The 144,179-nt window shown below is 42.9% G+C and overlaps 2 protein-coding genes across 2 annotated transcripts; both read right to left on the bottom strand.

Annotated features, from left to right (window-relative positions):
- Positions 1 to 4,568: 4,568 nt before the first annotated feature.
- INS (insulin) lies at positions 4,569 to 5,963 on the bottom strand. The gene is made up of 2 exons (XM_060262095.1): positions 5,736 to 5,963; positions 4,569 to 4,737 (listed from the first exon to the last, which is right to left on the bottom strand). Exons 1-2 carry the CDS (start codon positions 5,920 to 5,922, stop codon positions 4,622 to 4,624), a joined length of 303 nt encoding a protein of 100 aa, XP_060118078.1. The 5' UTR covers positions 5,923 to 5,963; the 3' UTR covers positions 4,569 to 4,621.
- Positions 5,964 to 51,769: 45,806 nt separating this feature from the next.
- Positions 51,770 to 108,443, bottom strand: TH (tyrosine hydroxylase). Its single transcript, XM_060262740.1, has 13 exons — positions 108,309 to 108,443; positions 96,183 to 96,404; positions 85,206 to 85,380; positions 77,842 to 77,930; positions 77,324 to 77,391; positions 75,177 to 75,227; positions 73,838 to 73,983; positions 62,854 to 62,989; positions 62,660 to 62,729; positions 61,053 to 61,109; positions 59,932 to 60,027; positions 59,647 to 59,780; positions 51,770 to 51,952 (listed from the first exon to the last, which is right to left on the bottom strand). Exons 1-13 carry the CDS (start codon positions 108,396 to 108,398, stop codon positions 51,793 to 51,795), a joined length of 1,494 nt encoding a protein of 497 aa, XP_060118723.1. The 5' UTR covers positions 108,399 to 108,443; the 3' UTR covers positions 51,770 to 51,792.
- Between the last annotated feature and the right edge of the window lie 35,736 nt (positions 108,444 to 144,179).

Raw genomic sequence — 144,179 nt, 5'->3', positions numbered from 1 at the left:
AGAAAAAGTTCCCAATGCTCAGCCATTTCATGTTTCCCTCTTAGGCTCAAAGCGTTGGCCATGATATTTCTGTAAAGAATGTCAATAAATCAAAAGCAGGTTTGCAACTCACAGATACACACCTGAACAGCATACTCAAGATTGCTACAGCACAGAGATTGTCTCCAGATTTTGATGCAATAATTTAGAGCAAGAGGTGTCAGTTATCAGAGACTGTTAATAAACAAAATATTGCAAGAGTGTTAATGTATTAAGCATGTTTTTTTTAATTTTTTAAAAAAATCTTTAGTTGTGTTTGTCTGTGTTTTATAAAGTTTATAACTCTGCTACCTGGCATTATGTTTTATGACACACATGGCCTAGCCTGACACGGTCTCATTTATGTCAGATCTGGCCCTCATAACAAATGAGTTTGACATTCCGTTTAGAGAGGGGCACCAGACAAGAAGCCTCAAGAGAGCCCAAGAGGGATAGTCCAGTGGAGTGATCCCAGTAATTAATACAATTTAACAAGTATGCCTGGTGATGTAAACTAAGACCAAGGAAACCAAAACCTTATTAAATGAAAGCTGCATTCTCTTTAAAGAAATCCAAGGCAGTAAGGAATCTCACATAAGTTTCTGGAGAAAAGGATTAATTTTATGATATATCTGGAAGGTCCAGTTAAAATATTCATTATTATCATTCATTATTCATCGATTGCATGTATTTTCCTACATAAACAAGTTTAAAGTTGTCCATTTGTCCAAATCTAAAGATGTTTAGATTAGCTTGTTAAAATTTAGCATAATTATATGCATAATATTTCTAGGAATATTCCAAGATAATGAATGATATTTAGGCATCACCAAAAATATCCTTAGACAAATACCCTCTGTGACATATTTTCTCCCAATGTCATCAACTCAGATTTTGCCCAATTAATAAATTATCCAGGGAACTCTCCAAAGCTATTCATCATATTTTTTTAAAGCAGGAATGAAAAACTGAAGTTGCAAAATAAATAATAAAAGCTCGTGCTTAAAGAATAATTAAAAATATAGAGAGTTATGTACCTGTGGAGTTTTCAAAGAGTGGACTGTTACTATTTACTATACAAGCACCTTTTGCACTCAGCACTTTATTATGAGAAGTATATTCTCTACAAGTTTTGTATGTGCTCAGTTTATGTGAATGGTTCTATTTGTATGAATTACTGACTTTATTATAAAAATGTTGAAGTGATTGTGATAGACATCACTATATTTATGGGATTTTGTGATAAATTGCTATAATTGACTTTGATAGTTTTTCATTATTACATCACAGTATTTGTTTGGTTTGCTATCTTCCCGTGATTCTCCCTTGCTGTATCACCCACCTGGGGATTGGCAGCCCTATCCCAAGTTCAGCAGTCTTAAGCTTACAGCAGGTTACCTACATCAGGCTCAGGCAACAGCTGCCTCATGCTAGTGGTGGCTTGCCTGCCCTGGGCTCAGTTATCTTTAGGTTGATAACTAAGCCATGTGCCTGCAAATCCCAGGAACTTGGAGGGGGCAGTGCCTGGGGTAGGGGGAGCCACACAGATGCTCCACCATCATCTGGAAATGCTATCACAACATCTGCAACAGCAGCACCCCCCCCCCTCATTTTTCTCCTATCACTCAACTGATCAAGCATGAGCAATTGAGGCTGGGGGAGGTAGTTTGCCCAATGTGTAAACCTAACTGTGGCTTAAACTTTTATGGTCAAGAAGAATAAAGTTGTAGCAACTTTATTCAGTTTGGGCTGGTTGGCCAACTGCAGCTGGTTGTGGCAGGCAACTTTCCACTCCCACATTTCATCCTACACACTGGATCAATAAAGTAGTGAGAGGAAAGAGGATGACAATGGGGAGAACACCGTGAGGTCATATCAATGTGAATACCTAGAAATGACATCAGCAGGAGCCATTTTGTAGAAAAAGAGGTGTCACCAGAGCTCAATAGCACAACTCATTTCCATATACCACACACCCCTGACATTACCAAAGGTGTACTAAACCATATCAGCTCAACATCTACCTTAAAATGCTTCTAGAATTATAATTGTCATAATAAAACCTTACTCCCATCATACTTTTAAAATTACTTTTTCCTATGTGGCCACAGTGGCATGACGAAGATTTCCATCTGTCTGCTTTATGTGTTTTGGTTATTTTCCTATTTTTTCAGAGGGAAAATACTAGAAAGTCTGTCAAATCTCAGAGTTCAGCAAAATTATCACAGGGGGTTTGAACAATGGAGCCCAAAAGCAAGAATTGGAGGGGGGGGGGAGAAAGAAAGAGCACAATACAATTTAGAGGTTCCACAGCTCCACTCCTGTGAGCTCCTGCCCAAAATGAGGCTTGGACATCAGTACCTAGAAGTGATGGTCATTACATAGAGATTGAGGGAAATCCTAGATCATTGCAGACACTATGGGTGCTTTCACACATACTAAATTATCTATTTAAATGCAGTTTGCTGTTAGATTTTACTGTGTGAAATGGAAAAATCCACTTGCAAACAGTCACCATGTGAAACTACCCTATGAAATTATTTTTGGGTGTTCCCTGGGATTTGACATCATGGCATCTGCGATGCTCCTCCTCCCCAGGCTAAGCCCTCCAAATGTTCCTGGGAATTGCCAGCAGACATCTGGTAATCCTAGTAGTATCCCATAGAATCTACTCTCCAACACTACCATTTCTTCCAGGAAAACTGATCTCAGGAAAACATTGTAATTCCAGGAAACTTCCAGGCACCACCATGAGGCTGGCAACTCTAGGTAGTGAATTTCATATTTGAGCAGGGATTTGTAATCAGGTCTAGTCTGGCACTATAACCACAATACTACGCCAACCCATATCTGTTGTCTTCCTCTATTGTAGGTTATTCAGAATGTTTCCTTATATGAGCCTATTGTGTTTGGTCCTGAAAAGGCCCTACAGAATGCCAGTGCACAGAAAAGGCTAACTATTAGCAAAACAATATCTAGAGTATGCCTTAACTAAGGCTACATCTGCCTGACATTAAAATCATTTGGGCTCTGTTTCTGAATTCAGTCTGCTGTGATACAAAGCCTATTCATTTCAGTGAGGCTTGACTTGGCAAAGTACTTTGAAAACTGGAAAGTTTACAAGTGTTTTTGTTTTGTTTTGTTTTTTTAAAGAGAAAATCAAGCTTCCAGTAAAAGGTAGCCAAGTTTCAGTACAGACAGCTAAAAAAAACTCTTGTTGATGTTTGGATGACATTAAAAACAAAACATTTGTTTGTATATCACCATTCTTTTTCTCCCACTCCTTTAAAAATATCAAAAATGATTTTCAAATCATGGCTTATGGAAACCAAGGAATACAGCCATTTTATAGAAATGTCAACTATTTATATCCCTACAAAGCACAGACTTTTCCAGATGTATTTCTTTTATCCTTTCTCTTCTCTTTCCTTAGTAGCATTTTACTTTTGTCCTTCAAGCATTTTCATCAGATGCTCAGATCTGGATTTTTATATGTGAAGAGATTTCACCATTCTTTTCAGTAAAAAGACTGGCTCTTTAAAAGATAAAGTTACAAACTTGGTCCCTACCACTGAAATGGAGACACTTACAAGCAATCATGCTCATTCCTCCTGGAGGGGTTCTGATTCAGTGGCAGAGCATCTGCTTGGCATACAGAAAGTCCCAGGTTCAATCCCCAGCATCTCCAGTTAAAACAGCTTGGCAGTAGATGATATGAAAGACCTTTACCTGAGTTCCTGAAGAACCGCTGCCAGTCTGAGTAGATAATGCTAATTCTAATGGGCCAATGGTCTGATTCAGTATGAGGCAGCTTCATGTATTCATGTGTATTCACCATTCCCCTTCTTGCCTTCAAACACCCTTTACTTCACGGAGGTTCAAAGATTTAGTCAGAGAAAAAGGAGGTGCCACTGAATTCTTCCTTGCCAGACATGCCCTGCCCAAACCACTAGGCATAGGTGGGCACTGCCATGCTTCTCTTTTCCAACCACACTATGCTTCAGCTGGCACAGGGTGAAGCCAGGTGCAGTTGTGCCTGTGCTCCTCCTTAAAAACCTAGGCACAATGGAGTCCTTGCTGGTCACACCATACCTATGCCAGTAGGAAGAAATATCCATGCTCCTCCTCACTAGCTACACTGCCACCAGCACAGAGCAAAGTTAGGTATCACTGTGCCCCTGCTCCTTTTTGTTGGCTTGTGTGAGGAGGAGCATAGGCACTGAGACTTCAGACTTTGTCGTATGCCAGCAAAACTGTACTGTTCCTCACCAGCTCCACTGTGGGAGTGGGTGGATGTTTCGGCAGTAGTTCACAGGGGTTTCCTCCAGTAAAGTAAATGTTAATTTACTCCTGCTGATAGGCAGGAGAGCTCTATTTACACTCTAGACTGGAGCTCCATAGATTGGGGCAATCATTATATTATACTACACTTATGGATCTGAGGTTTTAATTATTTTTAAAATGATACTATGTTCCCCAAGAGAAGAATATATATATATAATGATCAGCAAAGCTGCTTAGGTAGATTCAGAGGATTTTTATTCAGTAACTTGGAAGGTACAATGCAAGGTGTTTTTCTTGCCTCCCCAGCAGGTTTCCTCTTCTAGTTGCAGTAGCTCTCTAGCACATAGAGAGGGCAGACGTTTTCACAACATTGCTCCACAATTCCTCTTTTCTTCATGTCCTGTGGCTGGAATGACAGTGCTCCCACTCCATTTGCTACCAGACAGAAAGAACACCCAGATTAATTCTTCTTTAAGTAGGGCATATATACTTGAAGTGCCCATCTTGCTAGACCATCTTTCAGGAGATGATATAAAGTGTTTGTGTGTGCTTTTTTGAACTTGCAGCAACTTTAAATAGTATCTATTTCAAGGCTACTTCCATGTTTTTGAGGCCCTTGAATCATGAGCCCCTTTTCCCTATGACAGCTCTTCTGTCTATCCATGATAATGGGGGCCCTCCTGGCTGCCACTCACTGTTTAACTCCCACTAGTGATCCTGGTAATGGTAACACTTTCTCCTTACTGCTGCTTTTTCTTTCAGCCTGACTGTGGGGGTCATGGCAAAGAGAAGATGAAGACAGACAGGAAGGGACAGTACTGGTACAGATTAGGACAGCAGCCATTGCTACCATCAGAACCAGTGGTGGAAGGCAAGTAGTGAGCAATGGCATGGTTAAGCTGAGATACCTCATAAATTTCAGATAGAGAAAAGGTCTCAATTTCACGGGCAATTAGCATTTACCTTGAACAGCATAGTTCATATTTTGGCTACTGACACAGAAAATGGCTCCTTCCTTCAGATGTATAACAACACATTAAGTAACTGCTAATTTTCTGTCCAATGCTGTTACCTAATGGTAAGGTGAGCCCTGGAATTTATAGCAACTAGCTTTATCGTGCTTCCATATGATTTTTAAGGTGACTCAGTATTGAAGAGGATAAAGAAGGACAGGCAGGAAAACCAGGCAAAAATGGTTTCACCAGAGGTTGATTAGTATCTTTTAAGCCCTTATTTTCATTGAAATACTTAAGTAGTGGCAGATGTACCCTCTTGTTGAAATAGTGTCCCTAGGAATGTAGCTCATGATCTGCCTTCTAATTAATGACTGAAATACTGGCATTTCCTCCTAACACATTATTCTCTACTTAGAGTTTATATCGTTCAATGCAGAAAGCTAATATTTGTGCTATTTGGGTAACCAGAAAAGTTACCTAGGGATTCTTCAATGTTCCGTCGTTCTTTGGGGTCATAGTAGAAGCCCCGGTCTTCACAGATAAGGAGGAGTGCCTCCACTAGTTGGGGGCCACACAGATGCTGACTGGGGAAAGCATGACTAGCAATAGGAGCCAAAACAGCAATCAGTGCCAGGAGAGGCAAAGATCTGATCCAGAATGCCATGGTGATGTTGGCTAGACCTTGGAAAGAGAAGGCAAGGTGAAGAAATGAGAAGAGTCTGCTTCTTGACTTCTAGCATGCAGAGTCTTAGGTGCTTTAAGGCTAACTTCCCCCTTCTCCATTCTGCGCTCCTTCATTTAAAAGTTTCCATTTCAAAAGCAACATACTTATAGCCAGGGGACTTGTTTTTGTTTAGGACAGTTTTACATGTTAGTTTTTAAAAAGTACTTTTAAAACATTACACATGTACAACTAAACATATATTATGCTGAGTGCTAGACCCATGCCATAAGTTATACAGTATATGCACTATGGGTACACTTCAGGGAGCTGTGATTGGTTTGGCCATATGGTAGTAAACACATATTCTCCCCTTTCCCCCACGCTCCCCATGTGTGAAGCAGATCTTGGATGTGATCGCAATGCACTAGTCTTACCCAAGTGAATATCCACACAAAATGTTAATGTGACTCACTTCCAAGTAATTTGCTTAGGGTCTAAGTGTTAGGTGTGCATCAGAACTACATTTCATAAACAATTTGAAGCTTGTGTAGTGTCAGATTAGGATGATAGGTGACTTTGTGCCAGACATCCTCTTTCAGTCTAAGTTACCTTAGAGGGTTGTAGTGAAGGAGGGGAGGAGTGGAGAAGAGTACATGGTCTTGAGATTCTTGAAGGAAGGACATAAACAAAATTATATATAAATATAATTGCAAAAATGATCATATCAAGGGGAAGAATGTCATTCTTTTAGCAAGGAGTGAGCATTAACCACAGCCCTGCTTGCTAACAATGGGACCGTAGTGGCATTTTGTTTGTGAGCAGCATGTTCTTCAATTACACACCTAGTTTTTAATGTGAAATGTTAAGCAGAGCCCTATAGCAGAAGTCATGTCAATGTTAAAACAGAGTAGGCTGAAACAATCCAATGAAGATAGAAGTCCTGTGGCTAGGCCAGGGGGGCAGGGATGGGTTGCCAGCTCCCCTCTCTTGATGACGTGCTGTTAACAACTAGTACAACTGTCAAGAGTTTGGGAGTGATCCTGGATGCTTCCCTTTCAATGGAGGCTCAGGTCACAAAGGTGGTTCAACTGGCATTTTATCTAGGGTTGCCAAGTCCAATTCAAGAAATATCTGAAGACTCTGGAGGTGGAGCCAGGAGACTTTGGGGATGGAGCCAGGAGAAAGGTTGTGACAAGCATAACTGAACTACAAAGGGAGTTCTGGTCATCACATTTAAAGGGGTCTCACACCTTTTAAATGCATTCCCTCCACTGGAAATAATAAAGGATAGGGGTACCTTCTTTTAAGGCTCATAGAATTCGACCCCTCAGTCCAATCCTTTTGAAATGTGGAGGGTCTTCTGAGGAGAGGCATTGGATGTTATGCTGCAAATTTGGTGCCTCTACCTCAAAACACAGCCCCCCCCCCAGAGCCCCAGATACCCACAATTATCCATTATTCCCTATGGGAATCATTCTCCATAGGGAATAATGGACTGCCCAGCAAAAATTTCCCTTCTCCTCTCCACCTGCTTTCTGATGACCCTGAAGCAGGGGGAGGGCCTCCAAACTGGGGAATCCCCTGCCCCCACCTGAGGATTAAGTAGCACAAGAGAACCACGGTGGTAGGTAGCAAGAAAATAAAGCTCAAAGCTTCCATGATTACCAGCCTCAGACACTAAAGAAACAATATTATCAAAAGCTTAGTGTATTCTATGTAACATAAAGCACAGACACAACTCAATAATTTAGGAAACAGAACATCCCAAAGTAGCCATCAGAAATCAAGTCCAATTTTTAAAGCAGTCCAATGCTGTTTCCTTGATGAAAGGTCTGATGTAGCCCTGGAGAAGAATGATGAGTGCTGTCCAAGTAGATTCAAATTTTAAGGCAGCAAGCAGTCCAATTATTGCAACAAGGATGTACTATTGCCTTGTTTCACAATTGCTTCTTCAAGCATCAAGTAATCAATTTCAGATACAAGGGTATGAATGCCGAGAAATTCAAGTCTCCAAACTTCAAGTCACTTTGAGCAACTTGTATCTGAAATCGATTACTTGATGCTTGAAGAAGCAATTGTGAAATAAAGCAATAGTACATCTTTGTCACAATAATTGGACTGCTGGCTGCTTTAAAATTTGAATCTACTTGGACATCACTCATCATTCTTCTCCAGGGCTACATCAGACCTTTCATCAAGGAAACATCATTGGACTGCTTTAAAAATTGGACTTATTTCTGATGGCTACTTTGGGATGTTCTGTTTCCTAAACTATTGAGTTGTGTCTGTGCTTTATGTTACATAGAATACACTATGCTTTTGATGATATTCCTATTGTTTCTTTAGTGTCTGAGGCTGGTAATCACGGAAGCTTTGTGCTTTATTTTCTTGCTACCCACCTGGGGATTGGCAACCCTAGTTTTACCGTCTTCACCAGGTTAAACAGTTGGCCCTATACCTTTCTCCCTCTGACCTAGCCACAGTGATCCATGCAATGGTCACCTCCAGGCTACATTACTGTAACTTGTTCCATGCAGGACTTCTCTTGAGGTTGATCTAGAAAATGCAACTGGTCCAGAAGGCAGCTGTGAGGGTCCTTACAGGGACACTTTTTAGAGCTCATATCCAATCGCTGCTGAATCAGCTGCACTGGCTCCAGATTGAGGACCAGATCAAGTTCAAGGTTCTGATCTTGACTTTTAAAGCCCTTAATGGTAATGGACAGCATAACTTTGGGACTACCTTTCCTGGTATGTCTTCCATAGAGTGCTTTGCTCGGGTGATCAAAATCTGCTAGTAATCCCCAGCCCAAAGAGAATCCGACTGCCCTTGACCAAGGCCAGGGCCTTTTCAGACCTGACTCTGACCTGGTGAAACACTCTTCCAAGAGAGATCAGGGCTTTGTGGGATTTGGTACAATTTTGCAGGGCATGCAAAATAGAGTTATTCTACCAGGCCTATGGTTAAGAGCAGTATCCAGTGCCTCACTGATAGGTACAGCAAGTTTTGGGCTCCTCTCCTTTCCCTCCCATCTACTTCCCACCTTCCCTTTTCTAGATATTTTATACTGCTCCTCCATTTCAGTATGCCATCTTAAAATGTAAATTGTATACTATTGTTTTATTGATTTTATTGCTATTTATTACCTTGTATTTTATAAAGTTTTATTGTATAGTTTGAATTGTTGTTACCTGCTCTGAGGCAGTTTCGGGAGAGCAGGCTAGAAATTAAATGAAATAAATGCACATGTAGCTCTTTTAATTCACATAGTTAAAGGCAGGAAAACTACCTTGCCCATATGGGACTGCACATTCTGCTGAATTACAGCCAATTGTTGTCCATATATACAGGGAAATCTGTGCTTAGCTGCACAGCATCAATCTTTTCTACAGCACATTTCAGTGTGAAACTGCTTTGAAGTCTTTCATTTGTTCAAATGCAGGATACGCTGAGAGAAGCTCAGGAATTTATAAAGGAAGCATGGACAGCTAACTATCCATCTATCCTGTAGTGCTTGTTTCTTTGTGGATTCTGAAGCCAGCTTGCAAGACTTACCATGAGCATAAAATCAGAGCATAAATACTGACAAGACTTTAACCTTCCATCTTTAAACCCTCAGTTCTATACACTGCACAAGAGAATCCAAAAGACAGTGGAGAAAACAGACTTACCTAGTCAACTTATAATGAGAGAAGTTTTGAAGGCAGCTCTGAAAAGAAAACGATTATGTTAAAGTGACTTTGGCCTCCTCTCTCTTCCACATTTATAGACCCTTGACTATTCTTAATGACACAAGGTTTGGTCAGAGCTCCACCTTTTCCACATTGTCCTGGCCAACTTTTTTGCTGCATGGGCACATTAAATCTTCTGTGTGCATCGTCAACAGGTCTTAAAGACAGAACAGTAGAAGCAACAGTTTGCAGTTTCCATCCCACTGCACTTATCACCAGTGTTTGCTTCACAGGCCTTGAGTTGTTGTCACCCTTTTAGCAAGAGAGATAATGGGGCTATTAAAGCTCTCCAATTACACTAATGCTGGGCAATTGGCAGTGCTGAGACTGGGGTGGCCACCATGGTGCCAGTCCTAGCAGCTGTTTTTGAAGTGCAGAATTAAGAAAAGGCAAACATGTTAACACATTAGGCTTTTTTTTTTTTTTTTTTGCCTGCTGGGTAACCAGCAACAGGCCAAAGTTGTTGATGAAGCACCACTATACCCAGCTCTTAAACGGGAAAGAAAACACTTCATTACAGCAAACAATAACTAAGGCTGTATTTCCTATTGGAACTACAAATACAAACCTGGAAAGATGGAGATTTTATATGGGGAGCTGAGTGCTGCTACTGAGTTCTCTCTGCTTAACATTATTGTTACAGCTTTATTTCATGTGGTCTAAAAGAACTCTTGTACTTATTTTCTGAGAACATGGCTTGCCTTTGACTGCTAAAGTAACCAAACCAGATATCTGGTTTATGTTGTCAGAAATTTGCAGCACAATGCATATAGTTGATATGAAATAACGTGTACACACATACACAATATACCCTATTTTCTTATTTTTTTGTTATTGTTGTTTAGTCACACAGTCAAGACTGACTCTTTGCGACCCCAAGGACCAAGTCATGCCAGACCCTCCTGTCTTCCACCACTGCAACCAAGAGTGGAAGAGGTGTGCAGTCATTTCAGTGGGATTTTACGACTGGGTTTTTTTTATATATATTTATATTTTGCATATCAGCTTTACATGGTTAAGTGAGCATTACCTCCTATTCTATTCTATTCTGTTCTGTTCCTATTGTGTGGATTAATTTACCAGACTTTGGATAGTGAGTAGAGATGGGCACAAACCAGAAAAATGCAGTTCAATTTGAGTCATGGTTCATGGAATGCCTGGTTCATGAACCACAAACTATCATGAATTTTTAAGAGACAAATGAACAGGTTTGGTTTGTGAGGTTTGTGGTGTAGTACAATGCCTTCCCAGCGTACTAGAGGCACCAAACTCACAGGTGATCTCTGGCTGACTCTCCTCTACATGCTCTCTATGTTTGGTGAGGATTAGGTTTATGGGGTTCAAGTTATGTCCCCCAAGAAGGTGCCCCCAAGAAAGTGCTTTCTGGGAAGATGACTGCTGAGAGGTAGTAATTTTGACAGGCGCAGGTTCAGGAGGTTTGGGACTTGGAGTGTATAGAACAGGTCTTGTGCAAACTAGAGACAACAGACAGAGGATCTCCAACTGACACTCACCTGCCCTCCAAATTTCATGAGGATTGGATTTACAGGATCCCAAATAAAGTTTCCAATGAAGGGTGGGGGGACAGCAAAAGAAAAAAAAAAGAAAGGGCAACAGAAGCACAGCAGAACAGATTCAAAGTCCCAAAGAATCTCAGCAGTAGAAACTGAAAGTGTGTGTGTGGGAGGGTTATTTTTGCAAACTCAGCAGAACCAGCGCAATGTATTAGTGCCCACAGAACCCAGCATCATTATTATATTTATTTTATTCTACTTACTAGGAATAAGGTCTGTTGTGAAGAAAAATACAACGGGCTCAAGAAAGAGGCTCTGGGTAAGTGCCCTTTCACCCATGCTGTCTTCCCACCCACCCGAGTGAAGGCATTCACTTCCCCCCCACCTCCAGGGGAGCTGATCTCTGCCATCTTGAGAGCAGTTGTAATTCTGAGTGATCTCACCTGGAGATTGGCAACAATGGTTCCCTGGAAGGAAATGTCTGGTTTGGAGGGTGAAGTCTATGGCATTATACCTGTCTGAGATCCCACCCCTCCTCAAACTCACCACCTTCAGGCTCCACCCCTGAAATCTCCAGGAATTTGCCAACTTGGAGTTGGCTACTGCTCAGTCACTACTGCTGTCATAAGGAGGCTGCTGCTGAATAGGAGCAAGCAGCCAGGCCTAGTTAAGTTATGCCAGTCAGGTGGCATTAAGTCAACCAGAGGTGCTGCCAGGCCTAGGGTAGCCAACCTCTAGATGGAGCCTGAAGATTCCTGACATCACTATACCCCAGACAACAGATCTCTCTCTCCATCCTGGAGAATATCACTGCTTTAGAGAGTGGACTATAACCCATTCTATTCACCTAAGACCTCTCCCTTTACTGACAGAAGCTGGTTGCCTAGCAACAGCCTCTGGCTAGGAGCAAGGCTGTGGGGAGGAGGGAGAGAAGGAATGACAGAAAGGAGCCATGGCCTATGAGGAAACCTCCCAGCTGTTAGCAAAATTGCCCTCAAATGAGGTATGGGAAATTAATCTCCTGTGTATACAGGAGTCAGTCTACCCAGGAGCCCTCTTGAAATAACGAGATTTGTAAACTAAAATAGATTTTTATCAGAAAAAGTGTTCAAGCACACAAGAAAATATATCACTCAGCAGTCACACAGTCCTAGGAAAATATAGAGGGGAAATTGGATAGGGAAACATATAAGGGAAAAACACAGATAGGGCAATACTTTACCTCTTGAAGAATGCGGAAGGAATGATTCAACAGCAAAGATAATAAGGGAAGGGGGAGCAAGAAATGACCAGTGTATCTTGCAATAATGGGCCCAATACTGATCAGGTAATTGGGTGTCTTGAACAGCAAGGGTAGGGATACCCTCAGAGACACACCTGAACTGGTCAAAAACCGGTCTTATAGCCAAATTTGTATCCTGAGGTGGTGTCATATGGTACCTGACATCGTCCAGGAGTTTGACGAAAGGATTAATGGGTGATGATGGTTTTACCTACTGTAAACCATAATTAAAACAAAGAAATACAAGTGGTCAATTTAGCACCAAATTGTTATCTATTGTGACGCCATACCTAACACAATAGAGGAGGTCTACATGACAGGATGGAATAGTTGACAAGCTATCATCTTCCATGATGTTCTACTGTGTAAAACGCTTGCCTTGATGGTCGGAAGGGTCTTTTGTTAGGCGTGAAGATGTTGCAGCAACTCTATTGTTGACTGTTGGCCACTTCATTTACTGCTCCAAAGAATGCCTGGTCTCTGGAATGTAGTATGTGGTTCACACATCTTCTCTGCACGGCAGTTTGCAAGAGCTGTTGTTTTGGGACATCTCAGAAACATGGCTTCTGTAAGGGCTGCTTCTAGCACTGTCTTCTGGATGACAGGAGTGCAGTTGCAGTCTGCATGGCTTGGCAGCTCATCTGGGAAGCTCAGTCCAGAGTCCTCTTTGCAGGACAAGCACAATCAGTTGCACAATAGCAGGCACAGGTAGGAGGCTGACTGGAGCATGGCTGAAAATACCACTGCATAGTCCACACAGGATAAATGTCAATATTGGGGTTGGTACAGAGGCCAAAATGCTTATATTCCAACAAGAATGAGCATCCATAGTGCAGTAGGTATGTTTTTTAAGCTGCTAGAGTCCAATATGTGAGCCTGGCATCAGAGAACTATAGTCCATAATTGTTGAAAAGCAAGCTATGCACATTTCAGACATTATAGAGTTAACTATTTGTGTATACCTAAAAGAGGAAGTGATGTATTGTAGCTTAAGCCCAATTATGTACTGACTCTTCTAAACCCAGGAAACATGTAAACATTGCATTGGTCAGACAATGTTTATTTCTTTTTACTCCCAAGTACCTTTTCCTGATGTTAGTAAACTTTATTTCTTTTGATAAGCAATCATCTTTGACTCCTTTATGCAAACTCCTAGCCTCTGATTTGGTCCTAAGTAATGCCCAAGACCTGGTGAGAGATGTAAAAGTGATCGCACCGCTTGGGAGCAGTGACCATAACATTATTGATTTCACCATTTGTATAAATAGGGAGTTGCCCCAAAACACCAGCACAACCACGTTTAACTTTAAAAGGGGTAAATTCTCTGAGATGAGGAGGCATGTGAAGAGGAAACAGAAAGGAAAGGTAAATACAGTCAAAACCTTGGGGAAGCTTGGAGGCTATTTAAAACTACAATCCTAGAAACTCAGATAAAATATATACCACAAGTTAGGAAAGGCACAAACAGGTATAAGAAAAGGCCTGCATGGTTAACAAACAAAGTAATGGAAGCTGTAAAAGGTAAGAAGGACTCCTTTAAGCGGTGGAAAATTAGTCCAAGTGAGATTGATAAAAGGGAACACAGGCTGTGGCAAATCAAATGCAAGATTGTGAACAGGCAGGCAAAAAGGGACTATGAGGAGCATATTGCAAAAAACATAAAGACCAACAATAAAAATTTCTTCAAATATATTAGAAGCAGGAAACCAGCCATGGAGGCAGTGGGGTCCTTGGAAGACCAAAGGGTAAAAGGATTATTGTAGGAGGATAGGGAAATGGCTGAGAAGCTGAATGCATTTTTTTGCCTCCGTCTTCACTGTGGAAGATGAGAAGTGTTTGCCCACTCCAGAACCGCTAATTTTGGAAGGGGTGTTGAAAGACCTGAGTCAGATTGAGGTGACAAGAGAGGAGGTCCTACAATTGATAGACGAATTAAAAACTAATAAGTCACCAGGTCCAGATGGCATACATTCAAGAGTTCTGAAAGAACTCAAAGGTGAACTTGTGGATCTCCTGACTATTTTTGTAATCTTTCATTGAAATCTGCCTCTGTTCCTGAGGACTGGAAGGTAGCAACTTTAAAAGGAATCAAGCAAGGCTGCGTGCTGGCCCCTTCCCCTTTTGCCATCTTTATTAATGATATTTATTTATCTGAGATTTATATCCCGCCCTTCCCACTAGGTGGCTCAGGGCGGCTTACAGCATGTAAAACTAACATAAAATATAAATTAAACATTAAAATTAACATTACATAATTTATAGTTAAAAATCTAAACATTTGTTATATACATAAAACATTAAAATCATTCAGTGGTCTTAAGCTACACTCAATTCAAATTCGATGTTCAGTGTTCAGTGTTCAGAACTCAGTGCCAGTCAGTTGTGGGCCAGCCGGAAGAGGGCTGTCTTACAGGCCCTGCGGAATTGGGTAAGGTCCCGCACGGCCCTTACCTCTTCCGGCAGCTGGTTCCACCAAGATGGAGCCATTACGGAGAAGGCCCTGTCCCTTGTAGCTTTCAAACGGGCTTCTTTTGGGCCGGGGACAACCAGGAGGTTTTGAGTTCCCGATCTCAGTGCTCGCTGGGGAACGTGTGGGAAGAGACGGTCCCTCAGGTAGGCAGGTCCTAGGCCATATAGGGTTTTAAAGGTAATAACCAGCACCTTGTACCGAACTCGGTAGGATATTGGCAGCCAGTGCAGAGCCCGAAGTCCCAGCTGAATGTGTGATCAGCAACCTCCATCTAGTCGATACTCATTCCCCCTCCCTGGCAGATAGACAACTGGTAGCCTTACTCTTTACAGATGACACAATCTTGCTGTCTAAAACACCAGTAGGCCATAGAAGGGCATTAGCTCAATTTGGTCTTTATTGTGATCATAACCTCTTAGAGATTAATTATCAGAAAACAAAAGTAATGGCTTTTGGCCCAAAACCCAGGCTAAGGAGATGGAATATAAATAGCCATAGTCTACAACAGGTAACAATATACAAATATTTGGGGGTCATGATTCAGTCCTCAGAGTCAAAGAAGGTTCACCACAAATACGCAAATCGACCCAGGCCACCATTAGTTTTTTTCTCACGAAAGGGAAAATGCAACTTTTATACCAGTTGCATTAAAACTCTACTTGGCCAAAACAATACCCCAACTCACTTATGGAACTTTGTTTGGTCCATCCTTATCAAGTTTTGATCCCCTTGAGAAAATTCAGTCCAAATTCTTGAGAGCCATTTTCCACTTTCCAACCTGCATTTCCAATGCAGTACTACGCTTGGAAACTGGCTTCCTAAGGATAGAGGCTAGGGTGAGCCTACTTTCAATCACCACTTGGCTTAATCTCAGCCATTGCCCCATGAATATCACATCGTTGATTTTAAAGGATAGTTATTGTTCCTCTTGGGTTAGAGCCATCCATCAGAAATTGTCTACGCTTGGCTTTTCACCTGAATCTCTCCAGATAATGGCCCTGGATCAAGCCAGGGCCATAGTCAAACAGAGACTACAAGACATTGAGAGACAGAATGATATTACCAAGGTCCCGAATTATCTAGCTCCCCCTCAAAGGAGATATGTGTTAGCTCCAGCCCTCTATCTCTCAACTCTAACAATACCATCCCACAGAAGGGTCTTTTCTATGGCCCGTTGCAATATCTTTCCTTCAGCAGTCATTGAGGGCCGCTTTAGAAAGGTGCCTATGGCTGAGCGGGTTTGTCCTTGTGGTGCAGATAAAGTTGAAACGATTGACAATGTTTTGTTTGGGTGTGGCCTATACCCTGGCATACGAGCCAGGTACATTTATTCTTTGTTGGAGGGATGTCTCGGGTTTTCTGATTTCAAAATCAGAAATACGCTGTTATCAGATTTTAACCCCCAATTCACAATTAATTGTGCCAAATTTATGGCAGCAGCTAGGAGAATTTGTGAGGATTATGTAAAGAAGGGGTCTTGAACTGACTGTTTTTTGAATATTTCCAAGCTTGTATTTATATTTTCTGAAATGCCTGAGTACTCTGTATACCATCACAAATGCTACTGAAACTGATATAAATACAGAGACCATGCATAAAGTTGCCAAATTTTGTTCCCATGCAATCAAATTGCATTTTATGGTTCTTACAAGTTAATGTCGAGGTAACAGATTGTAATTTTAACCAGTGTATTCTAGTTAATATTTTTTTCTGGAGCTGTATAATTTTTAAATTTTTTATTATATCTACTACATTTATTAAGCTAGAAGATGTTTGACGACTACTGTATTATTTGTCATATCTCATTATTCATACTAATGTCCTATATTTTATTTTCACATTTATTTTTTAAATATCTTACGTTTCACCTATTTAGGTCCATCTTGATTTTTACAATTTTTATGTGGTTCTTGTTGGCCTGCATTGTGCTGTGTATTTGGTCATGGACCATAATAAAGCAAACTGAACTGATCAGGCAGGCAAAAAGGGACTATGAGGAGCATATTGCAAAAAACATAAAGACCAACAATAAAAATTTCTTCAAATATATTAGAAGCAGGAAACCACCCAGGGAAACAGTGGGGCCCTTGGATGACCAAGGGGTAAAAGGATAACTGAAGGAGGATAGGGAAATGACTGAGAAGATGAATGCATTTTTTGCCTCAGTCTTCACTGTGGAAGACGAGAAGTGTTTGCCCGCTCCAGAGCCACTGATTTTGGAAGGGGTGTTGAAAGACCTGAGTTAGATTGAGGTGACAAGAGAGGAGGTCCTACAACTGACTGACAAATTAAAAACTAATAAGTCACCAGGTCCAGATGGCATACATCCAAGAGTTCTGAAAGAACTCAAAGTTGAACTTGTGGATCTCCTGACAAAAATATGTAATCTTTCATTGAAATCTGCCTCTGTTCCTGAGGACTGGAAAGTAGCAAATGTCACCCCCATCTTTAAAAAGGGTTCCAGAGGAGATCCGGGAAATTACAGGCCAGTCAGTCTGACTTCAATACCGGGAAAGTTGGTAGAAAGCATTATCAAGGACAGAATGAGTAGGCACACTGATGAACACAAGTTATTGAGAAAGACTCAGCATGAGTTCTGTAAGGGAAGATCTTGCCTCACTAACCTGTTACATTTCTTTGAAGGGGTGAACAAACATGTGGACAAAGGGGACCCAATCAATGTTGTTTACCTTGACTTCCAGAAAGCTTTTGATAAAGTTCCTCATCAAAGGCTCCTTAGTAAGCTCGAGAGTCATGGAGTAAAAGGACAGGTCCTCTTGTGGATCAAAAACTGGCTAATTAATAGGAAGCAGAGAGTGAGTATAAATGGGCAGTCTTCACAGTGGAGGACGGTAAGCAGTGGAGTGCCGCAGGGCTCAGTACTGGGTCCCATTCTCTTTAACTTGTTCATTAAAGATCTGGAGTTGGGAGTAGGCAGTGAAGTGGCCAAGTTTGCAGATGACACTAAATTGTTCAGGGTGCTGAGAACCAGAGAGGATTGTGAGGCACTTCAAAGGGAGCTGTTGAGGCTGGGTGAGTGGGCATCAACGTGGCAGATGAGGTTTAATGTGGCCAAGTGCAAAGTAATGCACATTGGGGCTAAAAATCCCAGCTACAAATACAAGCTGATGGGTTGTGAACAGGCAGAGATTGACCAAGAGAGAGATCTTGGGGTCATGGTAGATAACTCACTGAAAATGTCAAGACAGTGTGCAATTGCAATAAAAAAGGCCAACGCCATGCTGGGAATTATCAGGAAAGGAATTGAAAACAAATCAGCCAGTGTCATAATGCCCCTTTATAAATCGATGGAATACTGTGTACAATTCTGGTCACCGCTCCTCAAAAAGGATATTATAGCATTGGAAGAAGTCCAGAAAAGGGCAACTAGAATGATAAAAGGTTTGGAACACTTTCCCTATGAAGAAAGGTTAAAATGCTTGGGGCTCTTTAGCTTGCAGAAACGTCGACTGCGGGGTGACATGACAGAGGTTTACAAGATTATGCTTGGGATGGAGAAAGTAGAGAAAGAAGTACTTTTCTCCCTTTCTCACAATACAAGAACTCATGGGCATTCAATTAAATTGCTGAGCAGACAGGTTAAAACAGATAAACGAAAGTACTTCTTCACTCAAAGGGTGATTAACATGTGGAATTCACTGCCACAGGAGGTGGTGGCAGCTACAATCATAGCCAGCTTTAAGAGGGGATATGTGTGTGTGTGTATACACACACTTGCCACTTGTTCTGGTCTCATTGCTCTTTTTCCCATGGTGCTTCTGCTGGATTTCGCACAAGCTGCCCCTGGGCAGCGGGTTGCCCCGCTTCTTTTCAAGTTCCCTCCACAGCAGGCAGGAACCCCTGAAAACCAGTTTTTGCCTGTCACAGAGGGAACTTGAAAAGAGACGGTTCAACTCACCACCCCAGCACAGCTTGTGTGAAATCCAACAGAAGCACCATGGGAAAAAGAGCAATGAGACCAGAACAAGGCAAGTGGGGAATCGGTCATACATTAAGTAAACTTATTTATATTTACCCAAATGCACAATATATGGACAATTTCACAGATATTAAGAATAATCATTGTATAAATATGTAAAAAGAATGTATACAAAATAATTTAACAAATACATAACGTAACATGATATATTAGCATATTAACATGAGAATTTTTCATATATGTATGTGTGGATAGATAGATAGATAGATAGATAGATAGATAGATAGATAGATAGATAGATAGATAGATAGATAGATAGATAGATAGATAGATAGATAGATAGATAGATAGATCGATCGATAGATTATATATATATATAATAACATAATATAATGTGATTGTTCAGAGGTCCAGTATAGCTGCCTATCAGTGCCTCTATCTGTATTCTATAATATTCTCATGCTTTCTAGTTTATTGTGCTATATGATGTAATACAAGTAACCTCATGAGGAAATTTTCAGCCTTTCATATAAAATTTCATATGAAATTTGTTATATTAAACAAAAACACTTAGAACCAGGGCTTTTTTTGTAGAAAAGGCCCAGCAGGAACTCATCTGCATATTAGGCCACACCTCCTGATGTTACCAATGTTTCACATAAGGTTTTTTTGTAGAAAAAGCCCAGCAGGAACTGATTTGCCTATTAGGTCACACCCCCTGGTGTCAAGCCAGCCAGAACTGCATTCCAATGCGTTCCTGCTCAAAAAAAGCCCTGCTTAGAACTAATACCAATAAACCATTCAAATATCTAACTACAAAGATTGTCTAATGAAGAAGTGTACATGTACACAAAAGCTTATACCTTGAATAAAACCTTGTTGGTCTTAGAGGTGCCATTGGACTCAAATTTTCTTTAGCTTTTGAATTGGTATCTGATCTTTCACCTTTCACAGGAGCTTGATCTATGGCCCTTTCTCCATTCCACTTTGCCCCAGATCTAGTGAGCATTGAATCCACCTGCTACAAATTCACATCATTCAAAATGCTTCCACATTTAAAAATTTGCTCCTCACCTTTTGCAGAGTTTTACATCTATATTCGCAAAAGAAGGAGAAAAGCCCTTAGGTCCTCCCCCCTTCCAGAGGCTGGAGGTTCAATTCAGTTGTCTCTCGAGATTGTCCAGTCATAGGTGTTTGTGTGTGTGGGGGGGGAGTTGAAACCCCAGTCAAGGTGCTGTTGTCACACACATACTCTCAACCACCCAAAATGGGCTTTGCTTTGGGTCTGGTTGGAACTGTGCTTTTGTTTCAGGAGGGAGGAGAAGTGGGCAGAGCTGCCAACAACCAGGAGCAGGGGATAGATGCAGCCCCAGGCAAGGACCCCTGTGCTGCATTGTGCACACTGCTGCTGCATGCTGCCTCTTTCTCCTTGCATGGGAAGCCAAGCTCAGAGGAGAAGAAGGTGCCCTGCTTGGCTGCTCTCACTGGAAAGCAAGAGCATCTAAGCAGGACCAGGAGCACTCTTCTCCAAGCTTGAAGGAGAAGAATGTGCCCCGCTCAGCTGCTCTTGCTTTCAAGGCGAGAGTAGTCAGGCAGAGTGCATTCTCCTCTGAGCCCAGCTTCCCTTGTGATGGAAGCCAGGCTTGGTGGAGAGTGCCACCAATGTGCCGTTTAGCTGCTCTCAGCCAAAAGTGGCAGGGAGGGGACACCCCATAGGCGAGGAGGTGCCCCAGGCCACTGTCTATCTTGCCTACTCCCATACATTGGCCATGCATCCTGCCACCCCTGGCATGGACCCCCGTCCCTGCCCCTCATGACAGTGCACACATTGCTGCCATGCGCCACCTCTTTCACCTGCCCAGGACCTAGGCAGGTGAAGGGGGTGGCAGGACACCTCTCTGCCACTTGGAGACTGCCTTCCTTTGAAAATGAAGTCAGCCTCTGTGTGGTGTGCATGTTGCCACCACCTCTTCTGCATGCCTGGGACCCAGGGAGGCCCAGCACTAGGGCCTTGGGTGCCCAGGCTGGTATCTGCCCCGTCCCCCCCACCTGTGCCTGCCCAGCCTCCATACTCCCACCTGTGAGGAGAACAGGCTATGTGGTGTGGAAGGAGGGCTGGATGGGCTCCAAGTGAGCCAGCCCTGTGCAATGTGCTCTCAGAGGTGTGGAGCACCTGCGAGAGGGCACTGCAGCAGTGTTCTCCTCCAAGTCATGCTCAGAGAAGCCATACTGACTTCCTGCCCCGTTGCTTTTGCCTTTAAGGTGCGAGCAGCCGGGTGGGGCATGTCCTCCTCTGAGTCAGGCCTCTCTTGTAAGGGAAGCCCGAGGAGAGCACACACCATCATGCCTCTGAGCAATGCATCTAGCAACTACCTGAATCAGTGCTCTCACAAGCGAATGGTGGACAGGGCTTTGGGGAGGAGTCTGAAAACTTGGAGGGAAAGTTCTACAATTATAAACTTAGATCCAGATGTTCAGGAAAACCCCTGTTCAAAAGTACTCTTGTAAAGTGAGTAGCAACTCCAGGGTGAAACCACTTTCGGTGCCAATTCAAGAAAATGAAGGTAAATGACTTTGGAAAATGAAAAGCAAGACAGAAATGACAGAGGTATGAAATGCAGATGAACACTTTTAAATTTGCACTGAGAGAAAATCTTCTGCGCAGTGTAGAATCAACCTGTGACTGTGGCATTAGTACTTATTTCCATGCAATTGAAAAGATTCACCTGTTAATTTCTGCAGATTAAGCTGACATTGAAGACAGCAGGCTAGCCCTTTTTATATCTTTACCTTCAAAGGAGCTTGAAACTGCATCCCTGCTCTGAGTTCTGTCTGCTGTGTTGTACTGAGAATCTCTCTTGCAACAAAGTTCATGGCATAATGAATTATGTTAGAAGTGCTAAACCAGTTGTCTCATTCTCTTCCTGTTTAGTACCACAAACACCTCTACATTTAAATTCCTTTATGGTAACCAGAGGACCTTTGATGGAATATTTTAGTATGTTTTGGCACAGGAAGAATCTTCCTAATGCTGCAGATTTGATGGGATCTAGAATTGCCAAGCACATAATGGCTGTTCATTTTGCCCTTCCTGTTGCTATGCTACTTCCGATAGCACCTATATACATAAAAACATTCTCAATAAAAACAGACCTTAAGATGTGCTCTGCAGTCAGGGTTCTGAGTGAAAAGGAAGGAATGAGAGGATTAATGGCAATTTAGTAGGCTGGCACAGGGTTTGAAGAAAGAAAAATTGCACATAGCCCCACATTTCTGGCTCTCAGCTGAAGGAGGGAGTGTCTAGATCAGGTGTGTTAAACATGCAGTTTGGGGGCTGAATCAGGCCCCCAGAGGGCTCCTATCAGGCCCCCGAGCAACTGGCTGTCATTCGCTTTCTTCTCCCTATATCTTGCTTCTTTCTGCATAACAGATTGCTTCGCAATGCTTGCTGAATTGCGCAGCAGAGCTTCTGAGCCAAGCCTCTCTTCCTTCTATTGGCTGTGGCTGCACCCCCCACTAACCCACCCCAGTCCCCTGGAGAAGGAAGGAAAGAGCCAGAGCTTTCTTTGCCCAGTTCCCTGGATCCCATGGGAGAAATACAAACAAAGCATCTTTAAGACCAATGGGTGCTAACATTTTAAGCATTTTTTAAGTTTTTTAATATATATATATTTGTGTTTGTCTGTGTTCTTTATAAAATTTATATCTCTGTTACCTAATCTTAAATAGGTACACACATGGCCCAGCCCAACATGGCTCGGCCCAACCCAACATGGCCCGGCCCAACAAGGTCTCTTTTATGTCAGATCTGGTCCTTATAACAAATGAGTTTGACACCCCTGGGACTGTCCCATATAGGACAGAAGTATGGTGCAGACAGGGGACTGAAGTGTTCTATTCATCTGCTTCTCTTGCATATCTATGGTGCCTTGCCCTACCAGTTATATTTTGTTTTCTGTCCCTACTTCCCCAATCATGGTCAAATTCCAGTTTGTGTGAAAACCCTGATGCAGCTGAAACTAAATAGATTAGAGCAGGGGTGCCCAAACTTGCTCAGCGTAAGAGCCACATAGAATTAATGTCAGATGTTTGAGAGCTGTAAGACATGAATGGCAGATGTTGGAGAGCTGCAAGAAGGAAGGAAGGAAGGAAGGAAGGAAGGAAGGAAGGAAGGAAGGAAGGAAGGAAGGAAGGAAGGAAGGAAGGAAGGAAGGAAGGAAGGAAGGAAATAGATGAGATGGAAAGAAAGCAACTTTAAACTTTAAATTCATTCTCCAAGCCACTGGCTAGCTTGACTTGGAGAAGTGATTTAAAGAAAGAAATGCCTTCTCCAAGCCAGCTGATGGGGCAGTAGGCACCTCAAGAGCCACATGATATGCATGAAAGAGCCATATGTGGCTCCCAAACCACAGTTTGGATTAGAGCCTAGTAGGAGACCTTCTAAGAATTGCAGAGAAGCTGCTTGTATTTGAATGTAATAAATAAATCAAGGTGGCTGGAGCCCCAGTTAGCCTGACAACTGGTGGAAAGGTTTAGGGATTGGAATATAGAGTTTCTGATTATTCCTGGAGCTATCACTGTTGTTTCTGAGTATTGCCCAGAAGTGTAATAATAATAATAATAATAATAATAATAATTATTATTATTATTATTATTATTATTATTATTATTATTATTATTATTATTATTATTATTATTATTATTATTATATGAATCACCCTATCTCAGCTAGCGCCAGGATCAGGGCAATGTACAACAGTAAAAAATATAGATGACAGACAGACAGACAGACGGACGGACGGACGGACGGACAGACAGACAGACAGACAGACAGACAGACAGACAGACAGACAGACAGACAGACAGACAGACAGACAGATAGATAGATAGATAGATAGATAGATAGATAATCAATTAGAGTAAAAAAATTGCAAACCCTGATGGCATCTTTAAAATGCTTTTAGTCAGTACATCATGTCAGGGGTGGGGGGATCCCCCTAAGAGGGGGTGGAGAGGAAAAGGTGCCAGCACAGCATCCGTCGCTGTCCTTATGCAAAGGCTTGGCAGAACATCTCTGCCTTACAGGCCCTGCAAAACTGTAAAAGATCCTGCAGGGCCCTGATGTCTTCTGGCATGGGTGAGGCCAGTGAGTTTTTTGGGGTTTAAAAAAAAAAATATTTTAATTTTTCATATCCCCCAGCATCACCACTACAAGAGTCAATGGGGAATGAGAACTCAAGGCAGGGGATCCCCCATCCCAACTTGGGGCTTGGCAGTATTAGCCTCCATGGCTCTGAATGGCTGATGAACAGTAGTGAATTAAAAATTTGGTTACCTTGAACTCCTTAATTTTAGAGAAAGCAATTTAGAGAAAGTAATCAGACCTTCATGTGTTTAGAATTAGTTTTATATTAAAGAATACAACTTTGATGATGTCTTACTATTTGAAATGTTTGTCTTATTTAACTAATACTAATCACTTGAATCAATATTAGTATATACGTTTATCCAGGCTTTGAATTTAGCAGGAATGCAGCTCCTGAACCTTTCTTGCAGTTCCCCTTCCTCCTTCCCACCTTGTCCACTGAATAGTAGGTGCAGTTGCATAACAATCCCTGGATGAGCTCCACCACCTATTTTTCTACAAAATGACCCCTGTGTATATCAGCTTATTTAACATTTATTGTAAAATTATTGATTTTTGTTTGCTTAATTGATTTGTTTCTGTACTAATATAGTTGCTCCTTTTGAACATACTGCTGATGCTTTAAAATAAAACTTTTCTGTATAAGATCTATGTTTGTTATATTTTGTTTAATTTTTCATGCAGATTATTCAGTCTTCTGTCAGTATTTAATTTGCTGTCATTTGGGAATGATCTTCTGTCTTAGGTATGAAGAAGTTCATGGAAGGTTACAATATGCTGCTGTGTGGAGAATTATTCCTGCTTTGTGCAAAGCTTTGATAAAGCGCCAGTGAAACAAGACTGGAAACTGGTGAAACTTGTAAGCTGATTTTGGATTCTTTATTGGACAGTGAAATTAACATCCTATCAGGATGAGCTTCTTCATACCTAAATTGGAACGGAAGATACCCACTAATTGTGGGACTGGCTCCCTTTTTTGAAAGACTTACCTTTACGTTTGGATATCTTTTGGGTTAGTTGTTTCTCATAGGTTTACTCCATTTTGTATCAGATAGACAGTGGATCATTTTCAAGTGTGTACTAAGATTTACTTGATATAAATCTTAATACACTGAACAATTTTGTAAGATACACAATTTTGTAAGAAACACTTAATACACTGATATAATAACACTGAACAATTTTGTAAGACACATGGAAGCTTGGTGCCTTTTTTCCTTCAGCTTCCCTATGCTACTCACTTGCTTGCTTATTTGCCTTTGGTGGAGGGGCAGCTGGTCCACAGCACATGACCCCGTTTAAATGTTCTTTTCCATTCTGTTCAAGTGAAAAGGTGGGCTATAAATAACACAAATAAAGAGCCATTATTTTCATCGGACAGTTGATGTTCTGGACTCTGGATACCAGGTCTATCATCCATTGACACAATGGCCCTTTAGCGCATTTGATTCAGTTGGCAGGGACCTCCTCTGGATTAAGCTAGATAAACTAAACATGGATAAAAGACTCCTTATGCTTATTAAGAGATTACACACTTCTACCACCTGCCAGATCAAATGCTCATTAGCAGGCAACCTAACATCAAAGATTGCTGCCAATAAGGGTCTCACACAGGGTTGCATTTTGGCTCCCTTTTTATTCAATCTCTTCCTTAATGACCTGGCTATTCAGTTGTCTGGTCTGACTGTCATAGTCTAAAACTCAGTGCATTACATGTACCCGGTGCTGTTGTCCTGCTCTAGAGTGGGCTTAAGATGTCTGTTGTCCCGTTGTGTTCTGTATTTTACTAGTAATAAGCTCCAGCTCAATTATGAGAAGTCCAAAAACGTAGTTTTCTCAAAAAAGCGGAAACTTTACAAATGGGTTATTGATGGTAATGAGATAGAGCAAATCAAGTATTTTAAATACTTAGGTGTTTATTTTCAATATAATGTGACTTGGTCTACCCATTGCAAGTATGCAGTGAAGATAGCTAACATCAGTGCATCTGCCATAGCTCACTTTTTTTATGACAGAGGTAACCAATTTGTGCCAGCTGCCATAAAAATATTCAAAGCCAAAGTGATTTCACAATTTCTGTATGGAATCCCAATCTGGATTGGATTTTATGAAGGTGCTATCGAATGTGTCCAATGAAAATTCTTGTGTAAAATTCTGGTCATGCCAAAATGTGTCCCATATGCAGTTATCTGCTTAGAAACTGGCATGTCCTTAATGGTTACTAGTGCATGGCTCATGACCTTCAAATTCTGGCTACGCTTGCAGTACAACTCTTTTTTTTTCCAATTTTAAATAAATTTATTAATATTAATATAACAATAACAATCCAACACATACAACTATTACAATATCTATAACTTTAGCCATCCCATTATGATTACAATATTATGTAGAGAGACTTAATAGAATACAAAGTCTATATATTTTTCTGGCAGTTGACATGAAACATTTTGTTGTCCTTGTACAAACTTAAAGAAATGATACCATTTTTCCACAAACGTGTTATTGTCTTTTCCGCTTTCTAAAACTTCTGATTGCTGAATTGTGTTTACAACTCTTATCCGGGGAGCTATATCTCTCAAATGCTCTCTGAATTTAATTTGTCAAATTAGTCAGCACAAATTGAGAGAAAAATAAAAGCAATTGGTTTATCCCTAGAACTATTGTCTATGCTGTCCTTCACCACTGCAGTCCAACAAATTAAAAACAGGTTGCTAGATACTGAGCTCCAAGACCTATACAGTCTGGCTAAGAAAACTTGTTCCCCACTGGGTTTTGAGATCTCTCTTAGTACTGGAAAAATGGCCTTATATCTATCCGTCTTAATAACATAAGAGAAGCCATGTTAGATCAGGCCAATGGCCCATCCAGTCCAACACTCTGTGTCACACAGTGGCAAAAAAAATTATATATATATATATATACACATACATACACACACACACACACACTGTGGCTAATAGCCACTGATGGACCTCTGCTCCATATTTTTATCTAAACCCCTCTTGAAGGTGGCTATGCTTGTGGCTGCCACCACCTCCTGTGGCAATGAATTCCACATGTTAATCACCCTTTGGGTGAAGAAGTACTTCCTTTTATCGTTTTAACCTGTCTGCTCAGCAATTTCATCGAATGCCCATGAGTTCTTGTATTGTGAGAAAGGGAGAAAAGTACTTCTTTCTCTACTTTCTCCATCCCATGCATTATCTTGTAAACCTCTATCATGTCACCCCGCAGTCGACGTTTCTCCAAGCTAAAGAGTCCCAAGCATTTCAACCTTTCTTCATAGGGAAAATGTTTCAGCCCTTTAATCATTCTAGTTGCCCTTTTCTGAACTTTCTCCAATGCTATAATATCCTTTTTGAGGTGCGGCGACCAGAACTGCACACAGTACTCCAAATGAGACCGCACCATCGATTTATACAGGGACATTATGATACTGGCTGATTTGTTTTCAATTCCCTTCCTAATAATTCCCAGCATGGTGTTGGCCTTTTTTATTGCAAACGCACACTGTCTTGACATTTTCAGTGAGTTATCTACCATGACCCCAAGATCTCTCTCATGGTCAGTCTCTGCCAGTTCACTCCCCATCAACTTGTATTTGTAGCTGAGATTCTTGGCCCCAATGTGCATTACTTTGCACTTGGCCACATTGAACCGCATCTGCCACGTTGATGCCCACTCACCCAGCCTCAACAGATCCCTTTGGAGTTCCTCACAATCCTCTCTGGTTCTCACCACCCTGAACAATTTAGTGTCATCCACAAACTTGGCCACTTCACTGCTCACTCCCAACTCTAAATCATTTATGAACAAGTTAAAGAGCATGGGACCCAGTACCGAGCCCTGCAGCACCCCACTGCTTACCGTCCTCCACTGCGAAGACTGCCCATTTATACTCACTCTCTGCTTCCTATTACTCAGCCAGTTTTTGATCCACAAGAGGACCTGTCCTTTTACTCCATGACTCTCAAGCTTTCTAAGGAGCCTTTGATGAGGAATTTTATCAAAAGCTTTCTGGAAGTCAAGGTAAACAACATCTATCGGGTCTCCTTTGTCCACATGTTTGTTCACCCCCTCAAAGAAATGTAACAGGTTAGTGAGGCAAGATCTTCCCTTACAGAACCCATGCTGAGTCTTCCTCAATAACCCGTGTCTTGCAGGTACCACAGCAGCATAGAGCTTTTTCCCTTGCTAGATGCAACGCCATGCCCTCTGCCATTCTTTATGGCAGATTTAACAAGACAGCCAACTCAGTCAGATACTGTCTCTGTAAGCAAAAATGTGTGGAGTCAGTTACTCATATTCTTCTTGTAATTTGTATACAGATCTTCGTCACAAGTATTTACATCCTCTTTTAGTTAGCATGGTTGATTGTTCTGATGCACTTAAGGTCTATAATCTTTATAACTGTACTTCATCTAGTGTCACTGAGAAAGTGACTAAGTTTCTTTATTCTGTTTTAAAGGCACGCCAGAGGATCTCATAGAAATAGTTTATGTTTATGCTTTTCCTGATGTATATGTATGCAATCGTTCCATTTTATCTTTTTTTTAACCAATTTGCTCCAATATATACATCTATATATTTTATGCCAATAAAGGCTAACTTGACTTGAAACTTGACTTGACAGTGGCCCTTTAAAATTTAAAGCTTCCTCCCTGCCTCCCTGCTTCTGCTGCCTTTAAGAGGGTATCATTTCAAAATTATGATTTTTAATTTCTCGTTTAAAGTTCAGAAATTGCATGATTTCCACTGGACATATTGTTCCAATTTTAAAGAAAGCAGTATTTTTTCCTGATACAATTTTCCTGAATGATGATACCCTCAATATTTAGTAAGAATGATGATCATGGCATTCCCAAGTTTCTCTTATCCATGTTACTTACAGGGTTACCAACCTTTAAACTGGTTCTTCTAGCTTTCCTTTTAATATCAGTTTAATCTGCAAGGAATATCAGGCAATGCTTTAACTGCCTGCCATGAAAGCTTTTGACTGCCCATTTCTACTCATTAAACTTCCATAAAGGGATAGGATTCTTTCCCTGTCCAGTGGCCACCTTACTTACTTGAAGAACACTTCAAGAATAGTGCACTCTGCATACTAGGATTAGAGAGACCCAGGTTCAGATCGCTATGGGTCTCCCTGTGTGACCTTAGCCTTTTTGCTCTCTCACAGGGCCAGACTACATGTTACATATACAATGTGATCATCACGGAGACTTGCAGCAAGATGCCGTCTGTGAGTTCCCTGTGACAAAAGGGAAACCAGAGCTACTCCTACCCCACAACATAGTCATAATCCAAATCTGACCCCATGGTACTTCTTGATTGAGTTCTCATGGGAAATTTACAGTTTCCATATGGCTGCAAGTCCCCATGATGATCATGTGGTGTATGTATTTGAGACTTCAGCCTAACTTCTCAGAGCTGCTGTGAGTCAAAGAGAAGCATGAGGGTGGGCTAAAACTATGATTGAATTAATCAACAACAGAGAAAGCTCCCATAAAAAAGCACTGAAAACTTGTATGTTAAATAGAAATTTTGTGAACAAAAGTATTATCAAGGTATTAGGTATGATCAAGATCTGGGATTCTCAGTAGTTTGGAGAGAGAAAAAAAGATTCTTAGCCTTGAAGAGAGACTTAACACTATTAATAGGGTTGCCAGCTTTCAGGTGGAGCCTGGAGGTAACCCAGAAATGCAACTTATGTCCAGTTGATAGAGATTAGTTTCCCAGGAGAAAATGGCTGCCTTGGAGGGTGGACTCTACAGCATTATAACCTGGCTAGTAATAATGCCCATTGTAACTTCAGGGGGGGCTGCTGCTGAGCAAGAGCAAGCAGCCAGGCCAAGTTAAGTCATGCCTGTCAAATGGCATGAAGTCACCCAGAGGGTGCTGCCAGGTCTAGGGTAGGAAACCACCAGGTGGAGGCTGAAGATCTCCTCACAACTGAACTCAAGATCTCTCTCCTCACCCTGGAGAACATAACTGCTTTGAAGGGTGGGTCCCCAGCTGAGGCCTCTCCCCTCCCCAAAGTGTGGCTTCCATAGACTCCACCACAAAATCTCTAGGAATGTTCCAACCTGGAGCTGTCAACCATAGCCAGGAGTGGCCCCAATGAGTTCTCCCTCAGAGGCCAAAATAGGCTTTGAAAAGACCTCCTCCACCTGCCTTTTACTAACAGAACCAAGATGGTTGGCTAGCAACAGGCACTGAGGTGTAAGTGAAGGCAGCGTCCCCAGTGGCCCAATTTTAAACACAGGACATCATATTCTCTCTCTCTCTCATTCTCTCTCTCTGTGTAGATATATATCTACATGTTTACAGATATACATATATGTAGATCTATCTATCTATCCATATATAACAAAATGCTGTTGTTCTGCTGGGAAGGGATGCCATTTTTTTGTCTGTGTCTCTCTGGCTCGTTGATTCCCCAGAGGAGGAGGGGAAGGAGCCCTCAGCCAATTGAGGGAAGGCTTCCTGTGGCAGTTTCCCTCCTCCCTCAGTCACTTGACGGAAGGCTTTCTTTCTCTCTTCTGTGAAGCATCACCTCAATCCTCAGCCCATGGAATGCAATAGACCTTGAATGGCGGTTGATGGTCTAATGGTTGATGCACACCCCTCAGCCAATGGGAGGCCTTCATTTGGCCACCCCACAGGGCTTTTATTATAGAGATGGTGAGGTTTCCCCTTCCCAACCCATATCTTCAGGAATTTCACAACCTGCAGTAGATAATCCTAATACTTTACCACTATGCCATTAAAAGTTTCACCTGCATATTTCCCTGCATTAAGCCTCTATTAAAGGGATAAAACATTTTTTCCCTCCAGACTGTCCACAACCCTATTGTAATCACATAAAGTGGCTTGAGAAAAAACTTGAGACATAATGGCAGATTACAGACAGGCAGCTCTGGGCAGCAGCCTCCCGGCACAGGAAAAAGCTGACATAGCTTGAGGCACCCCAGGAGTGCTCATGCAGCACATGCCCCTGCTGCCAGAAGGGGGATGGGCTGCACATGCCCCAGAAGAACTGTCACACTGCTCATGCACTTGGGAGGCACTTCCCTGCTACTCCTGGGCCATTAAGATGGCCAGGAAAGGCGACAGGAAAGTGTTTCAGAGATTAGTTAGTAGCTGGTGGCTTTTTGAAGTGACGTACAAGAATTGAAGGATGAGGAAAGGACAGGAGCGAGGCGGGACCCAGATATGCACATTTGAATGCACCATTTTAATCTGGACCAGGGCCAACGCATGGGAGTAGGCAAGGTAGGTGGCCGTCTAGGGTGCCACCTCGTCGCAGGGGCAGATGGCATCCTATCCCCATTCATACCGACCCTTCCCTGTCCCTGCTGCTTCACTCCCCATCCCCACTCACACTGCTTCAGATACTGAAGAGGGAAAGGGCTGGGCAAAGGGCAAGCCGAGTGTTCTCGCTTGGCCTGCCCCATGCCCAGCCATCTCCTCCACTACAAAGGGACTGGCTGGGCAGCAGCCGCCCCTGTTCTTCTTCCTTTGCTCAAAGGAAGAAAGATGTGGCTGGCTGCTGCCCAGCCAGCTCCCTCTGAAGAGTGAGAGGGCTGGGCAAGGGGCAGATCGAGCATTCTCACTTGGCCCACCCCTTGCCCAGCCATCTCCCTCACTTCAGAGGGAGCTGGCAGTGCACCATCATGACGCCATCATGCTGCGCGTGCTTTGCATGTGTGATTAGAGTCCAGGAGTGGTGTTCTGCCTGTGGAGGCAGAAACCCTAGTGCTGAGACTGATCTGGACTCAGGGAGTGCTTGTGTCGGCTCAAACTGGCCATCTGAATTCAGCCAATGTGTGGCAATTATAAGAACAGAACAAGGTGGTATTCCATTCCCATTTCATTGCATTAGGATTAAAGCGTTACTCTTGTGAAATATTGCTGAGGATGCTCTCTGAGAGAACACTCCTAAGTAGATCTACTCAGGTCTATTCAATGGGGCTTGCTTCCAGGAAAGTGTTCTTAGGATGGCACTGTAAGACTGAGCAATAAAATCTAGGCTCAGGAAATACAGCCTATTTCAAGATAGATGATAATAACAGTACTTGTGTATTTCCAATTGATCTCTAAAAGGATGTGTGGTTTTTCTAACCCTGAATATCAGGATATAAATTGACTGTGCTCAAGCTATTTATCTTTTGATGAGTCTTTGCCATTTCCTGTCTGATGATCTGTGTGGACAAGTAGGGAAGGAAAGAAAATGTACAATGAGCAATTGTATTAGCACAAGTGCATTATGTAATTGTTATGGCTGTCTTTGGAGGTAATAGTTTTTTGTAGGTTTTGTTTAAACCAAGACACATACTCATGTGGCATTGATGTTTTTGCAGTTTAGCATGTTTCACATTGGGAAGCTCATAATAAGAGACACCAGATCTCTTTTCTGTCGGAGCGGGAGTAGCAGAGTGAGGGAGATGACTTGCCCGACACAGGGCTTCAGGAAAGAAAATCAGGCAGACACGTGCAACTAGTGCCAAAAGGTGTATTAACATATATACACAACAAGTGCTCTCTTGTGCAGTCTATACAATATCACCTCCACGGACAAAGTGCTTCGCCTAACCACCATCTCACAGGGAGAGACCTGTGTGATGCACACACAGATCATATATAGTCCAAGCAGCCAATCCTGGCCGTGCTGACTCAGCAGATTGCATCACTTGGCTTCTGCCGGCTCAAGCCGGTCTGCTGATCAGGTCACTGTGACCTAGCCTGGCAGCTAGATCACCAGCTGTCATACTGTAGCTGTCAGACTGGGTTTATGTAGATTCTTGCTCCAACACACCTCCTAATCTATTTAAACCCAGTGCACCAAAACACTTCACACAGTTTACATACATGTCCACCAGCAACATTACAGTTCATATTTACGTAGCTCGGAACCCTTTCCGGAATTCGTTCAGGAACTCATCATGATTGTAAAACACATCATCGTGTTCCTGTTCAGCCAGCTCTTTCAGACGCTTGGCTTCAGCCTCCTTCTCCCTTGCCTCGCACTCTGCCACCCAGGCTTTCCATTTCTTAGCCTTTTCTTTTAACATTTCCTCAAATCCGGGTGGGTCTGGATTGACAGTCAGAGTGACATAGGGACACTTGTACCTAGCGGGACGTTGGCCTTTGGTGGACCTGGCAGACACCCGTGGCCCTGTGCTTGGACCAGCTTTGTCTTCTTCGGGTTGCTCTGTTCCCACCTCCTGGGCTGGTTGCTCTGCCCCTGTAATTGGGTGTTGAACCTCCTGACTCTCACACTTTACCTCCAGTTCCTGCATTTGAGGCTCTGCCTCCTGACTCTGCTCGTCAGGCTCTGTGCCAGCATTCGGCTCACCTTCTCCAGCCCCACTGGGTGCCACCTCCTGGGCTGGAGTTCTGGGCTGCGCTCCAACATCGTTATCGCTACTTGGCAGCAGGACAAATTGTTTCTGCAAGGAGTGCAACCTTGGCCAGCTGCTTTCTTCATTGAACTGGGCACTCTTACTAAGTGTTATCTTGCTTTTGCTATTGCAGAAACGATAACACCTGGCCCTTGGCTTGTAGCCCAGAAAAATTAGGCTCTCTGCCCGGACATCCCCCTCCCCGCTACTCGTGGAGTGGATGCCAACCCGAGCCCGTGACCCAAAGACTTTTAAAGAACTCAAATCTGGGGTCTTGTTCAACAGTAACCTGTAAGGCACATTTTTCACAGTATTACACCAAACCCTATTTTGCAAAAAAACAGCTGCATGTATGGTTTCTGCCCAATAGGTCATTGGCAGTTGTGCATCCTCTAACATGCAATACATCACATTCTGCAATACAGCCCCATGCCCATTTTCTCGGGGCGTTGCCGGGTTCGTCAGACGGTGGGCGATGCCCTTGTTCTCCAGCCAACGTTTCATCTGGTTAGATAAGAATTCCCCCCCTCTGTCGGTTTGTACAGCTAGGAGATTAACCCCTAATTGTCTCTCCACTGCTTTGACCCACTTGGTGAATGTCTTATACACCTCAGACTTATGCACCATGGTGAAAACCCACGCGTACCTCGTGTGGTCGTCGGTGGCCACCAAGCAGTATCTCCTCCCCGACAGACTCTTTGGCAATGGGCCAATAACGTCTAAATGGACTAGTTCCAGGGCTCGTGTGCTTTCCCTTGAGCTTTCTTTAGCAACAGCACACGCCTTGCTTTTGGTCTTCTTGCAGACCTGGCAATCCAAGTAACATTTGCAAGGATTTACTTTCAAACTAGGCACGAGCTCCAGGGTTTTCTTTAACGCCCTAAATCCGCAGTGCCCAAGTCTCCTATGGAGCAAATGTATACAATTATTGTGCACAGGCTCATTCGACACCTGAGCCACCTGGGCACAATCACTCTGGACCACATACAGTTTACCTTCCCTCTTTCCTGTCACAAGCAACTTTCCCCCACCTCCCAGGATTTTGCAGCAGGTTTTCTCAAATCTCACCTGGTATCCCTGGTCAAACAGTGTGCTAACACTCAACAGGTTAGACTGCAGTGAGGGTACATACAACACATTTTGCAACATACATTTCAGTGCAGGAAATTCCACATTGCCTGAGCAAACAGAATTGGCAGTGGTCCCATCAGCCAATCTCACATACTTATGCTCAGGACTGTCAACGTTTTTCAACAACTCCTTCTCGCAGCAGAGATGGCTCGTTGCCCCGGAGTCTAAAATCCAAGCAGACCCTGTGCTCTCTACTGCAGACGTGACCAGCCGGGTTGCTTCCTCACACGGGCTGGCGGTCCTCCGCTCTCGCCGCACACGCCCCCGCCTCTTCTCCCTCTCAGGGCAAGCTCGGAGCAGGTGCTGCGACGACCCGCATCCATAGCAGCGACGGACTGCAAACGCAGTCGGCTCCACTTCCTCCACCTTCGGACGCCTGCCAGCAGCAGAAGCTGGCTCATTCTTGGCTGTCTTCCCGGACACACCGATAACAGCACGCTGCCCGGCCGACACCCCCGGACAGCTCACGGCCGCAATTCTCTCTTGGAAGTCAAGCAGGTGGGCACAGACGTATTCCATGGTCAGGGTCGCTACGTCCACCGTCTCCAGAGAAGTTATCAGGGGAGTGTACTCAGGTGGCAACGACGACAGCAAAATGTACACTCTGTCGTCTGGAGCTACAGTCTTGCCTCTTGCCTCCAGCTCAACGAAACAGTCCGTTAGCCGTTTGATGTGATCTTTCACACACCCTCCAGCCGGCATAACGGTGCGGAACATCCTCCTTGTCAAGGCCATGAGGGAACCAGCAGTGGTGCTAACATGCACCGCACTCAACGCGTCCCAGGCAGCCTTGGGAGTGTCCTGCCCTCGCACATAAACCAGCTGGTCATCTCCTATAGATAGCACTATGTTGGCCAGTGCCTTATCCGATAACACAGTCTCGGCAGGAGATAAGTCAGCAGGGGGGTTACTCACGAACAGCCATTGCCCTTCACGCTTGAGGTAGTGTTGCATTCTCAGGCTCCACACCGCGTAGTTGGCTGAGGTGAGCTTCTCAACGGCTACTCCAAGCTGTTGCTGAGCCATCGTGCCGACTCCTCCTCACAGCTGGCTGCCGACGTCCCTCTGGCTCTCAAACAGAGAACGGTGGTGCTTCTGTGTCCTTCACCGGCGTTACTCGCCTCCGGCTCTTTCCAAACTCACAGTCAGCTCAACTCTCAACTCTCTCCTCCGCGCAGCGGAAGCGTGCTGGGCCCATAACCCTGTCGGAGCGGGAGTAGCAGAGTGAGGGAGATGACTTGCCCGACACAGGGCTTCAGGAAAGAAAATCAGGCAGACACGTGCAACTAGTGCCAAAAGGTGTATTAACATATATACACAACAAGTGCTCTCTTGTGCAGTCTATACAATATCACCTCCACGGACAAAGTGCTTCGCCTAACCACCATCTCACAGGGAGAGACCTGTGTGATGCACACACAGATCATATATAGTCCAAGCAGCCAATCCTGGCCGTGCTGACTCAGCAGATTGCATCACTTGGCTTCTGCCGGCTCAAGCCGGTCTGCTGATCAGGTCACTGTGACCTAGCCTGGCAGCTAGATCACCAGCTGTCATACTGTAGCTGTCAGACTGGGTTTATGTAGATTCTTGCTCCAACATTTTCTCTATTCTCTATTGCTTAAAAGCAGGATTTCTAAATGCTTGCTGTTCACTCTGTAAAAAAGAGAGACTATTACCCAAGAGAATCATGCACAGACTGAGATTACTCAGAGCAATTTGTATCATTAGACTGGAATATTAACTATGCCAGTCCTTCCTCCTCTTGGTGGCTAGAAAGAAAAGACTGCCTTTGAAAAATAGGGAAAGGAATACATTGCCACAGAAATGGCCAAATATTGCCTACTGCTAAGGTAGTGGAATAAATGGTTGTTCTTTTTGCTTAGGTTGAGTCAGTTTCCCCTCTTTCCAGAAGCATCTCCATATATCACCTATCTGTCCATCACCAAAACAGACTATAATACTGAACATGGAGTATGTGCCCTGCCTAAACACATGCGCCAAAAGAACTCTAGAGTAATGGTGTTATTTCAGTTTGATTGTGCATTTGTAATAAATTTCTAGTTTGGAGTTAAATGATGGTCATAGTATTGGCAGAATCAATGCTTTTTTGTAGCAGGAACTCCTTTGCATATTAAGCCACACAGCCGTGATGTAGCCAATCCTCCTATGCACCCACACCTTTTTGACTGAGGCTTCGGAGATAAGGTATGAACATATATATATATGAACATATGAAGCTGCCTTATACTAAATCAGACCCTTGGTCCATCAAAGTCAGTATTGTCTTCTCAGACTGGCAGTGGCTCTCCAGGGTCCTAAGCTGAGGTTTTTCACACCTATTTGCCTGGACCCTTTTTTGGAGATGCCAGGGATTGAACCTGGGACCTTCTGCTTACCAAGCAGATGCTCTACCACTGAGCCACCGTCCCTCCATCTCTTAGGGTTTTGAAATTAGCCATGTTAGCCACACAGTATGGGCTTTGCTCTCAACCTCGGGTGTTGGTGATAAGCAGTGTTCCCTCTAAGCTGAGTTAGCATGAGCCAACTCACAGATTTTTAACCGCCAGCTCACACATTTTTTGTTTTAGCTCAGGAAAAAAATGGCCCCAGAGCACAATAATTTATTCAGTAGCTCACAACTTTAATGCTAGTAGCTCACAAAGTAGAGTTTTTGCTCACAAGACTCTGCAAGCTTAGAAGGAACATTGGTGATAAGTGCTCCCTCCATTGTGCGACCTGTGTGCTCTAAGTGTGCAGCAAAGACCTCTGAGGCAGAGTCCTATACCACACACCCTTCCTACTGAACCATGGGCTGTACTGGTTGGGGTTTGTGTAGTGCTAAGGGGCTGTGATTGGGTGAGGGGGAGGTGGTTTGGCCACCAGTGAAGGGGTAATTGCTTGCAGTTGTATTCAGCATCTTCTGCTCTGCCAGGACTTTTGCCAGGGGCTGCAGCTGTGTGGGGAGGGGAGTGTTTGGTATTTCTGATTGTATGGACACCTATGGGTAGTTTTTGTTGGTGTAACTTTCAACAGATTCTGGGAGGTGTTCCTGGGCTGGGTCAGATTAGGAGCCAACTAAAATTTGCCACTCTTAAGGTTACCAACATCCAGGAAGTGGCTGGAGATCTCCCAGAATCACCTCTGGTGTCCAGGCTACAGAGATCAGAAAATGGCAGCTTCAGAGGGTAGACTCTACAGCATGATACTCTGCTGAGTATCACCACCCACCACCCACTCTGCTGAGTATCACCACCCACAAAATCTCCAGGAATTTCCCAACCCAGAGCTGGCAACCCTAACCACACCCCTGATCTGCCCCTTTCCCTGCTGGTGCAACAGTTTGCACCAGTAGTGCCTTGCAACATAGCCATTCCATTGTTTAGCTGTGGCGCAGTGAATATCTGAGACATGTCAACTCAGTGGGTGGCCAGCTCCCTGTCCATTTATCTCTCCTTCAGGATTGTACTGTCACTGTTTCAATTATTATTTTCAGCAATTCCTGCATAAGTGGAGCCTGAATTATTAGATCAACTTCTCCACTGGTCTGTTATGGAAACACAATTAAATGAAGAGGACAAGGGTGTGTGTTTCTGATTCAGACCTGTGACCCATAATTTCACTTCTCTCTTCGGTAAATTTAGCTGTTCCTTTTTTGCTTCAAAACTTTATATATATATATTCTCCTGAAGAAGATTAGATGCCACAGTGGCAAATGTTTTTGAAATGAGGGGAAAGAGATTTTCACACAAAAATTTATTTTTTAAAATGTCAGTGTTATCTGTCACTTTCAAACTTTGTTTGCCAAGCAGTGGACAACAAAACTGAAACAATAACAATATCAGCAATTAAATAACAATACAAACTTCCTGTTCTGGCTTCAGTGCAGTGCAGCGACGGGGAATCGCAGCACTTGCAAAACCCCTCCCCCCTGAATTGCATGGGTTGAAGGGGTCCGGACACCTGGATACCCAAAGGGACTCCAGAAGAGGGGTCTCTGAGGATGGGGTGCGACAAAACCCAAGGTTTTCAGCAGTGGCGGAGCCCTGGGACTCTTTGTCTACCCTGAAGCCTCACCACTGCAATCGCCTTTTTGATTGGTACCAGCTGAGACTACTGGTAACAGAACTGCTTGATGTTAAAGCATTTTGCTACTACAATCAGCAAAAATCTGCCTTGCAAGTAAGTCCTTTTTGCAATGTTACCTACCAGCTAAACTTTCACTATTATTCCAAATTTGACTGTTCAGAACGAGGGGGAAGATTCTCCCCCCAATGCAAGACCGGCTTTCAGACTTAAAAGAACAAACTTGCAACAACTGTTATTATTTTAAATGAAAGAAATTGGAGCAAATATTTATGTATGGATTGATTTGGTACAAAATTAAACAGCACAGCATTTGGACTTACAATACAATACAATACATTATGAGGAAAGGCTCGATGCGACTTTTTTATGTGACAAACTTATCTTGTGATCTGTCTGGACTGACCTAATTTCTATTGGAATTCAGGAGAAGAAAAATTTAAATTGAAATTTGAAATAATTTGCTAATTGAGACTTTAAGTTGGATTCCTGGTCTTAATTGTTTTGCTATTGGATTGTTTCATATCAAGGGAAAGATGGCATCTCAAACTGAAGTGAATACTCAAAAGGACTTTATGGCCACCATCTTCTCTATTCAGCAGGGAATTAGCTCTTTAACAGAACCCATAACAGATCGTATACCAAAGCTTTTTGACAAATGTGACAAAGCACATTTGTCAAGAATTTGTACAGGATTTGACATCTCAAGGTGTACAAAAGACATCTTATGAGTTGGAAGAGGCTGATATATAAGTGTCTGAGAATGTATTGTGCAAAGGCAAAATGGAAGAGGCTCATGACCTTTTGTGGCAGAAAGAGAAAGCACAAATCACCGAGATGAAGGAACAGAAAAACGACATTGACATGGCTTACAAACTTGTTGTAAAATCAATCAGAATTAGAAGGGAGACCTTTGTGGATTCAAGCAAAATATATTGGACTGTGGCAAGGCCCAAGGGAATTAGAACCTGGAAGGCTTTTAAGAAACATAAGAACATAAGAGAAGCCATGTTGGATCAGGCCAATGGCCCATCCAGTCCAACTCTCTGTGTCACACAGTGGCCACAAAAAAAGAAAGAAAAAAACCCCAAGTGCCATCAGAAGGTCCACAAGTGAAGCCCTTCCACTGTCCCACCCCCCACCCCCCAAGCACCAAGAATACAGAGCATCACTTGCCCCAGACAGAGAGTTCCAGCAATACACTGTGTTGTATATGCTTGTAACCACCACCACCTCCTGTGGCAGTGAATTCCACATGTTAATCACCCTTTGGGTGAAGAAGTACTTCCTTTTATCAGTTGACTATAAGACTGTTCTTTAATGGGCATAATACTTTGGGATTTTATTTTTGCAATTTTGATTTTTAAGGGACCCGCCAAAACCCAAAGCAGGACTATTTGATTTTTATTTTTTAAATTGAATGGGAATTTGTTTTGGCTAGATGTGATTTTCTGTGAATCTTAAATAATAATAATAATAAAGGTTTAGCAATTGTTGCTAAAATGAGGGTTTTTAATGACTTTAATAACCTATAGAATACACTCTAATGTAAAGCTAAAAAGTTAAGTTGTTTAATTAGGATTTGGAATATTATAGCTAGAATTATACATACATATATAAACAAAGGTATGCACACACACATAAGAAGGCATGTGAAAGGGAATACAAGGAAAATGTATACATACCTTGAACATTTTTGGTCTTTTTTGAATGGTTGATGAAGAAGTGGCCTTTTGCTCATCCCCATGCATTGAGACGTTTGTCAATGAATTAATCCACTAATAGTTTTTTTCTTTGTTTTCCAGGGAAGTTAGTGAGTGTAATCTGTGGCGATTGAGATGAATCGTCCCTTTAGATCAAGGGTTCCCCTCTCTTTTTAGCATGAAGTTGTGGGAGCAATTGGAAATGGCCATTGCCCTTTGTTCTGTTCTTTGTTGTTGGAGATGAGTGCAGCTGTAAAAACAGCATTCCATGGGTTTTGTTTCTCTTTCTTACTAATTTTTTTTAGAAAACACACCTTTTTGCTCATAAAAAAGCTAACTTTTCAAGTAGGTGCCTAAAGTTATCTACATTAGCTAACAGGACATGCACATTATAACTACCTTTCTAACTTAGAATCCTTTCATGTTTAATGAAAAGTTTGTTTTATTTTTATTAGCCTTGAGATTCCTTTGTTTGTAACTTAGATAAAGAAATACAGCTGCTGTTGCTCTATATTAAAACCTCCTGGTTAATAAGTTTGTTCTGAAGACCAGAATCTATTTTTTTTTCTTTTCCTTTTTTTCTTTTGTCATTTTTTGTAGATTAAAGATACACAGATTTGGTTTTGTATGATGATAGACATGATAGGTAAGAATTTGGAATTTGCTATTAAATATACTGTAAAACAGTAGGATTTTATAATAATATCAAAAGGTCATAAACATTTGTAGAATTTAAAGGTAATATCTATGTACCAATTTTGAATACTAGCAGGTATAATGAACTATTCCCTTTCTTTTGCTTTCTAAATGTAGTAATAACTGTAACCTACTCTTTTACTTTCTGTACCCTATCCCTGATCCTTTCCCCCAATTTCCTATTTTTCCCTGTAAAACTTAATAGTTAAAAAAAAAACCCAGTTAAATATCAATACAAACCAGCAAAAATAGTTTTAAAGAGTATACATCTTGGATCAATAGTTTACAAAGTAATGTCTGAATAAAAAAACTTTCGTTACTCTTTTGAAAGGTTCAAGATGCAGGACTCATGGGTTTCTCTCAAAAAGTTCTTTAAAGTGAGAGCCACCGCTGACTATTACCTAACTAGATCCTGATGGGCAGCCATGTTGGTCTGTAGCAGTAAAACAAGGTTAGAGTCCAGTGGCACCTTTAGACCAATGAAGTTTTATTCTAGGTATAAACGTATGCATGCACGTGAAAGTTCAAACTTTGTTGGTCTTAAAGTTGTCGTTGGACTCTTCCTAGTAATTGCATCTACATCAGTCATAGAATTTGTAAAAGGAAGTCCAGTATATGATTCAGATGTTTGGGGTCCAGCCCATTTATGGTTTAAAGATCAAAATGTGTGTCTCTTACCACATTTAATGTGTAAAACTGCTGTAGCATAGCAGATTAGTGGACCAACATTTCATATATGTGCAAATACTTGCAATGCCTTGTTAAGCCAAACCCTTTGTCGTCTAAAAAAACCCCCTCCTGATACATACAAAATTAGTCTGTCAAAGTAAAAAGAAATATAGCATATATGTGGGAGACATTCAAACATTTTCCTTCCACTTGCAGCTTGAAGAAGGACAAGAGAAAAGTTTTACCACTGATTATGCTGATTGTATAATACAGTCCTTAGTACAACCTGATGACATTCCTTGAAGAGAGATCTGCAAAAAATTCTCCAGAATACCTTTAAAACCCCTATCTCACCACAATGTTTTCATATTCTATCCATGTAAAGAATGTAGTAGAATTACAGTGTGCTCTCTCTCTCTCAGTTCTGTTTATGTGCTCTGCTGAAACAGTGTTACAGATTAAGACAAAAATATGTTTGAAATGTCAGCAGGTTGTATGTCTAATTTGGCAACAGGCACTTGCGTATTGAATGATTGTTTCACAATACAGGATATCTCTGTTGTAAATATTTCTTCCTTCTCATCTTCTTGAACTCAGAAGGACTTCTGAGAGAGCCAGTTTGGTGTAGTGGTTAAGTGTGCGGACTCTTATCTGGGAGAACCGGTTTGATTCCCACTCCTCCACTTGCGCCTGCTGGAATGGCCTTGGGTCAGTCATAGCTATCGCAGACGTTGTCCTTGAAAGGTCAGCTGCTGTGAGAGCCCTCTCAGTCTCACCCATCTCACAGGTGTCTGTTGTGGGGGAGGAAGATAAAGAAGATTGTGAGCTGCTCTGAGACTCTGAGATTCGGAGTGGAGGGTGGGATATAAATCCAATATCATCATTCGGGGTGTGCATTCAGTTCGGCTGAACCGAATAAACCTCTGAACCCCCCCTGATTTGGAAGTATACGGCGCCGTATACTTCCGAATCCAATTGGAAGCCATTATACGGCTTCCCATATACTTTTGAATCAATATTTGGAAGTATATGGAAGTCCATAGAAAAGGTGGGAAAGGAGCTTCTGCAGCCTCAGGGGAGCTGCTTGCCTCTTTTCCCGCCTTTGGAAGCCTTTTCCCACCTCTCCCATAGCCTCCCTGGAATCAGGGAGGGAGGGGGAGAGGAGCCTCAGCAGCCAATCCAAAGCATGCATTTGCAAAATGCATTGCAAATGCATGCTTTGCAGGGCTGTTGTGTAGCTGATGGCTGGGTTAATCCCCCAGCCATCAGCAACATTGTTGTTCTTTTGTTTACTTGGGTATCCAAGTAAATAGTGTTCTCTGGCCAATCACAGAGCAGTGGTATTTTTTGAAACTGGCCAGAGAACCTTTTTAAGGCGTCTGCCTGGCTGGACTCCATTCCATTGCTGCTGTGTTGGTGTTGGTGTGTGAGAGAGATTGTGCTGCGCTGGCCCTTGGCCTCAGCTGCTGCTGCTCTCTCTCAGCCTTGCCTGACCTGCCTGGAGAAGAGAAGACATCTAAGGTAAGACAGTCTTGGGGTTCTTGTTTTTATTTTAGTTAGTAAAAGGACTTTTTAAGACTCAGAGTCCTTATCCAGATTTGGGTGGGTGGGTACTGGGTAGCTTATTTGGGGTTAGGGTATTCAGATTCAGAGTATAGGGCGGGATATAAATCCAATAATAATATCCTCCTCCTCCTTCTCCTTTTTCCTCCTCATCTCAATTTATACCACATCCTACCCCCTAGCAAAAAAAAAAATCCATGCCTCATGTCGGAGAAATATTTGTGCATGTGTGTGTGTAACCCCAGAAATGCTAGTGTCTGAAAAAAATATCAAAAGATAAGAAGGCACTGTGAAGGGGCTATAGACACCACTTTGTTGGTGTTAAAAGTGCCACTGGGCTCCAACTCAGTTCTCACATTTGTTGACTGCTTTATTATCTGTATACCAATTTACTGTGATTTACACATCTTACCCAATGTATTATTCCACTGGTCCACTCCCACCTTTTCTTGGATTTAGCCTGGTCCATGGGCATTGTTGGGGGGGGGGGTGTTCCCTAAATTTATGGGGAGGGAGCTTCTTCATAAATTCATAGGTAGCGATAATGGAGGCCCCTCCCTGTTACGTCACTGGTTCCTCCCTATGATGTCATGGATCAAGTGTCTCTGGCTGGGCCCCAGCCCCCCCCCCCCCCCCCCCCAGGAAACTGAAAAGTCTATGCCCCTGCTCTGTGGTAGATTGGCTGGAAAACAGTGACTAGCCCAAGGCCATATAGTATATTGCATAGCTAAAATAATGGGATTTGAAATCTGAATGCAGGTATTTCTATTCTAGCTTCAGGACCCTAAAAAAAAAATTGCAGAGCTGTATCTACTGGTATAGAATTGCTATTTTTATGAACTTGCTGGTGGTATACATGTATAGAGAGCAAGAGTATCACATCTCAAATATCCTCCCTCTTTTTGCAGGCATTTTGTCCTTCCTTTCCCTGATCTCTACAGTTTACTGTGCTAGCCTTGACACCAGCAAAGGCATAACTCTCTCCCCCTCTTTCTGTCACATCCCTATCATGTGGCTGTGATACCACATTCTTACAGCTAAGTGGGTCTCATGGAACCTCTGGAAAGGTTGAATATCTGTATTGGTGGTGGTGGAAAGTGCCATCATGTCATAACTGATTTATGGTAACCCTGTGGGGATATCAAGGCAAGAGATTTCCTGAGGTGGTTTGCCATTCTAGCAATACTTCACTTCCTTGATGGTTTTCCATCCAGTTACTAACAAGAGCTTAATCATGACAAATCAGGAAATTATTTGACCCTGGGCCCTTGGCAGGATAAGTCTCCCAACATATATCAGGTAAATTAAAATCACCCATAGCTACTAGATCATATTGTTTGGACACATTGGGCAGCTGTCCCAAGAGGAAAAGCATCCCCCTTTTCTCCCTGATCAGATAGTCTGTAACAAATTGTAACCACAATACTATTGGTCTGTCCTTTTCTTATTTTTTCCCAGACACTTTCCACAGGACCATCACATTCATCATTCAATATTTCATAACAATCATACCCGTGCCTAATGTACAAAGCCACACCTCCACCCTTACATGCAGTTCTTTTTGAACAACTCATGCCTCTATTGGCACACTCTGCTCAAAAGAATTCTCCCAACAGGTCTGTAATAACTACTGAATGATACCCTTCCATCTGGATTTAAAATTAAAGCTCCTCCTACTTATTCCTCATACCTTAGGCATTAGTATAAAAACACTACAAGTCCCTTGCCCTTATGCCTGACATCCCCGATATCTCAGCTCATCATTTGGGTTGTCCATCTACTTCCCAAATATCTCCCTGCTATCAAATCCCTTTCTAAGGCTAAAGCCCCACATCAGACATCTCCATTCCCCTCCAACACTAATTTAAATCCCTCTCAATTGATCTAGTTAACTCTAACCAAACACATTCTTTCCCATCCTTGTAAAATGGAGCCCATCACATACAAATAAACTATCCTCAAGAAATCCTAATCCTTGATCCTGAAAACCAAACTGCTCCTGTCAGGACCACCCTCTCAAGCATTGATTTACCTCTAAGAACTTCTGCTTCCTCTACCTTTGTCTTCCTGGAACAGGGAGGATTGAGAAAAATATGACCTGAACTTCCATCTCCTTTAACTGCCTCCCCAAAACCTCACAATCTAATATAAAATGCTGAACGGAGTTATCAGTCACATCATTTGTTCCCACATAAATCACAGCAAATGTTTCTGACATCTGATGAGATCAGGTTAACCTGGGTCATTTAGGTCAGAACAAAGACCTGCATTACAGACTTTCTAATCCTCAAAATACTGGATCCCATATGCACCTCCTCCTGTACTGTCCATCCTTGCCTAGGAATATCGCTTACCTGCTTCCAGCAGAAGAGCACCTACCAATTTTCCTTGGTCTCTGCTGCTGCTTGAATGAGCAGTGGGGGATAAAGCGAAGGGGAAAGTGGCACTGCAAAAAGCTACAGCATCATTTCCAGATTTAAAAAAACAAGTAATGTCACTGCATCACAAGGACACCTGGATCTCTGTGGTAAAAAATTAGAGATCAGCAGCATTCCTAGAGTATCATTGCTACACCCTGCAGTTGGATCCTCCTGCTGCCAAATCTTCAAGGTCTGGCAACCCTAATCCCCCCACTTAAAATCCCTTTCTCAAGTCCTACCTTATCCTCTAGCCCTGAAGTTCCTCTTCTCAAACCTGTGCCCTTCCTACAGAGGTTTGGGGTAGCAACAAAAAACATGGCTGTTCCTCTGGAAGCCCACCATCTTGAGGCTGCCTGGTGTATACTTGAAGTACCTGGCCTAAATATTTTTTGCTACCCATGTTTTTAACCATGAGGGATTTTTTAGTTACTTTAATGTCCAGCTTTTAGGTTCAGGAGTGCTTTATCAATACTGTTTTTAGGCTGTTCTGTGTTTTCTACTTTTTAAAATGGCTCTTGGGGGCGGGTTGTATTGTTTTTTTTACTTTGTGAGCTGCCTACAGCCAGTTTCTGGGAAGACTACATATAAACAAACAAACTTTTTTGGGTGATGACTAATAGGCAAACCTTTCCCACTGGTTATACTACTGTACAAGGACATCTCATGAAACCATAAAAAATAACTCTTTATTAGGGAAACTATTGAGTATGATCTATCTTTCAGAACCAATCCTAAGATCTAGTTGGAAGTAAGTCCTGTTGACTGCTATTAGAACAATGTGTCCTTAATACTATAAGCTTAGGTCCAATTCATTCAGTCAGATTCCCCTAAGAAGCCCCAGTGCAGTGATTGTGGTGGAACTATTAGTATAAGCCAGGCCATACACAGGAACATACGGCAGCCTTTTCTATGATGATTGCTGTACTTTTCCCTGTCACTAAAAAGTTGACACTAGTTGCATTTATGTTTCCTTCTTGTTCATTCTAATATTTTCTCATCCAGTTGTCAGGCAAACATGTGGTTAAGGGGAGGAAAGGTAGCTGATTTCATTAGATCTTGAAAGCTGAGTAGGGTCAGTACTTGGATGGGAGGAAGACTCTGCAGAGGAAAGGTTGTGGTAGTGGCAAATCACCTCTGCTTCTCACTTTCCTTGAAAGTTCCTTGCTGGAGTTGCCAAAAGTCATTTGTGACTCAACGGCACTTACATCCATCCATCCATGGTTAAGGGGCAAGTGTGCAGTTCTTGGTCTCTGTCTGAATTTGAAGAGCAAGGATTTGATCTTAAATACTAACAGTACTCTTAAATTACATGAATGGGAGACAATTTGGAAATGTTATAGGAAAAGTTGAATGCAAGTGTGATAGATCAAAAATTAGCCAAGCCTGGAACCCAAATATCATGAAGACAAACGCAAGATGCTAGACCAGAAATATAGTTTTATTATGAATAATTCTAGTATCAGCAGCAACATGACTTAAAACTGAGAAATCAATGTCTTCATTATGCAGCAAGACAGACAGGTCCACCCACACAGCAGCAGCAGCAGCAGCAATAGCAGCAAGATGCATTCCTTGAGGCTTTAGTGCATACAAACGTTATGACTATATACCAAGGCCAAACAGAAGAGGAGGCTTTGTTGTTTGCTGTTCTCTTGGTCTTGTTCCAGAACATGGAGAATTTGAACTGGTAACCTGATTTCTTATCTATTCTTCCTGAGCATTGTGATATTAACTGTTTCAACAATATTCCCACATGGTCCCAATGCTCACCAGTCCAGTCTGCAAATAGCAATAAATCATAGTGGGGTATCCAAGTTATATCATTCATATTGTAAAAGTTCTTGTTCAGATGTTCAATCACTGTGGCAATAGTATTGCAGTGTTTTCCCATGAAGCATGCACTCTTCCACTTACACAAGTTTTACTTACTCTAGGCCAGAAAGCTCAGAGACTTCCTCTGAAAAGGGAAGAAGCTGTAAAGCAGGCTATTTCACACTCCTGTCTATTTCACTATGACCAGAAATGGGATGTATGGTAAAGCTTTTGAAGATGTGCATGAAACCAGTGTTAATCACAAGCCAAAAGAAATAATGAAGTACATTTTAGGGTGTCAAGAAACAAATGATATCAGAATACTTGCATTTTTAAATGGGCATATTTTCTTCCAGTTTAATATTGCCAGAATCACAGGACAATTGTGACAACTGAACATCTGAAAAGCACTTCTATAAGCCTGAGACTGTCAAAGTCAAGAAAGGGGGGGGGGGTGAATCAACAGTAGCAATAGGCACAAACTGAATTATGAACCTAAATTCATCACAAAACTGGGCCTGATTCATAATTTGTGAACCTCAGTTCATGCCATCCCGCCGCCACAAACCTCCCAGGTGGCTTTGGAAAGTCTGTGTGGGTCATGTCGGCACCAGCAGTGGGGCTTGGAGAAGGCATTTAAAGACAATTAAATGCCTTCTGAGTTCACTTCCATGTCATGCCACAGTGACACAGCTTGCGAAAACCATTTAAACAGATCCCATTTAAATGCCTTCTGAGTTCACTCGTTGAGTTGTGCTGTGGCAGCACAGCTTGCAAAAGCTATTCATAGGGAACTCCTTAAGTGGCTTTTGCAAGCTGTACTGCATCATGAACCCTGAACCTCAAGCTGGTTCATTAAAGGGAAAGGTTTGTGGATGTTCATGGTTCAAGGAGTCTCACAAACCATGAACCTTCATGAACCTCCATTTTCCCAGTTTGTGCCCATCCCTAATTGCCACTTTCTTGGCTGAACTAGCCAGTGGAAATTCTAACAGTTAAATTATATGTATTGCTGTCTTAAGAACTTTATTTGCTCTTCCAGACAATAGCATTCCAGACAACATGCTTTAAGCACTAATGCTGTTATTCAAATGGAAAGGGATAAGGAAACTATAGCATTAAAATTACTTTCCAGGAATATATAACTCCACAAGCAACTCTCCTTTCCTTTTCTCTCTCCTCCACTCTGCCAACAGAGTTATGGAGCAACAATGTTTCAGAATTTGTATTTCAATATTTTAGTTGGTCCCTGTACAAAACGATATCTGTGGGTCCTTTGTCCCCAAGGTGAATCCTGCACAAAGTGAAATTGTGCCCTCACAGACAACTCTAGGATATGCATTTAGTTTACATGAAATCCAGACTCAGCAGAAGCACAGTATAGGCCAGGCCAGACCCTGACTCCATGTTCAAGGAGAACAGCAAATCATTACAGGAGCCTCAGGGTGTGTTCGCACATCAAACTGGGCCTGGCTCAGACAGAAATAGCGGCCACTGGTACAATAGGGTACATTACTGGCACATGACACCTTCCATTAATGGAGCAGAGTTCTAATTTCTAAAACTATAAAAATATATATTGCTTGTGGGTTGCCAGCCTCCAGGTGGGGCCTGGAGATCTCCTGGCATTACACCTAATCTCCAGACTACATATATGAGTTTCCCCTGTAGAAAATGGCTGCTTTGGAGGGTGTGCTATATTGGCATTATATCCCATTGAAGTCCGTCCTCTTTCTGAACTCTCCCCTTCCCAAGCTCCACCCCCAAATCTCCTAGAATTTCCCAGCCCAGAATTGACAACCCTAAGATATAAGGATTGTCAAGAAGACCGTTCCAGCCAGATAGTGATAGGGCTCTTGAGTTTGTTCCAACTGATCATAATGAAGAGTTCATTGTAAGGGCTCATCCTATCATTAGAGTTTTAGTGTGAGTTGTAATGTTGAAGTCTGCAATTGAACAACATCACTTAAGAAGCTTGGTTGGAAGGATCCTTGCCATTACAGATCATTTATAAAGGAAAGTTTGGTCTTTCTATGAAATCATTTTTGTTGTGTTGCAGAATTAGAAAGCCATGACTAGGTGTATTTACTAGGAGATAAACCCTACTGAATTCACCAAGATTTACTTCTGAGTAAATATGCTATGGATTGTTCTGTGTATTATTTTCCAAGCAGATCCCAGGGAGTTGGCCAGTGTTACAGTTTTATATGTAAAAGAAAGCTAATGTAATTTAGAGTTTAGATATTTGGGCTATGACTTCGAAGACTAGGGGAGACAGGTTGCCCATCATGGTGGACAAACACCCATCCCTGCACTCTAAGCTCCTGCTGCTGCTAGATGAAGAAGCGGGAGCAAAAATGGGAGTGGGGGAACCATCATCATGCAATTCCATGGCATCACTTCAGGTTGAATACCTTAAAGTCACGTCACTGTATTGTGCAGCACTCTAGGAGTTTCCCAGATCTCTAGGGTAAAAAAAAAAGTGTCATTTTATGCTGGTTTCCAGAATCTCTCCCTCCTCCAGAAGATCCAGGCTGAAATCTTCATGCGGTCATGAAGCTCACTGCATGACTTAGGCTTTGCATCCCACACACCTTGATGTCACTTCTGGAAGTGAGGTCATGTCACTCTTGGAACTGCCAGAAACTGTATGGCAAACCCACAGAATGCCCAGTGATTTCTAGAACTGGATGGCGTCACTTCCAGTTTTCCCCAGAAGTGATGCCACACCATACATGATGCTGGGGGATTTTTTTGGTTTTTTTTTTCATTCTTCCACCGCGCAGAGCAGTGGCATGCAACAATGGGTACTGGCATAAGACCTCCTGCCATAGCAAGAGGCCTCGCAAAAAAACCAAAAGGCAAGCAACCATAAAATTAAGCTGCACAATATTGTAACGCTTGATAACAATATTACAAAACTTGAAAATTATTACATATGCTGACTCACTGAACACCTTCAACTGAGCACTGTGTGTGGAGTCTACGCTTCCAACATTTCAAAGGCTCATGAAGACTCAATAAAGTCCATCCTGGTCCGAGTAGGATGCAAATGTTGTTCCAAAGGAATCCAAAAGAAGTCCCAAGGTCCAACCTGGGATGTACCAGCACAACAGTACACCGATAAGTATCTGTTTCTCTACCGCTTCATCAGGCGCATGCGTACTTCAGGTACTGATGAACCAAGTGTAACAATCACACAATTCCAAAGAGTCAAGCACCAATGGCTGGCGTGAAGTACGCATGCGCCTGATGAAGCGGTAGAGAAACAGATACTTATTGGTGTACTGTTGCGCTGGTACGTCCCAGGCTGGACCTTGGGACTTCTTTTGGACTCCTATGGAACATTTGCATCCTACTCGGACCAGGATGGACTTTATTGAGTCTTCATGGAGCCTTTGAAATGTTGGAAGCGTAGACTCCACACACAGTGCTCAGTTGAAGGTGTTCAGTGAGTCAGCATATGTAATAATTTTCAAGTTTTGTAATATTGTTATCAAGCGTTACAATATTTTGCAGCTTAATTTTGTGGTTGCTTGCCTTTTGGTTTTTTTGTGTTGCTTCTGTATACAACCTCCCTGGGTTTTGGCATAGCAAGAGACCTGGCAACCCTCATTCTCTCAGCCTAAAACTATGTCACAGGGCTAGTGTAAAGATAACACATGGAAGTTTACTAAAGAAGAAAAAAAGATGTGTTCCACTCTGAGTTCCTGGAAGAAGGGTTGGATACAAATGTGATAATAGAAAGTATCAGGTCCAATACCTGGCATCTCCAGTTAAAGGATAACACATAGCAGGTGCTAGGACAGATTTTCTCTGCCTAGAACCATGGAGAGCCTCTGCTAGTCACAAGAAAATACTGAACAATGGTTTCACAGCATGAGGCAGCTTCATAGGTTCACTAAACAAAACAGAAGGCTAGAGAACACCTGACGTCTTCCAGCTATAATGCATAGTCCATTAATTCAATGTCGTACTATGACACTGCTTGAGCCAGACCCACATCACCTTGAAGCTAGCAGAAAAGACTCTCCAAGTTAGTACAAAAGATCCTCAGGTAATTCTGGATTAGGCTCTTAATCCTCCTTTCCTCTCTTCAACATAGCTTTTCACTAAATATGCCTCCCCACTCTGTAAAGAGATTGCTGGATACTATGATGATGGGCAGCAACACAAACCCTAAAAGAAATCATACTGAAGATATTGCCTCAAATGGCACAGTGGCAAGAAGCCTTTGTGAGAAGCCATTGCAGGAGTCTGCATTAACACAGAGAAGAAAAGGTTCATTTGCATGTTTATGTTAACTAATAATATTCAGTGCATCAATCAGCAAGTGGAGCTCATCACGGACATACTCCAGGGAGTGGTGGATTTTCTGTGGACTGTCCAGGACTTCAATACTGAATGTGTATGGATCATACTTCACAGAAAATGGACGCTTGATGTGTGCTGCGTAGGCCCTGCAAGAGAGAGGGGGGAAATCAAAGGCAATGAGGCTTGATGTGCAATTTACAGAGGGAAGCAGCCACTGGAAAAGAGAGTGCTGTTTCTTCATTTCCATCCATGTCTAAACCAGAGTGATAAGCAAACAACAAGAGGGAGCCATGGGAAATACATGCGCACATACAGAGCCAAAGGGCTCACGGCTGAAAATTATTGGCAAAAAACATTAAACGATGTAAAGAATATAATTATTCAAAAATTCCTACATATATACTAAACATTAAAAAAAACAATTTTATCATGTGTTTGTTCTTATGTTTTCCACTTTGACCCGATAAATCCCCTGTGAATCCGAGAGACCACAAACAGCAGTTCAAAAACCGATTCAATCCACTGCAACCGTTCCAATCATTCAGAGGGCAAAGTCCAGTGCCATTCTTCAGAGATTGTCAGTGGCATTAAAGCTGAACTCCAATCTCATAAGTTGATCATGGGACTACAAGCTGGAGCCAGCTGTTTCACATGGAGGCTTCGTCAGATATTCATATAGAGGTCATGCAAAATTTCATATGTCTACACTCTTTTAATAAACATTTTGAGTCAAAGGTGCTGGCTCCCTCCAGGACATCCAGGCTGGTGAAGCCTCCATGCCTCTGAGTCAGTTGAAGCTGAATCCGACGAAGACGGAGGTTCTCTAGCTGAGCTGGGGTGGTCCGGGGGGGGGGGATCCCTCTGCCGGCTCTTGACGGGGTGTCACTAATACCGGCCTCTAAGGTCAAGAGCTTGGGTGTGCTCCTTGAGTCCTCTCTTACAATGGAGGCCCAAGTAGCAGCCACTACTAGATTCGCCTTTTTTCATCTTCGGCGGGTGTGGCAATTGGCCCCTTTCCTGGAGCACGATGACTTAGCAATGGTGATCCATGCTACGGTCACCTCAAGAATAGATCACTGCAATGCTGTCTACATGGGGCTACCCTTGGCGCTGACTCAGAAACCACAGCTAATGCAGAATGCTGCAGCACGGCTGTTAATGGGGCTCCCCCGGTGGGAGCACATTCGGCCACTGCTGAGAGAGCTGCACTGGCTACCTATTGTGTTCCAAGTCCGTTTCAAGGTGTTGGTATTGACCTTTAAAACCCTCTATGGTTAGGGGCCTGTCTATCTGCGGGACCGCCTTTCTCCACATGTTCCCCAGAGAGCACTGTGTTCAGGGACAAAAAATCTATTGTCCATCCCTGGACCAAAGGTTGCGGCTGATGCGAGCTAGGGCCTTCTCGGTGGCAACACCAGAATTGTGGAATGCTCTCCCGGAGGCCATAAGGGCCCTGAGGGATCTCTCTATTTTCCGCAGGATCTGTAAGACAGAACTGTTTCGACAGGCCTTTGAGATCTAACCGGGAAAGAGCTGCCACCCTACATCATTATAGAGTACTATGTGATCACTGCTTATATTATATTGTAGTGATACAGCACCATGAAATGAAATGTTTTTTAAAAAAAATTAAATTGTAATTGTCTTTTATTGGTTTTTATCTGTAAAAATGAATGTTGTTAGCCACCCTGAGTCCGCTTGCAAAGACGGCGGGATAGAAATTTAAAGTGACAAATAAATAATAAATAAATAAATGTACTCTGAAGAATGGCACTGGACTTTGCCCTCTGAATGATTGGAACGATTGCAGTGGATTGAATCAGTTTTCAAACTGCTGTTGGTGGTCTCCCAGATTCACCAGGAGTTTAGCAGATCAAAGTGGAAAACATAGGAACAAACGATAATTTTTTTTTTAATGTTTAGTATATATGTAGGAATTTTTGAATAATTATGTTCTTTACATCGTTTAATGTTTTTTTGCCAATAATTTTCAGCCGTGAGCCCTTTGGCTCCATATTTGCACATGTTAACCAGAGTGATGACATTTCAACACTTGCAGGAATGGCAGATTGAGAAGAACACTGGGGTCAGTTATACTATCTTAGCTGTGCTTTTGCTTATTCTTCCTGTCTCAGAATAAGCCCAGCCAGGAAGCTATGAAGAGCTAAAGGGCTTTTAACAACCGTCTCACTGGATTCTAACCCCATCATTTTTGTAAATTCTTTTATTGCTTGTGGTTGTATTTTTATTGCAAACTGCTTTGAGACCTGTTAGGGAGAAAACTGTCCAATAAATATAACAACTAACAGTGTAAAATTTCTACTGCAAACCAACCCCATACAGAAATTTAGCATATAAAGAAATGCAATATAAACTTTCTAAATGAATAAACAAATGCTTCAGATTATAGCCACTGGTTCTGCGAGGATATCTCATGATGCTGGCATTGGAAGCATTGTCTAGGATCAGGGACATCCCCAGCCCCCCACCCAGATTTCAGCCTACCCCCAACTGATGAGCAAAGGGCTGCACAGATCCAACAACAGGCACCGTAAGTCTGGCTTACCTGGGTCCGATAATGCCTTTGTCTCTACTATTTGGGCCTTCAAGGTCTTCTGGCTGCCACTGCTTAAGTCCTTTAAGGACTACCTTCCAGAATTTTCCCTGCCCCTGACATTTCCCTGAATTTTCCCTGCTTCTGCCAGCAGGCACCTTTTTTAATTAACAAATGAATATTATTACATAATCTGACCCCTCAATTTTTGTTGGTCTCTACTGGAATCAAATACAGCTGTTCTACTGAAGACCAATATGACTATCCTCTAAAATTATATGGTGATCCATGCTATGATCACCTTGAGAATAGACTATTGTGATGCCCTGTGGTGCAGAGTGGTAAAGCTGCCAGAGTGGTAAGGTTGCCACTCTATGCTGCTGAGCAATACCATCAGAAGAATTACTAACAGATCGGCAGAAGAACTATGTCACCATCATAATCTGACTTGCCTAAGCCAAAATTCTTGAATAGCACCGTAGTTTTAAATTGTTTAAGTTTTATTGTTTTTAATTGTAATTAGAAATTGTTGCTTTTAACATGACTGTTAGCCACCCTGAGTCTGCTCGCGGAGAGGGTGGGATATAAATCTAAGGTAAATAAATAAATAAATTTAAAAAATCTAAAATTATATCATTACATAATATATGGATTGTTATAATGTTACACAATACTCAATTATTTATTATTAAAAAATGAAAAAAACCCTGGTGATATGAAGTGAGGTAGAGAATGTCCACTGCCTGGGACAGGGTCAGTGAAACTGTAGGGAAATAAGAACATAAGAGAAGCCATGTTGGATCAGGCCAATGGCCCATTCAGTCCAACACTCTGTATCACACAGTGGCCAAAAAACCCAGGTGCCATCAGGAGGTCCATCAATGGAGCCAGGACACTAGAAGCCCTCACACTGTTGCCCCTACCAAGCACCAAGAATACAGAGCATCTCTTGCCCCAGACAGAGAGTTCTAACAATACTCTGGGGCTAAATCTGCCACAGGGAGCCCCACTGCCACTGTGCTGTATCAGCAGCTACAGCAGCAATGAGGAAACTACACAATCATGTCTTCCTGTGGAAAATCCCACTGTCGGACTAGGCTAAAGATTTAGAGTTGCCAGCTCTGGGTTAGAAAATACCTGGAGTTTTGGGGGTGCCTTGGGAAAGGTGGGGTTTGGAGAGGGGAGGGATCTCAGCATAATGCCATGGAGCTTACCCTCCAAAGCAGCCATTTTATCCAGGGGAACTGATCTTTATCATCTTGAGATCAATTGTAATAGTGGAAGATCTCCAGAGCAAGGGGCAGGTAAGAAATAAGCAGTTGTTGTCTGCTAGACCTTATTTGGAAAGGTAGAGGAGGTGACCAAGGTGCACTAGGAAAATATTTTATAATCGAGAATAATCATTTATGTCAATATAGTGAATGGCAGCAATCAAATACATCGGGAAGCAGAAAAGCTGACTACTGCCATAAACACAAGGTACTTAAAAACATGTGCTGTTCTTGCATGGAAGAATATGATTTATCCTGAAGCGATTGCTCCTCTTCCTGGAAAAGCCAGCATCTGATGCAGCAGATGGCTTCCTAGTTTACAAAAAACCCAGGCTATGACACAGTTGATTTCTCCCCTAAGCAATCGCCTGACATTTCCTTATTGCTTATGTTACAGTGCACTCTAGTGGTATTTTTATCGACTTTCAGTTTTCAATGTAGAGAAGCATGACTACGTTTTCCCCATCCGACTCTTGTTAATACCTTTGACCAATGGCCAATGACTGAACTCAAAATTTAGAGGATTGTCTGTTTTGTTGCTGATTGTAAACATCACTTTGGAGAAGAAACAAATTCTGAAAGTTTAAGAGAGACAGATTTTTTTTTTTGAAGACATCACATCATGTTGCAGGTGCAAAATTGGTCAGTGAGAGAATTCAAAAGGAGATAAACAGAATATGTGAATCTTTCAATATTGAAAGTTCATTTTTTCCTGTTGCCTAAGGGCCCAGTGACACGTTCCATGAAAGCACAAATAACTGTAGCCTATCATGTCTTTTCAAAGAGGAAAGGCCACTACAGGAGGGGGTAAATGGATGTGGAGAAACCATGGACAAGGAATGGATACTTAACTCTTTTTCTCCCTGCCGTTTCCCAGCTGATTACACTCACACATACCTCAGGCGTTTCCTCCCTGTGGCTTTTCAGTAGATGTTTGTAATGAAGATCAGCACAGGCATAGCCATTGAAATTTATGTGTATTAGTTTGTGGCTTCTCCTTAGGGTGTCTTTCCCCACACCTTTAGTTTAATACCATAGTGACCCATTGAATTGCCCTGAAATTATTTGCTTTTGTTATAATATTTTGCATTAATTGAAATCACCAAAACCTGAAATTAATGCAAATTAATTTCTGCTTATTAGGGGAAAATGTCATTAACTACTTATCAAAATCAGAAACATTACATACCTGAATATTCAAAATCATGCATCAATAAATTGAACTATACTAGTCTGTAATACTATTTATTACACTGTTTTTTAAAAAAACAAACAACTAATCCTCTTTTCACCACCCATACACTTTCAGGCATCTGTGAGCCAAGGGCAAGGCATCAATAGTCATGAACTTTGCAATCTGAAATAACTTTGCAATTTGGGAAAAGTACAATCTTCATATTATTAAGCCATAATGAAACCTTGATTTTAGTGCTTGTCTATCTGGGGACAAAAAGAGCCCTGTGGTGCAGAGTGGTAAAGCTGCAGTATTGCAGTCTGAGGCTCTGCTCACGACCTGAGTTCGATCCCAGCGGAAGCTGGGTTCAGGTAGCCGGCTTGAGGTTGACTCAGCCTTCCATTCTTCCGAGGTCGGTAAAATGAATACCCAGCTTGCTGGGGGGGAAAGTGTAGATGACTGGGGAAGGCAATGGCAAACCACCCTGTAAAAAGTCTGCCATGAAAACGTGAAAGCAACGTCACCCCAGAGTCGAAAACGACTGGTGCTTGCACAGGGGACTACCTTTACCTTTTACCTTTATGTAGGGGACATGTGTTATACCATTTATTTGTTTAGAGATGGTAACGTGGAAGTATTCTGCTCCCTACATTGGGACCCTGACAATTCACAGGCCACTATATAATGTTTCAGATTTAGTTTCTGAGTCATTTTCAAGGGTGGCCTCATGTAGAACATGTTACAATCATTCAGTCTTGAGTTCATCATAGCATGGATTGTTGTGGCTGGATCAATCATCTCCAAATAGGGGTAAAGCTCTGGGGCTCAACATAACCAGAAAAATGCACTCTTAGCTGACATGCTCGCCTGCTTCTCTAACAACAGAATGGGATCTGACAGAACTCCCACATTCCTAATGTTGTCTGCCAAAAAGAGCTGAAGCCTACCAAAAGCAGAACTAATCCTCTCTAGACACATACCCTTCCAAAAAGTTCACAGCACTCCAAAACCTCACTGTCATCCCTCAGAAAGACCTAGCTAAAATTAAGACCAGATGGAGCTACATGCACCACTATTGCATGACCCACTGATAAAGCAGCAACTAAGCCAGAGCAGATCTGAATAGGGATGGACATAAACTGGCTCATAAACTAAAGTTTGTTATGAATTTTAGCCAGTTCATGGTTCATGAAGTGAAGTTCATGGCAGGTCAACCAGCACAAACTTTCTACAAACTTTCAAGCCGTTTGTAGAGGTTTTTTAGAGGTTTGTGAATGGATACACTTCCAGACAGGCTGTCTCCACTCAAACAAAATGTTTACCAGACTTCAAAGCAATGGGGGGGGGGGCCTTGGAACAAAATTCACCAGCCTTGGAAACACAGTTGTCAGTTTCAAATTAGTCATGTTAGTTTCCAAAGGTCCCCCCCCTTTTTGCATTCTTTTGTGTTTATTTCCCATTTTCTAGCACAGAGCTTGCAAAATTGCACACACACTTCTTACTTAGATTTGTGACTGAGATCAGTCCTTTTAAGTTTGCCGTGCCAGTGACACTGGGTTCTGCTGGGCATTCTGCACATTGTAACTAGTTGTGCTGTCCTTGAAAAAATGCCCCCCCCCCCAGCTTGGATTTCTTGTGACTCTGCTCTGAGATCAGTCCTTTTAATGGCAAAGGATTCTGCTGAGCACTCTTTGATTGTGCTGGAAGAAGCAGAAGAAGAAGAATCGTAGATTTATACCCTGTCCTTCTCTCTGAATCAGAGACTCAGAGCAGCTTATAATCTCCTATATCTTCTCCTCCCACAACAGACACCCTGTGAGGTGGGTGGAGCTGAGAAGGCTCTCACAGCAGCTTCCCTTTCAAGAACAACCTCTGCCAGAGCTATGGCTAACCCAAGGCCATTCCAGCAGGTGCAAGTGGAGGAGTGGAGAATCAAACCTGGTTCTACCAGATAAGAGTCCATGCACTTAACCACTACACCAAAATGGCTCTCTGGGCACTGGGCACTCTGTACATTGCATTGGTTCTACTGGGCTTGAAAAAATGCCCAACACCACCTTCAATTTCTACTGCAAAGATATTCTGGCTTGACCTTAGTCCTGTTGGGTTTGCATTGCTACAGTGGCACTGGTTCTGCTGGGCTTGCAAAAATGCCCTCCACCTTCAATTTCTACTACAGATATTCTCTGTAATTTTGATTCTGTTCTGCTGGGCTTCTCTTGCCCTCCCCCTTTTTGCTGTTTTTTTCCTCCATTGGGAAGAATGGAGGATGGGAGAACCTTCTGGTGGCATAACTTGGACCCCATAAATCTAATCCTCACCAAACATGAGGGACAGGAACAGGAGAGTCAGCTGGAGATCTCCTGTGAGTTTGGCATCCCCTAGCATGTCTGAGAGATGTTCTACTGCATTACGGATCTCACAAACTGAACCAGTTCATTTAGCTCTTAAAAGTTCATGACCATTTGTGATTCAAGTCAAGTATGCCACAAACCACAAACTGTCACAAACTACATTTTCTCAGTTTGTGCTCATCCCTAGATCTGAAATGTTAATGGCAAAGAAGCATGCTGAAACATCACATCTAAACATCAAATTCCTCTTAGGAGACATCATATTGGACCTATCAGCTTCCAGAGATGGATGAGCCCAACTGATTCTCTACCCTTGTAGAAAAAGGGAGGGGGGGGGCTACCCTCAGTTCTCTTTATCTGTTTGAAAGGTATGTATTTAAGGGAAAATATTTAGTATAACTGATCTATTACAAAAGCAATGCAATATAGATGTAACCACCACATATATATACCCATTTGCAGTGTCATCGTATCAAGTATTTCTTACCTGAGTTTAGCTTTGGCATCGCTGAAGCTTTCTGATACAAAATAAACAGGTTGGTAGGTCTGATCTTGATAGGGCTGCATAGCAGTAGCATCAGGGTCAAAGTCCCGCAGCTCTGGTTCATCTGACAAAGAGTGCTATATAAAGCAAAATGAAAGGCATTGCAGAAAAATCTACCTCATGACCACTGTGACTAGAAACTAATGAGAGAGCAAAATCTAAAAGAGGCAGGCCCATAAGCCTTAATTTAGTGAGGAGAACAGGCTAGCTGAATAGTTTAGGACTTACTATTAGCTCCCCGTAGGAAGAGAGGAGCCCAGCTCCATAAGCTTTGATGATTCCATTCTGTTTGCAGAGACCAAACTCTACTGTGAACCAGTAAAGCTGAGAAGGAAAAAAAAAATGACACACACATACACACCCAATATGTCAGTTAATCAAAAGACATGCTGGTGCTGTTAAGCTCATGCAAAGCAAGGAGAAGGATTTCATCTGCAACTAAACTAGAGAAATTCATTGGATATTGGTGGGTGGAAACCCCAGATAGTCTTACCCTTTCTAAGACATCAAGAGATGATGTATTTATTATTAAAACTACGCCTTCACATTTGTTCTTCTTTGTTAATAGATCTTGTCAGGTTTATGCTACAGTCACTTATCTCATTATACCATTTTCTGCTATGTTAATATCTCTTCCAGGTGGAGCCTGGAGATCTACTGGGATTATAACAGATCTCCAAAGTACACAGATCAGTTCCCCTGAAGAAAATGGCTATTTGGTGGTGTACTCTATGGCATTATATCCCACTGAGGTCCCTCCTCTTCCAAAACTCAACTCTTCCCAGCAGGCCTTGAATTCAGCAGGAGCTCACAGGAGCACAGCTCCTGAACCTTTCTGATGCCCCTCTTCTCCTACCCATCTACCTACCTTGTCCATTGAATAGTAGGTGCAGCTGCATAACTTCCCTTGATTAGGAGAGCAGGCAGCCAGCCACCAAGAGCTTTGCCACACCCCCAGCAACCCTCATTAACCCCTGGAGTAACACATGCCACCCTTTCTTCACTTCTTATGTGATTTGGCTTGTGGGTGGCTTGCTGGTCTTTTGACTGTAGGGGGAGTGGCCAAGGAGAGCCCCAAATGAGTGAGGCCTGCTTGCACTGGCTGGATCTCTAGCCAGTCCAAGCAGGCCTCACTTGCCCAGGGCTCTCCTTTCTTGTGTTGGGTTGCTTTTGGCTGGTGGGGGGTGGGCGGCATATGCTGAGATGCTATTGAGCTCCATCACCTATTTTTCTACTAAATGACCCCTGCTTCCCAGGCTCTATCCCAAAATGTCCTGGAATTCCCAAACCAGAGTTAGCAACCCTATAATCAAAAGTTGAACAAGAGAGAGAGATAGAGAGGTCCTTACTGTTGCAAGTTTTTCAATCTCCTCATCTGTTGCTCCCAAGGATGCAAGACCAATGTCCTAGGACCAAAAGAAAAGTGGGATTTTTCTTTCCCTGTAAGCCCTCAAGAGACTTCCTCCTGTGCCATCAAATGTCATTGTAGTTTGGTTTTTATATAGAACTGTAAATGGCTATAAGATCATGAAGAATCTGGCTCATTATCACACCTTGATGGAGGCAGGAGACTTTAACAGCAAACCGTGGACCCATAGCCTACTTGATAAACATACAAGTTGTTATTTCAGAAGCCAAGCAAGTGGGGTAAAAAGAAACAACTCCTTCATTCTGAGACAGCAGTGCCAAGCAGGAGACAACTACATCAAAATAGTGTCCTGGTTTGTTCCCTCAGATTAGAGTGACCAGATACTTTATTTTTCAAACTTTCCCCCCCAGACATATATTTTAAGGTTTGTCCTCTAAAATGTCCGGGTTCTGCTTCTTATCAGTAAAATTGGTTGAAGTTTTTTTTTCCTTCTTTGATGATCTTTTTGGTAAACATTTCAGTGTCAGGTTCTCATTACAATGTGCATCAAACTACTGCAGTGGTGGAAAGTGCCACAGATGACTTAAGATGAACCTATAGCCTATTCAAAGCAAGGGATGTTCAGAAGTGGCTTGTCATTGCCTGCCTCTGGATAGTCATGGTCTCTCATCCAAATACTAACCAGGGTCAACCCACTGCATAGCATCTGAAATCTGAAAAGATCGGGATAGCCTCAGCTATCCAGGTCAGGGTATTAATATTACCTATACACAACAGTCTTATTGCATTCCTCAAACCCCTATCACCTCTCCCTTTATACCACTGTGCCTGCTGTTCCCATTTATACAAAGCTTTGAAAAATTCCAAGAAATCAAAACCTTGAAAATAGTCATTACAGTAACTCCATCAAAGGTGGGAATGTTGCTGTCAATCATACTTCAACATGATCATTATTCTTGAAGGTCTGTAGCACTATTGTTGGGTATCAAGTAGCTAGAAGCAAGGGGGCTAAAATGTTTCAATAAGCATTTTAATGAGGTTTTGATGAGGTTGCTCAGGTCTCATTTATTTTGTTTGTTTGTTAAAAGCATTTTTGTTACCTTCCATACTGGAGAAATGGCACTATATCTATTCCACATGTAATTGGAAGTGGGGATTAGTGAAAGTGGGGATAATCAAGTGAAAATTAGGTGTTCTAGATTTTTAAGCTACTCACATAAGCAATACAGCATCAGAAAATCTTCCTCATAGATGATGCAGTGGTAGGTTTTACTAAGAGGGTATTCTGGAGATGCATCAGTCCCTGCTTGTGGAAGTTGCAATAATTTGTATAACCAATTCAATGTATATGCATCAAAATCTACAATACCAGGAGGACTCCCACTTTTCTGTCTCCCTCCACCATTCAGGTTCCACATGTTTACAGGTCTAAATAACGTATTTCCAAAAACCTACCATTAAGAAACATCTGAAACAGTACATTCTTTGCATACATATTCAAGTTCTTACTCTTAACACTTTAGACTCATTTTGCTCTTTAAAGGTATGAGATGCTTTTTGGTACAAGGAGTGTCGCAGCTGGCTCACCTGGGAGAACTGTGCAAACATTCTGTCTGCCAGCATTGGTACATGTCCCAGAAGTTCATGGCAGCAATCCCTTGAATTGGAGAGAAAGAGAACTGATGTGGTTGCAATTAGAACAGCTGCCAGAGGGCTAACTGCCTCATGTTCAATGATATGCCATAGCAAGATGAGTAAAGTGACTGTGCAGTTGTACTCACGGCTCTGGGGAGTGCATGGGAGAGGATGAATGGCGGATATATTGTGTGCACTGGAACACCCTGAAGGCCAAGCTGGCTAGGAAGTCACGAGCAGATAGCAGTCCAGCCACAGGTCGGAGCTGGAACCCCGTTCTCTCTGAAATCATCCAATCCACTATTTGTAATTGTCTGCATTATTTGAGCTACATGTCATAAAGCTTTACAATTGGTCCCTTTCAGCAGAAATACATAAAAGTAATTTCTACATTTATCGAGTCATATTGATCAGCTTCTAGCTTGAGGGACCGTGTACTCTAACAGTCATCATTTTAGGTTGCAATGTCATCCTAAACAGAGCCATGTACATAAATGCCATCAAGTTGCAACTGGCTTATGGGGACCCCAGCAAGGGGCCTTTAAGGTAAGCGAGAAGCTGAGACAGTTTGGCATTCTCTTCCACTGCAAAGCCTTCCTTGTTGGTGTCCCATCCAAGTACGGACCCAGCTGAGTTTCTGATGAGACTGGGCTATATCATGCCATCTTCCCTCCTAAAGAGAGTTACACCAGCTAACTTATTTGAAATAACTCTGTTACTATGCTTAGGATGGCACTGTAAATGTCATCCCACTATCAATATTTGATGGCTTGTTTTTGATGATTGGTTTACCATTTTTATGCTGTCATTTTTCTCTGTATTTTATTTTATCATATTGTTTTTTATGTTGTGAGGCATCTTGAGTAGGTCTCAGGAGAGAAGCACATGTAAAACTGGTGACATACTGCTTGTATGAGCTTACACGTATCAATCCATTGAGTTGGATCCCGAGGTCTGTTCCACTAATGCTGTATCTTCCTCCAGAGTATGGCACCCTTGACTGATACAAGAGTGTTTTTGAGCTTCTTATACTAGGGAAAGTGCTGTTGCTAGGGGAATGAATTGATGGCATCCAACCCATAATGCTGAAGTTATTTTTGAAAACAGTACTTGATACTTATATGGAACTCCTGGAAGTCTCATGTTCGTTTCCCCACCTCCCTCTGGGATGATATGAATATTCCATTTGGTAATGCAAGCCATCTTACAAATTCTTGTTGTTTACAAAATTTATACCCTGTTTTCGAACTTTATCAAGGTCACCAAAGTTGCTAACAGATTTAAAACATACATAATAAAACATATGTTAAACAACATTAAAACCAAACAAAATACATCATTAAAACAACTGAAACCAACTTAAAATGCACATACAAAAGCATAAAAACAACAATTAAAATATAGGGCAGGAAGCAGGGTCAATGCCAGCATTTCTGGAGCCCTAGGCCCCACTCCCACCCCTGCCCCCACGTGGGGCAGACCTGGAAAGGGAAGAGCGTTAGGATGATGTGGTGGCACATGAACTCCTCAGAGCCTGCCTTCCTTTTCAAGGAAAGGCAGCCTCCAAGGAGTGCACACACCACTATGCTGCTCCACTGCTCTCACCTTTCCATGTCTGTGCACACCTGGGAATGCAGGAGCAGTGGGGTGGCACATGTACTCCTCAGAGTCTGCCTTCTCTTGCAAGGGAAGGTAGGCTCCAAGAAGTGTACACCCTGCCTTGCCACCATGCTACTCTCATCTTCCCAGGTCCGTGTAGACCTGGGAAGGTGAAAGCAGTGGGGCGGTGTATGTACTTCTCGGAGCCTGCCATCCATTGCAAGGGAAAGTGAGCTCAGAGGAGTGCAAATGCTGCCATGCTGCTCTCACTTTCCTGAATCTGTGTGGACCCAGGAAGGCAAAAGCAGTGGGGCAGCACTTTCCCTTGCTGCAGAAGACTTCCATGGCAAAGGAAGGCAGGTTCTGAGGAGCACACCCTTGGAGGGAGGAGGCTCCAGGTGCACCTGTAGGACAGGTGACACCCTAGGCAGCTGCCTACCTGGCCTACTCCTATGCATTGGCCCTGGGAGGAAGGAGGCATAATTGAAAGAATGCCAGACAAAACAAAAAAAACCTTCACCTAATGGTGGAAAATGGAAAAGATGGGGGGAGATGAGTGGGAGAAAGTTTCAGAGATTTGGTACCATAGCTGACAAGGCTATCTCCTTGATTGCCACTGACCTAAAATCAGAGGGCAAGGCACTCAAAGCAGGGCCTCCAAAGGTGACCACAGTGATCGAGTAGGTTCATAAGGGACTATATGGTGCTTCCGATATGTTGGTCCAAACCATATGCAGGGGTGTCAAATCTATGGCCCACAGGCCAGAACCAGACTGCCCAGCACTTAAATCCAGCCCACAGCTCTCTTCTCCCCTCTCCCCTGTCTGTCCCCACCCCTCCAAGCGCAAGCTGCTGTTGAGCACATGGAGCAGAGAGTGGGGCTGCTGACCTTCCCAGCTTGCTTGGCTTTGTCTTTGCCTGCTTTTTCAACAGCCAGAAGCTCCTTTCAGCTCCACTTAAATACTTTGCAGCATAAAAAAAAAAAGTTGCAAAGAATAGAGTACTCTGAGACTGGAATCATAGACTACACTGGGACTGTTTCTAGCAATGGAAAAGGTTGTCTGGAACTGGGCTGACAGCCCCCAGTGGAATGATGGTTCCTAGCAATATAATATGTGATCTGGGACTAGAATGACATCGTGCAGAGTAGATTGACAGCCCCTGGGAGTAGCAAAAGTATTCTGGGAATGGAATCAATTCTGGGAATGTAATTCCACTCTAGGGGCCCCCATCCCCAGTCCCAGAGCATAAATTCTGTCCCCAGGGGCTGTCATTCCACTCTGGGAACTGTCATTCCAGTCCCAGAGTAGTCTATCTGGGCCCAAAGGCCTTAATGGAAAATCCATTTTACATTTTCTTTGCAATTTTTTGTGTGTGTTTTGCAATGTCTTTCAGTGGAGTCCATGCAAGTCAATTGGCATGTCTCCTATTCTCTCCAATGGGCCTTCAGACCTCTCCCATTGTTTCCAGTGGGCAATCCTGTCATTTCTTGTAATACATTCCCCCAAATTATTATATCAAACCACCCTTTAAAACACCTGAGACTCTGGAGAGTCACTGCCACTCTGAGTACACCTAGGGGGAAGGGGGAGAAGCCCAGCCATTTCATATTTTCCTAGGCCCAGAGCATTTTATGTTTTTTATTTTTTATTTTTAGTTTCTGCTCTGATCCTTATGCTTTTTCTTGATGTTTTATTTTAAAAATAGCATTGTCAATCCCATTATCCACATCCCTCTCCATTTTAGGCAGGTATCTTTTAAAGGGGGGGGGGAGGATTGGGACATGTCAGTTAAGACTGTTAAATAAACAAATTTAACAAGAGTGCGACTGTTTTAAGCATGTTTGTATTTTAAGTAAAACAATAATATCTTTAATTGTGTTTGTGTCCTTTAAAAAGCTTACATCTCCGCTGACTGTCATTACATTTTATGGCATACATGGCCCGCCTCGCCACAGTGCCATTTATGTCAAATCCAGCACTCATAATGAATGAGTCTGATTCCCCTGCATAGGGCTTTAAAGCTCAGCACCAGTACTTTAAAATATGCCTGGAAACAGACTGGGAGCCAGAGTAGATGGACCAAGACTGGAGTGATACAGTTCCTACAACCCACTTAAGTCAACCCCCTGACTGCAGCATTCTGCCACTCTGTGCAAATTAAAATTTCTGAATACTTTTTGTTGTGTATGCGGACCAAAGTGAACGCTTATATGGGTGTTCCTGCTGGGCTCATTGGAGCCAAAAGGACTGAGCTTGGGGAATCGGGAACAATGGGCAGCAGGATCCAAATCTCTGCTGCTGTGTTCCAATCACGGGCCCCCTGCTGGTTTGAATGATCCAATAACATGCTTGTGCAGGAACCCTGAGTTGTATATAGTTGGCCCCGTTGGTCCAGTTAGGTAGTCTTAGAGTGCAGCCCTATACTTTGCTGTACCTAATAAAGAGCTATGATCGCTACCACCTCACCTCTTCATTGCATTGCATTGCATATAATATAGTAGCGACAAAGGTGGGATCTGGATAAGCGAAGCCTAGGACCAACTGGCATCATCCAGTGCACCAAGCTCCAGTGCTGCCGCACAACTGCTACCGCCACCCGCCCCTATCATGGCTGCCATTCCTGGACCGCATGGATATATCCTGGAATTTGACCCAGACTACCTTGAAAACTGGGACACCTGGGAGAAGCGGTTGAACTACTTCATCCGGTACTACAAGATCACCAATGAAGACCAATAGAAGTTGCTCCTGCTCAGCATCTGCGGCATGGCAACCTTGTGGTTGGCCAAGGACCTCATCTCTCCCACCACGCTCGAGGAGGCCACTTACAAGGTGATAGTGGAGAAGCTAGCCAACCACTTCTCACCCCAGCCAACACGCACGACATGGCACATCGAATACCACAACTGGAACCAGAGGCCTGGGGAGACTGCTGCCATTTTCCTCGTGGAGCTCTGCCACCTGGCCCTCAATTGCGTGTTCTCGAACCCCAAGGAAGCCCTCCTCAACTGCTTCATGACCGGCCTCCAGGAGGAAAAGTTGCAGTAGAAGATGGCGATCCATGAGGACCTCATGCTTACGGAGGTGCTCATTGAAGTCACTGCTTATGAGAAATCCCATAAGGAACGACCCGTGACCAGGGTACATCAGGCCGCCACCGCATCAGTCTCCGAGGACTCCAAAAGCGATGACACCCTCAAACTCCACCAACTGCCCCAGAAGCACCTACCACCACATGCTACTGACACAGTGCCTGCCTGAGAGTATGCCAGCTGTGGGGAGCCCCACAAGCGCCGCTCCTGCATATTTCAGGACACCATCAGCCACCAAGTGTGGGAAGATGGGCCACCTGGCGTGGGTTTGCCATTCCAAATCAACCCACCAGGCATTGGGGGGAGCAATGAAGCGACAAAATGGCCTACACCATGAGGTCACCATCATCGAGGAAGTGCACTTCCTCACAGTTGGCAAGGTATGCCAACTCTCCATGCCCTCCCCAGAAAAACCTAAAACCTCAATCCTAATTGAGGGCATTCCATGCAAAATGGAGATTGACTCAGGGGCCACTTATACAGTCATCTTGGCCCAAACCCTAAAACAACTGTGCCCGGGGAGGAGGGACCCCGGCTGCATCCATCCCTGGTCATACTTCAGGACTTCCAGAAGAGGGAGGTTGCACTACTACGGGTCAGATTTTTCTGGGTGAAATATAGACAGGTCTCTGAAACTCTACCCTTGCTAGTGGTTGATGGGGACCTGTGTAGCTTACTAGGCCAGGCTTGGTTCAGTCCTTTGCGAATAAAGGTGATGGGAATCCACCAGACCCCCACAAACATGGACTTTCAGAAAATTTGCAGGAAGTTTCCATCTGTATTCGATGGGACCCTAGGGACCTATATGGGCCCCCCAGTAGACTTACACCTTAGCCCCAAAGTGCAGTCCATATGGCTGAAGGCCCAACACATACCCTTTGCCCTCAAACCCAAGATAGAAGAAAAGTTAGACTGCCTTGTGGCCAGTTGCCAACACACATTGGGAGACACCCATTGTCACCCCAGTGAAGCCCGATGGCCGCATCTGTGCAGACTACAAATGCACCATTAACAAGGCACTACAGGGCCATGTATACCCGGTTCCAGGGGTCAGCCACGTGATAGCCTCACTGGTAGAAGCTAAATTTTTTGGCAAATTGGACCTGGCCCAGGCATACCAGCAGCTCCCAGTAGATGCCGCCACAGCCAAGGCTCAAACAATCATGACACATAGGGGCACTTTCAGAGTCAAGTGCCTCCAGTTCAGTGTCAGCATTCACCTTCTGCCTCTGCGCTGTGCTCCAGTGGTTTGAGTCAGCCAGTTTGAAAGTCAAAAAGGAAAAGTGCCTACTGGGGTTCCCAAAAACTGACTTTCTGGGCTACTCGGTGGATGCTTGTGGGATCCACTCATCGCAGGTGAAGGTCAGGGCCATCTGTGATGCACCAACCCCCACCAACAAGGCAGAGCTACAAGCCTTCCTTGGCCTCTTGAACTTTTACCACCCTTTCCTTCCTCACAAGACAGCCTCTCCATAGGTTACTGGACAAGAGAGCTCTGTGGGTCTGGGGCCGCCGGCAAGCCGCCACCTTCCAGGCGGTAAAGGATCTCCTGACCTCCAATAGCTTGCTGGCGCATTTTGATGAATGGCTGCCTGTCATTTTGGACTGCTATGCCTCTCCATATGGGGTGGGGGCAGTCCTAGTGCATGTGCTGCCAGACAGCCACAAGGTCCCAGTGGCATACTATTCAAGGCAGAAACTGGAGCACAACTATGCGCAGATAGAAAAGGAGGGTCTGGCCATAGTAGCAAGGGTTAAGAAGTTTCATGACTACCTTTATGGCCAGCCCTTCACGATCCGCACTGACAATAAACCCCTGCTGGACCTCTTTGCCCCTAACCACCAAATGCCCCAAATGCTGCTGCCATGGGTCTTGTGGTGGTCCATCTTCCTTGTGGAATACCAATATGCCCCCCAATACTGCCCAGGGATGGCAATGGGACATGCAGACGTCTTAAGCCACATGCCGCTACCATTCAGGGACCCGGATCCTGCCCCAGCACACCAGATTCTGTCATCAAGTCACTCCCAGACTGCCCCATACATGCCAATGACATTGTCCGATTCTCTGCCAGGGACAAGACCCTCTCCTGAGTTTTGGACTGGGTGTGGAGGGGGTGGCCCACCAGCATACGCGTCCCACCAGGACAAACTCTCGGTGCACAAGGGGTGTTTGTTGTGGGGGAGTAGGGTGGTGGTGCCCTCAGCCCTGCAGCAGCGAGTACTCACCGCGCTGCACAAAACCCACCCGGAGATCATATGCATGAAGGCCCTCACCTGCAGGTATGTTTGATAGACCAGGATCAATGACATAATCGAGTCTTGGGTCACCTGATGCCAACCATGCCAGGAGACCCAACTGGCACCACCCTGTGCGCCAGTGCAACAGTGGGAGTCCACACACAACCCCTGGTCCCGCCTGCACCTGGACTTTGCAGGGCCCTTCCACAGACGAACTTTCTTTCTTATCATGGACTCCTACTCAAAATGACTCAAGGTAATCCATGTGGCATTTACCTCATCTCGGGTTGCCATAGGAGCTCTCTGCAAGGTCTTTTCAACACATGGCCTGCTGGATACCCTCATCTCTGACAATGGGACGGCTTTCACGTTGGGTGAGTTTCAAGACTTTTGCACCCAAAACTTGATAAGGCATGTAAGGTCAGCCCCCTTCCACCTGGCCACCAACGGCCAAGTTGAAAGGATGGTGCAGTCAACTAAGAACTTGCTCCACCACATAATCCAAGTGGACTAGGAGGCCTGTCTTGCTGAGTGCCAAGTGCTTTCTGACCCAGCACACTATCTCCTGCACAGCCACAGGCCATAACCTGGCTGAGCTCCTAATGGGCAGGCAGTTGTCCACATTCCTGGAGTGGTCGCACTCGGACCGAGCCCTAGGCTTGCAGGAGATGCCAGAGGCAATCTGGGCGCCCTGTGGGTTCGACACAGGAAACTTGGTTTTTGCCAAGAACTTTGGGGGTGGCCCAACCTGGATCCCGGCTCAGGTTGCCTGGGTATTAGGGTTGGTGATGTACAAGGTCACCACAGAAGGCAGGTGCACCATAAGGCAGCACATCGACCGGTTACAGTCACGTGAAGCCCCTGGGGATGTGATCAAGGATTATAGCCCAAATTACCAGCCAGCCATTCCGACTTTCCCAGCAACTGAACCAGCCAAAGCAGAGGCCCCAGTGCCAGCCCTCCTGACCAAGCTGGAGGCCTCTGGGGACTCTGAACCACTGGCCGAAACTCCAGCATTGCCTGCTCCTCCATTCGCCATGCCAGAAGCAGCGACCACTTCTCTGCCCCCTCCGGTGCTCAGGCACCACAAACCTGCCTACCTGAGAGACTATGTCTACTGAGGCTTGAGAACTAGAGGGGAAGAGATGTTGTGTATACGGACCAAAGTGAAGACTTATATGGGTGTTCCTGCCGGGTTCATTGGGCTGAGTTTGGGGACTCGGGAACAATGGGCAGCAGGATCCAAATCGCCCTGTTCCAATCATGGGCCTCCGGCTGGTTTGAATGATCTAATAACGTGCTTGCACAGAAACCCTGAGTTGTATATAGTTGGCCCCGTTGGCCCAGTTAGGTAGTCTTAGAGTGCAGCCCTATACTATGCTTTACCTAATAAAGAGCTATGATCACTACCACCTCGCCTCTTCATTGCATTGAACCCAGAATATTATACTTTTCAAAAGCAGCAGCCATCAATAGAATGCATTGCAGGAATCTAATCTAGAGTAGATTATGTTGTTCCATTTTAACTATCTGCAGATACTTAAATTCATGGATCAGGCCAGTTTTCATATAAGGAAAATATTTGTACAAACTTGCCCAAGCCGAGTTTACAGAAAAATCTAAAAACTGGGGGGAAGGTAAATTCCCCTCACGAAGGAGTGTTGTCTTTGTGCATGCTAACAATATTTCTTTGTCAGAGCTGCTGTGAAGAGGAGGTTCTGTAGGCATGCAGCTAGGTCATCACTATGTTACCTGGTTTCAATGACAATGCCACTGGGCTCAGCACCATTCCCAATGTTGCCACTGCAGCCAATATGTTCCCACTGCCAACACTGCTGTCCCAGAGACCAGTGCAGCTCTCTACCAAGCCCCCAGCTGCAGCTGGAAACCCAGAAAGAAGCTAGCCCCCTCTCTTTATATGGTGGAATGTAGGGAGGTGGCCAGCCAGAATACCAAAAACTGGAGGAAGACAGAGAGAACACCAACAAAAGAGTACTGAGGATAGGGGTACAGTGAGAGAGGAGGGAGGAAAGAAAAGTGAGGCGGGGCTATTTGGTAAGGCAGAGTAGTGGGAGTGGTGGAGTAGAGTAGTGAAGGTGAGAGAAAGGGAAAGGGAGAGCAAAGGAATGTACTGCAAGGGGAGCTGGCACCAAGAAGGGTGAGAAGGGCAATAAGGAAGGGGGTGGAATGGGGAAGAGGTGAAGAAGGAAAGAGGTGGAATGGGAAGTTCCTTATGGGTCCTTGCTTGTATTTTATATTCTTAATGTTTTGTATTATTCAAGGGGTAAATTCTAAAGCTGTGCAGAATTCTTTGGGATATTCCTCATAGACAGCTCAAATTTCTCTCTAGATCAGGCCTCTGAGCAACTGGCTGGCATCTGCTTCCTTCTCTCTCTCTCTCTCTCTTGCTCCTTTCTGCTTCACAGCTTGCTTCGCAATGCTTGCTAGGTTGCACAGGATCTACAGAGCAAAGCCTCTATTTTCTCCATTGGCTGAGGCTCCACCCTTGGGGAGGAAGGAAGGGGCGGCAGAGCTTGCTTTGCCAGGCTCTTTCAATCGCACAATGTAGCTACTGAGCCAAGCCTCTCCTCCTTCTATTGGATGTGGCTCCTCCCCCTCCTGGTCCCCTGGTGAAGGAAGGAAAGAGCCAGAGCTTCCTTTGCCCCATTCCTTGGATCCCTTGGGGTAAATACAAAGAAAGCACCTTTAAGACCAACAAGTGCTAATGTTTTAAGCATGTTTTATTTTAAGGGTTTTTTAAAAAGAAATCTTTGTATTTGTCTGTGTCCTTTATAAAGTTTCTATCTTTGCTACCTAATCTTAAATGGGAACACACACGGCCCAGCCCAACATGGCTCAACCCGACAAGGTCTCATTTATGTCAGATCTGGCCCTCATAACAAATGAGTTTGACACCCCTGCTCTGGAAAGTCCTCATCATGGATAGGCATTCAGTATGGATCCTTCTTTATGCGTGAACCTTCTGGGAAGCAATAGAACAAAGTTCGAGTCCAGGGGCACCTTTAAGACTAACAAAATTCTATTCAAGGTATAAGCTTTCATGTGTATGAACACTTCTTCAGATATAATGCAATGGAAGAAAACTGTTTGAACTTATAGACAGAGGATGAACAGCAAATTAGCATATAACAATGAAGATATTTTAAGATATTCAGAAACAAAACAAAAATAACAAGTTTACAGGGTCAACTGTTGTGTGTGCACAGGAAAACTCATACTTTGAAAAAAAAAACATTGTTGGTCTTAAAGGTGTCACTGGATTCTAACTTTGTTCTATTGCTTCAGGCCAACATGGCTACCTACCCGGATCTATCTTCTGGGAAGCACCAAAAGTGAAAATTGTCTTTCTATAGCGGCATCAGTATTACGACAAAGGCCATGCCAGCAAGATTATCCAAATAGCTTCCTAAGGCTGGCACTTTTTCAGATCCACACTTGTAGAGAGAAAAATGAATGCTTTCCTATAGCTTTCTGCAAATTCTGACACTAGTCTCAGTAAACTGCAGTTAATAAGTACATTGAACTATGGGGCTGCTTCATACTGAGTCAGACCAATAATCCCAATTAGCCCAGTTCTGGCTTTTGCCAGATAGTTTTAATGGGAGGTTAGGGTTTGAACCTGTGTAAAGCAAGTGCTCTAGTACTGAGCTATGACTCTTCCCTGTCTATTTTGTATGATTTAATGTAATAAATATGATGTTTTAACTGATAATATATATTTTTCTAGATTTTGTTACTGGCGAATAACTGTAATTAAAATATATATGGCCCAGGATGCAAGGGCAACTTGGCTGCAACATCTGTCAGCTCACTGATCACCAGGATTGGTTTGGCTGATCTGACTGGCTAGGTGGGTATCACCTCCCTCCCTCACTGCTGTGGCCCTCCGAAAGCTGTGCACTTGGTGGAAGAGGACAGCCATCCAAGATAGAAAGAATGTGCCATTCTTCAATGAAGGGTATACAACAGCTGTGCTTCCCTGCTAGAACCTCAAAATGAAATGTTTATGGCCCATTGTTTGCATAACCCCTTTGCAAGTACCTTTGTTCTTTTGTGATTATCCTTGCAGTTGTATGGATAACCTTCCTGCTTTGTTTAATTATTTTAAACTCCTTTTTTTGTAGTTGTAACAGACCGATAAATGCTTCTGGCCCTAAAAGGGCTTGGAAACCCACCTTTTAGGAATTGTGAGACATCTTCCAGTTGAGGAATATTATTTTCACTGTAACCACTGTATCTCTCCAGTAGATGGAAGGCATCCAGGTGTTCTTTACAGGCATGAGTAGGATACAAACTCTTCAATGTACTGTACACTTCCTTCCTTTAGAATGATAAAGATCATGAAGGAGCATCATAATTTCCAACCAAGCTCTGCAAAGCCATGTCAACTAACTCCAATCTATTTCTTATTGTTCTATCATATGTCTTTTATTGGCACTGAATGCAGAGAGCTATAACATTCATTGGGAAATTCTTATATTTGGAAATAATTCACTGTAGGGTGAAATATGTATACCATGTACATAATAAGCATGACAGAGGACAAATGGAAGTCCATGTGATGAAATGTAGCACAATAAAGATATATAGCCCACTAGACAGATTGTTTTGTGATGGGGTCTGACTCCCATCTCCCAATACTTAGCAAGCTTCTCAACCTGCTCCAATAGTAAAAGAGCAGCAGTTCATGGTATCACTCACTAATTATCTGCATTGCTTGCACAGGATCCATTCTACAGACTCCTGCACTTCCTGAGTCTGCGCCTGTCAAAATGACCAAAGTCCAGGGGTATATAGAACCGATCCTGTGAAAGTTAGAGACATCAAAGTCACAGGGAACCTCCTCTGGATGCTCCTCTACATGCCCTCCGAGTTGTTGCTTTGAAGTTTTATGAATGTTTTGCTTGAGCAGAGACAGTCTCTCTAGGAATGTATCTGCTCATGAACTGGCATGAGCCACCACAAGCAATGTCAGAGTTCATGTAAAGTTTGTGCTGGGTGCCCTACCACAAACTTGACTTCACAAACCATGAACAGGGCAAAATTCATGATGACTTTTGCTTTGTGGTTTCATTCGTGCCCATCCCTAGCAGGGACTCTGCACTTGCAAGTCCCCTCCCCCCCTGGAAGCAAGTAAAATAGTGCTTTCTCCCCCATTCCAAGCACTGATTTTACCGTAAGCAGTATAAAAAAGCCACACATTGAATGATCTTGATTGTAATGCTATTTTCTCTTTTTATTATTTTAATGCCTGTAATTTCTTTACTTAATTCCAGTTGAAATGTGTATTATGTCCCCTGGAATTAGTGAAGGAACGCTGCAGTTACTAATTTAAGGGAATGGTTTTAAAGAAAGCCTAATCCATTCTGGAGGGAAATTCCTTCCTGAATATTAGTAAGATCCAGAGTGAAAAAACCCATGTGCTCAGAGCACTATAAATATAATCAAGAATGTACAAAAATATTGAATTTCAGCTTTGGCTCAAGAGAACTGTATGGATATAGATACACTTACCAGGTGGCAATCTCTTCTGCTGTGTATTCCACACGTGGAATCGGGTCACCTCTATGAAAATAATACAAGCAAAAAGAGCAAGGAGAGGAATACAAACAATAATGTAGGAAGTTTTAGGGACCAACTCTGTAATGTATAATTAAATTCAATCACTGTCTAGCCATACATGACACAGAGCTACAGAGCCATCAAAGGTCTATTGAACAGGACAAGGGTAAATAAATAGGGTACATAAAATTTATAACTGCAAAGCTTCTATATGAACAAAAGGCTAGGGCAGAATTAAGTACAGAATTATAAAAAATAACAGGATTGCAAGGAAAAGATTATGATTCAGATTATAGGGTTTATACAAAGAGCTGTTGCTGTGGATCACCAACTCTTAAAACACTTTTACTATCTTGAGTGTTAAAAAGTGATAGAAGGATGGGCATTTGCCCTTATGAAAAGAATGCCAGAAATAATGGAGGGGCCAAGAATAATGTTAATATTAACAAGAGGAAATTCAATAGGCTATGCTTCTTTGTAGAAGAGAAGGCATATGACCACTAGGGGGCAGTCTGAAAAAGCAGAATGTCATATTGGCCATCTCAAAAAACAGTCTATGGAAATAATAATTAAAAAACCCCAAGGGTGAGTAGGAAATCAAACCTGCTAAAGATTATCACAAATAGAAGGCTTCCTACTCTCACTCTCTACAACATAAGTTTGGTCCACCTCCAGCACTGGCTGCTTTTTAAAAGTAAGCACAGTAAGAATCATTATTTATTGTGATCTCAGATTTAATTTTTAAGCTAATCTAATACCAAAAAGCTGAATCATGCTATTGAGCATCTGGGTCCATGTTGCTGAGCATTTCCAAGATCTCAATAGGATTTAGACCTCAGTCCAAAAAGTCATACAGTGATCTTCTGGAGTATTATGAGGCTATTGTGGATAGTGAACAACCAAGACTTCTGAACAAACTGCCCACAAAACTCTGGAAAACTCTAGAAATGGCCATTCATTAAGCTCAAAGAACTGTGTCTGAAAAGGGAAGGAGGAGAAACTCCAGGTGTATGTAGGTGTGTATATTCAACCTTGACTTGTATGTGTGGTTCCTTGGATCATGTGTTATGATACTAATGTCCACCACCAGTAATCTGGTATTTACCACTGTGAACAAATATAATACGATTCATGACAATTCAAAAATTGTTAACCCTATTTCTCATATCAATGTGACCACTGATGTTGTTATAGTACATACCACTAATGTGAATGACAGAGCAACATTCATAAGAAGGTATATAGTATAAAATTACTGAATGTAAAAACCATATTATAATTTTAAAGCGCAAATGCAAACATTGCCAGATGAATTTCTGGCAAAATAAAAAAATACAAAGGTAATTAAGATTTCTTTTTCCTTCCTTCATTTTCAAGCTTTACCATAAATTTTGGATTCCTTTGATTCTGAGAGGAGGAACCAACAATTTTACAGAACTTTTATGATGTTTATTCCATTCTAGATTCTCAGATCTGCAATATCTGTTTCAACAGCATGGGCCATATGCACAGATCTACCCTATGCAAAGGGCAAAGAAGGCACCCTAAATATAGTTGAAATGGCCACCTTCAACAAGTGCTGTATTAATGTCTTGGGTACTTAGCCCTTTTCAGCTGTTACATTTGGGGCACTCCTCACTCACATGCTAGGAGAACACACTGTATATTTCCAATATTCACAATTGCCATTTTCTGTGAATAAAGCAACATATAAGTTCTCCAGCTCCAGTAAGTGCAATTACAAACCCAGATTAGTTGCAGGTATGCATTTGTGTACACCCATGTTTGAAAATGCATGTGTTGCCCTGTTCACATAAGATGGCAACTATATTCATTTTGGATAATTGCGCAAAGGTTGGTACACAAGGCAAGACAACCCAAAATGTAGTGTCTCAAAAGGGCTCTCAGATGTGTTGAATTGCCCTCTTAATGAATAATTGCAATAGCTCTATAAAATTAGCAGCCATGGAGCACTGAAAACATGAAGCAACAGAGTGAAAGGGAAGAACCAACAGGGCAAAACATGGAGAGCAGAAAGATAAGTAAGTGTATGCATGGAGTTCTCAGCAGGTGATGCTATGCAGTGCAGCAAGTCTTACTGCTTATAGTGGAAGGCAATTTCTGCTATCATTTTCCTTCGTTGCCGATATACTTGGTCAGAGAATCCCTTGGAGGAAAGAACAGAGCAAGAATGTTACTGCACATTTTTGCACTGAGCAGTTTTACCAACGGCAACGTACAATTCTTGTTATAGGTTCTTCAAGGCAGAGAAGCAAGTTTACATACAGTGCTTGATGCTCCTTTGTAAAAATGGCTCTCCCATTATTGGTACCTGGAGTTAATACGCCCTTCAACAAAATACAAGATGCTTCTGTACTTCCTTTTGAGAAGCCCAAGTTTAACTGATTCTATGAGATTTCAAGCTGGTGAGCATGTAATGTTCCTAGAAGTCTACAGACTGATCAATATTTTTTTGTAATGTAAGCAATGAAAGTTTCTTCTCAAGTCTGATGCAAAGAACAGTAATTCAAGCTATTCCACAAGGAAACTGCTAGAATGTGGCCAGAGAAGTATGCTTAGATGGAAAGGATTTGGAACAGCAGAGCTGCTGACTCACTGGGTGATCCAGATCCAGATCAGGGTCAAACTTAGTAACCAAATGGTGACATCTATCCAGCTCAGAAATTTTTCTTGGAAACCAGTGAACTATAATCCAATGAGAGAGAAAGTAAATAAGTTAAGAGCAAGAAAGAGTCTTAGTTCAAAACCACACAATGTTGTTAATACAGACTACTTTGTAACTTATGTATTCAACTTCCAGGGTAGTATCTACAATATTACACAATCCAGATTCATCAGCTACCATGTGCCTGTAACTGCAAAGCCCTCCATTCTCTACAGGTTCTAAGAAGTTCTGACAAATATTTGCTTCCCTAGATAAATGTGAACACAATATCCATACAAAGCAGCTTCGCTATCTTTCATCATCTTTTGCTCTCTGATCTGCCTTCTCTTATTTCTGCTTGGGAGATGGTGTGCACAGTGGTAAGATGAACAGTCAAGTAGTGTGGAAATTGCTGTGGAGAGAATATTTTAAGTGGATTATTTGCATTAAGAAAACTTTTAAAAATAGTAATAAAATTTAAATTTTAAAATTAATCTTTTAAAAATAGAAAACATTAAATTGAACAAAAATATTTATTGTTTATTGATGTAGGAAATTCCTAGCCAACAATGTACAGTAGGAGGCACTAAATACAGTGCATCTTACCCTTGGGGAATTTAAAAACCTATGTCTTAAAATGGGGGGAAAGGGATCTCACTTTTCCAAAAAATACCCATCTTTTCTGTCATACTATGATTCTTATTCAATACTGAAAGGCAGGATATGGCCTTGAGATATTTGCAGTTCTTGCAAAAAATGGAGATATTCTGAACATATTTATGAATATATTCCAGGGCTTTTTCTGAACAGGAACGCAGTTCTGACTGGCTTGGCATTGGGGCGTGTGGCCTATTATGCAAATGAGTTACTGCTGATTTTTTTTCTACAAAAAAGCCCTGTGCAAAACAATAGTGATGTCAGGGGGTGTTGCCTAGTATGTAAATAAGTTCCTGCTGGGCTTTTTCTACAAAAATGCCCCGAGAGGGTCTAATTTCAATGGGAAGCTACACAGTACATTTGGGTGATTTTCCCAGGTACAAACTATTCCACTGACAATATTTGGAAAGTGAACTAATCCTACAGTCAAAGTGTAATTTTGAGAGAAGATGCAAAAGCAATTTGGAAAAAAAAAAGGAAATTAAGATTCAATAAACTGATTGTTTATTTCAGTTTCTCTTGCAATTAGTTGCATGTAGATCTCATACCTTCCACCAGATTTGGACTTCCACTATGAGACTATTGCATTTTCAAAAAGAAATGAACTGTTTTGTTCCTGGGGTAATTAATTGTTATTATGGATGAATCTATGGAATTTTAAACAGACTATTTCATTCATGGATCATTTATATTGATTTTTTGTGGGATACTTAGGGATGTAACACAAGACCCCTCCCTAGGCCCATATAGTTTTGTGAATCTTATTTGTTTGTTTAGGTTCCTTTTCCAACATTTTTCCTCCTATGGTGGATATTCACTTTCTTGCTATACTACACCAATGCAGTAGTGATCCCCGTTTGGTTCTTTTAAAGGAAGACACCGGTAAAAAGCAAAAGTATGATTCCTTAAGCATTTATCTCTTTTTATGAATTTTACTTTTTGTAGAGATGAATTTTACTTTTTGTACTTTTTGTATTCTTTTGTACTTTTTGTATTCTTTCAAGTTATGAATGATTCACAACTGAGTTATGAATCAGAAACTCTGCAAATTGAGGCTTACCTTGGCTATGAGCTCACTAAGTGGTCAGGCAAGCCACTGAGCCTCCACCCCTATCTTCAATACAGGAATAGTAATACCGACCTACCTTACAAGGTTGTAAGGAATATATGTGTGCATGTGTATACACACACACTCTAAGCCTTGCAGAAGAATTTCATGTTGTTAACTTGTCTTAGTTTATTTTAACCTTCTTTTATTTTATGGTTTATTTTAACCTTCTTTTATAGCTGGACATGTGCACAGTTGCATATCAACCACTCCAAAAGCTGCATGCATACCAAAGGCATGTGCATTCTGAAACAATTTCCAAAATGACTAATTTTATTTTGGATGGGAAACACTTGGGGGAAAAAAGGCATTCTCGGTAACTGGGGATTTCTGAAATTCATATTTTTTCTAAATTTTGGAAATGTTTGGGCTGTTTTAGACAGGGCTTTTTTTTGTAGAAAAAGCCCAGCAGGAACTCATTTTGATATTAGGCCTGACACCAAGCCAGCCGGAACTGTGTTCCTGTGTGTTCCTGCTCAAACCCCCCCTGGTTTTAGAAATACTAGGAAGGGTCATGATCCTGCAGCTTCTCTTTTAAAGCCTGAAACGTCTTCCCCCTCCTTGGGTGAAGGGTGTTTAAGTCACAAACATCCAGTTCTACAGAACCCAAAAGCTTGCACTAGTTTCTATACTTTTGTTTGTGGATTTAGCTTTTTAGACTGACACAGCTATCTGCATCTTCTACAAAAAATTAGGTTTAACCCTGTGTGGCCAGACTGTTACTACTAGCAGTAGCTCTGGTCTGACTGTAGTTTTTGTCAACAGAGGAGAAGGTAGCTCATTGAGGGGTCCATGCAATGGGAATCCTTTGTTAATTGGGGGGATTGGAGGTCATTATTAGAGCGAGAGAAGTAGATTTTCTCTAGTTTTGAGAGCACTAAGGTGAGGGAGTCAACTGAGGTGACGAGGATGAAACATGGTATTTTTTTTTTCATAAAAAACAACAGAAACAAGAATGGCTTGGGATACCTTCTTCAGGAGTCTATAACATTGGGCTCCTTTGTCCGACTCACTTGAAATGTGAGTGGTCTTTTACAGAGAGAGAGGGAGGACTATTTTCCCTAAAATTTTGATGCCATTTTGTTTTTTTTAAAAAGTCACTCTAGAAATCTGAGTTTATTTTGCCATTGGAACCAATACGGCAGATACCTGATATATTTGAAAATGAAATTTTTCCCAAAATGAATTTACAAAACTATGTCAACAGTTGTGAAACTTTGTGAAAACATTATTAAGCTGCACCTTGCCAGAGGCTGAGTACATTTGAGAGAGCTCTGTGAGAGAGCGGATAACAAGTGCTGTAAGGGTGAGGTTTGGCTTTCTAAACAGCTAGGGAAGTTGCTGAGAATTCTGAGTTTGTGTGGTTGCTGCGGAACTGCTGTTTGTTTGTTTTGAGTGGACTGTAGGTGATTGTTGCTGATTGATTGGGAGTGGCTGTGTTCCTTGGGCAGACTAAGGCCCCACCCTATTTGCATTATTAAGCTGCACCTTTCCAGAGGCACGAGTTTTTGGCATGAGCTGAAGGCAGAGAGCTACAGGACTCTTGGCCTGTGGCTCTTGGCCTGGGGGCTGTGTAAGAAGCCCAGGAAGGACCAGGAACCCGGATCCCTATTTTCCTTGTGTTCTCAATAAGATAAGTAGACCCTCCAGAAGGAGAGCCACATAAACACAACAGGATTTAAAGGGGAACTGTATATTTTAAAAAGCTATCATGAATGCCAGCAGGGGGGTGGGGGCTTTCCAGTGTTTTGCACTGAGTGTCACATGTATGACTATCTGCCCACAGGGCAGAAGTCTTGGGTGTGTGCTCGATGCAAGGAGCTCCTGGTCCTAAGGGAACGAGTTTGTACCCTTGAGGCCGAGATGGCTGACCTGGAGAAGCAGAGACAGACAGTTAGGCACTCAGAGAAGACTCTCGGGGATGTATTAGATGAGCCCCACTCTGAACATGGCATCCCCATTGCTGCCAGGGAGCATGAGGGTAGAGAGGGAACAGGGCACTGTGCTGAGGATAAGGGGAATGTACCCTCAGAAGGGACCTCTTCTTCAGTTGATGAGCAGGTATCCTTTCGCACAAAGGAACCATCCCTGGGGGGGGGGGGGTCTTGGTAGTTGGTGATTCGATCCTTAGTCAAGTAGACAGCTGGGTAGCAAAACCATGTATTGACCATATGGCCACTTGCCTGCCTGGTGCGAAGGTAGCGAACATTACGCGTGTTGTAGATAGGCTGATAGACAGTACTGGGGAGGAGCCAGTAGTCGTGGTGCATGTTGGCACCAACGATGTGGGGAAATGCAGTCATGAGGTCCTGGAGGAAAAATTTAGGCTGCTAGGCGGGAGACTTAAGGCCAGGACCTCTAAGGTAGCCTTCTCAGAAGTGCTGCCTGTTCCACGTGCAGGGCTGGAGAGACAGGCACAAATTAGAAGTCTCAATGTGTGGATGAGATGATGGTGTAGGGGGGAAGGGTTTAAGTTTGTTAGGCACTGGGATGTTTTCTGGAACAAGCGGGAGCTGTACAAAACTGACGGACTCCACTTGTCTCCAGAAGGAACCAGGCTGCTGGCACTTAAAATCAAAAAGGTGGCAGAGCAGTTTTTAAACTAAATCTTGGGGGAAAGCTGACAGGAGATGAAATGTCTCTGGTTCAGGAGGACTCATCTCAAAGAGATGAAGGGTTAGCTGTTACTTTTCTACCGGTTAATGGATCAGAGTTGTCCACTGAGATGGTGATTAACTGTATGGACTGACTGCCAAAGTCTCAAGGAAGCAGAAGGAAGGTTGCAGGCCTAATTTGCCTGGAAAATTATAGATGTTTGTTTACAAATGCTAGAAGTGTTCAAAGTAAAATTGGTGAGTTGGAATGTTTAATGTTGTGGGAAAACAAAGACATTGTGGGAATTTCAGAAATTTGATGGAATGAGGAGAATCGGTGGGGCACGGTGATTCCTGGATATAAATTATATCGGAAGGATAGGGAGGGAAGGGTTGGAGGTGGGGTGGCTCTGTATGACAGAGAGGGTATACAGTCCAGTAAGACTGAGGTCAGAGAATTAGATTCCCTTCTAGAAATGCTTTGGGTCGAAATAGAGGGCCCGAAAGGAAATTTATCTATGGGAGTTTGTTATCGCCCACCAAATCAAAAGATAGAGGACAATTATAATATGATGCAAGGATTAAATATAGTGGCTAGACACAAAAAATGTGTCATAATAGGTGATTTTAACTACCCACAGATGGAAGCTGTAAAAGGTAAGAAGGACTCCTTTAAGCGGTGGAAAGCTAGTCCAAATGAGATTAATAAAAAAGAACACAGGCTGTGACAAATCAAATGCAAGATTGTGATCAGGCAGGCAAAAAGGGACTATGAGGAGCATATTGCAAAAAAACATAAAGACCAACAATAAAAATTTCTTCAAATATATTAGAAGCAGGAAACCAGCCAGGGAGGCAGTGGGGCCCTTGGAAGACCAAAGGGTAAAAGGATTACTGAAGGAGGATAGGGAAATGACTGAGAAGCTGAATGCATTTCTTTGCCTCCATCTTCACTGTGGAAGATGAGAAGTGTTTGCCCACTCCGGAACCGCTGATTTTGGAAGGGGTGTTGAAAGACCTGAATCAGATTGAGGTGACAAGAGAGGAGGTCCTACAATTGATAGACGAATTAAAAACTAATAAGTCACTAGGTCCAGATGGCATACATTCAGGAGTTCTGAAAGAACTCAAAGGTGAACTTGTGGATCTCCTGACAAAAATATGTAATTTTTCATTGAAATCTGCCCTTGTTCCTGAGGACTGGAAGGTATCAAATGTCACCCCCATCTTTAAAAAGGGTTCCAGAGGAGATCTGGGAAATTACAGGCCAGTCAGTCTGACTTCAATACCGGGAAAGTTGGTAGAAAGCATTATCAAGGACAGAATGAGTAGGCACGTTGATGAACACAAGTTATTGAACTCAGCATGAGTTCTGTAAAAGAAGATCTTGCCTCACTAACCTGTTACAGTTCTTTGAGGGGGTGAACAAACATGTGGACAAAGGGGACCCAATAAATGTTGTTTACCTTGACTTCCAAAAAGCTTTTGATAACATTTCTCGTAAGTAAGCTCGAGAGTCATGGAGTAAAAGGACAAGTCCTCTTGTGGATCAAAAACTGGCTAATTAATAGGAAACAGAGAGTGAGTATAAATGGGCAATCTTCGCAGTGGAAGATGGTAAGCAGTGGGGTGCCTCAGGGCTCAGTACTGGGTCCCATGCTCTTTAACTTGTTCATTAATGATTTGGGGTTGGGAGTAAGCGGTGAAGTGGCCAAGTTTGCAGATGACACTAAACAGTTCAGGGTGGTGAGAACCAGAGAGGATTGTGAGGCACTCCAAAGGGATCTGTTGAGGCTGGGTGAGTGGACGTCAATGTGGCAGATGAGGTTCAATGTGGCCAAGTGCAAAGTAATGCACATTGGGGCCAAAAATCCCAGCTACAAATACAAGTTGATGGGGTGTGAACTGGCAGAGACTGACCAAGAGAGAGATCTTGGGGTTGTGGTAGATAACTCTCTGAAAATGTCAAGACAGTGTGCGATTGCAATAAAAAAGGCCAACACCATGCTGGGAATCACTGGGAAGGGAATTGAAAACAAATCAACCAGTATCATAATGCCCCTGTATAAATCGATGATGTGGTCTCATTTGGAATACTGTGTACAATTGTGGTCGCCGCACCTCAAAAAGAATATTATAGCATTGGGAAAAGTGCAGAAAAGGGCAACTAGAATGATTAAAGGTTTGGAACACCTTCCCTATGAAGAAAGTTTAAAACGCTTGGGGCTCTTTAACTTGGAGAAACGTTGACAGCCGGGTGACAGAGGTTTAATAGATTATGCATGGGAAGGAGAAAGTAGAGAAAGAAGTACTTTTCTCCCTTTCTCACAATACAAGAACTCGTGGGCATTCAATGAAATTGCTGAGCAGTTAGAACGGATAAAAGGAAGTACTTCTTCACCCAAAGGGTGATTAACATGTGGAAGCACTGCCACAGGAAGTGATGGCGGCTACAAGCATAGCCAGCTTCAAGAGGGGATTGGATAAAAATATGGAGCAGATGTCCATCAGTGGCTATTAGCCACAGCATATTATTGGAACTGTCTGGGGCAGCTCTGTATTCTTGGTGCTTGGGGGGGGGGGAGGGGTAGCAAAGTGGAAGGGCTTCTAGCCCCACTTGTGAACCTCCTGATGGCCCTTGGGGGTTTTTTGGCCACTGTGTGACACAGAGTGTTGAACTGGATGGGCCACTGGCCTGATCCAACATGGCTTCTCTTATGTTCTTATGTTCATAATCATGATTCCTTTTCTGAAATTACAAAATAAAATGAAAGTGATTTTTGAAATGCACACTCCTAAGGCACACCACTTTTCTCTAACACCAGTCTGAAAAGGCCAGGATTGGAGCTTTTAGTGTGACATTTTTCCTGTATGGAGATTATCTCCATGTAGAAAAAAAAAATCAAGTGTGAAACACTTCTCAGTTTGTTTCTGCAACTGAGTGACAACTTCCTTACACTTGTCTTCTTTTGTGCTCCTTACATCTTCTGAAATCCTTTTCAGAGAACTGAGGAGTGTGCTCAGGTCAGAGCTGCGGAGCTCACAACGCACAAAGTATTCCAGATCTGTGGCTCCTTCACGGAGTTTCTTGCTGGGCCTTGTTTCGAGATGATGAATCTTGGCTTCAAATGTCTTTGGACAGAAAAAAATGAGAAAGGGATAATTTAAAATTCAGTTTACAAGACTTGAGCAAGGCTGTTAACAGCAGATATTTTGGAGAACATTAATGCACAGGGTCACCATAAATCTGAAGTGACTTGACAGCACAACACACACAGAGACTTCCCATTCTTCCTCCAACCATTGTAGAGAGACAGAAAGCTATGGATACCAGAGGATGCCAGAGGGAAGTCTAAGTAGGAGCAACAGAGCCAGATCTCCCACACAAAGAGATGTTGTTCCAGAAAGCTGCTGTCTAGCAATTACTGAATTGCCAGAAACACTTTGTTAACTGTGAATTGCCTCTTTTTTTCTTGGAGTGACATCACATGGATGCTGTACAGCCCTCTACACAACCAAAATCACAAAAGTTTCAGCAGCGGCCCAAATTGTGATATTATAATTTTTCACTTCAAGGGAAGTGGTATGGAAATATTTCCTGGCAGTAAATGTGAGAGGCATCATGTAGTGGTTGGGAGTCTAAAGGTTGATACGTTTTTGTTTATCACATTTTAAATCTGCTCCTCCCTCCCCAAATGAGCTTCCAATGCAACACATAGAAAGCCCTGAGCTGTCTGGGGCCTACATATCTGCAGAACCACCTCTCCCAATATGTCCCACAAAAAGCTCTGCTTCAGGATCTGCTTCAGTTCTGCAGGGCCTTTAAAATGGAGACGTTCAGCTGGGCCTTTGGTTGAGGCAATGAGTATCTCGCTATACTGGCCTCCCCTGCTCCACCCCTTGACCTGATATGTTCAGGGTTTGTCAGGAGTGATTGCCCCTGCCCATTGGTCAGTTTGGGGTTCATTTGCACAGATCCTCAAGAGCACTACTTGCCTATGTTTATGGGCCATCTTGGGTTTGGTTTTCTGTACAATTGATCAAAAGTTTTGTTTTTACTGTTTTATCTGTGTTTTAAATGTGAGCTGCCATGAGCCCTGTGTGGAGGGTAAAAAGTAAACAATGAATAGAAAGTACATTTGGACTGAGCATTACCCAAGCAGAGATCTGGATATACCCTGATCCCAATTTGTGAGGTCACGGGAGAGGGGTAAGAGGCAAGGCAGCCTTTTGCTGGTAAAGAGGGGCGAGGCCAGACCAAGCACAGGAAGCAGAGGCCTGCCCTAACTTGATGTGGGCCCTATAGGATGTCTTTGGAGTGGCTCAGATGGCAGGGGGATGCCACCAGCTACTTAGGACACAGCACCGCCTCTTTCTGCCCTAGGCTTCCCAACCCTCCTGCCCTGGCGGGGGACCCCAGGACTTCCACCCTCTTCCCCCGCTTCCCCAAAAAACAGAAGCGGGGGAGGGGGGGAAACGGCACCAAGGAGTTCACTGTAAATGCTCCTCCTCCTTGACTCACTCGGCGTCCTCCTGCTGCTGCTGGCGGCGTTGGGGGCTGCCGGGGAGGATGCTGGGGGTGAACAGCATCAACAGTGGGGGTTGGGGGGGCCGCCTGTGCTCACGCTCCATGTGCTCCTCATCGGTGTGCTACGGGCGCAACGGGCGGGGCGTGGAGACCTTCTGCTATGGCTGGCCGCAGCGCTCGCGCACCCTCAAGCCCGTCCTCTACACCGACTGCGTGGTCAGCCGCCTCCAGCAGCACAGCCGCCACCGCCCCCCCCAAGCCCCAGCAACCCCAGGTGAGTGAGCGCCCTGCCCTGTCCTGCCCCGCCGCGGCACAGGAGGGAGGGAGGCCGGGGGGATGGAGCTGCCGAGGCCCGGTAAGTTGCCCTTGCCGCCCTCCCTTCTCTGCTGCCTTCGCGGCTTCCCCGGGACGGGGCAGGCGGCTTCTGCGGCCCCACACCCTCCCCGGAGGCCCAGTTGCCCAGCGGTGTTTCCTGCAGAAACTGCCGGAAGAGCAGGGCCACCTCTTCTCAGCTTCATTTTAGCTACTCCTCCGAGATGGGCTCCAGGTTGACTCAGCCTTTCATCCTTCTGAGGTCGGTAAAATGAGTACCCAGCTTGCTGGGGGGAAAATGTAGATCACTGGGGAAGGCAATGGCAAACCACCCATAAAAAGTCTGCCATGAAAACATCGAAGCAATGTCACCCCAGAGTCGAAAATGGTGCTTGCACATGGGACTACCTTTGCCTTTAACCACTGGGTGATGGGTTCCAGCACTACCGATGGGTACAGGCGGCTAATGGAAACAGTTTTGGGATTCACAGTTAGGGATAGCTAGATAATAGAGGTTAGTCAGATAGATGGAAGAGGGGGTAGTTGGGTAAGTAGTTAGTTAGACTGGGATAGATAGGTATTTAAACAGAGTAGGCAGATGGAGGGAAAGGATGTATGATTATAACATTAATAGTAGCATTAATAAGATGCGGAGACAAATGCCTCCCCACAAAGAATGACAGCTCAACCACAGAGCACCTGCTAGTCGTGGGGTGCATAGTTCAAGCACTGAGCATGCTGATGTGGCTAGATGAGGTGTGGGGGTGGAGCTCACACTCACTAAAGTCACTAAAGCCAGTGGGGCAGTAATGGTTAAGGGCATGGACTGTTATCTGGGAGAAATGGCCTGGATTCCCCACTCCTCCATGTACAGCTGCTGGAATGGCCTTGGGTCAGCCATAGCTTTCCCAGAGAGTGGTCCTTGAAAGGACAGCTTCTGTGAGTGCTCTTTTAGGCTCACCTACCTCACAGGGTGTCTGTTGTGGGGGAGGAAGATAAAGGAGATTGCGAGCCTCTTGAGATCTCAAAATTAATGGCTGTAGGTCAACTGCTTGGGGAGTAGGAGAGGAGCAAGAGGAGGGGAGGGGAGGCATCTGATCACCTCAGCAATACACAAAGTTATATAAAAAAAGCACTTCATGTAAGGTGAAGTCAGGGGATTTTGGTGCATGGCAAATCATTGTCAGTGGGGTTGGCCCAGGAATTAAGGAGATGTGGGATTCCTTCACATCAGGCCAGTGGTCCTATCACCACCAGCAGCCGCACTGGTTTCATGGGAATTTCAGCTAGGGTCATTGACTGTGGCATTAGGTACATGCAATCATACACATCATATGGGGCTTTCATTTTCCTTCACTGGCTCAGCAGAAAGCATATGGGGTATGCCTCGCCATGCTGCACCACTTACACAGGGTATGGCCGAGTGTCCACCTTCCTTACCACATCTGTCTTATACAAGCACCAGCCAAGCCATCACTTCGATTAAGAAGCACTTAGATTGGGACATTCCACTATTATGGCATGCTGACTGGGTGGACAGCATGAAGATAATAGTTGGGTGTATTAGGGAGTGTGGCAGCAGTTCAACGGGGGACAGTGGCTGAACCAAGATGTCCAGATATTGGCAGCTGGCCATCAGCCAAGTATTGATAGCAGCATCAAAGATACTGCATTTCACCTTCAGGAGGCAAAGTTACATAGCCCGCCAACTGTGGCCAACCTTTTACCTTGCCACAGTTCCCAGGGTGTTCCACTGGATTCATGGCCAGGGCTGGAAACCTGGGTCATTCAGCACATGGAATACCAAAGGGAGCAATGCCTGGCTCCTAGAACCATGGCTGGCCTCCCTGAGCCCTGTCGGACAGCGGGACATCCGGAGGGCCCCGCGCAAGTGCGATTGGCCTCCTTGAGCCCCCCCAGACAGCAGGATGTTGGGAGGCCCCTGCGCAAGCACAGCTGGCCTCCCTGAACCCCGCTAGACAGCAGGACATCCAGAGGCCTCCGTGCAACTGTTGTTGGCCTCCCTGAACCCTGTCAGACAGCGAGACATCAGGAGCCCCCTGCACTACCATGGCTGGCCTCCCTAAGCCCTGCCCGACACCCAGACGTCTGGAGGTCCCACACAAGCACGGCTGGCTTCCCTGAACCCTGCACCAACACCCGGACATCCAGAGGCCCCGCACAAGCCTGACTGGCCTCCCTAAGTCCTGCCCAACAGCGGGGGAAGCCAGCCAGGATGACCGAACCGGAACGCTGCCCGGGCCAGCTGAAACAGTGTTCTGGTGCGTTCCGGCTCAAAAAAAGCCCCTGATAATATATATATATATATTTATATTTAAATAATAATAATAATGTCCATGGTTTGTTCATGTATGTGCATGTAGTATAAGTTGACCCTCCATCTCCTTTCTTCTTCTAAGCATTGAACCTGAATTCCCACCTACATCAGGTCTCTATTAGTTTCTATGCTGAGAACTGTTTATACTCTATTTTTGAAAACCCAACGTTTGTACAAAGAAGAGTAGCGTTGTGTTAAAAACAAACTGTGAGAAACAGCGCAACGTACACAGATGTGCTTACTTAGTTCAATTCATATATGCATTTTTGTTAGCATTTGGAATACTTTCTGGCAAAGAACAGGGTTATGGCAGGATGGGAGGTGTGAGTAAATACAGCATGTCCACTTTTATGTTTTTTCCTACTTGTCACACAGTGGGCATCGATATGAATGTCACAGATGCCTCATTTCACCTCCCTGAGGGGATGCATTCAGTACAATTTACTGAGGAGCTCTGTAACACTACATTTTTTGAGGCTAGGTATGGGCTGTGCATGAGTTTGGACTTGAGGGCAACCAGAATGGCAGCACTGTGAAACATGACCTTCAGTGGTTAACATGACCTTCAGTTCCAGGAATGTGGTGTGAACTAGAGTGCACTGGCAGGCACAACTTTGCACCCTGGCCTGACTAAAAGCCTCATCTGGATGCAGGAGGCAACACAGCCAGGCTGCTTGGGTTGCTGCTTGTTAACAATGCCTATGTGTTCCAGGGAGGCAGTGCTGTGGGGTTGCAGGCACAGACTTGTGCACCAGCAGCCATCTTTAACACAGCCAGAGACTCTTCACCAGATCTATTCAGTTTAGAGTGGCAGCACACAGGCTGGCATGGAGCATGGTAGGCTGAACCTGAGTGGCCTATGGATGAAGTTAGGCATTTGGGCGGCTGATTGTTTACAATGTCTATTCAATTCCAAAGATGCAGCATAAGGAACGTGGAGTTGCGGGCACACTCTTGTGCACAGACTGCTGGCAATTTAGTCTATTTGCAATGTCTATTCAGTTCCAGGGAGGCAGCACAAGGAGCATGGAGTTGCATGCACACACTTGTGCACAGACTGCTGACAATTTAGCTTTTTTGCAATGTCTATTCAATTCCGGGGAGGCATTGTACAGAGTGGTGACACATTGCACAGGCCACAGACTATTAACTATGCTTTATTCAGTCCCAAGGAGACAACATGGGTGGGCGATGACACAAAGACTTATGGGTTCATATGCACAGCATTATGCACACGATGGACCTCCACTGCCTTATATAAGTAGGTTGCGTGACCTCAGCCAGGTGGTGCCAGGCAGGATTCAGCATGATGGAGGATGGCGTGAACCCTTCAAATGTAGGGCCATGAAGATGTCACTGAGGTGACCAGATGTACATTGATCTGCAACTGGCTTTAGATGTGTAACAGTGAATTATTCCATTTCAGAGGAACAGCTGATACCTAACATCAATTCATTCATTTCCAGGGGGCTGGCAGGAGTCCATTTGGATCTGTGGGCACAACATGGCAAGGGCCCTGTGGGATCTTTCCACTTTCCACAGGGCCTGTAAGACCAAATTGTTCCGACAGGCCTTTGATAGCTAACCGGGAGAGAACGGCCACCCGACATCATATAGAGTACTAGGTGATCACCGTCAGAAAAGAAGAACTCGCTTATATTGTAGTGATACAGCACCACTAAATGGTTTTAAAATCTTAAATTGTAATTATGTTTTATTGGTTTTAACTTGTGAATATGAATGTTGTCAGCCGCCCTGTGAGGGCGGGATAGAAATTTAAAGTAATAAATAAATAAATAAATAAATAAATAAATAGTGCTGTACACTGGTCAAGCATCTATGCAGACTTAGTTGGGAGTCAATTGACATAGGGAGGCATGAGATGGGATGTCCCTGGTTCTGCCATTTAATGTTGACTCAGAGGTTTGCAAGACTTATTTTAGGGGGCATTGGGTTCCTGCTGTGTATTGTTGCTCCATCAGCTTAAGGGGTCAAGGACAGTCAGCCTGGATTGGCAGATACAGCATTGTCTGACTTCCAGTAGGCCATATCTGGTTCTGGCCATGTTATTTTGACTCTTTACCATTGACTTCTTTACTGTTAACTCCTTTAGTTTCAGGGGGAATGGCACCAGTCAGTCTGAATTTGCAAATACAAGTCTGGCTAGGGATGGGACGCTGGCCTGCAGGACAAAGTGGGAGTCACTTGGTGAAGTGAGTGAGAGGTGAAGTGGAGGGACCTCTCCCTCAGTCTGTGGTCTCATTTGGTCACCCATGGTCCCCCTCCCCAACATGCTGTTGATGCAACTTGGTGAGAAATACTTGAGGCTCACTCTGGCAGAGGGCTGGTACACAAGCACGTTGAAAACATTGGGGGAGATACTTCTGGCGGTGATGATCTTCTAGTTTGAACGGGCTGCAGCACCAAAGTTGGCAAGGGGCACGCCCTGTGGATAAGATGGAACTGGCATTGGGGGAGATACTTCTGGCCGTTATGATCTTCTGGTTGAACCGGCTGCAGTGCTAAAGTTGGCAAGGAGCACACCCTGTGGATAAGATGGAATTGACATTGGAGGAGATATTTCTGGCGGTGTTGACCCTCTGGTTTGAACTGGCTGCAGCGCCAAAGTTGGCAAGGGGCACGTCCTGTGGATAAGATGGAATTGGCAAAGTGGAAGCCAACCAAGAGGTTGCAGAGGACCATGGATGCTATTGGAGGGTTGCTGGATTCAGCACTACGACATTTCAACATGGCTAAAGGTCCTGCTTTATTCTGAGATAGTTCATTTGTTATATGGATATCTGGCTACACAGAATTGAGGATTCCCTATGCCCTTGGCTACAGCTGTAGGAGCATTGGCAGGAGCCGGCTGAGGCTCAGCTCTTGTGGGGGTATCAGCATGGGGCTGGATCCATTCTCTGGAAAATTGACCTGAATGCCCACTTCCAGAGTATGGGGATCCTCTTAAGGGATCTTGGCATGAGGGGCGACTGAGGTGCCCAGCCCGGGGGCATGTAAACCGAGGGATTACCCTCACGCTCAGGTGGCAGGGGAGACCACCCCTGGACTTCCGCCCTAGTGGAATCCCTAACTTGCCATCCCAGGGTGACCAGCAGAGCATCGACTGGCAGGCGAGTCAGTCGATGAGTGGGATCCTTACCCCATGCTGTGCCAAGGCTTACTACAGCTGTAACCAATAAAAGTGGTGGCCAATTTTATTCCACTTTTTCTGAAAATGCGGTTGTGTGTTATTTCAGTTGAAACTGTAAACTAAACTAGAATGTGTTAGTAGGGAGGAATTTTGCCTGGGGTGCCTGCCTTGGCCCCTCCCCTTGACGCTGGAGCCACAAACAGCTATTATCTAGTTCAGTTGTTTCCAACAATGTGGACAGATTTTCTACCTAGTTTTACTGTCTCAATACTATGTTCTGGCCAAGGTGCTGAATATGAAACAGCAAGCCAAATGCTACCCATTTCATTTCTACCAGTTGTCTTTGTACCTCAGACACCACTAGGAACTCCAGGTGGGGCTGATTTGCAGAGGAGAATTGTTGTAATGCAGGAGAAGTGCTAAATTTCCTCACCCACATTCCACTTTCTCTAGTAAATGCCTCCCAGACAACCCAAACCAGACCTCACTTGTGGGAGTATGGTGGAAACTGAACAGTAAGAAGAGGGCAGGCAAGGGAAAGATTAAGGACTCTTTTTCTCACACAATGATTCTCCTCTAAAACCTGCAGGCCTCAGATTCAGTAGGAGTTCACAGGAGCACAGCTCCTGAACCTTTCTGAGAGTTCCACCTCCTTGTCCATTGAATAGTATGTGCAGCTGCATAACAATCCCTGGATGAGCTCCACCACCTATTTTTCTACAAAATGGCCTCTGAAAAGCTATCTCAGGTTTTGCACCACTGAAGACAAGTTCACACTGCTGGGATCCTCTACCACTTGTGTACTTCAGATACAAGACCACATGGAGGAAAAATTGCATGTGAACTGTACTGTGTCCATGTGGAGCTGTAATTGAAATTTCTGTAATTGCAGATGCTGGAAAGAACAACCATCACCCTGGAAATGTCTGCCAGCTTCCAAGCTTACAGTCCATGTCACACTAGTCTTTCTCAGTTTGGCTGTGTGATAGTGTAAACTGCCCACAATTGAGTCATGTACTTGAAGGCTAACTGACACATTATGAAGTCCTCAGGTCATGTCCAGGACTGCCACAGGTACTGTAACCACAACTTGGAGAAGATGTATTGCTATGCCTAAGTCTCCAGATAGGTTTTCTCATTAACCCTGGTTGGCCTTCATGTGCAAGTGATTCCTCAGCTTCACCATACCTATCTCTTTGGTAGATTACTATTATTGAAAGCAAACTCATCTTAAGGTTTAGCTTGACTTTACTGTTCTCTGCAATCTGTATCCTTATGTACCAGATATTGGGGCTTCCATAGAGTTCACATTTTATCATTGCCTAATTCTTTCTGGGGGGGGGGGAGGTTTGTTGACTCTTGTGCAAAATTTCTCATAACATTCCAAGTCTTTTCTTGATATACTGAAAACTGATGCTTAATTTCCATTTCTAGAGGAGTTAAAGTAGTTTCTCTTGAGCAATTCATTACGGAAAAGGCTGCAAAAATAGATAGACAAAAGGGAACAAACACAATGGCACCAACAAATTCAATTTAGCCCTATGTTTTCTAATGCATCTATAACACTGCCCCCTACAACAATCAATACCTTAGCATTAATCTGACAGATCTGATTGCATTACCTTTTCTTCAGCTGTATATAATGTAAAACAGCCAAGTGAAGCCAGCCTCCCCACAGCCTATTTCATCATGAGGCAAATGTCATTACACCAGTCTTTTTTCATATCTTGTTCCTGCAGTGCCGGAGGGGCCGTGGAAATGAATCTCTCCTGGTGGAAGTCTGACATGTTTGGATATTTGTTTTTCTTTAGCTCTTGTCATGGTAAACCAAGAGAGTATTCCATTTGTAGAAATCTCCGCTGAATTATATGGATGCCATTTGGAAGAGAAGTGACTCTTGGTTCTCATGCAACATCACCAAATAATTTCTCTTCTGGATGAAATTTATTACTACTATTAAAGAAGCTGGAAAAATAAGTGTTACCCACTTCTGTTGTTGAGGCATATGTTGGAAAATATCCAGAATCTTTTGATGTGAGTAATAATTTTGATGTGAGTAATAATCTGCTTTCAGCAAATGGAACTCCTGAGGGGTTTCAAAGGAGTTTCTTTTGCAGTAATTGGAAGAAGAGCAACTGATTCTCTCCTCCTCTAGATTACCTCCTTTATTAGTTTAAAGGTATTTCTGATCCAGTGATTTTTTTTTAAAAAGGAAGGAACCCAGGGGACTGTTGATCTAATTTTGTACCCATTTCGTTAAAATTATGTATCCACTTTAATATGACTCTCATAATTATTTGTGGACCATTACAACTGAGGACATTCAGTAATTCAGATACAGCTGGTAATATTTATTTATTTATATTATTTATAAATTTAATATCTAAATCACCTTCCCTTGAGTACACAGGGCTCACGGCAGTGAACAACAAACAGTGAAAACATTCATAATTAGTAAAACAATTTAAACAAATAGATAAAACAATCTCAGATGGTACAACATTCCAATTGTATCACTGCCTTGTGGGGAAGTAGAAAAGAATCAGGAAAATGGGGGGAGAAAGAGGGAGTGCAAGTAAGATGGTACCCGTTGCTGTCCTCAACCAAGAGCCTGGTGGAACATCTCTGCCTTGCAAACCCTGCAGAACTGTAGTAAGTCCCTCGGGATGTGGATGTTATTCAGCAGAGTTCCATCAGGCGGGAGTCAGGGCACTGGACTGAGGACAGCTGGATGTCTTTTGGGCTGAGGATCACCAGTAGATTATTCTCTGCAGAGCGTAGCGCTCTTTGGAGAATATACCAGTGGCCTGCGGCCTGCTGTAGCATAGCTCTTCCCCTTTCCCAAGTATCTGGTCTAGTCTGTGCCTAGAGATTCTGCCATTTCTCATGAACATATTCTCAGTTTTAAATCCCAGTTCATGGTATGGGTTCATTCAGAGCATAATTGCATTTGTTTCATAATACTATTAAAATTTGATTTTGCATCAATCACATATAAATTGTGTAACATAGTGCAACATGGCACTTGAGTCTGTAAAAATGCTATGGAATACCATAGAAAAACAAATATTGAATCTCAGCAATGAAAATAGGAGAAACAAAAAAACCCAGCAACAATATATCCCAATAAATATATCCAAACAAAACTGAATGATTCAAGTGTTCTTATCTAGCAACTTCTAACTTAAAAGAGGAAATTTATTCTCGTGATTTTTGTTCTAGGTTCATAGTTAATCATAAGAAAGGCTGGAACTGCCTCCAGCTTAATTTCAGCTGTAGAGTTCTTATGGACTGTCCCAAAGTGCACCCTTGGTTGAACCAAAAAGACAACATCACGCCCTGACCTGGATAGCCCAGGCATGCCAATCTCATTTGATCTCAGAAGCAAAGCAGGGCCAACCCTGGCAAATATTTGGATGGGAGACCTTCAAGGAGTATCAGAGTTGGAAAGCAGAAGCAGCTGTATCAAACCACTCCTCCAAACATCCTCCATGGCCCAGTAGGAGTTGCAAGAGGTTGCCATGACTTCCAGGCATGCTCACACATGCACACACACAAAATGCAACACCTCCCCCCCCCCTAAAAAGGCAACATCATCTACTTACCTCAAAGACTTTAAGTGCCCGGGATGCCAGCGAAGTCTTGGTCCCTTTGAGTGTGAATAGGAGGTTCAACATGGCCATCCCATCTTTCTCTTCAAAGACCATGGTTTCTGTTGGTTCAGCAGTCTCAGACACAGAAGCAGCAGCTGCTGCAGCAGCAGCAGCTTCTCTCTCCTTTCTGGCATCTTCAATGAGGCTCTGTCTTCTACCAATGAACTGTGGTGACTGGGGCAAGCATAAGAGGGGGGGAGTCAAGTAATCATCTTTCACCTTTTCCACTTTTACCATGTAAAAACTAAGGAGAAATTTGCAGGGAGAAGCAGCCCAGCAGGCTCCAGGTTTTGGTGGACAGAGAGTGCCAGGAGGGCCCTCTCCTCTCCTCTGTTACCCCCATTGTGTCCCCTACTGAGACGCCCCTGCCTGCCTGCATTCTACTCCCCTCTTACCCACTTGTGCATTTGCCAGCCTTCCTAGAGCTCATACACTCTTTCCAGCTGCATTAGATTGTGTGTGCAACTGGGATCACTGCTGCTGGGAGTGTTACTGACATTCACATACACTCTTTCCCCAGTAATACTGGGCACCTGCAGATGGGAATGTGAGTGGTACTAAGATTCACAAGCAAGTGGATGGGCAGCAAGAGAGGTGATGGAATGGGAAGAGGTGGCAGAGGGCCCATCCAGAAGACCTGGAGGTTATACTCACCTTACTACAGGGTATACTGATACCAGTCCTGAGCCCAACCAAGTGACCAAAGACCTAAAAATCTTCTCAATGTTGTAGTCCTCATCAGTCTGTTTTTAAGAGTTTCTTCCTTTTTTATTGCTTAATTTACAAAACAATGTTTTTTCTGCATACCTGAGTCTGCTGAATAAACAGTCTAACTGGTCCAGTTGTGTGGTTTTCATTATCACTACTACAGGAACACAGTGATTTGCTATTAATATACTGAAGAAGTGCTTGGTGAAAATTGATTTGTGCTGAGCATTTCTCAGCACTTTTCTTTAATTACAAAACAATTAAAAAATTCCACCAATGGTGTTTTAGGAACCAATCTGGAAGAAATGTAAATACATACATTACAGGAGCAGGGATAATCTTTTGCATCAAGTACTATGTTAGTGCTGGGTAGGTTTCAGCAGTTGTGCTACTAAAATAAAGGGTGTGGTGGTGATAATATGTTTTGTTAGAACTGTAATTGGATGGTTTCTGAACTGAGTGGAAGTCAACATATCAAAAATGTAATAACAAATACTGCCTTAAGTTCATTAGACAATATGATTTCTATGTTCCTTAGAAATCTTTTTACTGAAATTCTAATATTTTAGACTGAGATTCTGGACATATTTATTGGACTCAGGGCTTTTTTTGAGCAGGAATGCACAGTTCTAGCTGGCTTGGCATCAGGGGTGTGGCCTAATATGCAAATGAGTTCCTGCTGGGCCTTTTTCTACAAAAAAGCCCAGCTTGGAAGCAAATAACAACTGTGGAGTAATAGCATTAATAAGTATGTTATAATTCAGTGTTTGTAAGTGTTTTAAATAAATAAATAACTGTGTCTAGGAGTGATATAAAAAGAGCCCCATGGCGTAGAGTGGTAAAACTGCAGTACAGCAGTTGGAGCCCTCTGCTCATGACCTGAGTTTGATCCCTGGTGGAAGCTGGGTTTTCACGTAGCCGGCTCAAGGTTGACTCAGCCTTCCATCCTTTTGAAGTTGGTAAAATGAGTACCCAGCTTGCTGGGGGGAAAGTGTAGATGACTGCAATGGCAAACCACCCTGTAAAAAGTCTGCCATGAAAATGTTGTGAAAGCAACGTCACCCCAGAGTCAAAAACCACTGGTGCATGCACAGGGGACTACCTTTACTTTTTTAGGAGTTATATATCAGAGATAAATAATTTCCAAATGCATGCCCTTGTACAGTAGTTATTTTCTAAATGTGCATTTACCATTTTACATAGGTTAAACAACTGGATTCTTTTACTGTGTAAGAATAGCAAAATCCACTTGCAAATAGTCACCATCTGAAAGCACCCATTGTTGTCTCAACACGTACATTCATTTCTTTCAGCTAGTTTCCAGTCATTTGGGGTTTTGAAAAACTCTTAACATCTGCAAAACCTTTGGATAAAGATGATAGGGGGATAAATGTACACACTAAGAGTGCGAACAGACAGGCAGTTTGGTCTGAGATAGTTGCCTTATCTGAATGGATTTAACTGGCTAAGTCACACAGCCACATCTGCCAGCTGTTCCCCAGTCATCAGTATCCCATCAGAAGACAAGTTGGAGACAGGTAAATATACTTGGTGAAATCCAGTGGTAATGGTTCCCTGTGCATGCCTCCCATATTTCAGGATGTCTGAATGTGGGGGAGTGCAAACAAAATGGATTGGCGGTGTGAATTCACCAATCTGTTCGCAGTGTTCCTGCCCTCCACAGTCCCCAGTGTGCTTATGCACATGTGCCAGGACTATTTTTTTCAAACGTGCTAATGGGATGGCACATGACAACCATGTAACTGCTCCATTGCTATCCTTGCATGATGCAACAGCATGTCTGGGTGCAGTGTCTGACAACAATTCTCTGTTCCATTTGGAAATGGAGATATTTGTAGTGCCTGCTACATGCCCCAACCTGATCATACCCTGAGCAACAAAACCCATTTCATACCACCTTCCAAATTGTGACCATTGCTACATGGGGCAGCTTGCCCTGGGTTCAATGATGCAGGGTTTCTTCCTGCTTCCCCACAGCATTACAGTCCATTTGTGTCCCTCCTGAAATTCTGGTTTTTCTCTGATCATTCTCAGACCTGCTTTACTGTGAAGGTTGATGTCTGGGAAAGATCACAGCAAACCCCAGATGGCTGACTTGTGGGTGGGAAAGTTTGGGTTTTCCCAGTCCTGCCCACATGTCAGCCATTTTCCTGGCCCCAGTTCCACCCCTGTGGCCAGTCCCTCCATCAGGGCTCCCCCCCCAGTTTTTTTCAAAACACCAGCAAATGAATACTACTACTACTACTACTCAACTTGATGAATCACCCCATCCCAGCCATAAAAACAAAATACATATATTGATACCAATAAAATCAATTACATTAAAAATAAATCATAAACACCAATGGCTTCTCATTTAAAGTGCTATTGTTCAATTTCAATTTCCAATAATTACATCAGGGGTGGGTGGATCCCCCTAAACAGAAGTGGGGAGAAGAAGGTGCCAACATGTCCTTATACAAAGGCTTGGGGGAACATCTCTGCCTTACAGGCCCTGCAGAACTATAAGAGATCCCACAGGGCCCTGATATTTTCTGGCAGAGCATTCCACCAAGTTGGGGCCAGGACTGAAAAAGTCCTGGCCCTCGTTGAAGAAATCTGGACCTCTTTCAGGCTGGGGGTCACCAGCTGATTTCAGCCAGCATAACACCCTTCCATGGACATAGTGGAGGAGGAGGTCCCATAGATATTTCAGTCCCAGATCGCTCAAGGTCTTAAAAGTCATAACCAAAGCCTTGAATCTGACCCAGTATTCAACCAGCAGCCAGTGTAGCTGGTGCAGCACAGATAGAATATGTGCTGTCTGTGGCATTCTCATCAGGACTCGTGCCGCCACATTCTGGACCCATTGGAGCTTCCAGGTCAGACTCAGGGGTAGGCCAGCATACAGCAAGTTACAGTAGTCTAATCTGGAGGTGACCATCACAAAAATTACTGTGGCCAGGTCCAAGTGAGGTAGGAGGGGAGCTAGCTGCTGGGTTTGGCGGAGATGAAAAAATGCCACCTTGGCAATATGCATGACCTGGGCCTCCATTGAAAATGAGGTATTCAGTGTCGCTCCTAAGCTCTTGATGGTAGGTGCTGGTGCTAGTAGTACCCCATCAAGAGTTGGCAGTCTGCACTCCAACTCCAATCCCACCCACCCACCCCCAACCACAAAACCACTGTCTTTGATGGGTTCAGCTTCAACCTGCTCTTCCTTAACCAACCCACCACGGCCTCCAGACCCTCAGCCAAAGATGATGGAACTGTAGCTGACCAGTTGTCCAACAGCAAATATAGTGGGGTCATCCATATATTGATGACATCCCAGCCCGAAGCTCCATACCAACTGGGCAAGGGGGCACATACAGATGTTAAATAGCATTGGGGAGAGGAGTTCCCCTTGTGGAACCCCACACAAGAGGGGATATCTAGTGGACTCATCCTCACCTTGTGCCACCCTCTGTCCCCAACTGTGGAGAAAGGAGGAAAGCCATTGCAAGGCCACCCCATATATTCTGAGTTCAGCGAGGCAGTGAGTCAACAGTGCATAGTCAACTGTGTTGAATGCTGCTGTAAGATCTAAGAATAATAAAAGTGCCGACCCACCTCGATCCAGCTGCATTGCATCAATATAACATTAAAACTGTCTGTGTATCATTTTCTGTGAATTCCCAGTATCTAGCTTCTTTCATTGCAGAGATATGCCTTTCTCATTGTATGTTCACAACACAAGAAGCTGGAAATTTACAGAAAATCATACACAGATTGTTTTAATTCATCATTTGCAATTTTAAAAAAATCTGGAAAAGCCTGGGGGCAGATGCCTGGGACTGAGGCAGGGAACTTTTGAGGAATGAGCCATTTGGAAGCCTAATTGCTGTTGTGCTAAACTCAGCTGTGAATGCAATGGGAAAACTACACAAGCCTGTAGAAGGCACCTCTGACTCAAACTTCGATCTACCTCTGGTCCAAATGTTTCTGCCATCTCTACTACTAATAGTTTCTTTGTTGTGTTCGCTGTCTTTACTACTATTTATTTACTATTTATTGTACAGTTGTACTTTAAAAATTGTAACTTTCTCCACGCCATTAGATGACTCATAATTAAATTTAAAAATAACAATGACAGTGTTATGGTAAGTTTAGCTGGCTTCTATATTAATAGATTTTGAATTTATATGTCAATTTAACCTTGGAATTCAACCTTAGGAAATGAAACATCAAAATGTATTGGTTATATTAATTGGTTAATGTAAAAATTTATTTAACTCTGTTGTAACTCAAATATTGTCAAATACTGACTTTTCTGGCATGTCAACAATCAGATTCTGTCAAGTGTTGATGGTCACTGATGGCTACTACATCATCATCATCATCATTGTCATCTTTGGATGCCAAATGATGGTGCCCAATATCACCACACCAATCATTTGTATATCCCAACACTGGATTGGATCCAGTGCAAAATGAAAAGAAAAAGACCAAGGTAGCCACTTGCCCTAAGTCAACCTTATTTTATCCTTACTTGCATTACTGTCTGTGCATTATTTTGTGCAATCAGAATGGTGCTTAAGACCCTTTAAGTTTCTGCTTGCACATCACTAGATCCAAACCTAATATTTGGAGAATATTCATCAAAATCATCAGAGGAAGATTTTGAAGATAACTTTTAAGAGCAAAATAATGTCAGCGCATAGTTTTTAAAAATGCATCCTTTCAGGCTGCCACTCCAGTGGATTTTGAAAACAAAATTACAAGCATTTCGCTAATAGATAGTTAGAATGTATTTTGTTCTCAGAACTAGATTCCACATGCAAGAAAATGTATAAAATAGATTAAGCAAAAGTTTTAGGGGATCCCATCCTTATTGGCTTTCCAGTTTGGTGTAGTGGTGAAGTGTGCGGATTCTTATGTGGAAGAACTGGGTTTGATTCCCCCCTCCTCCACTAGCACCTGCTGGCATGGCTTTGGGTCAGCCATAGCTCTGGCAGAGGTTGTCCTTGAAAGGGCAGTTGCTGTGAGAGTCCTCTCAGCCCCACCCACCTCATAGGGTGTCTGTTGTGGGGGAGGGAAATAATAAAGGAGATTGTGAGCCGCTCTGAGACTGAATGGAGGGCAGAATATAAATCCAATATCTTCCTTTACATTTGTGTTATTTAAATAGAAAGCTTGAAAACCATGATAATGCTTTTTGCTGTGCAACCAAGATCACAGTAAGATACACAGAGATCTCAATATGAACATAAACAAGGCATCAAGTGGGGTCTGTAAATTCTATGTCATAATATTTAGAATTCTGCTCTGAGAGACTCATTTCGTTTTTATTTACATCATTTATAGTCCACCTTTTCCACTAAGGCAGATTATGCAGCATGACACGACAGGGATCGGATGGGACATCAAATAAACAACATAATTGAGTTTTGGAGGGCAGAAATCAGAAAATAAACAGAAATCTGACAACAGAGCTGACACCAAGCTGAAACAAAGTATTAGTATACCACACTGAATACTGCAGAAATTACACAGTAGGAACATACATATAACAACAGAGAGAACATACTAACACAGTAGTATAGACCACAGTACCTATCCCTTTACCAAATCATCTTGCTTAAAGCAATAGCTCAAACTCTCCAACATCCTAACATTATACAGTTATCTAAATGAATGAATTAATTAATTAATTAATTCAACTGTTTAAATTTTACACATTGTCTTGTTGAACTGTAATATGTTTTGAGTCCAAGGCATGAGGAAAAAACAAGATGAGGCCAAATTATGGGTGTGCAATTTAGAATCAGAAATATTTAGAACTCATCAATAAATGCCATATCCAGAATATTTCCTAATCCAAATTTTGTAGTTCCAGAACTTGGAACAATTCTGGTTATTTGGAATCCATTTGGCCCCTACAGAGAGTAGGTAGGACTGCTTGGGAAATAAAAGTGAAATATATTCTTGGGAAATAAAAGTGAAATATATTAGCCGCCCTGAGCCCGCCTTGGCGGGGGAGGGCGGGATATAAAAATAAAGTTTATTATTATTATTATTATTATTATTATTATTATTATTATTATTATTATTATTATTATTATTATTATTATATTCTGCAGATAACCTGACATCAAAGTAGCAGGGTAGAGAGCTGAATGTCTCCTGACCAAGGTTCCCTTAATTTTCATAAAAGAGGGAGGACTGTGATAAATGTCTGTACACACTTATGGAATCCCAAAGGAGGAACAGGCAGCAACAAACACATTCATATTGATCTTTTCCCTCGAAAAGGCAGGCATAGCTGCTTTAGAATCCCCCTTCTCCTTAATGTTCCAGATGCTGAAACTTGCCCTTGTGTCCTTTTCCAAGCATTTCATCCTACATTTGAGTCCCGCTTTCTCATTTGAAGCATACATTTGTGGAGAGCCAGTTTGGTGTAGTGGTTAAGGGTGCGGACTCTTATCTGGGAGAACCAGGTTTGATTCCCCACTCCTCCACTTGCACCTGCTAGCATGGCCTTGGGTCAGCCATAGCTCTGGCAGAGGTTGTCCTTGAAAGGGCAGCTGCTGTGAGAGTCCTCTCCAGCCCCACCCACCTCACAGGATGTCTGTTGTGGGGGAGGAAGGTAAAGGAGATTTTGAGCCGCTCTGAGACTCTTCAGAGTGGAGGGCAGGATATAAATCCAATATCTTCTTCTTCTTCTACATTTATTTAATATTCAGGAATAAGATTTAGGATTGGTAGATTGATAGATTAATTAAATTGTAGATTGATAAGGAAATTTGATATTTTATTTAATCCCCTTTTGTGGGGGGTGGGGGGTGGGATATATTAGGAACAAGGCAACGGTTTGTTGGACAGAGTTCTAATTCAAGATTCTGAATGCCCAGGTTACAGTCCTTGCCTGATGCCTGGGCATTGCTACCTCGCAATTGTAGTTTTGTGATGCAACCTTTGGGGTTGGTTGTCAGAAGGCTGAGGAAAACAGTTTTAACAGTAGTGTGCCCTGTTTTTTTTGGGGGGGGGGGGATGACTGTTTCCTATTGATTTGCATTTGATTCCAAATAATTATAAATTCTTTTTTTTAAAAAAAAAAAATCCAAATTCTAAATCGGAACGTTTGTGCTGGTGCACTTCTCACATTATAAGTGGGGTGATCGCCAACACCCACAAGAGGTGACTTGGTAGAGATTTGTCTGTGGGTGTAAACAAAGGGAGCACTACGGAAGCTTTGTCAGGCAGAGGATCCTGAATCCTGATACTCATTCTACAGAAGGTGGCATGTTGTTGCCAGATTCTAACTGTTTCATGGCTTTTGTAGAACTGTCAAGTTGGAGTTGACTTATGGCAAGTTGGAGTTGACTTAAAGTACATCATCCAAAATAAAGGGTGGCATCTGACATATTTTGTGTTTCTTCTGATTCTGAGGGGATGATACTTTTTGGCTTGGTACAGACTGACAGCTTTGGGTGCACCGGAAGCATCCCAAACTGTGCTGCCCCAAACTGGAGTGGCCAAATCCTGATCAGATGCTCCCATGCAATGTGCCCATATATAGTGCAGGGAGTGCTTTGGCATGTTCAGATGGTTGTTGTGCAGCACCCTTTAGCACAGTTTGGGTTTCTTTTTTTCCATTACATTTTTAGTGTCCATGCGCTCATGCTCTCTGGGCAGGTTTTTTACAAAAGAATACTAATGAGCACCTAGAGCAATTTGACAAGTTCATACCACCAATCTGCCTCACTTGTGCACTCCTGCAGTCAGACACCCGGAAAGAGAGATGGAGTGCAGCAAAAGAATTTGCTATCACTTCCCAAGTGGTAGGTATTTGATTTGTCTCAGAGACATCAGAGGATGGGGTGAGTTCAGGAGTGGGATAGGCAGCAGCTGTGCCTGTCTGATCTTGCTTTTTAAATCCACTTGGGGGCCATCCCTATGTCAGCTCAGTTTAGCCTTCCTGTTAGAGGCATATTACCACTAATGCAAATCAACTCAAAAACAGTAAGGAGCATCAAAAATTTAATGTAAAGAAAATCCATTCCTTTAAAAAAAATCACCATGTTCAATAGAGAATGTAAATCGAGACAGCTGCATCACAGAGGGAACTGCCTGAAACTGGTTGCGTTGTGTTTCACTAATAAAACAATTGAAAACCTTTCTTTCAAGGTAATGCTTTATTAAAGGTCAAATGGTGGCCATTTGGGTACCACAGACCTTTGCAGGTTATTATATATCATTACACTTCTAAGTCTGATCCATTTTCAATACAGAAGATACAATGTTCACATCCCTAAAGACAAATACATAATCTTTATCTGATTACATCTGGAATTTCCCAAGTAATTATAGTGGATTTACTTCTGTGCAAAGTTTATCGCTGTAACAAAATGAATTTGGAATGTTTGGATTTCATTTGATTGACTGCTCCAATCAACTTCCTATCTGAAGAAAAGACTGATGTTATACTTTTCCTGCACAATGGTAGCTCTGCAAAGGATCAGGCATAAAGCTCCTAACATCACTGAATGAGGAATACGTCTTCTTGCTTTAGCCTCGGGACTTGGCTGCAATTTGTGGTATGATTGTTTCAGTTTGGAAGGGATTGGAAAGCCATTAGCTGGCACAGGATTGTCTTGCTGCAAGGGCCTTTCCCAAGTATAGTGTTAGAGAAGATGTAGTAAGTGACAGTACATTAGCATTCTATGGGTTCTGGAAGTTGCCTTGTCCAGCATCGGCACAGGGTTTTGATGGCCAAGATTGGAGACTTAGAAGAGTACTGCCTGCAAGTAGACAAAGTCTGCCCAGATATGCTCCACTTTCCTCCACAAAATGCTGCACTGGTAGGTATAGTGAAATGGGCCCATTAGACACTAGGTGCTTTCACACGGCAACTGTTTGTAAGTGCATTTTCCTATTCTTACACAGTAGAAATCCAGTTACAAAGCATGTTATTTAGTGTGTGTGAATGCACCCAATGACTTAATCTATCTGAAAACCTGTATTACAGATCAATGTCCACCAAGGGAGCTCACAGAGTAGTTTGGGGCAAGTCCAGTGATCTGTCAACAGAAGGCACTACCAGGTGCAGAACCTTCCCTATCTCCCTTTCTGATCTCAGGATTTTATCCCTTTCCTCAGTGCAGCCTCCATCCCATCTGAATGTCCTGTGACCCCAAAAATCAACATTAATGGGTCAGAAAGTATAGCTTCGGGAGAAGAGGGGGGAGAGGAACAAGGGAAAAATCTGTGATCTTTGCACTAACGGATCTTTGGATCCAACCCACTGGCTTTCAGCCTAAATAACTCTTACAAAATGGTTGCAAAGAAAGTGTTACCATCTGGAGCTCCTTAGAAGAAAGCAGGGTTTGCAACTGATAAATTATCTGACTGCTCATTGAGGCAAATTTCAGGTAGTCTGACATGTCTTGACTCCAGCTCCCTGCTTTCTTCACATGGCAGTAAAAAGAAAAAGAAAAAAATCTCTCAAGTTGTCCATTTTAAAATGCATAGTATTGATCAAAGAGTAGGAAAAGATAGAGTGTGGGATGAAAAACAAACTTCTCACTGTCTGAACTTGAATTTATAAGGCTATCTCTTTGGATTAAAGAACAATTCTAAAACAGTCTGCCTCAAGTTCCTCCTAGGTAGTTTTCCTTCATCTAAATTTGTTCAAAATAAAAAACCCTACTTTTGCAATTTTTAGGGAGGCAGCAAAACAGAGATAGACTGATGTATTACTAAATTTGGAGACTAGAATGCTTATGAAAATAAAACCTCACTTTGTTGAACTGCATCCATAATGCTAAGACATATGTCTTGTATTTGGTAGAAGGCAACTTTGTCTTAATTTTTATTTAAATACAAATAACAAATACTTTTCAATTTATTTCCTGCTTTTGACCAGCAGCCTTATTTGAAAAGCAGACATCAGTCAAGATTCAAAACTGCACACATTGTCCAGGACATAAAAAGCTGCTTGGACTCGAATTTATTTCTTTTTCTTGGAATAGCACATTCCAGTTTCATATCATAAATTATTCTTGGGGACTTGTCAATTTCTGAAGCAGTTTGCCCTGTGTCCTTACCCAGGCAAGAAAAAGATCTAAAGCTGTCTTATCTTCTATGGTGGTTTTTGGGTTTTTGATATTTTTTTTTTGCTCCTGTGTATTACAAATTTCTTACAAAAATATCACTTTTTCATTTTTATACAGGGAGAAATATGATCTCCACAATTGGTTGAGGATACCTAGGAAGTATTACATTCAGGGTTTACATTCATGTAAGATTATCCTATGTCATACTAAGAGCAGAAATTCTCCAGCTCTCACTATGGAGTGCTCTTTCTGACATTTCCTCAAAATCTATGAAAATATTCCAGAGTAAGCAACTTAAACTAGAGGCCTAGTTCAGATAAGCATGTGCATTACTTGATTTCTATACAATAGATACCACAGGAATATAGAAGCACTGGCTGCTGGATATATAAAATGACACTTCTAAAAAGCTTTGCTTATGATGCATTTTTTTTTTCTTTCTTGGTGCATTTAATATGTAAGTACTTAACTGATGTAGTGCACATGTGAATCAACTCAATGGATATATGTGAAAAACAAGAAGCTAAAAGCTAAAAACGTTACAGGATCAAGTCCAGCAAACAAGACAGTTAAGGAATGGAAACCAATGACCATGCCATCCTGGCTAGCAAGGTCTGCAATACTTCTAAACAATCCATTAAAGGCAGACATGAAGTTTTCATATGATTTTAGGCTAGGTCCCTTTTGCCGTTGCATATCTGCTGCATGCAAAATTCTGATATAAACCAGAAATGAGAATTCCAAATAATGGAGGGAGAAATTAACAGATATTGTGAAGCAACATGTTTAACAATCTCTATTCCTACTGTCTCGTGGATATAGTTAAAAAAGGGTATTGGTTTTTTCTTCTGCAATCCTATAAAGAGTTGCTCCACTGATTTCACTGACACTCTGTCAGTCTGTCACATTAATGAAACGTGACTAAGCCTGCTCAGTGTTAGACAGTAATGGTAATAAATATTTCCTTTACCTTTATTTTAATTTGAGACTAATTTATTAATCTATCTTAAGCTGTTTATTTTGTAATGCATTATCACTGTCTTATTTTTCTCTTTAGCATATTTTTTTGCCAATTCAGAATTGGCAGCTGTATGACTATTGTATATGATTATACCTGTAGCTATGATTATACCATATCTAACACATTTCTAACTACTGGTTTTGTCCAGCTGCTTTAATAGAATGATGTTCTGTAAATAAAGGGGGGGAAACTATATTCAGGCAGTCTGGTTGCCTGTGACTAGATGAGAAGGGGTTGGGAGTTCTTTCTTACCAGAATAGCTTCAGCTTGCTTGGAATCCAGCTCTGACACTGCCCGCCGGAAACCTTTGGCTGAAGAACTGGAAGTGTTTGGGGTTGGCATCCTTGCTGGTGCACTGGATCAGCTCTTAGCTTTGCTTTCCCTTCTCTTTCTGGGTTTTTATAGGGCAAGTCTGACGTCAGAGACCCTTTGCTCACCCCTTCTGCCTCCCTCCCTCCTTCCCTTCAGCCTGAGGGAGAGATAAAGGAGGAGAGAGGAGATGCTGAAGAAAGAAGCGCTTATGTCCCATTAAATCTAATTGTTGCAGAGATTGCAGGCACCCAGCTTCAGCAAAGGCACTGTTGGCTCCTATCCTGCCCCCAAAAGTATTTGCTAGGCTGAATACCTTGCTCTGTATTTTATTGCATGCTCTCTTGCTTATGACTCTGCTCCAGTTTAAAACACAATCGGTGAAGGCATTTTAAACCTGACAAACATCAAGCAAACAAAAGAAGAAGAAAGCAACGGAGTGTGGCTCTGAAAGAAACTGGAAACAAATTCAAGATTTCCTTAGAGCTGATGAAACATTTGCTTGAAATGCTGGCTTTCTGGTATGCTGAGCACTCTGCTTCTGATCATTCATAGCCATTGCTCCTTCAATTTCTCCTGTCTCCTAGTCTGACACAGTGTAAGTTGATGGCATCACCCTGTGTATGTGTGCTGCATATTACCCCAGTTACTGATAGCTGATTATTGAGGTGAGATAGGGCAATACACAGTGAAGAAACACCCTCTCATGCCTTCAAGTGACCTGGACAAATAAAAGGAAGTGAGGAGAAAGAAACTCTATCTTGCTCCTCATGTCTAGATAAGAAAAAGAAAATTGTGCTGAGAAGCTGTGTCGGACAGAAGTCTTCTTCTCTTTAGCACCAAACATGCATGACCTGGGAAGTTTGGTATTAAGATTATTCATTTGTTTTTAAAGACTAAAATAATCTTTGTAAGAGATTCACAATGGAAGTGTCTCAGAGTTCTCTTTGCTCCTGTAAACTCTAATACAGGGGTGTCAAACTCATTTGTTATGAGGGCTGAATCTGAGATAAATGACACCTTGTTGGGCCAGGCCATGTTGGGCCAGACCATGTGCGTACCTATTTATAATTAGATAGGAGGGATATAAACTTTATAAAGGACACAAACACAAAGATTTTTTGAAACCCTTAAAACATCCTTAAAACAATAGCACTCAGTCTTAAAAGTGCTTTATTTGTATTTCTCCCATGGGATCCAGGGAACTGGGCAAAGGAAGCTCTGATTCTTTCCTTCCTTCCCCAGAGGACCAGGAGGGGAAGGGGCCTCAGCCAATAGATGGAAGAGAGGCTTAGCTCAGTAGCTCTATTGTGTGATTGAGAGAGCCTGTCAAAGCAAGCTACCTGTCCCCCACTTCCTTCTCAAGGGAGGAGCTTCAGCCAATGGAGGTTTTGCTCTGTAACTCCCATGCAATTGAGCAAGCCTGGCAAAACACTCTGTTATGCAAAAGGAAGCAAGAGAGAGGGAGAAGGAAGCAGATGATAGCCAATTGCTTGGGGGCCTGATAGGAGCCCTCCAGAGGCCTGATTTGGCCCCCAGGCCGCATGTTTGATGCCCCTGCTCTAATAGAATCAAGGCAGAAAATGAAATCTACAATATTTGCTTATAAATATTTGATGTCAAATAATAAATACGATGTGCAGAGGCTCAGAAATGAATGGAATAAGGAGCTAGAACACCATTTTGCCAAAGCAGTGGGATATGGCCTTAAAGCTTTTTCCTGTTCTCATGGATCTTAAACTGAGACTTATTCAGCTAATATATATATGTGTGTGTTTAGGATATACTGGACACCATAATGACTCTTTAGCAAAGATTTGAGAAAAGTATCTAATGCTGGCATTGCAATTTATACATCCTTTCAACTTATTTATTTATTTATTTGATTTATATTTCACCCTCCCTGCCAAAGCAGGCTCAGAGCAGCTCACAACAGCAAAATAAAAAAAAAATCATTTTAAAAATAGCATGACATTAATACGACAATTTTAAAACCAACAATTAAAACAAATTAAAACAATCTGGTGCTGATATCATTTGTAGTTGTTTCACTTCCGATTGTTTCAGTATTCTTACATTTGCTGCCACAATACGATAACTCTAGATCAGTTAAAGGCTAGCCGGAAGAGTGTGGTTTTACAGGCCTTGCGAAACTGGGCGAGGTACCACAAGGCCCTCACATCCTCCAGTAGCTGGTTCCATCAGTAAGGAAGGCTACCAAGAAGGCCCTCTCTCCGGTAGATTGTAGTCTAGCCTCCCTCGGCCCAGGGATCACTAGTAGGTTTTGAGATCCAGATCTAAGTGCTCTCTGGGGAACATGTGGGGAGAAACAGTCCCTAAGGTTAGCAGGTCCTTGGCCATATAAGGCTTTAAAGGTAATGACCAGCACCTGCCAGTATACTACTGGCAGTCAGTGCAGTTCCCGCAGCCTCGGCTGTATATGGGGAGCCTTAATAGCAGCCTGGCTGCCGTGTTCTACACTAGCTGGAGTTTCTGGGTTCAAGACAAGGGGAGCCCCAAGTAGAGGGCATTACAGTAGTCCAGCCTCGAGGTGACCATTGCACGGATCACAGTTGCCAGGTCATCGTGCTCAAGGAAGGGGACCAACTGTCTCACCTGCCTAAGATGAAAGAATGCAGATTTAGCAGTGGCTGCTATCTGGGCCTCCATTGTCAAGGCAGGCTCCAGCAGCACCCCCAAGCTTTTGACCTTGTGCACCGTTGTCAGTGGCTCACCATCAAAAGCTGGTAAAGGGATTTCCCTGCCCAGACCACCACGACTCAGGCAAAGGACCTCAGTCTTCATTGGATTCAGCTTCAGTCGGCTTAGCCTAAGCCATCCAGCCATGGCTTGCAGTGCCAGGTCCAGATTTTCTGGGACACAGCCAGACCGGCCGTCCATCAGTAGATAGAGCTGGGTGTCATCAGCATAATGATGGCAACCCAGCCCATACCTCTGAGCTATCTGGGCAAGGGGGTGCATATAGATGTTAAACAACATCAGGGAGAGCACTGTCCCCTGTGGCACACCACAATTAAGCATATGCCTTCAGGATGACTCTCCCCCAATCACCACCCTTTGTATCCGACCCTCCAGGAAGGAGGAAAGCCATTGCAAAGCCAACTTCTGAATCCCTGCATTGGTGAGGCGTCGGGACAGCAACTGATGGTCGACCATATTGAACGCAGCCAATAGGTCTAACAACATCAGCACCACCGAGCTACCTCGATCCAGATGCCGCTGGAGGCCATCCACCAGGGCAACCAGTACTGTCTTGGTCCCATGACCTGGGCGGAAGCTGGACTGGTGGAAATCTAGGATGGAAGCGTCCTCCAGAAAACTCTGTAACTGTAGCGCTTCTGCCCTCTCAATAATTTTACCCAAGAAAGGTAAATTCAAAACCAGCCGATAATGTGCCAATATGGCCAGGCCCAATGTAGGCTTTTTCAAGAGGGGGCAGACCACGGCCCTTTTAAGAGACATTGGAAAAAGCCCCTCAGAAAGGGATCTATTTACGATATCCCGTATAGGATATCTAAGCTCCCCCTGGCAAGCTTTAATTAGCCAAGAAGGGCAAGGGTCCAGATCACATGTTGTTGGGCACACAGTTGAGAGAATTCTGTTAACTTCCTCCAGGTTAATTAAGAAGTTAATTCTGTTAACTTCCTCCACAGTTGAGAAAATTCTGTTAACTTCCTCCAGGCTGAGTGTCGGTCTGGAAGATAGGCACGGGGCCTTGAGCTCACATACTGTATCAAATGTGGCAGGGAGGTCATGATGGAGCAACAAGATCTTGTCTGCAAAAAAGTTCACAAAAGCCTCGCAGCCAATATCTGAGTCTGAATTGTACTAAACAATTGTGCAGAAGTTGCAGACGCAATCTTAGCCACAAAGTAAGCTTTCTATGTGGCTTTGACTGCCATCTCATAGGACCTCACAAACTCTTTATAAGATGTTCTAAACACTTTGTCACAAGTATGCCACCACTGCCTCTCTAGCCATCTGAGCCCTCATTTCATCAGCAACAACTCCAGGCTATACCACAGCACTAACTTAGAACGAGGGCGCAGAGGTGCGATCTCTTCAATTGCCCCGGAGTGTCAGCTCTGCCAAGACCACTAGGTCATCGAGAGAATCACCACGAGGCCAGGGATCCTGTAGAGCCATCTGGAACTCCACTGGGTCCATCAGGCTCCGTGGGCGAGCCAAAATCTGCTCACTGCCTAAATAGGCTTGGGGTGGAACATCCATACAAGCCTTCAGGACATAGTGGTCCGACCATGGCAATGCTTCTGTAGTAACTAGGTCCACTAAAACGCCGCAAAAATCAAATTCGATAATCCCAAAGGACTGAGGTCTTGTTATTTATGGACCTGGCAATTCAACCTGGCCCCACTACCTACTACTGTTGGGATGGGATACAGACTAGAAGGGGGCCAAGCTCCTCCATGTCTTGGCCTCCTTCCCTTACATCTATGTCTGTTCCCACCATCATATCTTCTCTTCCCCAGGAGCACTGGGATCCCCAGGCCAGTCATCCCCTACTGGTCTCCGCCGTAGCCTCAGACCGATTAAGAGAAAACACAGCTCACAGCCCTGTAATGTATAGCTAATCTTCCCTCTCCCTCTACCCCCTTGCCAGCCCAAAAGTCACCCTTCCAAGTCTAATCTATTTCTGCCAATTAGTCTATCCTAACAAGTGTTGTCCAGTCATTCAGGTTTTTTTTGGGGGGGGGGGGAGAAGTTACTACTTATATGAATATTTTATTAGAATGTTCATTGGTTTTGTAGGATGCTTATGTACTTTGAAACTATCTGCTCATTTTTTGGAGGCTAACCAACGGTCAATAAAAATGGACTCTCATGGCCTTACTACAACTAAAAGACTCACAACATTGGAAAAATACATGCCCACCTCTGGTAAATCAATGGACTGAGGGCCTAAGAACTCTATCACTATTTGAATACACAGCATACAAATGAAAACTGCATTGACTTATTTTTAGATATCTGGAAACCTTTTACAGAAACTTAGGTGTCGATCTGCCACCATTGTTATATTTTTCTCTCTGTAAACTTTTTCTTTTTTTCACCTTTTTAAAAATAGTATTTAGCTGCTGTATCTTGAGTTTTTCTTCTTGTTTTTTTCTGATTTTTAAAGAAATAAATAAAAAATAAAATATTTGGAAACCATTTATAGAAACATACGTGTAAATCTGCCACCACTGTTGTTATATTATTCTCTTGTCTTTATGTAAATCTCTCCCCCATTTTTTTAAAAAATCTTCTTTAATAGTGAATTTTAAATGTATACCCTTGTTCTTTTTTCTGTTTTTTTTTTTTAAAGAAAGCAATTAAAAAAGAGGGAGATATTCACATTGGGACCATTGCCCTGTGGCTCATGCATTTTTCTTCAAGCAAAATTACTTCTACTATTACTACTACTACTACTACGAATTTCTATCCGGATTTTCTCCCCAATAGGCACCCTCAAAGCAACTAACATGGTTCTCCTCTCGTTGAGGCTGAAATTATGTGAGTGGCCCAAGGTTACCCAGTGAGCTTCTATGGCAAAGTGGTGATTGAAACCTGGGTCTCTAAGATCATAATTCAGCATGCTAACCACTACACCACAGTGGCATAAGTCCACCACTATTTTCTTAATGAGGGGATCTTGTTTGCTCAAGGGGGGGATATGCATAAGGAATACGGCATGAATAAAGTATTAACCTTCCTCAGCACCACAGCACCAATCCAGCTGTGTCTCACCACATGCCTGTAATAGGCATCTTTTTTTTTAAGTGCAAAACATCCTAGTCAAGAATCTTCCAGGTCATGTCTAGGTTTGCTCCGGATTACAAATCCTGACTTGTGTTTTGCACATCCTAGTCAAGACCAATTCAGAGAAAGGAGAGGCAACTGTGTGGATTTCACTTGCATTTTCCTGAAAAGGCAAAGCACCACACCAATTTGTTTTATTTGGGAACTTCTGAGAAACAATGTGATTTCTCCCTAACCTGAACCTCCCATCCAACACGAACACATCAGGGTTATAGGAAGTATAACTGTTGAACTCTTAGGGAAACAGACATATATGTTCAATGGGTAACACAGCACTTTTCTAGGCATTTGTTTTGTAAAAACAGATCACAAACTTTGTGATGTCTGAAACATGACCTACCAGCTCCCATGTCATCCTGTACTACTCATGAGTGCAAACATGGGATGAACCCCAGCCATGGCTCTTATCATAAGGAGCAAGTGTTCTTTGTCTCTCACACTCCAGAATCATTAGCATTTCCAGTATGAGGGGAAAGTTCAAATAATTATTGCCCTTTCCATAAGAACAAGGCAATTTGAAATTCTGATATTTCCTCTGCTTGGGAGCCTGGGTATCTGTCATTCATCTATCATGTTTTGTATGTGCTTAATGCTAATGTGGGGGAGGGACCCTAAGCAGAGTTCTATTCGTCTAAATCCATTGTAGTCTATGGGCTTAGAATAGTGTAACCCAGCAAAGGAGACCCCTTGCAAGGTTATTGGAATGCATATATATAAAGAATTTAAGTGATGTGGCAATTGTAATAAATTAAAAACAGAACACTACCCTGGGTGGAGGTAGCTTTGCTGAACCAATCAAAAGGGAGATAATCAGTTCTGGCTGCACTCAACGAAAGAATACAGACAAGCTAAAGCAGAAGAAAGATGTGAGATTATCCATTACAACAATGTCAATGTTTCAAACACTTTTCATTGAACTAGGGGAATAAACAGGATAATATCTTCTGAGCAGATTAAACAGTATCATCTCAAATATTGATACTAAATACCTACATTGAACTTCTTGGATTCAGAATTTGGCTAAAAATACTGAATGATTAAGCTTCCACTGTCTGGAGTGTGTGTCTCTAGTCTTGCATACATTATCCCAGTGTTCTCAGTTTATCCACATGACTGCTTTTGTTTCATTCTGTGGCAGCTCCGTTTATAGCAATGCAATGTATCCTCTGCTATTCAACCTACAGACTCTTGCATGATTCAAGACTTGTGGTACAAATGCCCCATTTTCCCACTTAATAGTTTATAAACTAAAGCACTGCTTTGTATATATCCATGACTTCTTTCTCACTACGTTGAAGCCACTAGTGCTGTTGTAAGGGTAAAAATACACACTGCTGTATGGATGGGAAACATCTATGGGACAAGACTGAGCTTAGAGTAGAACCAAACAGAAGAAAAGTATGGACAGCAGGTGGTGGTGTCTTGGGGCTGTGTGCCCATAGCAGTGGTTGTGGTACTCTCATGTAATGGGAAGAATGTTGAATGAAGATTTACGGTGCTGTGGACAGCTCCCAAGCAGACAACTAGGCCTGAAAACCTCCAGAGCAGAATAGGGCGCTACACAATACTGGTCTAATTCCCATGTCACCAAATCCACTGTGAGCTTGGGCTTGAAGTTCCATGTTTCTCAGACATGGGAAGGCATCTGGTGCACATGAATAAGAGCTTCAGCCTCCCCCTCCCACAGTATCATTTTCAGAACCTGAAAAGGTCCTGGGAGGTGTTGTTCGCTCATTTGGGAAACTTACAACTAATGATGGCTAGACTTAGGGTTAGGTCAGGAAAACAGCCTTGGGGGAAGCCTGAAGCTCCTTCTGTACATTTGCTGTGATCTCAGTCCAAATTAGGTCTGCACAGACCTGGGAAGCATGGAAATCCCAGTACACATATGATCCCAAGTCCTTGTGTTTTGTAACACGTGAATCAGCTTGTCATTTTGCTACTGCTTCCAGACATGCTCTAGGTAAGGAAATGGCTCTTTTGCAAGAGAATGAGGGTGTGTGGCAACCTATTTCACTTAGAATGGAGGGGCTTCACTTCTCACACAAAAGCACCCTGTCCAGAGAGGACTCACCAAAGGAATGACCTTACAGCCCAGTGAGGAGCTGAAAACTTGGAACCCCTCCCCTGGCAGCTGTATTGGAGCACTCCCCATTCACCAATCCTCCTTGTGTGAGAGAGACCATGCTGGCAGGAGGCAGCAGCTCCTGCCAATCCTGCTCAACTCAAACATTGCTGGGCTTGAGTGTGGGAGGCGGAGGTGGGCCACAAGAAAGGGGATAAGGGAAGTAGGTTCGGGAAATAGGGCCTTGTTTAACTGTCCACGTGCAGCTGCCCCTTTGGGTCTTGCCTCCAAAGATGGAGTACTTATTTGGGTTCAGAAATGGAAGAGATCAGCCATAGAGTATGGACTTGTTCTGCCCTTTGGGTGTTGGAACAAAGATGCTTGACCACTAGTGCTAATTGCCATTTCTGTGCTTTTCCCACCACCAAAGTGCCTTGCCACTTCATCTAAGTGCACATAGCAGGGAGTTCTGAGAGAGAGTCCTGTGCCACATGCCCTACCTCATGAGTTGTGTGGCACCCTCGGCAAAGTTTTTGTAGGGGGAACAATTAGGTGTTGGGGAGGGGTCTTGACTGTCAGAGAGAAGAGAGACAATTGGGCACACCTGTAATCAGCATCTTGAGCTGCTTTGGGCCTCATGAGCATGGCCATTACCATGAGGGCACTTGTTTTTGGGGTACAATTGGTGCCCATGGGATATGTAATACTTTTGGTTGGCATTACTTTCTACATTCCCAGGTCAAAAGGGCTTAGGGAGCTTATAAACTCTAGCCACACTCCAAGAACCACCCACAACCACACCAGTGCTGGGGTCTATGCTTCATTTGCGCCAATTCCAAATAAAAGAGAGCCAGTTTGGTGTAGTGGTTAAGTGTGCAGACTCTTATCTGGGAGAACTGTGTTTGATTCCCTACTCCTCCACTTGCAGCTGCTGGAATGGCCTTGGGTTGGGTTAGCCATAGCTCTCATAGGAGTTGTCCTTGAAGGGGCAGCTGCCGTGAGAGCCCTGTCAGCCCCACCCACCTCACAGGATGTCTGTCATGGGGGGAGAAGATATAGGAGATATGTGTTCTGGTGGAGATTGTATATAATTATAATTTTGTGAGCATGGAAACTGCTTGGGATGGGATGAAGGAAACACAAGATGTCATGGATGTTCATATGTGCCACCCCATCTCCATGGAGTTTCTCCCCCACCCCTCACTCCTATAATCTTGAATAATTGCAGTCTGTCACTTGAAGCAATTACAGCACAGTTTACCCTTCACTATAAAACAGTGCCATTTCCACTTTACAGCTTCAATCAACAGAACTGAAAGCAACAGAGTTTAATAACCCATAATGATACCTCACGCTTCAGCATCACTGGCAACCTCTGCAGGACTGAGCAACAACAGGAAAAATAGAATTAAAAGCCACATCACTATAAGAACTTCACAGCCTTTCATTGCAAAGGAATTGAGATTCTGGCTATAGTTTAAAACATGAGCTGGAGCTGTTTTACTCCAGAATGGGTGATTTACAAATGGTAGCTTCCAACGGTAAACTTTTTCATTCCAAATAAAATGCCTGCTTTGCTTAAAATTTTTTGCCCTTTTCAGTTATTACAGCTTTGGTAATCATACCAAGAGCATGTCACTGGGAATCCTTTTGATATATCCTATTTGTGTGAACAGGGCAATGGGTGATAGTTTCTCAACCTGGGTACATGCAAATGCATAGCCTAAAAAAAATGGGCATTTAATTGTGCGTGCCAAAGCTGGAAAACATTCTTATTGCCCTATTAATACAAAATGGCAAACCCACATATTGGGAGGATTGCATATAATGCAATCTCCCCTTATGCACCATTTGAGCACCAAAACTGAAAAAGGCCTTTGTGAGTATCAGTGGAAAACGATTGGGTGCAAAGCAGGAGCTGTTGAACCTTTTTTCACCTCCAGCCAATATTTTGCTAATCAAAGCCCTCCCCCTGCCCTGATCTTTCATCCATGGGGTTCCTCTTTTTGGACAGAAGCAGCTGGAGGGTCATTTTGAGTACAAAAATGATAAAAGGGGGAGTCATTTCTTCCCCCATAATTCCTCTGCCACAACCTGCATTCTCCTAAAGGTGCTTTTAGGTAAAAAAAATAATAATAATCCTTGGACTCTATGGCCGTTTTCCCACTTACCTTACCCCGGAGCGACGTCCCTCTTCACCGCGCTGCGTCTGCGCGGATTTCGCACAAACTGCTGCGCAGCACCAGGAAGAGCCGCGTAGTCCCGGGGCTTTTGCGTCGCAAATGTAAACTGCCAAAAAGCAGTTTACATTTGTGACACAAACGCCCCGGGACTACGCGGCTCTTCCTGGTGCTGCGCAGCAGTTTGTGCGAAATCCGCGCAGACGCAGCGCGGTGAAGAGGGATGTCACTCCGGGGTAAGGTAAGTGGGAAAACGGCCAATATGAAAAGCTTTATTACATTAGTCTTTTCCCATCTTTGACACCTTTGCATTTCTGCTCTGAAATCTAAGTCACTTATCACTGTAGGTGCAAGACAGTGCCCCCCACTGTGAAGCAAAGCAAGTGAGTTTGAGGCAGATAAAGATGGCCTCAGCATGATCCTATCCCATCTTGCTTACTGGTGGCCCTGCCCTGCCAACCTTCCACCTTGCAATTTGTCACAGAAGCACCAAGGCAATGATGATCACACCTCCACCGACCTGGCATCTTCCTTTTCTTCCTTCACAGCTGAACAGCAATTATAGCAACACCTGCAGCTCAGGTACGAACTAAACAAAACAGCCCATCAACTGGCTGAAAGGGGGGAGAAAAATCAGAGCTTAGCTCCACCCATTTGAAAGATGTTACCTCCCCCTGGCCACCAGAATGGCTGCAGGTGGAGCTTCCACAGAGGAATTCTGTCCATGGCTACCCCACCATTTCCCATAAGAGGTTTTTCCTTTTCTCCATCTTAAAAAGGAAAGCCTGAGAAATCACTTGAATCATGCTGAGAATGTTCATGAATTAATGTGGAGGCTCCCAAAAAAGTAGGTCCACCATGCAGGTCACATAGGGTAAAATTCCTATGTCTGATTTAATGGACAGCAGGTACAACATGTAGGCCCAACCTGAAGTGTGCAGACACCACATTTCTAAAGTGATGTTTCAGGCTCAAGTCTACCTGCAAAGCAGGCTTGAGAAAGATTGGAGAAAAGCTGGGGGAACTCTGGGAGGTGCACAAACATACGACACAGTGGGGAAGCAGAGGGGAAAATGCTTCCCAACAGCACTGAACTCATGGTAGGTATCTTGTGTGGAAATGATGTGGAACTCTGCCATGACATGAGGTGATGGTCACTGGCTTAGAGTCATTTAAAAGAGGGTCAAACAGATTGATGGTAAGTGGGTGTGTCAAGAAAACTAAATGGGATTCAGAGGTGAGACAACTCTCATTATCAAATGGTGAGGAACGATCAGCAGCTGTGGCAGCAGAGTAGGGCTGAGAGCAGGGCAGTGAATGGTAACTGGAGCGAGAGTAAATGCAATCTGATTTTCCCCCATCCTTTTCCCTTGCAACACTAAGAACCATCAAGCATGGGAATCAGTTTGTAGCCCAACACCAATGGGGAGGCAAGGGGGCCACCAAGGCAGTGGTTCCCTTATTCCCTTAGCCCCCCTCCTCTACCCTTGGTAAGTCCAGGTCCCAGCTTCTTAAAGGATAAGATCTAAATGAACTTTAGAAGAGTCTCTTACCTTAGTTCAATAGGCTTTTATATTGTTATACTTGGTTCTCTATGGTGTGGCCACCACCAGCACTTCCAACCACCTCTATTCATACTCAGCCCTCTAGCCACTAGGTCACACCACCCTGTGAGGTTTTGTGTTAAATACAATTTTGTATTTAAATTTCTTTTCTGTATGTAATACTAATAGGCTATGTTGATAGAAAGCTACAAACAGCAATTCTTTGTTGAACAAAATCTACTGGACTCAGCTTCCAAGCATAACCTAGCTTGGCAAGTCAAAAAGAGTCTGAGGAAAGTGAGACTCTTCTAACAGTTACTGCAGTCTAAGCCCATTAACTTCAGTGAACTTAGACTGGAGGAACTCTGCAGAGGAACAGACTGTAAGGATCTTACACCATATTGTAGCAAGATCCTAGCCAAAGAAATAAGCTTTTGGGGGGTGGGGAGGAGCTGTGTTTTTGTGCACACTGTGTATTTTTTTTTTATATTTCCCCTTCTTTATATTTGCTTAAAGATACCTGCCATCACATAGGCAGATGACAACCTATTATTACTACTGCACCATAGATATGTATGGTGCTTTGCAGCCCCAAGACTCTGCCCCAAGAAGTTTGCAATATAAATTTAGACAGCAAACGAGTAAAAACAGAGAAAGGGACAGAAGGAAAGCTGAAATAAACAAAAATTTATGCCCTGACAGCGCTTAAAATGTGAGCAACTAAAATAACACAGCACAACATGCACACTTCCAAGGTTCTCAGAATACACTGGTATTGTAAATGTTTTTAATGTCTTGGTGTTTTAATGCTGGAATGTTTTAATGCTTTCATGTTCACCACCTTGCAGACAGTATTTGGGTGGAAAGGTGGCTTAGAAATGTTTTAAATAAATATTTTTAAATGTCTGTGGAAGGGATTTAAGCACGACAAGACACTTGCGATAATTTTATTGTTCTGAACATAGACAAATTGGTATTCTATATTGGTATGTTCTATACCAATTGGTATGTTCTATATTGTTCTAGACAAGGGGTGGCCAAACTTACTTCATGTAATAGCCACATAGAATAAATGTCAGATGTTTAAGAGCCGTGGTGAAAGGCCACCTGGAATTCTAAGTCAGCCAAGATGGGCCACTTGGAGATGCCTTCTCCAAGCAAGCAAACAGGATGGTAGGGGTTTCAAGAGCCATATAGTATGTGTGCAAGAGCCACATGTGGCTCCCAAGCCATAGTTTGGCCACCCCTGTTCTCGACAAATTGGAATTCACTGTTAAAGAAATAAAGGGGGAGATACCCTTCCATGTTAGAAATCTTACAGTATACTAAAATTAACAAAGGCCAGGAAATGAGTAGCAAGCAAACAAGAGTTTTGAAAAGTCATATTGATGATTCACCCACTGGCGCCAATTCAAAATAATGATCTCCTCTTCAATCAATGTGGAAATACTTAAGTATAATTTGGTCTTTCAAAACACTGGGGGGGAAACATAGAAACAGGAGAATGGCAAAATAAAGTTATGAATAAGAAGCACCTTATACTTTGATTTGGAATGGGCTCACATAAAACGATTTATTTTAGTGATGGGCAAACCTAGCTCAATTTGGAGCCAGTTCAGCATTTACAAGCTTTGTTAATGAGTGTTCAACAAGGAAGATAATCTATTTCTGAGTGTTCTGTCTTGATTCATAAGGATGGTGTACTGATACTGCTATGTAGCTGCATGTTAATGCTTATTTATATTTATTTATTTTTCAGATTTATATTCCACCATCCCCACAAGCAGGCTCAGGGCAGATCAAAGACAATAATTAGGTCAATTCAGCAAACATAAGCAATTCATAAATAACTAAAATACATTGCATGAATTAAAACCAGTTGCACAATTTGTTGTGTGCACAGTCTCAGATACTGGTGACACTGGACTCTGATGTTCAGTTATTCTGGGCCACATAGAAGTGATGTCTTCAGCAGGGGAACAACTTTTTTATTGGACACCCACTTTCTCAGCCAAAGGCCTGATGGAACAGCTCTGTTTTCCAGGCCCTGTAGAATGGTAGAAGATCCTACAGGCCCCTTATCTTAGGCAGGAGCATAATCCACCAGGCCAGGTCCAGAGCCGAAAAAGCCTTGGTCCTGGTCAAGGTTAGGCATATATCCCTATCCCTGTTGGGAACAGCCAGCAGATCTTGCTCAGCAGAGCACAAGGCTCTGCAGGGCACATATGGGGAGAGGCAGTCCCTCAGGTATATCAGTTCCAGGCTGCACAAGGCTTTAAGGTCAATACCAGTACCTTAAAGTGGAACCAGTACTCATTCAGCAGCCAGTATGGTGTTGTGCCAGCTGAATGTATGCCCACACAAGCAATGCCATCAGCAGGTGCACCGCTGCATTTTGCACCAGCTGGAGTTTCTGGATTAACAGCAAGGGCAAGCCTGCATACATTGGCATTCTGTAGATTATCATTCCCGACACCAGCCAAAGCCAAGAGTTATGTGGGAAATCAACATGTTCCAAACCAAGGTAAAAAGAGAGGGTTTTGATCAGCACCATGGAAAGCCTAATGGAGGAAGCTTCTCTGACCTTGATGATGCCTGTGGATAAGGGAAGATCAGAGAAAGTGGCAAAAACATAGGGCAGTGGAAGAATTCACAGCTAGGTGAACCAAAACAAGCTCATGCTGAGCTGGGTCTGAATGTCAGAGGGAAGTAACTCAACATGGACTCATAGAGAGCCATTGTTTTATAGTAATTTGACTGTTGGACTAGAGTCTGTGAAACCTCAGTCCATATCCCCAATCTGCCATGGAAGGACTTGGGCCAATCACACCATCTCAGACTAACATATCTCATAGGGCTGTTGTGAGGATAAAGCAGAGGCTAGGAGAATGTTGTAGGACTCCCTGGGTCCCCTTTCAGAAGAAAGGTGAGGTATAAATGTAGTTAATAAACAGAGATCAATAACTACTACCATCTGTATTTCAAGCCTCCCAAATCAAGCTTTGGTACTATCACTCCTGTTGCAAGAGGTTACATTTCTGTCCACCACAGGGATTAATTGTTCACATAGACTCAAATGGCAGAAACTGCAGTTCAGAAATTGAATGTCCATAGATGCCTATAACATTGGGCTGCTTTTTTTTCAAATAGGGGAATTATGTATGTCCAGTTTTGTTCCTGAATAGTTCTTAGTTATGGATGTATGTCATAAAGGATGGATGACCTCCATCCTGGTTTGTCTGAATGTTCACAAAGCCAACATCTGGTTTTACAACACACAGAGGTAAATGGTCATCAACAAAGCAGCCACAAAGCTCTCTTTTTACCAGAGACTTCCTCAAATCCTCTCTCTGTGTTGGGGGTGGTAAAACACCATCCTCATATGTATACAGAAAATTGGGAGCTCAAAAACGTTAATGAATCTATTCTGATGACTAGTTCACCAAATATTTTTATTTATTTATTTATTATTTTATTTTTTCATGTTTATATCCTGCCCTCCCCTAGCAGGCTCAGGGCAGCATGCCTGTCCAGTGTTCCCTCTAAACTGAGTTAGCGTGAACTAGCTCACAGATTTTTAGCCTCCAGCTCACACATTTTTGTCTTAGCTCTGGAAGAATGACCCCAGAGCACACTAATTTATGCAGAGGCTCACAACTTCAATGCCAGTAGCTCACAAAGTAGAATTTTTTGCTCAGAAGACTGCAGTTTAGAGGGAACAATGGTCCTGTCCCTTTTTACCAGGTGGTATTATTTGCTTCTATGCCATGAAAAGCTTCAGCTGTCCATTTCTGTTCATTAAGCATCTATTAAAAGTACAGGACATTTTTCTCCCCACCAGCTGGTGAATTGATTCACACACAATGTGCACAAACCAGTGTTCTTAAGAATGCCTACCTGTTGGATTGTGGCATGTATAGGTGACTACTCTGCTTTCAGATTTAGTTCTACTTCAGAAGATTATAATAGGTTTGATATCCAAAACAGGTAAAGCAGTCAATCAAGCTCTTTTGGTGAAAGAGTTATTTGCTCTTCACTTACACAGAAGTCTTCTATATTGAACCCATTTTTTAAGGCGTCAGTGTATATATGAAGTCACCAACTACAGTTGTTGAGAGCTTTGGGCAAATAACCCATGAGGCAAACAATAAGAGATGTTCCAAGCTTGTTAAAGAGCTATTCATCAAACAGGCCTATCAACAGCTGTATTGTGACAAGGAATCATGGGTGATTACAGTTGGCATGCTGCTCTCTTTCATTTCAGCTTCTTCCATCCTGTTTCTGTTTCTAACTGCATTTGATACCTTCCCATTTTTGACTGAACAAACTGTACTGAAAAGTACTAGAGCTTGTTACATATTTTCTAGTCTCTTCTTTTCAATAACAATACAGATCACAGGACCAAGAGACCCATGGTACTGTGATTAAAGTGTTGGACTAGGATTCAGCTCACCAGTGTTTTGATAAATCTACTCAGATTTGGGTTTATTACATGGGGCAAAGGCCATTACAAACTCAGTACACAACCAAGAGTTAAAAAGAGGTCAAACAACACCCGCAAAATATAAAAACATTAAACTAGGTTTCTTCTAGACAATGTTAGAAGAGGCAATTGCAGAACAGTTCAAATTGTTTCACTAAAATTAATCCTTAAAAAACTGAATATTCAGCCAATGATAAAAGGAACTATGGCAAACTTTCAGCTGTAAACTAAATCAGATTTTCTTAGGAGCTAAGGCAAAAAAAACAAAACAAAACAGCAACCTTGATAGATACTGAAGGACCTACTTCCACAAGAAGAAATAAAATCTCTGTTGTGGAACTCAGACCTAAACTGGTCAAGACTAAATCTAAAAAAATTTCCCTGGAGAGTGTATATAGTTGACAGAAAAGCACATACTGGGAAAGATCTTCCAGTTCTGGGGTTCTACAGATGCATAGATGCTGTTCCACTGGCTTATTTGTATAACATTCTACAACATGGCAGATTGCATAGTTTGGAAACAAATGGCTGTAAGGGCTGAACAAAGTTTGTAAAAGATAATCTTAGAGAGATAGCATGCACTATTATGATCCTTTTAAATTAATTTGGATCAAGGAAATCGGAAAGATGACTAGTTGGAACTCTTTTTAGTTTATACCAATAAGTAATTAGGTAAGGTTAGCAACCAGGGTATCATTCCATCCCCAAACTTCTACACAGCAAAAAAGTTCAATGATTACTTTGCTCTGAAAAAGTTTCAGGGCAGGCTCAATCAAGAAACCTACTTTAGTGTGATAAAATTTTAAGATGGCCCCATCATCTGGAAAGCTAATGATTGCAATGAAAATAAATAGCCCTTCCAGGAAAGAGTGTCAATAAAGGTGATACCCAGATATTTAAAACAAGGGTGTCAATCATATGGCCCACAGGGTGCAACTGACCTGTTGAGGGCTTGTATCCAGCCTGTGAGCAACTCTCATGCTTCCATCCCAAGGGCTGCTGCCACCATGTCACTGCTCACGTTTGCCCATCTCCCTCGAGCACACAGGGGAGATACAAAGTCTTGTCCCTCCTCCTCCTGACTGAGATGGAAAGGAAGGAGAAAGAGAGGAAGGGGGGGGGGGTGGAGAGAGAGAGAACAAAGTTTGAGTCCAGTGGCACCTTTAAAACCAACCAAATTTTTTTCAAGGTATAAGCTTTCATGTTCCTGCACACTTCTTAAGAGAGGGAAGGAGGGAGGATTCTTCTGACAAGCACACTTTACATTGAGATCTCTTTGCTCTGTTGTTTATTTTGAGACCTGATCACACATATCCACATTAAAAGAAAGTAAAGGGGCACAGGAAAGAGATGCCTTGGAATAAGGGGCAAGGAGAATTTAAAGGAAATTATGTTGGCTTATTTTGAAAAGGTTTTTTTAAAAGGAAAAAAAGGATTAGATTTCTCTGTGCCTATCTGAGATTTTATATTCTTTAAAAAAAAAAAACCCTGATAGGAATTACAACACAGGGACTGGATTCCATTGTTTAATGACTGGAAGTAGATGGCTAGATATTTTAAAAATACATTTATGATTCCATATGTTTCAGTTCAACACATCTCCCTCTCTCACCTCACTGGCTGCTTTTCTTCACATTAATCCCCCCTTGCTTTTTTAACTGTTTCGTTATTATCACTAACACTGACTGGATTTTGCCCAGTCTGAAATCAACACATTATTTCACTTGAGGAGATCCCCCTTTCTGATTCCAACAGATGAAGGGGAAAAAGAAACCTAACTGCACAGCTTGTAATTGTTATTAGTGAAAAGAAGCAAGTGTCCAGTAGCACCTTAACAACTAACAAAATTTGTGGCAGGGCATGAGCTCACTTCTTCTAGGTTTTTTGCCTTGCCAAACATAATTAGCGACCATCTTGTTCAGTTCTTGAAAAAATCCACTATTTAAAAATATTGGAATAGTTTGAAACAGGAATAGTAACCTTGGGAGGATATTCATCTTTATTAAGGCTATTCCCATTAAATATAGGTTGTACCATTTTTCCAAATCTTTTTTAATTTCTTTAAGAAGTAGTTTGTCATAATTATCTGTTTTTAAGTTGCTACACTTATTTGAGATAACAATACCTAGATATTTGATTCTTTTTTTCATACAAAACCCCTGATTTTTTCTGGAAGGATTGAATTTGTTCATTCGTTATATTCTTTGTCAGAAATTTTTGTTTTATGGTAATTAATTTTTAATCCAGCCCAGTAACCAAATTGTTTAATCTTATTTATAAGACAGTTTATTGAGTCCATCGGTTATTCTAGTATAAAGACCAAGTCATCTGTGAAGGCTCTGAGTTTATAATGTTCATCCTTTATCACAGCTCCCTTTATACTTGTATTTTCCCTTATTTGATTATTCAATACCTCTAGAGATAAGATAAAAAGTAGAGGTGACAATGGACAGCCTTGTCTTTTGAATGTTAATTACATCTGTTAGTTCGCCGTTCACTGTCACCCTTGCATTTTGTGAAGAATATATTGCTTCTACTGCACTCAAGAAGTTTTCACCACATTCCATGCCTTTCAGTTGCTGTAACATAAAGTGCCAATGAACATTATCGAAGGCCTTCTCAGCATCTAAACAAATTAAAGCCAATTGTTTCTCTGGATGAGTCTCATAATATTCCAAGATATTACAAACTGTTCTGACATTATCTTTTAAATATCTTCTAGGAAGGAATCCTGCTTGATCATAATGTATTATAGACTGTAGAAATTTCTTCAAATGTTGTGCCAATATTGCAGCAAAAAAATTATAATCCACATTTAAGAGGGAAATTGGACGATAGTTTTTAATACTTTTCAAATCATTATTTTCTTTTGGAATCAAAGATATTGTAGCTTCTTGCCATGAAACTGGTATTTGGCCTTCCTCTTGAATCTTTTCAATATGGCGCTTAAATGGTAAGAGTAAATACTCCTCATAAGCTTTGTAGAATTCTGCAGGTAATCCATCTGGACCCGGAGTTTTACCATTCTTTTGAGATGCCATTGCATCTCCAAGTTCCCTTATTGTTATTGGCTCATTTAAAGTTTTTGTTGTTCTTCTGTAAATTTATTGACATTATTTTGGTGGATATATTCTTCTAAATCTATTTTATGAACTTTCTTATCTTCATATAATTTTTATAGAGCTGTTCGACAATTTGACATATTTCTTGCTTTTGAGTTTTCTCTTTGTTGTTCTAATCGTTCAGTGTCGTAATTATTCTTTTGACCTTTTCTTTTCTCATCCTATAAGCCAACCACCTTCCAGCCTTATTGGCATGTTCAAAAAAAATTTGTCCAGCATACCTCAATTTAATCTCCATCTCTTCCATAAGAATTAAATTCAATTTGTGTTGCATTTCTTTCACCTTTTTTTGAAATTCATGTTTTGTTGGCTGTTTTTTTTTTTTTAAGATTCTTTTCAGCTTCTCCAGCTTGTAACATTAAGTTTTGAAAATTTTCAGTTCTTTCTTTCTTTTTCTTGATACTATATCGAATTGCAAGGCCCCTATAATAAGCTTTAGCAGTGTCCCAAACTACTTGCATCTTTACCTCTTGTGTTATGTTCTGTTTAAAAAAAGATTCCACTTTCACCTTAGATTCTGTGAGAAAGTTTTTGTCTTTCAAAATTGAAATATTTAGCCTCCATGATTTTCTCATCCGTGGACCTTTGAGCTTTATCATTACAGGGCTATGGTCTGAAATAACTCTTGTTTGAATTTCTGTGCCAACTAAGTCTTTAATCATACTTGCAGAGAGCCAACACATATTGATTCTTGACCAAGTCTGGTGGCTAGAGGAATAGTAAGTAAAATCTTTGGAGCTGGGATATCTTGTTCTCCATACATCAACCAAATCCAGTTCTTCTGCTAATCTCCAAAAACTTGTTGGCAACTGAAGACCTTTACTTTTCATCTGTTTGTGCATTTTTTTGTCCAGTTGTCTGCCAGAAACTGCATTGAAATCTCCTATTAGACAATATTCTATATATTCCAATTTTGGTAATTTAAGATGCAAATCTTGAAAAAATTTCTCTTGATGATCATTTGGGGCATAGATATTTGCAAGTAAATTTTTTTTTATTATCCACTGTAATTTCCACTAATAGAATTCTTCCATCTTTAGAAGCATACTGCAATTGTGGGTTAAATTTATCTTTAATATATATTGCCACTCCCCTTTTCTTCTTATTCATGTCTGTTGTTGTAAATAAATTACCAAGTTTTTTTATTTTTCAAAAAATGTTGATCTTTAGTTAAAATATGAGTTTCTTGTAGACAAATTATGTCCATTTCCATTTTTGTCAAATATCTAAAAGTCTTCCTCCTTTTGGCAGGAGAGGTGAGTCCATTCACATTAATTGAAACTATTGACGCCATTATGGGTTTTGCTTATCATTATCTTTCTTATCTTTTTTTTGAATGCTGTCTTGTATGATATCTCCGTGGTTCATTTGGATTTTCTTCACCAGAACTTTCTTCCTCCTCCTCATCATCCTCCTTTTCCTTGCCTTCTTTTTTCCTTCACTCTATCCAGAAAATTCTGAGCTTTAAAAATGGAGTTAATCCTGTATCTGTTCTCCTGGTAGGTAAAAAGAAGGCCTTCTAGCATTAGCCACATGTAGGATATTTCTCTTCCTCTCAAAAAATCTGTTAACACTTGTTATTCTATTCTCTTTTGTCTCACTGGCCAAGGTACCTCTCTTAGAATTTTCACCATATTTCCAGCTATCATCATAGGTCTATCTCTTACTTGCTTCAAAATGTCATCTTTAGTCCTCTTTCTTGTGAGTCTCAAATGAACTTCACCAGGTAATTTTGTTTGTATAACTCGAGGGCACCCATCTAACTTGATCAAACTCTTCTTTCATCCTCTGAGGAGTCACCTGTAAAATTTCAGCCAAAGCTTCACTTAAAATTTTCTGTAAATCTTCATTTTTCTCTTCTGGTATATTTTGAAACCTCAACATATAGGCAGCTCTGTCTACTTCCAGCTGCAAGAGTCTAGAATCGTGTATATTCTGTTCTTTTTCCAGAAGTTCCACCTTTTGGATATTCTCTGTCACCTGACCATCTAAGGCTTTGTTGGTCTCAGCTGTCTGTCTGCTATTCTCCAAAAGCTCTTGTTTGATCTCTGCCATCTGTTCACCAATATTGTCTACTTTACTAGTCATTAAGGTGTTTTGCATTTCTTTCATATCTCCCTGCATGGTCATAAATTTCCCTGGCCCAGGTGGAGCATTAGGCAAAGGAAATGGTGGCTTTCCTTCTCTGTTATCTTTTTTTTTTACTGTTTCTTTGAAACCAATCCCAGCTTTATTTTCCATTCTTATTAAAGTAAGCACACTCACAGCCGCAAGTTCAATAATGTCTCTTCAGCATTTGTTTTGAAACTCTATGTTCCTGCTTATAACAGATAAGCTAATATCCACCAAGTGATGCCCTTCTTATGAAGTAGTTTTTAAAAGAAAACAACCTTCTAGCTTCTATCAACAATTTGTGGTAGCCAAAACAATGCTAAGAATAATAATAAACAGAACTTTTTAGCCAACCACACTAGATAGTCAATAGGCAAAACAATTCAGTTCACTACAACAACAACAACAATTCACTATTACAGGTCCTCTAGCAATGCTGATTCAGTTGAAATCCAATCACCACAACATCTTTCAAATAACTTCAAATTTCAGAAACTTCAGGGTGTAAATTTGTAATCCAGGGCTGAATGCCCTATTTTTAATCCAAGAGTGAGATCCAAGATTAAAAAAATAAATCAACAACCCAAACAAAAGAAAAGGAAATCAGGCACTCCCAAGAATAAAGGCAAAAAATAGTAGAAAACCGGAAAAAGTTCCCCTATTTGGTGATACAAAAAGGAATGAAAGATGAAAGGTGCATAAAAAAAGGAATCCCAAACCAAAAAAATATTTAAACCATGACAAAAAAATGTCAAACCATGTCAAAAATATTCCAGCCACAGATAAAAAGAAGGCAAAGAAAAAATAAAAACAAGTTTAAAAGGTTAAATTCATATTATCCAACAAGAATAGATAAAAATCCGCTTTGGAAATTTGTAGAGGTATTCTTCTTACAGCCAGAGATCCTGCTATATTTTATAAGTTAATATCAAGTACCTACCAGCCTTTAGAAGTTAATTAAAATTCTTATAAATTCATTCAGAGCACTTCAATTTAAGCTTCAAAGTATTTTTAAGCCAGCTGTCTTTCACACTTGCAAGCAAGCATCTTTCCCAAAATCCAAAACATTTTTCTCCCCCAAAGAGGGTTTAAAGCAGATCAATTAAATTCAGCCATCAAGTCTCTTATAAAACTAAAAGTTGGTGTGGTCTCCTCGTGCAGGTATTTTCAATGTTATTAGGTCAGGCAGAAACTTTTGCAAGCCTTGAAAAAGAATGAGGGAGAGTCCCCCCCCCCTCAGTCTTTTGCCCCATTTGAAATCTGCTTCAGTCCTGATTCTCCTTTTTCCTGCTTGCAGAGATGCTACCATTCAAAAAATAGTATAGGAAAAGAACACTTACAGTAGTAGAAAGATCAATGTCACTTATCTTGATATTAGAGGATTTCAAGGTCCAAAATGTAGAGCTGGAGAAAAGAAGAAGCTGGTGGCTGACCCTCTTGCCATTTAAAAATTGCAATTGGAATGATGAGGCTAGAGGCAAGTAGGATCGGGGAGCAGCCGCCTCCGCTAACACCCCCGTTCTACCGGTCAAGCTCCTTGTCTTCTGGAACCCTTCCTGGGCCCCAGAGTCGAGTCGTCCTTCGGGGGCGACCCCTCTACGGACCAATTTGAAAGTGGCTCTGGACACATCGGTCCGAGCCACTTCCAGTCACGCGTTGCCGAAACCGGAAGTCCCAGCAGTGGCAAATTATTGTCCATATCATTATCTTGCTACCCAGGAGTTGTTAATGCAACTAGTGTTATTCTGCATGAAGGGATTTAATAATATAAATAAATATGCCACCTTAGCTCACTTCCATAGTTACTCCTACTACGACCTTCTTTTGAGGTACTGAGTTAGAGAAAGGGAGAACATAATGTTCTATGCTGGTTCAGTGGGCTCAGCTATTTGACTCACGCAGTTCAGAACCATCCAGGCAAGATGAACAAAAATGCATAGTTGAGCTATGCAATTGCTTTCATTTTGTGATTCAAATGAACAATTTCAGCGGAAATTTGTCAAGACCCTTCAGATGCACAGATATCCACCTTTTCCTTGCATGATGATGTCACTGGAAGTGAGTGGGTATGTGAGGGCAATTTAAATGAATAATCAAATGTGTTCATAAGGAGTGCCAAAAACCAAGCAAAGAGGAATGTGGTTTTGGCACTTCACAAAATGTTGTTGACATTTCTGCTCAGCCCCCAATGCCTTTTCACAAATCTGTTCAATAAACTTTGTGCCTAATATTGTCCCTTGATTTTGTATTCAGCTGGGATTGGGAATCTTATGACTGTGATAGTTCCCATGACAATATTCTGGAGTATAAAGACACATCTTCCTTGAGAACTTGGTGCATTAAATCCAAAACAGGTCATACAATTATCAAAAAAGTTTGAAAGATTTATGGCAGTGGAGATCAGGGATTTAATTTTGCTCCCAGAATTGGCATATTAAGTAACAATTCAATTCCAGCAATACAATGATCAGTATTTATTATATCTATTAGCAATGCTCTCCACTACTGTGGATCCCTTGTCCCTGACATACTGCTTATTCTCTTGTCTCCCTCTGGCTCCCTGCAACCTCAAGTTTCCCAGTACCTCAGGACGCAGCGTGGGAAATGGGAGCTCATGCACACACAAGGGGATACAGCAGGAATGTATGTGTAGCACTCACTGTCAGGCCTGCCCCTAACTAAGTAGCTGCTCCCACATCACCACATGGTGCTGAGGCCACCCATGAGACCAAGCATCACAGGTCCATGCCTTGTTTTGTGTGACTGACCCAGCACTGTCTGTCCTGGGTCCCAATGAGCTCAGAAATGCTGCACTCCTCAGGGACATGTATCCTTTTTCCTTCCCCTGTTGATGCTTGCAGCCTATGCTGGGATCTGTGGAGCCTGTAAATTTAAGGGGATGGCAGGGGCAGGGAGTGGCTGAACACACTCCACAGCTATGTGCATCCCTGCTGCCCAGTGACTGGTTGCTGCCTCACTGTCCATCTCAGCCATGCCATCCCATCTCTGAGGCTTCAGCTGGGCACAACAGCACAGTAGCTAGGGATTCCAATAGGGTCTCAGCCCTTGCAAACCTTCAACAGCTGGTCCTGCATACTCCTTGGCCCCTTTGGTAACCATGTAGAAAAGTGGTTAGTGGAACTGCCATTGCAACATTGTCCAGTTGCTACCACTGTAGCAGACCTCAGCAGTGGGTTGCCTGTGATCCAGAGGCCCTCCCCAAAAGTTCTGATTTGCAGCTCTTATGAAATTGTAACAAAGATGAAGTCTGCTTAAGTCCTCTGGAAGAGTATTCCATAGATCATGGGTAGCCACTGGAAAACCCATGGGTGAGTAGCAGCAGAGTATATATTTGCAAGGGAAGAAACAACCAATAAACACAACTGTACAGAGTGTAGTTGCTATGTAGGATCACACTAGGAGAGGACTCTTCTACACCTAAACCTAACTATTAGCTGCATAAGGCATGGCTGTACTGTACTCTACCTCTCCCAATTGTTTTGTTGTTGTGTTAAAAAAAAAATCACAGAAAGATGGCTTTAACCTGAAATAGACTACATTGCATACTTACATGGGGACAGTGGGGGTGTCACGTTTGACTCACTTTACCAGCCATATTCTGGGTCTGTTGTGTTTAGTTTCCCTTGCCTTTTCTTCCTTCCTCCTGGGTATATGCTGTTGGGGGGCCAGGAAGGTCAGGAGGGTTCTCATAAGTGACTTATGATAATTGCAGACTCTCAACTGCTCAGCAAATCTAAATTCCTCCCTGACATTTCAAGTCTAAGGTTCCCACTGACTCAGCTGCTACTTGTGATATTTAAGCAAGGATTATCTCCTTTGTGATTCTTTTGCTTTTGGTAATAGGGTAAAGAAAAGTTATTTTAACACTTTCCTCTGATCTTCCTTTGGTATTGCAAACAGCCTTGATGCCAAATCTTCAGTTTCTGCTGTCCTGGGTGGCAAAGAATAACTTCAGGCAAGGCTTTTTTTGAGCAGGAATGCGCAGGAACGCAGTTCTGGCTGGCTTTGTGTCATGCAAATAAGTCCCTGTTGGGCTTTTTCTACTAAAAAGGCCCTATGTGAAACAATGGAACTGTCAGGAGGTGTGGCCAAATATGCAAATGTGTTCTGCTGGGCTTTTTCTACCAAAAAACCCCCTGACTTCAGGGAAATTGATTATTAGGTCCTCAGCCTTAAGTCACTGACTGTTGCCTTCTACTGGAGTTTAAAATTTGTAAATAGTTCAGTGTATTTTGAGATGCTAGCTTCCCGCATATTGGCTCAACTCACTTTTCAAACATATCCAAACAATAGGAAGGAAATTCTTGACAAGTCAGTGCATTTACAGAAACTGGAAATCTCATTAGAAAATGTAAATGGAGTGGTTTCCACATTGTTTGGGATTCTATTCTGTTACAAAGTATAAGATTAGCCAACTGTTGGCTGCTGCCTCAATTCCCCTCAGAAGTAATTTGGTTGTGGAGGTGACACTGACAGTGTATTGTGGAGACAGAAAGGGAAAGGAGTTCATAGGCCACTCTAAGACCCTGAGTGAGGAATGGGGTATAAATCCAATCTCCTCCTCCTCCTTCTACCAATGGGGTGCGACCAGTACAATCGTTTGGTACACAGCACCAGCCCTGCACAACTCCTCTAGTGTATGATGTCACCCCATACAACAGTGCCTTAAGATATTCCCCTAACAAGGTGGGTGCTGCTATAAGCACTTTCCCTATGAAGAAAGGTTAAAACGCTTGGGGCTCTTTAGCTTGGAGAAACGTCGACTGCGGGGTGACATGATAGAGGTTTACAAGATTATGCATGGGATGGAGAAAGTAGAGAAAGAAGTACTTTTCTCCCTTTCTCACAATACAAGAACTCGTGGACATTCAATGAAATTGCTGAGCAGTCGTGTTAGAATGGATAAAAGGAAGTACTTCTTCACCCAAAGGGTGATTAACATGTGGAATTCACTGCCACAGGAGGTGGTAGCAGCTACAAGCATAGCCAGCTTCAAGAGGGGGTTAGATAAAAATATGGAGCAGAGGTCCAAGAGTGGCTATTAGCCACAGTGTGTGTGGGTGTGGGTGTGTATAAAATTTTGACCACTGTGTGACACAGAGTGTTGGACTGGATGGGCCATTGGCCTGATCCAACATGGCTTCTCTTATGTTCTTAAGCCTGAGCATGCCTGGGTGAAGAGGGTTGGCAGTATACTTGTGAGGGATGACAGAATGACAGAGCCTGAAAGAATTCCAGAGGTAGGAGAAGAAGGAAAAAGAGGACCCAAAGAGGCTGACAGGAAGTAGATCAGGCCTCTGGGAACCCATCTCCCCACAGGAGCCAAGGTCCACCCCACAGAAGTTGATCGGAGGTAAGGTAGCTCATGAATACCAAGTTATAGAACTGCCTGGCTGTTAGCAAAGTAAGCTTATTGAAGAATCATAGAACAAAGGAAACTTAGCGACCCCAAAGCAGGAATTCAGGGCATTCCTGTAAAATGAAACCTAAATAAATTAGCATTATGATAGCAATGCCTGGCTGAATGTAATCCCAAAAGTACAATGTCCCGTTACGCCACAGAGATACCACACCAACAAATCTGGTCAGGTATTCTCTTTATTTACTAAACAGAATTATTAGCAACTAAAGAACATATATGTGTTAAATACAAATACTTTTACACTGAAGTAATTAATATTTTATTTTACATTTAGGTTCTTTTTGAGTTAGGTAAGTGAGATCCCTTGTACTGCATGATAACTTACTGAGAATGTGGCAGTTCGGTTCATTTTCTTTCTTACTGTTATGTAAATTTTCTTGCTATATATAATGCGATTGACCCTGTTCTAATTCTATTTTTATGTGAATTTCCCTCTTTTGTGTGCAGAGCTAGTTAAAAAAAAGCAATCAATAAAATGCATATGAGTATGAATATGTATCTATCTCATGCCAAATCTCCCAATAGCCAATTTGTTGTCATATATTGTGTGTAGCCTTCAGAACATGAAGCCCCTTAAGAAAGTGAAGAATTGTTTCTCTCCAGTTCCCACCTATCTCAGACTGTTCAACGTTATTCCACAGTAGCAGTAGTTGCTACGAGGCATAAAAAGGTAATCACAATTGACTTTAAAATATGATTTGGTTGTCTTTATAATTTTGTAATACCAAGAACAGATCTATGAGTGTTGCCCCTATCCAGAAATCTATGAAATGGCACCACAGGATGAGTTTCCAAATAGCCTCCTTGGTCAAATAAATGCTATGAAAGTCCTCATCCAGTTTGTGCATCTGCCTGTCCACAAAACTCAACCAGATTCATTGCTTTTGTAAATATAGTGGTTGGAGGCTCTTGATCACTGTCTCTGGCTTGATTGCTATTGCTTTGACAAAAAGAACAAGGGTATTACCTTAAAAACCATAAAATGGAAGATTTCAAATCCTTGAGAGAGCTAACATGGATTATGTGAGACTAGCAAAGGTTTTGTACAATATTATTTTTTTCTTAAGTTGCTCTAAAAACATCGTCAAATGTCACTTCCAGCTAGATCCAAAATATCACTAAAACTGAATATGGTTTGAAAAGTTGAGAAAAGAGTTGCATTTCTAAGGAAGCAAGATATCTCATGCCTGTCTGGATGGATTCAGAAAAACATGTGAGGTGGTGAGACTGAAGTGCTGCAGCCAAGGCCACCTCAACCCTAAGAGCTGGTGGGCAGCAAAGGGAGTGCTTCCTCTGTCTGCAGCCTGCCTTAATTCTTCCAAGGGCAAATCCAATGCAAGAGGAGGCAAGCACAATGAAGGGCTGCAGACAAAAGGAAGCACTCCCTCTGCAGTCTGCTTTGGATCTTGTTTGGATGGCAGTGCACACCTCTTCTATAACTGCTAGCCCAGATGGATCCAAAACAGCTTCAGTATGAAAGGAAGCACACACCTCCTATCTGGGGCAGATAGGCCATTAAGGCCACCAGGAAAAATCCTGGTGGGCCAGTGGCCAGAGGTGGTGCCTCCCTTCATTAGGGCTACTCCAGCCTCAAATGAAGAGTAGCCCTTGTCACATTTAGGAAGTTCTTATAGCTCAGGGGTGGCCAATGGTAGCTCTCCAGATGTTTTTTGCCTACAACTTCCATCAGCCCCAGCCAGCATGGCCAATGACTGGGGCTGATGTGAGTTGTAGGCAAAAAACATCTGGAGAGCTACCGTTGGCCACCCCTGTTATAGCTTCCTCAACAAGTGAGCCAGCAATGCTTGCAACTATAAGTGAGCAAGGTGGTTGCTCTGGGCTTGTGAAGATCAGGTGAGCAACTGCCTTGAGCAAGTTCTTTGCTCCTTTCCCCCAGTGCTGTTGGGAAGCAGGGCTAGGGCTGAGTCATGAGCAGGGCTCTTTCCAGGGCAGTTTTTGCTTTCCATTCCTGCCCCCACCCCCGCTCCTCTCTCATTGTTGCTGTCTTGGATCCACCCATCCAAGTGGGCACTTGTCTCATAAGATCCTGTCTCATAAGATCCTGGAGAGCCAGTCTGGTGTAGTGGTTAAGTGTGCAGACTGCTATCTGAGAGAACCAGGTTTGAATCCCCACTCCTCCACTTGCACCTGATGGAATGGCCTTGGGTTAGCCATAGCTTTTGTAGCAGTTGTCTTTGAAAGGGCAGCTGCTGTGAGAGTCCTCTCAGCCCCACCCACCTCACAGGGTGTCTGTTGTGGAGGGAGAAGATATAAGAGATTGTAAGCCACTCTGAGTCTCTGATTCAGAAAGAAGGGCAGGGTATACATCAGCAGTCTTCTTCTTCAAGACAGGAGTGAAACAAGGATACATCCTTGCTTCTTTTTATTCAACATTTATATCAACGCAGTGGTGCAGACTATCAAACCCAGATTTCCATTCGCCAACACTGGCAAATAGACCAGTCACCACACTCTTACATGAAGATAATACTGCTATCCTGTAAAGCTAAGAAGAGCCCTTCAGGGTCTTACAGCATATTGCAATGAGGAACCGTTAACAATTAAGTGAGGGATGGTGGCTCAGTGGTAGAGCATCTGTTTGGTAAGCAGAAGGTCCCAGGTTCAATCCCTGGCATCTCCAAAAAAAAGGGTCCAGGGAAATAGGTGTGAAAAACCTCAGCTTGAGACCCTGGAGAGCCGCTGCCAGTCTGAGTAGACAATACTGACTTTGATGGACCAAGGGTCTGATTCAGTATAAGGCAGCCTCATATGTTCATATGTTCAATTAACATTTCTAAAATAAAAAATACCTGTATTTGCCAAAAGGTACACTAGACATAAACAGCAGATCGATGGTCACAAGACTGACCAAGTTAAAGTGTTCAGCTGTCTAGGCTACACAGCCTCTTCCATCCACCTGAGTCCTGGGCAGGCAGAAGAGTCAGTGCTGCTGCAACCTTTCCCTACCCCTCATTTATAGACCCCAATTGATCAGCTGATCAGCAAGGGTCTTGAAATGGGAGGGGGAAGCAGATTGGCCATTTCTGCCACCTGGCTGCCTAGTGGGGAGATAGCAGAAGCAGCCTCAGTCTCCCGCCCCCATTTAAAGATCCCATGGGGGGGCATGGATGGGGGGCAGTCTGGGGCAGCAAAAACCCCAGTGCCCCCCCCCGGTCCGTGGAAAAATTGTGTTCCACGAAACTGGTCCCTGGTGCCAAAAAGGTTGGGAGCCACTGATTTAGACAATGGCTGAAGCCTCTGCAAGGACACTGTGACGTGACATGGCATTCAAATAACTGGTGTCCTCACAGAAGAAGAATTGCAGATTTATACCCCACCCTTCTCTCTAAATCAGAGACTCAGAGCAACTTACAATCTCTTATATCTTCTCCCCCCACAACAGACATCCTGTGAGGTGGGTGGGGCTGAGATGACTCTCACAGCAGCTGCCCTTTCAAGGACAACCTCTGCCAGAGCTAATGGCTGACCCAAGTCCATTCCAGCAGGTGCAAGTGGAGGAGTGGGGATTCAAACCTGGTTCTTCCAGATAAGAGTCCACGCACTTAACCACTACGCCAAACAGAGGCTTCAACCATTGTCTAAATGACAATGGCTGCTTAGAGTGCCACACACATGAGAGTGGCAATGTGAGAGGCATCTCACAAAGAAGTAGTGGGATTACAGCTGATCCTTTTTTTTGGAAAAATTATGAAATCAACATTTAGGAGGAAGTGCTGAACTACTGTCTTGTGTCTATGATTTTGATCCATCACAGTTTTAAAAGAAACTTTGAGTATGACCCGAAGAATGGCTAGCAGTGCCCAGGGGAGTGCAGGCCAATTATATTATCTGGGCTACCATTACAAAAAAAAAGTTTTAACAGCAGTGTTTTGTCATTCAAAAGCAGCCATTTGTGCCTGATAACATGGGATGATAAAATTTCCCACATGGCTTCCTCTTTGGCATAGCAAATCATCAACTTGAAGTGGTCCTCTATTACAAAGGAAATGGGAGCCATTTATTTCTGAAATTGGCTGAGAAATAATCTGACAAAGTATGGAGAGGATCAAAAATCCACTACCTAAGTGTTCAGGGTAATTTGTAATGACAATAATGTTACCTTGTGTGACTGAGGCTTGTTTTTTGCCAATTATCATCTGCAAAACAATCACCTCCACTTTAGGTATCCAAACAAAATCAAGGGATCAAGATGCATGAAGAGAACTCAGTTTTCTATGATGGAGATGCACAGTCATGGGTGGTTAACCATGAGCTTATGAAAGGGGAGGAAAACAGAAAAGCAATGAACAAGTTCTAGAGCTATTTTTGTCAGTTTCTAATCAAGGAAAAATGTATACGCATTCTAATTTTACATCCTTGTATAGAACATCCTTGTTCTATAATGATAAGTACTATACAACTTTGGAATTCCATCTATTGGGAGTGAGATGAATGTTGCCTTTACAAGTTTTCTAGAAAGAGGGAGAGCTGCTGCCCTTCCCACTCACAGATAAAGGCCTCACCTGTGCCCTCCTGTGCATTTTAAATCTACTGGGAGGAAGGAGGCAGCAGAGGCATGTGTCCAGATTGCAGTTCATGCAGCCAGGCCACACTGCACCATGCCAGGGCACAGCGAGGAAGGGCACTCCACATCACCTCTCAGATGCCCCTCAGGTAAGGTGGCTGAGGCAAGGCTAGCTGGGTGCCTGAGGGGGGAGGTAAGACCAGGGGTAGAGGTTCACTTTGCCCATGGGTGGAAAAGCACTGGGGGGGGGGGCTCACCTGGGGCATCTTATAGCCTGGCACCAGCACTGACAATGATACATGGTAGACAGACACAAGCAGGAATGCTCAGGGGCTTTTGAACAGGGACAGGAATAGTAAATTGTACCACCCATTGGAGCTTTCTAGATTAGCTAAGGGAGGCCATCACAACATAGAAGTGCCAGGCAACTATCAGACCGATTCTGAATCAACTTATAGAGAGTTCACCCATAACCAATCTACTTGTTAACGTGTAAAGTCAAAGTAGACAACAGTGAACTAGAGGGACCAATAGCAGAAGGCAACTTTATATGTCAACAAGTTGCAGAGCATTGATGTGATACATCATAGTGTGCATGCATCTCACTAAGTATCAGATAATATCTGTCTCTGAAAGAATACATAGTGAGTGACTTGGAAACTGCCAATGATCCCTTCTAAGGCACTTCCAAACTGATCTCAACTAGTCTGCAGAAGCAATTGTGGTAGTGTTCAAGAGTTTTTAGACATACATGACTCACATAATGCCTAAGTAGATGATTCCTTTGTGAGTGAAAACCATCTCAAAGAATAATGTATAGCTGAAATAACTATATTTAGGGTTAAGATACTGGAGTACATCCCTCAGATTGCTTTAGTTTAGTCCTGTCAATAAAGCCAGTGAGACTATGGAGTAAGTGATTTGAAATGGCAGCCTTCATTAATCTATTTTCCAGATTTAAAACCATACCAACAGCAATGATCTAAAATGCAAGCTAGATCCAGTGTAAGTAGAAGGCACACACGTCACGACATAGATAAAAGGAGGTGGAAGACATCATGTGTCTCATCAGAGTTCCTATCACATTGCCACATTCCATCTAAGCAAACATTACCCTCAATGGAGAGGCTTGAGCTGGTGTGTTGATAAGCAGCTTAGGGCAAAGGCTGAGATGGCTGACTGTTGTTTCCTGCAAATCTTGACGTAGCTCCTGCTTTCAACTGTGGAATCAGGTGGTGAAGGTCTCTATTAAGCTCCTGTTTGATCAGAATCTGGGCTAATTTGGACTGCATTAGAGACAAAAAAGGAAAGACTCATGAGGATAACAAAGAAAGACATCAGAGATTTATACATCAGAGAGCTATTGTAGTTCTCTCCTGCACATCTATTTTCTTGCTACTGTTCCCCAGTGGCTTCATTCATACCAATACCACAGGAAGAGGAGACTCATATCCTGGGCAGAACACACTATTTGAAGGAAGACCAGAGAGGGGAGGGGGGAGCATGGAGAATCCACATGTTTCATTAGTACTGCACCACATTGATCAACATTTGGATTTTGGTGCGACCACAAGGACTTTGAGGCAAAAACACTCCCCAACCCCATCATTACCCTTTTCAGAGTGGTTAGTTTCCTTCACCTGTGCATTTTGTTTAAAAGTAAGCCCTGACTGACTCCTATAGTTCTCTGAAGCATTGATAATCTGATCATCAGTTATCTCTTTCATTCAGGTCCAGTTCTGTAATGAGACAGCATGAAGTGGTCACCGCAGACAGCTGTCTACCTGTTACTTGCTCAACTGCCATCCCCATTCAAGAGCTGAAGGAGATAATTCTTTCTATATGTTGTTCCCCTGGTGCCTTCAAAGCTGAGCATGCAAGTTCCCAGATTTTTGTGAGATTTCTTCTTGCAGGAGTTTGGACACCAATTCTGGTCACCTGTTGCAGGAGCAACCAAATTTATAGCCAAACTCTAGCGAGGAGAAATTTCCATTTAGGAAGAATTAAAGGCCATGCACTGCTTGAAACACTATCTTAAAAGACTGCATCTTGTTCTGTTCCCCACCCTCCCTTCTCTGCAACCCTGTTTACCTTTCAGAGTGTGCAAGCAAAACCTTTGCCTCTGTCTTCCTGCAGGGAAGGTGGTCTGGCTGTCTTTCATGAGGGGGAGCCATAATTTCTGCCTCTACTTTCCCTGTTTACTTTGCCCTGTTCTGACATCAGGCAATCCACCTGCTCTGAAGATCTGAGGTGGATGGAGACAGAAGCATATCATCAGTAATAAATAAAAGCCCAACCACAGTGGAAAATCTGAGAATTTTCATTCATTGGAGGTAGCCTACACAGGATTGGCTTGCACTGTCTCTGGCATGCCATTGGCTGATTCTGCTCTCCCCCGCCCATTGCTGGCCCCATCAGGCAAGAACCCCACTAGAAGGACACTGACCTTCGAGCAAGACAGTTCTCTGCTGACAGATTCTCCTTGGGGCTTACTGATCACTACTGCCTCTCCTCAGGGCCTGTCATAGGAAGTCCAGGACACTCTGTCTCTCCACACACACACACACATACAAACAACACTGCCACGAAGTAAACTGTGAGAGACATGTTCATGAGACAAAACAGTAGCAGTTCATTCTTCTTCAACTGACACAAAAGGAATGTTAATTCCTCCTGGGGAACTACCATTGCTAATTTCCAGGTGAGGGCTGTAGAAGCTGACTGGGTGATTTCAAACTAACCTCCCTCACAGGGTTGTTATTGTTCAGATCAAAGGGGGGAGAGGAGAATGATGTAATGGCTGAGGACTCCTCCCTATTAAACAGTCCATCAGAGAGAGCCTATTGGTCTGAAAGGTATCACTAAAGGCCTCTGAGACAGAACTCATTGAAGCCACTCCTAACTATGGCTGCCAGTTCCAGGAAATTCCTGGCGATTCTGTGGTGGAGTTTGAGAAGGGCATAGGAGGAAGAAGAAGAAGAAGAAGAATTGCAGATTTATACCCAGCCTTTCTCCCTGAATCAGAGACTCAGAGTGGCTTACAATCTCCTATGTCTTCTCCCCCCACAACAGACACCCTGTGAGGTGGGTGGGGCTGAGAGGGCTCTCACAGCAGCTGTCCTTTCAAGGACAAGTCCTGCAATAGTTATGGTTAACCCAAGGCGATTCCAGCAGGTGCATGTGGAGGAGTGCGGAATCAAACCCTGTTCTCCCAGATAAGAGTCCGCACACTTAACCACTACACCAAACTGGCTGGTGTAGTGTAGGGCTTCAGAGTGGGGTCTGCTGGGCCCAGGTCCTTGCTGTGGAAGCTGACTGGGTGATTTCAGACCAGTCACAAATTTCCAGCCTAACTCACCTCACAAGGTTGTGAGAGGAGAATGATGCAAGCTGCTTTCGTCCCCCACACACATACTGTGGAGAAAGACAACCTATGTAGAGGCAGCAAGAAGGGGGAAGGCAATGGAAAGCTGAAGTCAGGAGGGCAGATAAAGGGAAAGAGATAGGGTTGCCAACTCCAGGTTAGGAAATTCCTGAATATTTAAGGGGTGGGGCCTGGAGAGGATGGTGTTTGAAGAAGAAAGGTGGGACCTCAGACAGTTATAATGCCATTTCCTCCTAGGGAACCACTGGAGATCACTCAGATTTACAATTGCTCTCTAGATGGCAGAGATCAGCTCCCCTTGAGGTGGTGGTGGGGAGTTAATGCCTTCACTTGGGTGGGTAGGAAGACAGCAGGGGTGGCAGGCACTTGCCCAGAGCCTCCTTCTAGAGCCTGTTGTATTTTTCTTCACAACAGGCCTTACTCCTAGTAGTAATAATAAAGCATCTTCTGACATGTCTCCTTTTCACCACTCCTCTGCAACTTGTGCCAATGGCAGACTTCAAGTAGGACTGTTCAGATGTTGCTTTTGACCAGTTAATAGCGGTGGGTTAGAGAAGAAAGTATATTTGACTCAGTCACTTCTGATAGCTGTGTGGTGGTAACAAGAGGCTTGGAGTGACCAGAGAGGAGTGAAAAGCAGGGAAAAGCTGTGATAGGGACCTTTCTTTTTCCCTCTGGCACCTTAATTTTTTTCTTCAGCCACCACCCCACCTCTCTTTCTCTCTCCTGCCATCATGCTTTCCCCCTCTCTCCTACTGAGGAGCAGCTCCTTCTCCTCTTCCCTGGCAGCTATCACTACTGCATACTGCAGCATTGTTTCAAGGGATCATATAGTAATGGCAGGTGAAAATTCACAATTCTGTATCTCAAGATCCCTTGTTTCCCCTTTAACTTCAATAGATTTTATATTCCTCTTGCCTTTTTAATTTTGCTTTGGATTTTTCTGTAAACCTGAGGCTTATTCTTGGTTTGCAGAAAAATCCCATTATTTGTACATGGCCCCATTGCACAGATTCTCTGAATCACACTCTGGGGTCATTGTTCGGAATTAGCTATATTGATAATGTAAAGCAAAATGGCTGGTGGTCACTGTTGTTTGTTGTTTGTTTTTTGT

The sequence above is a fragment of the Heteronotia binoei genome, chromosome 21 (assembly GCF_032191835.1).
Source record: "Heteronotia binoei isolate CCM8104 ecotype False Entrance Well chromosome 21, APGP_CSIRO_Hbin_v1, whole genome shotgun sequence".
Lineage (NCBI taxonomy): Eukaryota > Metazoa > Chordata > Lepidosauria > Squamata > Gekkonidae > Heteronotia > Heteronotia binoei.
The sequence above is the reverse complement of the archived record's forward strand: the minus strand, read 5'-3'. Positions and strand labels throughout refer to the sequence as shown.

Coding starts and splice junctions, on each gene's coding strand:
- INS (XM_060262095.1), bottom strand. CDS start 5,922: ATGGCATTCTGGATCAGATCTTTGCCTCTCCTGGCACTGATTGCTGTT. Junction 4,738..5,735: donor GAACATTGAAGAATCCCTAG/GTAACTTTTCTG, acceptor TCTGTCTGGTAG/CAAATGGAGTGGGAGCACTG.
- TH (XM_060262740.1), bottom strand. CDS start 108,398: ATGCCAACCCCAAACACTTCCAGTTCTTCAGCCAAAGGTTTCCGGCGG. Junction 77,931..85,205: donor GAGCACAAAAGAAGACAAGT/GTAAGGAAGTTG, acceptor ATTGGATTATAG/TTCACTGGTTTCCAAGAAAA. Junction 62,730..62,853: donor CCCATGCACTCCCCAGAGCC/GTGAGTACAACT, acceptor CTCCAATTCAAG/GGATTGCTGCCATGAACTTC.